Genomic DNA, 105,345 nt, shown 5'->3' with positions numbered 1-105,345 from the left:
ATTTAAGTGAGCTATAATGAAGTAGCAAAACAGTACATTTGGACAAAGACCAAACTAACCAAAAGCCATTTGAGTTTCTTTGAAATATTTGAGTGCCTGTTTACCATTTTTAACAGCCCCATCTGATGGGGACAGAAATCTGGGCAGTTGTTAAGTATGCACCTGCAGGTTTTCAACTGTTCAATTGTGCAACTTAATAAAAAAAGAAAAATAAAAAAGGCAAAATGTGCAAAACTGGTGAGAAAAACAAACAAAAATGTTTACTTCACTTAATCACAAGGTGATTACTTGATTTAAATAATTAAGGCATTAAGACTACAAAATTACATACAAACCACAATGAAACATGTTAAACAGAAATTATTTCATATTTTAAAGTCTTAAAGCTTAAAATAATCAATTTGATCAAATCTCTTGAACCTATTTAAGAGAAAGCAGAACAGACAAGATCTTTCATTTCAAAACAGTTTTATTATATAAAGTTTTTTTTTTGGAACAGACTGTTAAAGAGGTACATTCAGCTCAGAATGTAAGAGTCTGAGGGTCCTGACACAGAGGACATGGCTGTCATGAGCACCACACCCTGACAGTTTTCACCCTCAGGCAGTCTTACACCTTTTTTTTTTTTTTTTTGACACTTTACCCCATTTTCTTACAAAATAGCTTGGAAAAAGTTTCATTAAAAATACAGTCGACATTTCTTTTTGTTTTCAGGCAATTATGACAATCAATCTGTTATAAGCTGTGAAAATAGCATCTCTGATGTAATTTAAAGGTATCTGACACATTGCAAGCAGGTCCCATTCACCCATTCTAATTCCGAGCTCTATACACACAGACACACAAACAGCTGAACATGGTACAGTATATGCACCATGACTCAGAGTAATAAGACTTTATCTTAAAATGCACTGCTAAATGGCTGTGTAACCTGGACATTTGCACATAAATCTTTAAAATTAAATAAAATAAAAAAAGAAATAAAATGCAACATAGAGCTTTTATGTATATTCTTTTCTTAAAACAGCAATAAATGATAGAATAAGAAAGTGCTCGTAGGTGAACTGAAATCTGGGCTTAAGATGCTTGGCATCATAACACAGTCAGAGGTCTAACACACGCCACTGCTCTCACAGTAATGCACAGATAGCTGGTTTAAATCGGTTTAAGCCGTAACGGGGCACAACGCCTTCCAGATCTGAATGATTTCAAATTTCAAACAACAATGGAAAAAAAACAACAAAAAAAAAAAAAAAAACATGCCAAAAATCACTGCCCACTTTGGGCTACTAGCAAATACATACATATGCAAATAATCATTCAGCTTTCATTAAAGGGCGTATTGAGATGTGACCTCGTGCACGTTCAAATATTTAACCAACCGAGTTACGTGTGAAACGCTGGTCTAACAGCTATTCCTGCTCTCAAACCTCAGATTAACCCAGCATGTGGGATTACACAGGCTAAACTTACTGTTCCTGAAGATAAAAAGATACATGTCATAAAAAATAGAGCCTTTGTGACTAAAACTACTTAAATAAATATGTCAAATAAAATCACACCATCAAGGGAAAATCAGTACTAATCGACATGGTGATAGAAAATAAGGCAGGTAGAAATGGAATGTAGGAAGAAGCGTAAAGTAGGAAGGGTAAAAAGAAGACAATGCTATGCTTATGTTGAAGGCTAAAACAATAAAGAGTGAAAACTGATCCTGTGCCAATACGGAGAGAAAACACTGGCACTATGTTCTAAACTCTGTTTGAATATGTTTTAATTTAAAGGTTGTCACAGTCTATCTTTCATAAAATGCATTAAAACACTATCACACGTCCAGGACTGGGTATGGAGGAGAGCAGGCACTCCCAGGAGTCTTTTTTTTTGTTCCATGCAAACACTTGATGGACATACACAACCACTTATCAACAATTAAACCATAATCCAATGTCTTAGTGATCCCTGCATCATTAGAAACTATGATTTGCACCCGAATTTATAACTGAAATCTAACGAATAGATGGCACACATTAGAATATGTGATTTGACCACACACACACACACACACACACACACACACACGAAAAGATGTTCACACCTCTTGCTTAACAAAAGTAGACACACAGCATGGTGAAAGGCTTTGTAAACCAGTAGGGTCAGGTCCCATCAATACAGCATGTTCAAGAAAGCCCACAATCTTGGATATCTGACTTAGCTAAACTAAAACCCTGGAAGGATAACCAGCTGGGACGATGGGAAATGTGGCTCTGGTGACAGCTGTTCCCATGCAGGAGCAAGAAGTGGCGCATGGTTCATGGAAAGATTGTGGGTGACGAGTGGCACGTGCTATGAGGACCAGCGCCACAGTGTGCAAATGTGAAGTCATAACATAAAGAATGAAGGAAGAGCAAGAAAAAAATAATACTCGAGTGCTGCCAGACTGCTGGATCCAGGCCTGGTATGAAAAGGCTTTGTTGGTTTGATATACATGTTCATTTGGTTGCTCAGAATTTCTTGTCTGTTCTCTTTTTTTTTTGACCAGGCAGGAGGATACTCAGCCAGTAGTTCTTCAGTAGCGTTCTCTCAGAAGCTTGTAGGACAATGTGGTGATGGTGGCGATCTGTAATAAAAATAGAAATACACAAAATGACAAATCAATCATTCTTATGCGAAAGCATGGGTTTCCCGAGCTGAACCACCACCGATGATGTTCACAGCAAACATCGGAATAGGGGGACATATGTGACCTTGACTTTGACACATCAGGGGTGTCGCTACCACACACGCTGGTTTAAGACTTTCAGAAACTGCTGATGTCTTGAAATTTTCATACAAAAACAGGCAAAGATTCCTTTGTTGATATGAGAGGTTAAACAAGACTGGCTTAAATTGACAAGAATGCAAAAGTACACTTGAACAACCACTACAGCTGCCAATCATAGGTGGACTAAAAGTTCTATTTATTTATTTTTTAGTTGTTTTTTTGGGGCATTGCAATTTTTTATTCAGTTCAATAGCATAAAAATGTATTGCCTGCTTTGTCTTAAGCAGCTACAGTACATTTCCTGCGGGGTTTTAGAGTTATTAAAACCTAATTAAATTATTTATTAAACACTGAAATGCTGTGTAACTCAGGTTGTGGATCGTTTAACTATCAGGTCTTATACCAAACAATAATCAGTTTTTTTAATTGTGTGTGTGTGTAAGTAAATCATCTGCTCCATACTACCATCCAGTAGGTGGCAGCATTGGTAATGCAGAAACTGCCCATAAACTTTAATGTAAATGATTTGTAGTTTTTGTTTTTTGTTTTTAGACCATTAACAGTTGAGAATTTACCTAATTTTAAAGGTGTTAATTGATTTTATATCCAAAACTGACCGATTACAAATGACTATTATATCAGTTTAACTGGTACTATACTACTGTTTACAGTTAAAGGATAAAATAAGACCTACAGATTCTTAATTCTTGTTCAGCATTATTTCAGGTTTGGATTTGGTCTTCCACTGTTGTACCTCAACATCTACATCAAGGTTCAACATGCATTTTAAATGTTTTTCTATCCATCACAGTTGTAAAAAGTGGTTATTGAAGTGGCTGCGTTCTTCCTGTCAGCTTGACCAGTCTGGCTTATTTTACTCTGACCTCTCCAAACAACAAGGTACTGTAGTCCCACCCATGCAACTGCTGCTTACTAGATTTTTTTAGTGTTTGAGTGTTTGAGTGTTTTACTAAACCCCAAGATTTATTACCAGCATCCCAAAGAAAACCACCACATGAAGTTGATCATTGACTTAAACACATCAGCTTGTTTCTAATGAGATTGGAACTGATTAGACCATAGTGTGATTTTGAGTTTTGAATTGATTTGTTAGCCAGATTGTGCTGCTGAGGTCTGTGTACATTGTGTTTTTCCGTTTTGTATTGTAATTTAAAAATCCTTGGATTTAAAGTGAATATCAAAAGTCTGGTTTCACCTTCAATATGATACAGCAACCAATAAAATTGAAAACACAATACAATAACTCCCTCCTAATATAGCACTTAGTTGTTTCAAAAGTCCAGAGTCAACCAGTTTAGCACATCCTGATATTGTAATCTACTCCTCCACTATTCCACTCTTCCTAGATTAATCAGATTGTAAAAGGATCTCCTGTGCAGTTCTCAAGTCATTCCATTCCTTCTTCAACTGTCTAACACAGGCCTGTATGTTGTGAGCCAAATAGACACTGGTATTTGAAGCTATTCTTGAACAGAACCCAAACCCCCAGGGAGGAGAAACAGCTCTATAGCATGATGCTTCCTCCAGACATTGGCAAAATTTGGGCAATAAGCCATCACGAATTCATGGCAAACAAAACCTAATAGAAATATGCCAAAATATGGCAAAGGATTTTGACAAAATTTAACAATGTTCTACCAAGAAAGAGATTGTAGGTAAAGCCGAAATGTGAAGAATACAAAAGATTGCAGAGAGGAACCAAACCTTGCCAGAAGTTATCTTTTTGTTTTTACTGATTCCTACAGGTAATTTAATGTACTGTAGTTGTTTTTCTCGCAGCCTCTCTGATAAGCCCCCTCTTAGTCAATTTATCAATATTGGAGGGATGTTCTAATGTGGTTCCCCATTTTCTCCACTTGTTGACGGTGTCCTTTACTGTGCTCCATCGTACATCTATTGTTTAAGCAATTCTTTTGTATTCTTTCATCAGTAAGATCTGTGCATGCTTTGTACGCTCTTTGCCTCAAAAGTCAGATAAATTAATGTCAAGAAAACAGCTAATCTTAATTAGGGGTTAGCCTCAATCACTGAAAGTATGTTTATGATAATAACATATTTTTAAAGATGGGTTTAAATGTGATTGGTTAATTCTGATGACAGTCACATGCCCAATTACAAAGCAGGTTATTATTGTTAAGTGAATTCTTTTTCTATCTTAAAATGCTTATGTTTTTTTTTTACACTAATTCTGTTGCATTAAATACTGACACATTAACATGATTTATCCAGTTTTTTTCCATGAACAAATACATTTTCAAAAGAGGTTTTTAGACTTTTTATATTCACTATATAATATATATATATTTTTTTTTTCCCCCCATTTTTTTGTTATGAAATGAAAAACTATTAAGCACAACGTACACAGACCTGCTCAGAGCAGATCACTGGCATCAACAGCATCACTTTACCTGTCTGCATGAAGGAGGGCGTCCTCTGACAGCTGAGAAGAACAAAAAAGCGGATTTAATGCTGGTGAGTAAGCCATGCACACAGACTCGTCTACAGCTGACTCGGTCACCATGCACACTTTCAGAAGCAGGCACAAAGGAAAATTTTGTACAGCACTTCATTCAGAAAGTTCATGGTAATGTTTCTGTAACCTAGTACATGACATGCGGATGGCAGGTTAGGAATTGCATTGAGGACACATGCAACACACAAGACCACACAAATTAAACCGAGGGAGGAAAAAAAAAAGCCAAATTCAACCCCACATTTAAACAATAACAGAGACAAGATCATGCAGACAATTCTGCAAAGTATGTATGTTTATAAATGACATGAAACACCCAGACATCCAAGTACAACATACACATACACACACAAAGAACCCTGGCCACGGAAAGGCTTCCCAGACCAACACAGCTGCAGAGGTTTTAGTCAGTTAACAATCACATATTAGTTATGTACCCAATCACAGGGATTACTTTCTGTTTGAGCAGAACAAGCAAAAACTTTATGAAAGGAGGGATTCTCTAAAAGGTTGTAATCAACATTTTTCACCAAGATTTCATTTCATAACTTACTTTAAACGGAACAAAAAGCATTTCAGCCTTTTTAATTTTTCTTTATTTATTTTAGAATGAGCGGTTTATCTGAAGACATAACTGACTGGGTAGCACTGAGAGTAGAAAAGCCCAGTTAGCGTAGGGGCAGTAAAAAGGGCTGTAATTGGTAGGTCTGGTACCTGTTCATATCACAGTATTGGACTCGTCTGAAAAGGTTCTCATGAGCAGAGGCCTGGCTGAAGACTGGCTGCCCCTCACACCCGAGTGAGCCGGCATCTTCTGAAATGGTGGGGAGTGTGTGAGACACCATGGAATAAATGTGCATATGTGTTTGTAAAGTTTAACCAAGACAGACGGACAGACACATACACACACACACAGAACAGATGATAATGCCATAGTTCGTATTACGTCACCCTTTATACAGCCTTTTTACTGTTTACAACCACTGAAACCAACAGTCGGAATTAAAACACGATTAGCTGTGATGCATTTACATTGTGTTTGAGATGTTTTGTTATATTCTCTGGATGGATACAAGCAAGTAAGAGAAACTAATAATAAAATAGTCTCTTGTGATATAGGCAAACAATAGTTTAAAAAAATATATTTATTGTTATTATTTTAAATTAATTATTAAACACAGCAAATAATAATTTTAATTTAAACAAACAATAATAAGTTGCATGGAGGAAGGTTGATGTATGTTATGTATGTGCCAGGACTTTAATGTAATTACCAACTGTAAAATGCACTGTTAATTAATTTAAAATCCTCACAATATTAAAATGATTTAATGCAAATAAATTCTAATACATCAACTTCTTTCATGTGACACATGGTGCATCGAATTTGACAAATTCTAAAACTCAAAGTTGTAGATGCGCAAATAAATAATAAAAACTTCTAGAATCATTGATTGATTAACTATAGACTTTCGCTTTCTCCTGTATGTTCTACATTGTGGAGCAATACCGAAGACAATACAATTTTTTTTTCTTCAAACTCCTTCTACGGTAATTAGCCACTTTTGCTGTGAGGACAGGTCTGCACACTCTCAGCCAGCTTCATTAAAAGATTTTTACCAGTGATAAAGTAATTCCTGGACACACTGAGCGTTGCTGGCTGTGCAGAGTGTGCAAAGCATTCATAAATGTAAACAGTGGCCAGAATATAAAACAAATTTAGTTTATATTATATATATTGTATTATGTAATGTACAAAATAAATAAAAATCCTTAAATGAGTAGGTATGTCCAAACTTTGCACTGGTACTGTATGACTCTTTACACTATTTATAACTTACAGCGGGGCAAAAAAGTATTTAGTCAGCCACCAATTGCGCAAGTTCTCCCACTTAAAAAGATGAGAGAGGCCTGTAATCATAGGTATACCTCAACTATGAGAGACAAAATAAGAAAAAAAAATCCAGAAAATCACATTGTAGGATTTTTAAAGAATTAATTGGTAAATTCCTTTGTAAAATAAGTATTTGGTGACCTACAAACAAGCAAGATTTCTGGCTCTCCCAGACCTGTACCTTCTTCTTTAAGAGGTTCCTCTGTCCTCCACTCGTTACCTGTAGTAGTGGCATCTGTTTGAACTCGTTATCAGTATAAAAGACACCTGACCTCAGTCACACTCCAAACTCCACTATGGCCAAGACCAAAGAGATGTCAAAGATCACCAGAAACAAAATTGTAGACTTGCACTAGGCTGGGAAGAGTGAATCTGCAATAGGTGAGCAGCTTGGTGTGAAGAAGTCAACTGTGGGAGCAATTATTAAAAAATGGAAGACATACAAGACCACTGATAATCTCCCTTGATCTGGAGCTCCACGCAGTATCTCACCCCGTGGGGTCAAAAAAATCACAAGAACTGTGAGCAAAAATCCAAGAACCAAACGGGGGCCCTAGTGAATGACCTGCAGAGAGCTGGGACCAAAGTAACAAAGGCTACCATCAGTAACACACTGCGCCGCCAGGGACTCAAATCCTGCAGTGCCAGACATGTACCCCTGCTTAAGCCAGTACCGACTCTGAAATTTACTAGAGAGCATTTAGATGATCCAGAAGAGGATTGGGAGAATGTCATATGGCCAGATGAAATTAAAATAAAACTTTCTGGTAAAAACTCAACTTGTTTGGAGGAGAAAGAATGCTGAGTTGCACCCAAAGAACTCCATACCTACTGTGAAGCATGGGGTTGGAAACATCATGCTTTGGGGCTGTTTTTCTGCAAAGAGACCAGGATCTGATCCATGTAAATGAAAGAATGAATAGGGCCATGTACTGTGAGATTTTAAATGAAAACCTCCTTCCATCAGCAAGGGCATTGAAGATGAAACATGGCTGGGTCTTTCAGCAGGACAATAATCCCTAACACACCGCCCGGGCAACGAAGGAGTGGCTTTGTAAGAAGCATTTTAAAGTTCTGGAGTGGCCTAGCCAGTCTCCAGATCTCAACCACATACAGTAGAAAATCTTTGGAGGGAGTTGAAAGTCTGTGTTGTCCAGCGACAGCCCCAAAACATCACTGCTCTAGAGGAGATCTGCATGAGGAATGGGCCAAAATACCAGCAACAGTGTGTGAAATCCTTGTGAAGACTCAAAAAACATTTGACCTCTGTCATTGCCAACAAAGGGTATATACCAAAGTATTGAGATGAAATGTTGTTATTGACCAAATACTTATTTTCCACCATAATTTGCAAATAAATTCTTTAAAAATCCTACAATGTGATTTTCTGGATTTCTTTTCTAATTTTGTCATAGTTGAGGTATACCTATGATGAAAATTACAGACCTCTCTCATCTTTTTAAGTGGGAAAACTTGCACAATTGGTGGCTGACTAAATACTTTTTTGCCCCACTGCATTTCACAGTGCTGACATTTAAATAGTTTATTAAATACAGTTTTATCATAAATCTTGAACCACCCCATATTCCTTAATATTTTTAGACAGACATTGTTGTATTTTAATGTAGTCTTGAGGAAAAGTTCTCCGGGGCTAACTGACAGACTTTTTTCCATTTCATCTTCAGTCTGGTTGCTACACCTGACCATTATCAAAAGAATGTTTGTTGTTTGTTAGGCTACAGAGTGACCTATGAATTATTCAAGCATAAAGAAAATAAATTAGGGCATGAACCAGTGAGAAACAGGTACAGATGATGACAAATGATCAGTGATTAGTACACTGCTGAAGATTGAGTGGTTGGAAAACGAAGAGAGGGGAAATTGGGTTACTGCTGAGGTCGTTACATAAGCAACCAATTTTTAAATTGTAACTTTGGGCAACCTGTTACATTAAAACGTGTTCCCATTTCCTGAATTGAATCTAAATAATCAATTTAATATGGAAAAAAATGAGGAATCGATGAGTTATTCCAAAAAAGAACGTTGCATAGATGTAGAAACAAAACATATTAGATACTGTTTTCCAAAAGCAGTGAAAAGAAGCTCTTTGCAAGATAATACAAAGAATTAAGATTTCACAACAAATCAGAACACACACAGTCTGACTCACAGATGTAAATTCTACCACCTCAGTAGCACCAAAGTGGTTCCATATAAAGACCAGCGTATTTTTCTCATTTATAAACACACAGAAATATGCAGCATCACAGACACAAACTTAATACACACACTCTTGGTAGCTGAAAGTAGCGTTGTATATAAGAGTGTAGACTCTGCTAAGCACGCATGCAGGTGTATTCTGTGTATACGCGTGCTGCATTCACCTAGTTATGCATGCACGGACAAAGCAGGTGACTGGGGAACAGCCGGCTGAGAGCTCACACACTGTGGTGCGCGCACACTATTTAAAAGAACATCCATCCATCCATCCATCACAGAAGACTGGTGTATGAACTCATGAAATTCGTTTGCATTGCCTTTACACACCCACAAACCACCTGTGCATTTGAGCATTAAAGAAGGCCACCAGACACCAGGAACAAGTGCACCAAGCACCAACCCAAGAGACTTTCTGGACTGCAAACCCAAACAAATGGGTGGAAAAGACAAGGTATGGACAGCAGGCAGGCAGGACACAAGAGGAAAAAACAAACAACCACAAAGAAGAGAAGGCCAAGAGACCTCAGTCACTCCAGGTAAAGCTGTGAGTGCTGGTAGTCTGTGACAGCATGAAGATAGTGGATGTCCCAGAGGAAGGAAGCCGCTGCTTCTTCTACAGCACCAAAACACAAGAGAGGAACAGAAGAGGGGGCAGAGAGAGAGAGAGAGGGAGAGAGAGAGAGAGAGAGAGAGAGAGAGAGTAATATCAAATAGAGGAGAAATGAGACAGGGGAAAGAAACAGACAAAGTAAGAGAGAGAAAGAATTAGAAAGGGGTCAAAAGTAGACAATTTCAGGCAAGTTTGGGAAAGCGGAAATTAGAAAGAAAGAAAAATAAAAGAACAAGCTAAAAAGACAGCATGTCTCTTCTACAGTGTCCCGTATGTGCAAAAATATCCTTTATAAGAAACCTGTAAAATATTAGCAGTGAGATTTACACCTTCATTGCAATAAAGCACATGGAATCAGATCAAAAAATCCCAAGAGCTCTGTTAGAGTGTGACAGAACAATTTTAAAAATATATTATCAATGGCAATAAACCAAATAACATTATTTTTATTAAATGATTTATTGACTGAATAAATGTTTTTCCCCTGATTTTGTCGTATCTTATTTCCCCCTTCCGTCACTAGGGGTCTCTTGCATCAAGGATACTACTCAATCAGGGAGGTCCAAAGACTATCATGTGTTTCCTCCGAATCACATGACGCCAGCTGACTACATCTTTTCATTTCTTTTTCAAACTGATCGCTCATGCAGGCTTATAAAGAGAAAGAATGGAAAAAAAACTGAACAAAGATCATAGAATATTCCATTCGATGAAGAATGCTACAAGTTGTTTAGAAAAAAAAACGAAAAAAAAAAAGATATGCAGAGGTTGAATAAGAGAGAAGTCATAAAATGCAGATGATGGATTATCAAAGGAGGAAACTGAGAAAGAGGGAAGTACCTGTTGAATGCGAGGGGTTTTGGGCTTACGCAGGACCGCAAGTAAAATTTCAGGAAGGAGACTGAGGAGGATGAGGAGGATGATGACCAGCCAGGCAGACACCGAGCTAAGCAGGTTAGCAAAGACAAAGTACATCCTCTGCTGTTTTAGGAATGGCCTAGGAGAAAGGGGAAAAGTGAATGAGTGAATTGTGGTATTAAAGCATGCATGTACAGTTATTCTAAAATACATCACAATTCAGCATGCATAATAATGGACAAATATTATCAACTCTGCATTTACTATAACATATTGTGAATGTCAATCATGTTGGTGTTACTGAGGAATTTTTCATTCAAGCAATATTTTGAACAGTGTAATAATATTTAAAGACATGATAAAAGCTCAGGTAGTTAGCTTGTGTAGTTATCAGTCTACAAAATAAAAAAATTATTAAAAAGTATACAATTTACACATTCCCTTACCAGATTATGCCTCCCCAGAAGAAGCTGAAGAACACATAGAAGGCCAGTGAGCCCCAGATCACAAAGTGGTTGATCCACGTCCAGTGTCGTGTGTCCAAGGCCAGCTGAAAAAGAAAGAAGATCAAATTGTGTGCATTTTATCACGATACAAAGACAAATCTAAAATTATATAAATAATCCAACAGATATTTCCAGTGCTAACCTTTAGTGTGACAGTAAAAACAAGGACTGTAAAAATCGTTGTTCCATAGGACCAATTTCCAAAAACCTGACAAAAAATAAATAAATAAAAAATACAAAAAAGTGAGGATAAAATAGGCACGTCATAGCTAGACACAGCTTAAAGAACTGTTAAAGAACCCAGAAATGACACTGACCTGGCCATTGTCCTGCAGTGCTGGGTTGGTGTACAAAAATTTGACACCAAAGAAGAAGACAAGTCCCTGGAAAAGCCCCAATATGGTCCAGCAGACGAATGGGCGCCATTGTAACATAGCATTCTTTGCTATCTGCCTAGAGAAAGGATGAAGATATAAACTTGGAGAATAAAAAAATAAAACTGAACGCTATGCAAACCATAAATGTATACCATCATGTCGAGAAAAAAAGGCTCCTAACCTTCGGAAACACCTTATTACACTTTTGCATTAAAAGTGACAGTGATATTATTTAGACCAGCTCAGAACAAACTGAACTGTACCTTATTATTCAGAGTTACCTGATGAATTTATAACACTTATTATAATTATAATGAAATGATAAACCAGTTCTAGTTGAAAGTCCAGTTCAGTGAGCACTTTTCGGCTTAGCTATTAAATTGTGGGCTTTTACGGTTTTCATTCAGTGCAGAGATGAACTGTTAACAGTTGATTGCACATACACTACAATTTTACAATTGCCGTTTTGTTTCTTTCACTTTAAATTGCATTGCCAATTCATTGGAATGTTACACAATGTAACAAACAAAAATATAAAATATTTTTCTTCAATTTTGCCTTATAAAAATATAGCAGACCTAAAATGTGTTCAGTCTTGCCTTAGCCTTGCTATTCAGAGTACACAAGTTTAATAAGCTCATCATATTCATCATGCAAGAAATAAACTAAACAAAACTGATTGGGATAAGTTAAATTGAACATTATTTTATAAGCTGTCTGACAATAAATTGGGATCAATTCAATACGGTTCAACTGAGAATTTTGCAGGTAAACACCCTCAACTAAGATCTGCTCTACTTTCTGTTTCTGACCATTGACTACTTGAGCAGAAAATAAAGAGTAATAAAGGGCCATCAGAGTAAACATTCCTTACTGAAACTATGGTTACAGTGTTACATATACAGTGTTGGTCCCCTACTGTATTTGCCGCTGTAACAGCCTTGACTTACTCAGAGGAAAAAGATTTCCTCTAGATATTCACAACTAGAAACGTGACTGTGGGGATTTGTGCTCATTCAGGGACAAGTGCATCAGTGAGATGATACTGATGCAAGCTCAGTGTTTCCCCACATATAGAATATACTGACAACCGCCCAAGTATATTTGCTGATCTGATGCACCCGGGACAGTTCCCTCTCGCGCTAGAAGAATACACATGTACAGGAGTGGTAGCCCCAGAACGGTGTACTGAGTAAATGCAGCAGATGTTATTATTATTAAAAATATTGTTTTGTCAAAGAAACAACCAAAAATAACCATGAAAACACGTGATCTTATTAATCTGTGCTGTATTTTTTTTTTGTTTTTTTTGGCCTACGAGACCCTTTTTAAAAAAACAAAACATTTATTTAATTTATTCAACTTCTGGGCCACATCCAATCAAGGCCCAAAGTTTTCAATGTTTTTTCCCAAAACCACTTAGTCAAAACTTTTGCCTTATGGCAAGAAACTCCATCATGTTGGAAAAGGCATTGTTCGTCACCAAACTGTTCTTGGGCAGTTGGGAGAAGTTGCTCTAGAAGGATGTTTTTGTACCAGTCTTACTTCATGGCTGTGTTCTTACGTAAAATCGCTGAAAAGCGACCCCACACATAAATGGCTTTACTGCTGGCATACAGTAGCACAGGACTGATGGTAGCCTATAAATTTTAAGAAGGGCAGCAAAGAAGCCACTCCCTCCAAAAAAAAACATGTTTCACTCTTGCTTTGAATTATACTTTAGTATACCCTAGTAGCATCTGATAAAAAACATTGAAGCAGCAGACTTTATAAAAATTAATGTTTGTGTCATTCTCAACTTTTCTGTATGTGACAGCTTGTTTGAGCTTAAGTGGCAACAACACACTGCTACAAGCTGGTAAGTACTACTATGCTGTACTATTACACTACAACCATAAAACACTATATTAATATTGACAGTAGTACAGAAGAAGCAAACATTCTGTGCCTTACTTGTAAAGATTTGCACTCTGTAGCAGGACCTCAATTGCTATATGCTGCTCCAGCAAGCTGTATGCCAAGATAGGCATCGAGGTAAAGCAAATGTTGTACATCGTCAAATAGGCTGCGTCATACAGGGGCTAGAGAGGGCAGGGATGACAGGGACAGAACATTCAGGATTAATACACAAAGGAAAGTGTGCACATGCAAATAATACTATGAACGAACAAAGCCAAGACAACAGCAAGAGTGAAGACCCTGGCTGTGTGGCCACGTGTTTAAGTCAACCATTGCAGTGTTGTTCTTGTTTTTTGAGAAAACAGAATGCATTATAAAAACATTAAAGTATTCTAGTGCTCTTAAAGCAGTCCGAATGCATTACAAACCATCACACCATAACCTCAAGGGGCCAGGGGAGGAAATATAGACAGGAAGTGGCGTTTCTCAGCGTGCCTACCTGTTGAGAGCAGCCACAGAAAAACTGGTACAGGAACTGAGGTAAAATGAAACAGAGGTTCTGAGAAAAAAAAAAGAAACAATGCATATAAATTTACAATTTGCTCAGGCCAAAAATATAAACCATGATGTACATTTCTTTTTCTACCTTATAGAAGAAGTACTGCACGAGGTGGGCGATGCGGACGTAGTAGAGGTGGCCATGCACCAGCAATAGCTTTTTTAAGTGTTTCAGTTTAGGTATGGCATAGTCACTGTTTCTGACTGCCTGCCGCCCCTCTTTACCCTTTATACCTTCAAGAAAAGAAGAAAGCAAATCAAACTCGGAACTTTTTCAGAAGCCTGTGCACTATTGATGAAACCCTACATTAAGATTATATTACAAGAAGGAGTTCTGTAATATTGAATATCATTAATGCTGTGATCCAGCACTATCTTAAAGACAGCCCATAGGCAAAAAATTAATCGTACTTAGTTGTGTGCTTTATATGACTCCTACTAAGGCCATTCAAAATAACTTAATGTTTCATACATATCCAAATTAACATTTGACCCAAATATGGACTGTTTCAACAACAAAGTAATTGGGTCTAGCTTGTCCACCCTATTTTAAAAAGGTCTGCCTTCATACATACACAACTAGACTAGATAAATCTCAGGAGTCGTTAAATGATAAAATGCATTAGATAGCACGGCCAGCATATGCCCAGTCTTGGTTGCCAGTAAACACTTTAACAAAGCTGAAGTACAGTATGGGAGGTAGCATAAAGTAACAAAGTTGGGAGAGCTAAACTGTTAATTAAATGCATTAGTATAACCTTAAATAATCAAACAAGAGTGAGTCAAAATGAGCAGCTCATTTTGCTATAGAATTTGATTAAATTAAGTTTAAAAAAAAAAATTTGTAATGCAATATCACAACTCTGGTGCCAACTGAACTTTTAATACAATCGGCGTGTGGATGACCTCGTACAACGGAGCTTTTTATTGTAACATTTCCAATATGTTAAAGGTGCTGATATATCTTTCATTTCTGTTTTGCACAGTCAACTACTAATAAATCATCTACAGCCAAGGACAGAAAGTCTATTCTCCTTAGCTAGTGAACTTACCAATGCCCACATGAGCCTCCAGGATCATACTGACATCATTCGCACCATCTCCAATGGACAGGGTGATGGGAGATCCCTTAGAATTTTTCACCATTTTCACTATCTACAGCATTTAATATAAATATATTATAAACATAAAAGAAGAATTTTCAACATTCTCCAAATAAAGATCCATATAACAGACTCTGCATGCCGTCTGTGAAATGCATGTACGGTCCGCGCAACGTGTCTGACCTGCGCCTTCTGCAGTGGTGCCATGCGGCAGCAGAGCACAGCCGTGCAGTTCTGGCAGATCTGTAGGAAGAGGCTCTCGTAGCTACTGGAGTTTGCATCAGGAGAGTTGTTCATCACTAAAGACAGTGTGGCGCCATCTATGATGAAGCCATACTCCTGACTGGCCGTGGACCAGCTCCTGATAGACACACACACACACATATACCAGGTTAACAAAGTTCCAAAAATACCTTCCTTCTTGAATACAGCATCTGGACAAAGGGCATAATTAATCAAATAGTAATAAAAAAAGAAATAAATAGAAAATAAGATTATTTACAGGGAGAAATTGTTTTATCTCATCTTTCCATAAATTAAACTGCTATGGGCTATCTGTTTAAATTACGATTAACAGCCTAATTCTTTTGGTTGCAGCGCATACAGATCTACAATAAAAGTAAGTTTAAAGCGGGATGTAATTAACAAGACTGCAGACCTAGTGATTCCAGCTTTGACAGGCGCTGCGTCCTGCACGGCTGTCCTGTGGTAATCCAGAAGGAGCTCATGGAGTCTTTGCTCACGACTTTTTCCTTCTTCCTCCAGTGTGCGCACTGTCAGCTCCAGCAGCTGTGTGCCGCTCCGAAACAGCCTACAAGCGTAGCATGTGGACTTGGCCGTCTCCATCTTGTCACCAGTGAGAACCCACACTTTCATCCCAGCTTCATGTAGGGCTTCCATTGTCTCTGCAGCCTCTTCCTGCAATCTGAGAGATAACAAAAAAAAAATATTCTTTATATATTACATTATTATTATATTTACATATAATATATTTTTGGAGCCACAAAGCATATTTGAGGAATCAAATGCTGTATTTTGGCTGTATATACTGAAGTGTAAAAAGCATAACTTTCAAAGGCTCTACGCCTTTGTTCTCTCAAAGTGAAGAAAATGTATATTTGCATAATAAAAAACACTCGTACACCAAAGCTAATTTTCCCATAAGAAATAATAAAAATTCAAATTATTTGTTCCACAGCCAAAAAACTAAATACATAAAAATAATTAACACTAATATATATATATATATATATATATATATATATATATATTAAAAATTAACCTGCACCTTACCTTTAAAAAAAGGAAAAATAAATCCCAACTGATAAGTGTCTCCGTGTGTGTTTCTCTCTCTTGCGCGGCGGAGTGTGTGCAATATGTGTGTGCACGCGTGTAATTTGACACTCTGCCGGTTCACACACACGATTACCCTCAATTCCGCAGCACAAGAGAGATAAAAACTGTTGGCTCAGTTGTGATCAAGTGACGCTTGGCGCAAAACAAGAAGCGCATGCGTGATACATGATACTCGGCACTCGTAAACCAAGACTTGCTCATTTTTCAAGTCAAAATCAATTTAAAATCTTTGCTCATTTTGTGGAACACTCGCAAACCGCGTTACTCGGAATCCAAGGATTTTTGGGTGTTGAGTGCTGGCAAACAGGTAAGGAGGTGATAAAAACCAATACCGACTTCATAAACTTTCTTTAAATTTTATAATGACTCAATAACGATACTTATTAACAACCCATCATTAACAAGCGTTAATGTAGGACATGGGAGCCAAAACTTTTGAACATGCTCCAATTTTTCCTCCCCACATTATTGATGCTGAAGAACATGTCAGAACTCATACCAGGCCTGTAAGCAGCTATAAACAGCTGTAAGAGTTCTCCAGATGTCTCCAGAGAAATCGGAGTCGGTCTAGATTAGGTAGTAAATTCTGCTAAGTGGATAGGGGTATAAGTTCTAGTAAAAGATTACTGTTTTTCTGATGATTAAGGGGGCAGAGTCTGACTAGTGTACTATTAACTGCCTTCAAAACATAAGGACACTGACCTATCGTCAGCTGCAGTGCACAGTGGGATACTGACCTGTCCTCTACTGCTGTGGCTCCAATCAGGCTCATGTCTGTCTCCACCTGGTTGTACACAGCGGTAAGCTTCTCCTCACGATCCTGCAAAGCCAGTCTGGCTTCCTGTAGACTTGTGTCTGCTGCTGCAAACTCCTCTGGGCTAAGCTGCTTATAGGCCACACACAGGGTCCTGTAGCCTTCCTACTCCCATTCACACACACAAACACACGTCGTTTAAATGTTTGGTGTTTTACCTTTTTCCACTACCTGACATTTACTGTAGAACACGAGAAAAGAGAAAGTTTACCGTAGCGTTGCGCTCCACGTGCCTGCGGATTCTGTCCACTTCATCTTGTCTAACTCTGGGAAAGATAGAGGAATCTGCCCCTTTGCAAAAAAGCAGGGTCTCACCTAAATACACAAAAGACACAAAACAAAACCTTTTAGCCTTTAACTTGTTTAAAGTTCAAAAGGTAAGAAAATAATTAGCCACAAGTTTACTTACCCATCTTGGTCCTGACTATGACACTCATTCTCCGCCGCACAGGGTCAAAGTTGAGCACGTGAAGCAACTCGTATCTGTGCAAACCAGTAAAAGAAAACGACCTTGAACTACCTTTATCATTCACCGACCAATAAAAGCAACACAAAGTGCTCACCACTTAACACAACAAATTGCGAGCCTAATTTTACATCAGCCTGGTAAAGGCGTTTTTAAATATATTTGACAAAATGGCCTGCAAGTGCCATTATGTATAAATCCTTATGTATACATATTTTACCAGTTTTCTAAATCGCCTAAGGGAAACAGTTTTAAGCAATGTAGTTAAAGCAGTCAGTCTGCCAAATCCCTAATAAATAAGTGTGTTTTTCTCACATAATGAATTACCCCGGTAATGGCTACGGCGTAAACCAGTTCAGTTGGTTATCAGATAATGGTTACCATATTGTCACTTTTATCAGACCAAGGACACTTGTACTCTCTCTAAATATGGCAACGAGGTCATGCTTAAGCAGTTATCAATAAAAGCAAATTAAGTAAACAGAAGACATCAGTCGAGTGAAGAGGCGACAATGTTATGAGTGACTGTTACATCATTTGATGTGAGACGACTCTGGACAACAGATTTCAAACCAAATGTTTGTTGACGGATGACCATAACATCAAAATGTGCTTTTTAATACAGCCCATTCCCATGAGTTAGTTACCCATTTACTGTTGTAATAACCTTCAATCATCCAGAAAACCTTTAAACTAAATGTGTCTTTAAAGATTTGATCATTACGTTCGAGGTCATTACTGAGATCAGACATTGATTCTTGACAAGAATGCCTGGTGCTCAGTTGGTTCAAGTTCATCTCAAAGGTGTTCAGTGGGGCTGAAGTCAAGGCTTAATAAAGACCACTCAAATTTTGATGGCTCAACATGATGGTGTTAATCTGGTAATATAAGACGTCAAATTTGTATGGAATAATTATATGGAAATAAGCTGCCAAAAGCTTTAACACAACAAGCCACAACATAGTCTCCACTTAAGGAGAACGCACCATGAATAATTTGCGCATGAAAAGTTAGCCACTAAATCTTGTAATTCAACCCCCAATCACAGAGGCTCTCAAAAAGCTTGAGCCTTACTCTGCAGAGAGTAAAAAGGCTAAAACCATTATCACAAAAATAATAATGAAGAGAGAAATATAAAGCAGTTCTCAGCTTTGGCCGAGGCAGCCTGGCTGTTTCTTGCTGCTCCGTGCATGCGGGCCGACATTCTGGATGATAAGAATTTTTATTTTTTTTTTATTATTATACAATTTTTAAAGAAATACCTTCCCTCGCCGCTTACTAATCAGTAGCCATGATTAACTTGCCAAATACAAAGTGAGGAATGTCTGTGTTTATTTAAAAATGCTTGGTGCAGAGTTTCAGTTCGTTATTAACTGATGCAGGTTGGTTCCACTTGCTGCATTTTATAACGAGTAAGTATAGAATGACAATCGCATTTTAGATAAGCATTTAAGAGAACGACTTTTTGCTAGTTATAGAACCAACATTCCATTGGTTTAAATTTCTTTAGAATCTACATGAAGTAATAAGAGATTAATTTTTTTGCGTATGTTGCCTCCCAAATTTTTTTTTTTCAATTTACGACACTTTTTCAGATCTTAATTGTACTTGTGCACTTCTAATTAAAATAGATACTTTTTACAGGTATAAATAGTAAATAACTAAACAATATAGCACAATAAATACATAACTTTAATGGAAGATCCCAATAAGCTCCACAAGTGATCAGCAATTGTTGATCGGTATCAGTCGATTGTAATTTCTGATCGACATCCCATTCTATTTTATACCACAAGATTTCTATGGAAGAAAAGAACTTCACTTACACTTCTACGTCATTTTGCCTGTTTCTTATCTTCATTGTTTTACTGTCCAAACCCATGAAGGTGAACCCGTATCTGAGCAGGAGAGAAGTGTTATTATATTGGTACTGTAGGCTTAATGCCAGTGATCCATAAACAAGAGTGAAGAACACTGGCTTACTGCATGGCTCCTTTAACTAAAGCCACCTCATCAGGAGAAGAGGCAATATATCCTGTCTGCTCGGCCTGCTGAGAGTGCCCTCCATCCAGCCCATCTATTTGGTCAATGCTGTCAATCTCAATCTGGCCTGCCTCTTTTACCTGCACTGTGTGGCATAGACACAGAGCCCGCAGGAAAAGCTCTTCCTTTTCCTAGAAGAAAGAAAGAGGATAAAAAGGATGTACCAATGTACTGTACACAGCTTTAAAAATATTGTCCACATGGAGGACACAAATCACAAGGACAAAGCAGATTTACGATAAAAGCTTGCAAAGGATTTCAGAAGTTATGGTGCATGGTATAGAGAAAGAAAAAATTTCAATGGTAGATCTATTTTTCCTTTTTTTTTTTTTTTGATGAAATACCAGGTCAACCAGCTGAAAGGCCATCTATGAACACCTTAATGGTGCAGTTTGTAATTTGTTAAAACGATCCTGTATTTATTGCCATGCAAATAGGGCTAGTTTCTGGTTGTTCCCGGTCTATATTCTAGATTTTCTCCTCCTTGCAATTATCTTTGCCCATCGACCAAATCAGAGCTGTGCAGCATTCCTCCCTTTTTGTAAGAAGCAATTAAAAAGGCACATATTGTGGCCACAAAAAGGTCTGGGGTTGCTTGGGATCAAGACAAAATCTTGTTCCATGCTTTTATTGTGATTATAATTCATCTTGCAAGTTGCAGAGGCCTGCAGAGGCAAACTGTTCCTTATAACGTCAAAATAGGAAATGTACTGGATGAAGACTACAAAACAACTCACATGCCCAGCTTTCTGATGCAGTTTGTTTACTGCCCCATCTGTCACACAGAACCCATCCACCTCACTCATGCTCTCCGTGTTCTTATACTGAAAACCGTCTATACAACACTCAATGAACTCCATGTTGTTCTGGGTCAACGTCCCCGTCTTGTCAGTAAAAATGTACTCCACCTGCAAACAAGAAAGAGATCAACAGGCCAATGTCAAGGCCATAAGAGGTACAGTAGGCATAAGCACACATACACTTTCTCCCAAAAGATCTTTGACCAATCCCTCCTGTCTGTACTATCAGTTGAACTTGCCAAGAAGATTTTCTGAATTATTTTGAATTTCAAATTTTAAATGTCTTATTTATCTACATATAAACAAACCACCAATGTAAAAATGTCCCCAAACCCCAACCAAGATAAATCAATTATGAGTGAAACAGAACCTGTATCATGCAGTACATATTCATGTATATTCATTAACCTGACATTGTACATATCCTTACTTTGAGAGGGGGCATTAAATAAAAAACCCTTATCATGCTATCCTTATTTGCAGGAAATCGCAAGACCGAAAATAAATTACATAATAAATTGTACATTTGATGTTTGAAATTTTTATAAGAAATAATAATTTAAGCAAGAACCAACACAGAATGTAGTTCATAAAAGCATTAACCAGTTTCACTAAACAGTTTTAGCACTATGGAAATTCAGAGATCAGCATTTTAAATCATTTTCGTGTATTCTTTAATTTGTTAATTCATTCATTCAATAAGAAAAAAAGAAAAAAAAAACAGTTACAAGTTACAAGAAACTAACAGTCGTGTTTATAAAGTCATGATATCTGATACTACCAGGGTTGCTAAAATAAGGATATAAATGCATATTTTATCAGTACATCACAGTATCTTAGCATTTGGCCCTAAAGCCCTAGCCCATCTGAAGGCTGGCCAAAAAGACCACCCTATTCGTGCTGGAAATGTAACTGAGAAAAAGACCAATTACTGCTGGAGAATAACGGCCCTTTAGCAAAGACTTCTATTTATCTGAACATACTGGACTGGAGTCCGATAATGTTAAACATATTTATATGGGGGAATATATGTATTGTCATTCTTTCGTGTGCCAATTCATTTATTGCCCCACTGACTCCAAAATAGATGTTTTAAAATAAATTTTACATTTATACATGTTTGCATTTGCGGAGGAAATATGTTGCTGTTCCTCTATAATCCTGCAGGTGGTGCCCTCTAAGCTCTTTACACAGCACAGCAACCTGTGTGGTCGGAGCAAATCATTTACTGAATTTGTCTAGAAATTTTGTTTAGACATTCAGGTAGTCCCTGTTGATTCCCATCCCTATTATAAATCACATTATTCTCCACATTTACAAAATCTTATCAGATTAGCTTTTAAAACAGTGTGCTGACAGACACAGTATTAGATAACGGACACCATGCACTTCTCTACCATAGGCAGGTCATTGAAAGATAGGTCACATATTACTGAGTAAACATGTTGGTTGGTTTTGTTTGTTTGGCCCTTTGAATTCCTCACCTGACCGAGCTCCTCATTGAGGTCAGAGGTATTAACCAGGGCCCCCTCCTTAATCTCAGGGTCAAAGAAATCCTTATCCCAGGTGATAAAGAAGGAACCCAGAAACTTTTGCATCTCCACAGTGACGTACATGGATACAGGGATGATGAAATTGAAGAGCACCATGAAGGAGAGGTAGTCTGTAAACATCTTCAGATACTACAAAAAAAAAACAAAAAAACGGAAGCCTCATTTACTTGTAGTTCTAACAGGAAGGCGATGCAGTGAAAGTGCAGCAACAGCAACAGGAGTTTCAATAATATATATATATATATGGCAGGACAGATGGCACTTACCAAATTAGTATCCTTCTCCTTCTGGGTTTCCTGGTTGTACCAGGCCTTGTCAGGTCCCTCTCGGTTCTGCCAAATGTGCTTAAGTGTGGTGCACACCACTGCTTTACTGATCAGGATGGACAGATAAACCAGCAGGAAAGCATTTATAGACCTGTGAGAAGAAATGCATGCAAAAGTATGAGCGACATCACTGTCAGTACAGTCATGCTGATTTCTTCCATCATCTACTTACTTCTCGACAGCTGAGCGTTTCTGAGACTTGGACTGGTAGTTGAGAGCCACTTTAGTCTCCATGCCTGTGTACACTGCAACACCTGGAAACAGATACAGAATGCATCTTAATCTTCCCATCTGTTAATGTTAATATTCTGTTTCTTTTATTCTCAATTTTAGGCAATATAACTAATAATTGCAGAAATGCATGCCATTAAATTGACTTAAAAGTGTGTGGATGGGTTTGAGGGTCTTAAATTAAAAGATCTAAACATATACACTTACTTAATCTTATTAGAAAAACAAATTTTAGTCATTGTTATCTTGCAGTTCTTTGAGGTTTATACTGTATCTGTGTCTCTTTGCGGCGGGATGGATTTCCTCTGAGGGTAAACGAGTGTGTGCGTGGTGACCTTTGAGAGTGTCATCTCATTCAGGGTGTATTCCCACCTCAAGTTCTGTGATTGGTGTTACTGAAGGTGAATAAATGCATTTGATTTCTTTTTTTCCTTCCTGTTACCAGGAAGCCAAGCACATACTAGACTTCCATTTTGTAAATATCAGTTAATTTTCAATCGCAATAGAAGTTTAAAATGGATTTTTTTTCACCTGGATAGAACATGGGGTTAAAAGAAAACTACACCTACCATAAATCTTCTTAGTGTTTTTCAAGGTTGCACCTTTCAGAAGCAGATTCTCTGGACCCAAAGATCTAAGGACACAATAAAACCAGACCAAACCAACAGATCTAAAATCATGTCTGAGACTAATAATAACACGGCAGATATCTGGATACAGTTAAGCGAGGTTTTACTTGGCGCGGGCTGGTCATTTTAAGAACATGGAGTGTGGGGATTTGCAATTCACTATTCAGTGCTCCAGTGACAAATGACAAGTTTTGTAGCAAGTGCTTGAGCAGCCTTGCCTTGGTCTGACGTAAAGTTTGTTTGGGTCAATGGAATAATGATCAGAAGAGAAAAGTCTCGGAGGTGTTAAGGGACTGAGCGACAGAGGTGGATGATGTGGGATCAAGAGAGTTTAGCAAGGACAACCTCACCTTACTGGTGACTCCTGCTCGGGTTGGTAAATGTGCATCCGTCCCACAAACCTACACACACACACACAAAGTTAAGTAAATAAATAGAAAAATGCACACAGTGACCTTGCCAAGTGATAAATATAACTGATCCCTGCCTCCAGATGGTTTAAATGGACAGCAGAACAACAATATCCACATTAATACAGACAAGATTCTCATTAGTTTTTACCCAACAATAAGGTATATTGGAACTGAGAGCCATGTAACAAAAATATTAAACTAAATAAAATAAAAATAAAAATTGAATTATCATTAGATAAACTTTTAATATTAGTTCATACCAAAAATGAGCAAGGCAAGTGTTTCGAATGTGTAACACATGTTTACCAGAGCTAGTAAGTATGTGGGTTTAATTCGGCATATTTGTAACTTTCATTTGAAATTCCCCCTGATTTCTTGGGAAAAAAAACCCAAACATTTTTGGTGACTTTAATCTGACTTTTTCTGGCTGAACTGCTGCAGTGAGTAACATCTGACAATGGGAGGTGTGTAATCCTTTAAAAACACCTAATGCTTCGTATAGTCTTATTTGCGCTCACTGTGGCTCAACCTTGATGACTAACTTCTGTATATACACAAGAGATCTATAGTTTTAACAAAGAATCAGATCAGCCTTGGATATTACAATGAGATGCTGATTTTATCTAAAATTAACAACTTAAAAAAGGTACTTGATGCACTGGGCTTGTGCCAGCATGTGTTACAGCACACAAGAGTTCATACTTGTAGAGGTCGGGCTGCGGCTGCTCACATTCGATGGTAGCAATGAGAGACTGCAAATCCTTCTCTGTATCTGGCACAGTGTAATGCGTCTGAAAGATAGACAGTAAGAAAAAAGGTATTATAACCACCTCTGTAACTGTATAAAAAATAAACAGATGTGTTTGATGATGGGCTGAAACACAAGTAGGAATATGACAAGTTGGAAAAACGATGAGAGGATGTGGGTCAACTACTATTTCAAGAGCCAGAGCAACTGAGGGGGGGGAATAAGCTATCTGGGCCTCTGTGTTTCATCTGAACTGGAAAAACAGAGCTAATATAGGCACAGAGACGCAATGCCCATTAATAAAACTATGACCTACGTCATGGGATGTGTTAATAGGCTCACTTTATGATTGGACTCCCCGTCCAGACTGGCTGTGGTGACGAAACACGTATCGTCGTCTCGACTGGAATGCAGCAAAATGAGATCACAGGGAAAGGTCTCATCTTCCACAACCTCCACTATATCACCCACCTACAAAGTAAAAAATAAATAAATCAATCAACCAACACTTTATAAATGTAAAAAAGCAAATAGATTCCTGCATGAAAGCCTCTAAACATATAACCACGTAATGAAGACCAACATGAAGAATGAAAGACTGATTTCCTGGCAGAATCTAATACCATATACTTTCTGATCAGTTTATGCAGTAAAGCGTTGTGTGTGGTTCTTTTTAATCCTTTGACAGATGTTTCACATATTTCTGAGCTGCACTGCTTTAACAGCCTGTTCCAGGTCATGTCACAGAACTAAAGTGAGATTAAAAACATTTCCTCCATACGCACCCACTGACACCTTAGTTTTTGTTCATTTTCAAGCCATAAACTCAACTTCATGTTTTTATTTTGGACAACATACAGATTAGCAGGTGTGGTGGTTTAAAGTTTCTTACTACTACTTAAAATCACTGCTGAATTAAATCCTGCTAAGACATCAAGTCCTAGAGCAGTATAAAAAAGATTGCATTTACTTCATTTCTCCATTGAAAAGAGTTTCCTGTTTCATATGCAACGGTCTGTTTCATCCATTTGTTATGTCTTGGGGGAAAAAATACAGTAGTGATCTGGAACAACTACCAAACGCAACTGTACCATTAAAACAAAAAACAAGAGTATTCTTATGAGACAAATTCAGACTCAAATTATCCTCTTTTCATCATTAAGGTTTTTTAATGATCTTAATCTTTTTTTAATTTTTTTATTTGAACAAATAAATGACATGGGGCTGTGAAAATGATTAATCCTTCTGGAGGCTTGCCATTTTCATTAAATTGTAAACAGGTTACAGTTGTGTAAGAGTTGTTTGTTCCATTGAAGTTGGAAACAAAGCAATCCTGTTATGACTCATACTGTGGAAATCTTTTTTTAAAAATGTATGTTATTGACAATATGTTTCTTTAAAATTTACTAAATTGTCCAAAAGTTGTTCTATTATACTTGGATTATGTAAAACATCCAACATTCAAGTCTTGATAAATAAACTGACAAAAACACTAATGTTGTTAAATGGTTCACATTGTTGAGTTGTGATTTAAATAGTGAAATCTTATAATGTTGCTTATAACATAAAAGTCTGTATTTATAAATGTCATAATACATCACTGTAAAGCAGATTTAGACGTAGAGTGGAACCTTGGATTACGAGCATAATTAGTTCCAAAAGTAGGCTTGTATTCCAAAACACTCGTAAACCAAATAGAAATAATGGAAACTCAAATTAATCATCAGCCCAAAAAACTAAAAACATAAAAATAATTAACACAAAATATTAAGTAAAAATAAAACAAACTAACCTACACTTTACCCTTAAAAAAAGCAAAAATTTAATCCCGACAGAAGTATTTCCATTTGTGCGCGCAGGTTCTGTCTGTGTGTGTGTGTGTGTGGGTGTGTGTGTGAAGCTAAAGTAAGGAGCCCCTCCTCTCTCCCCCTTCTTGTCTTACACAGTTACCCTTCCTTCAGTCCACTCACACGCACAACGGAAACACTTTTATCGGAAAAATAAACAAGAAATCTCTCTAATGACACTCGATTGAGCGACACACTAATGGAATCACTGCTGTAAAGTAAAAATAAAACAAATTAACCATGCACTTTACCTTTGAAAATAATCATGACAGAAGGCGAAAGTAGATGGGGTCTGTGTGTATGTGTGTGTGGGGCACGGTGTCCAATGACGTGCGCGCACACAGAAACAAAGAGCAGGCTAAGCCTTAACCAGAATGAAAAAATGGATCTTTAACCTATCTAATGAGACTTGCTTTTGCTTTACATGCGCTGTACACACACGCATACAGACACACAAAATTAAATATGTTTAATGCGCACACACGTAACACGGTCACAATGTTATAGTAAACAGTACACGCGTGCACGGATGTTAATTATACCAGTAAGAGACGTGTACTAAGACCCGGCAGGGGAGATGATTACCCAACAATCCTGCGGCATAAGAAATCTTAAAAAAAAGAGAGAGAAAAACTGTTGGCTCAGCAGTGATCACGTGACGCTCGGATACATGATACTCGGTACTCGTAAACCAAGATTTGTTCGTTTTCCAAGTCAAAATTTATTAAAAATCTTTGCACGTCTTGCGAAACACTCGCAAACTGCTTTACTCGCAATCCGAGATTTCACTGTACAGGTTAAATAATTGGTTTATTCACTCTTGCCCTGATAAAGCAAATGTGTCAAAGTACTACTGATGTAAAAAAGACTGTAAAAATGCCGTAACCAACAACGGAAATGTTCAAGCAGACTATAGCTGCAAATCAAATGTAGATTGTTGACTTGATTGCATTGCCGATATTGATTCTATTCCATTCAACTGCACCAATTTGTCCAAATTAGATAGATTTCTTGCAGTATAAAAAAGTACCAAAAGTATCAAATAAGTAAATAGTGTTGAGGGTTTCAAATGACATTTCTCATACAAAGTGATAATCTTCTAGCTGGTGGTATTGCACCAACTACCCATACATTCAAAAGAAGCAAAAGCTATAACCTTACAAAATGCACTACTTTGCCTTATGCCTTACTAACTGCAGAAGATGAAGCAGTTTTTACTTTATGCAAATGCTGTTGCATATTTTTTAGGAATTTGTCAGTTTGTCAGTTAAAGTAAGAACAAAGTGAAAAATTTATTCTGAATTTAAAAACTGACTCATTGATTCAATTGCTTGAATCAATCAACAAGAGAACGATTCAATTGCATAACCAATTCAATTGCACAGCTCTGTAGTCAAAATTCTATAATGATGTTTTAGTTAAAAAGTAGTGGAAACTGCGTAGTCTGAGAGTGCACCAAAAAACTACAATTATACAGCTGCATAAGTCGCAGCTGCATGCATTTTAGAAATGTAGCACATTTCTGGTTAACACTTGATTTAGTAGGAAGTTGAACACACTCATATACACATGCTCATATCCTTGCAGTGCTGCATTATTTTGATCAATTTGCATTCTGGAATGTAAAGCGTTTTTCCCGGGTGGTGAAAATGCTGAAATCATTTGCTATAGTGACAGGTGAGCTAGAGAGTTCATTTTAGGCGTACAGCTTCATCAATAAAAAAATAAAATAAATAAATAAAATGTACTCCTAAATGTAGTCCTCTCCTTCCTCCTTCTCTCACGCACTATTAAAACAGACAGTGGACAGTTCTGGCATGGGGGCAGAAGATGAAAGTTACCTTAATCTTCTCGCTCTCCTTTCGTGCAGGCTGACCATTCTCCAGCACCCGCACTTGGTACTTATTCACTTCATTGTCTGCTTTGTGCCGCAGCCAGTCCTCATAACCCTACATAGAGAGACAGAGAAGCAGACAGATCATGATAATAAAACAGGGGAGTGTATTAGTGCATACACAAAGCAGTACGTGAAAAGACTGCAGTGAGCTGGACTTTGCCTATATTTGGGCTGCCTAATTAAATGAGTACAGAGAGTGTAAACAAACGCTGCATAATCATAATAATAATAATAATAATAATAATAATAATAATAATAGGGAAACCTTTACAAAAAAAAAATGTGTATTGGTATATAAGTGAGTAACACACATACAGCATTTTGTGTAGTGAATGTGATTTATACTCAGGGTCATAAAAGGTTTGTTGAAGTCATCATTCTGACTCTTAAAAAAATGTAAGCACCCCTGGACACCTAAATAGACACTTTTTAGTTTAGGTATTTTTAGTTGGTGACCAACTGCTAAAGAATTAGCAGAATTGACCGATTGGCATCATAAACTATTCCCATGTCTATCTGAAACCTACTGACCAGCTGACCACACCATGAGGGATACAGATTTGGGACTCTTGATACTACAACATGAAAAGAGATTCTTTACAGTTGTGTGCTTTTAACATTATGGTCCACAGACTGATGATGTGTTAGTTTTGTTTGCATGAATGTTAGAAACCTCTAAAGGATAATTTGTGTCCTAAATAATAATAAAAAAAAAATGACAGCTGGCATCCAACTAAAGTGCATGAGCTTGCCACATGTATTAATGTATTTACACACATTATGCAGTGATTTTTTTTTTTAACACATTCTCTGCTGCAAATACATTTCTCGCTACATCACTGGTATGAACAAACACCTTAGACATTTATTTTATCCGTTGATTTTAAAACAGTCAGACAATTTTTTTTTTAGACAATTTGTATCAGAAATAAAAATAAGCTGGGCAGTGAACCTACCACAACCCAGCAGTGACAGCAGGGCTTACAGCTTGAATGTCTAAAAGACAAACACAGGATATTCGACCCAGAGTACTCCAATGAAGACAACTTATCAGATTACACTTTTTAGCACTTATGCTGGAGGATAACTGGTTTGCTAAACAGTCAGTCATCTAATAAAATTTTGCTGCAGGAAGTGTTTTAGATCCTACAGAAGAGTATGTGCTTTCGTGAAAGACCAGGAAGTTTTAAGGCGTGGGTTGCAGTACTGAGTTTTAGTGACTGCTTGAACAGAAACAAAACCATGCCTCTTATATTGTTAAGGAACCTAGAGATTTAAAGGATGCACTTAATTCAATAAAACTTTAATAAAACGTTTGTAAAGGATGGTACAATCAAAGAAAGCCAGAAAAATTGGCTCATCAACCAATATAAAATATTGCATCAACCAAACATAAAAACAGTCAGTTCAGTCACCAATTTGTTGGTGAAAGTGAGTGCATGAGAAGGAGAGACTGTAGTTAGAGAGGATGTTGTGGTCACCTGTTTAATAGCTGTCACCGTTATCACAAAAAACAGCGGTAAGCCGCTGGTCACAGGGCTGGTCGGGGTGTCCACGATAACCTACATAAAGATACATAAGAGTTTTGTCAGCACCCGAACACACTTAAACATGATCATTTTGTTTCATGATGACACTCAAACAGAATTTAATAAATGTATCTTTAAAATTGTTTAGGAAATGTTAATTTTGTAAAAATATTGTACTTTTTTATGTGGAAGTTAGTATTCACTTCAGAGCCATAAAAGTGTGTGTCAAAAGTTCTACAAATGTGGGTCATTTATGAAAAAAGACATAACATCAACAGACATTTCCAGATGACTTTAAGCACATTACGGTAATTAGACTTTTACAGTAAGTGGCTGGGACGGCTAGCATTATACATGTACAGCCGGCGGGAGGTTGATCAGGACTCCGGTGTACTGAGAATTTATTTTTTTACCTTAATGGTTCCCACTTGCTAGTGAAATGCTGGGATTAGTGCCTTAGTGTAGTACGAGATTATATAGAGAAATAAAGGAAGTTTTTACCCTCAGAACCCGGTTCTGTTATTTGTACAATAAAAATCCCGGATTGACTCGAATGCCCTTGTATATACTGAAAAACAGGGGTGAATAACGCAATATAATAATGTACAAAAAGCTGCTACAGACTAACACAAACATGCTTATGTAAGCACTTCGCTTCTGCCACTGACAAAAAGTCAGCAAGTCAATGAGTAGTTGTTGGACTATGAGATGCGATGTACTTTCCTGTCCTCATATTGGACTTGTAAAGTACACGGTGTCCAAAAATCATCATATAAAGAGAAATGAACATGTTTTCATTTCATTTTTATAAATAAACCTTTAGATGATTGCTTTCTTGTAAACACACACAGAGCGGTCTAACTTGTGCTAACATGCCTCGTGCTGTGTGTGTAATTGTACTTCAGATGTGTTCCTTTAAGTGATCTTTGTACTCAGTGTTTTATTGGTACACCATGGCCTTCACATGCCAGATGCACGTCTCTAAAGTACGGTGGCCCTGAAGTGCAAAACAAATTAACAAAACTGATAACAAAATAACAAAACCCAAAACAAAATAACAAATTCAAAACCAAATTAACAAAACGGAAAACAAAATAACTAATATCTGACTGGCCGAGAAGTGCAATACAAATTAACAAAACGGACAACAAATTAAAAACCAAATAACAAAACCCAAACTACTTTTTTTGGAGGTGTGGAGTTGTTGTTGTTTTGTTTTTGTTGTTTTGTTTTCGGATTTGTTAATTTGGTTTTGAATTTGTTAATTTGTTTTCCGTTTTGTTAATTTGTATTGCACTTCTCCGGCAGTCCGATACAAACCGGAAAAGGTAGGTATAGATTGCGAATAAAATGCTTACCGCTAATTGGACGAGACATCTGTCACTCAAGATATACAGGAAGTACTGTAGTAGCGGTAGATTCGCGTGTGTATGAATGTGCAAACACTATTGTGGTTTTAAATATGGCGAACTTACGGTGGCCCTGAAGTCAGTTTTGTTAATTTTTTTGCACTTCACGGCCATCATAGTTTAAAGTGAAGCAGAACACACAAGAAACAAAGAGAAAGAAACAAGTTCCTACTTCCTGTATATCTTGGGTGACAGATGTCTCGTCAATCAGCGGTAAGCATTTCATTCGCTAACTATACCTACCTTTTCCGGTTTGTATCGGACTGGCCGAGAAGTGCAATACAAATTAACAAAACGGAAAACAAATTAACAAATTCAAAACCAAATTAACAAATCCGAAAACAAAATAACAAAACCAAAAAACAAAACAACAAAACTCCCCCCTCCAAAAAAAATAGTTTTGGGTTTTGTTATTTGGTTTTTAATTTGTTTTCCGTTTTGTTAATTTGTATTGCACCTCTAGGCCAGTCAGATATTAGTTATTTTGTTTTCCGTTTTGTTAATTTGGTTTTTAATTTGTTATTTTGTATTGGGTTTTGTTAATTTGTTTTGCACTTCAGGGCCACCGTACTAAAGTCTATCTACAAGTATTTTGTACAGTTCACTACATGATTCTGTGTGTGTGTTCTTTCAAAGTTTGGATGTCTTCAGTATTTATGTACAGTATTGAAAATAATAAAAATAAAGAAAAAACACTGAAGGAGAATGTGTGTACAAGTATGTACATATAGCTTTCAGATACAGTACTTACTTTTGGGACACTGTGTACAATATACAAGCCGTGCTATGTTTAACCACATGAGGGCAAAGGAATATGTATGTTAAATAATTTTCATAATACAATAACCAAGTCTAAAAATATCATGGTTTCCTGCAATCACGGAGCAAAATACTGGGCATTTAAAGGTAGGAAATTTAAAGGTTGGAAAAGTACATAAAAAAAGTTTAAGTTTCAAATATAACTTTGTGACTTTTGATTAAAAATTCTTACAAAATATTTCATTCTGTACTTAGTTTATAATATTCTGCCTCCAGATATCTTTTGGCGAATGCACAGGGGGCACGTAAAGGTCATGGTGTACCAAGAAAAGACATAGTACAACACATTTAAAGTGTAAGTATAGACTAAAAAAAAAGTAGTGACAGAAGTGTTAACACGTCATCATCGTTAAAGAGGACTGTAAATAATGTAACGAGTTTGCCTGCGTACAATGACTTTTGGGAGACCTGGAAATTCAGGTCAAAACATATACACTAAAACAAATCAACAGAAAAGACCAAAACACACATTTTTATCATCTTATTTCCAAGAACTTTTTCCAACTTTTTCAAAACTACTGACGGCCTCTTACACCGCCAATAAAGCAGCAGGCTGTGGGATTAGAAACGTTCTAGTTACAGCATGGAGGTGTGCTGAATTGTTTAAACAGATGACATGTCAAATAAAAATTGTTATTTTGCAGCAGGTAATAAAGAAGGAAATGTTTTTTTTTTTTTTTTTTTTTTAGGATTGATGTTGAACCACAGCTCAAGATCTAAGGATTAAACTCCAACAGTGTGGGCATGACATGCCTTGAGCAATTTTTCCTCCCTGATATCCCGTCTCCTACAAGCTTTATTTAACCTCCATCATCTTAAAACATCTCAGCATGCTGCCTGAAAAATGAAAAACTCAATCTGTATTCAGAGATGTTGTATTCATGTGTATTCCTGTAAGACGTGTGTAAGGTCAGCTACAGGCTGTGCGACACACAGGAGGTGCAACAGAAGTAGGTAAGCAAAAAGACCAACAAAAAAAAAAGAAAAGAAAAAAAAAAAGAAACTGACTGTAGACTCTCTTGGGTGACAAAAGTCGTCACAGTGGAGTGTGAACATGGACCAGTTACGGAAACTTTTCGATCTCTCTCTCTCACACACACACAGAAACACACTCCAGTTCAAATATCAACAATCCCAAACAAATCACAAAGAAAAAACACACACTCTTACACACACATCGATACAACCAAGTACACACACTCACACATCCAAGCACACGTAAATGCAAATGTCCACGCACGTGCCATTGAGTAAAAAGATTGGGGAAGAAGGAGTAGACATGGTCAAAGCAGCTTCCAGTTTCTGTAGGGAGACCAATTTCATATATCCAACAACTGGGAAAAAAAAGTAAGGAAGAACATGAATGAGGAAGAGTATGAAGGAGATGAAACGAAGAGAGAGAGAGAGAGAGAGAGAGAGAGAGAGAATTGTGGAATCACTGTATTCTAATATAGAAAGCCTCCGCTCTCGCTCGCTCCCTCTCTCCCTGTCTCTTCTTCGCTCTGACGTGGCGAGGCAGGTCCTGTTGCTTAGTGGGTCCCCATCTGCTCGAGGTGTGCTAACAGCTGCTCAGTGACACTGCTGTCAAAAGCATTTGCGCTGAGAGAGAGCTTAACAGGGCAGGAGAGGATGCCTCCAGAAGGTTTACTTTACACTTTTGAGTAAAGTCAGCAAAATAAAACCGAAAAGAAATGCTCCCTCTGTACTAATGTCTACTGCATTCGTCATAGCAAGTGATGTGCATCTCGTTTTCTATGAAAGTGGAGAATGCATAGCCTCTATCCTGGCGCCAGTGGCAAGCCAAATGGACGAGTTCGATTCAAATCGAAACTGATTTCTAACAAGGTCTTTTGTTAAATGTCTATATAAATTACACTGAATTGCACTGCACTGAACTGTACTTTCCTCAACGGTGCATGGAGCTTAGACAGCTAAAAATGGCAGAAATGCCACAGCTGCTTGTGCTCCTGAACCTAAGAAACTGTGAATGTTTAGTGAATAAACATTGTGTGTAGATTTTTGTCTCATTGCCTAAATTCATGAACTCATAATGTACGATTCCTGTATCATTTTTGCCTGAAGAATTTCAAATCCCATTTTCACTGAACTAATTCAAAAGTATTAAACCAAACACCAATTAATCAATCTGTCATTTTCTTCATCTTAAGTAAATGATTTATACTCATCATGTTGTCACTGGAGCTGGGAAAAAATTAACAAATGCCTTGAGAGCATGGCAGGACAAAAAAAAAAAACCCTGTTCACATTTAGTGCTTCATCTAGTGATTTCAGAACAGTCAACTCAACAAAGAGCACTGTTTTGGAAGCTCGAAAGATTATTGCTGAACTAATTTAAGACCAGACGTGCACTTATGCCATACCACATACACCCCTTATCTCCGGCTTTTTTTTGTTTGTTTTTTGTTTTTGGAAAAGAATAAATAAAAAGGTTTACTCTAAAAATCCCAATGTTTTTTTAAAGCCTTGGCAGTTGTTGGTTGTCACTGCAGCGTGCTTCACAAACACTTCGTCCTAGCAGCATGTGTAGTGAACTAGCAACAGTAATGATAACAGCAGGTGCTGACATGTTTAACATGTGAACATATGGGAAGCAGCATTGCTGAAGCGGTCGCCCTGTAACAAGGCTTCATTTTCCAAATACCAGGAAACACAATGAATTTTTTGCTCATGGATTCTGCCTATATACTCAACATGTGGATAAAACTGCACAAGCATACAGTATATTTAGGTTGTAATTCGAACCGGTCCTGGATACTGACCTGAGGACACACTGCTATATGAACCAGCACAACTTATGCTGCACCTTACAGCACCACCCTGTAATCATCCTCACTCCACCCTCTGTGGGTTACGAGTAAATGCAGTCTTAAAAATCAGCAGTGTCTACAAGGCCCCAGCTGGGAGCCAGGCCAACAACGCCGGTCATGTTATGTAAGTGGGAGAAGGATGGTGTTAGGCCGTTTCCCCATTTCAACCACAGTGACACCAGGCAATCATAAGCATCTTTGAGGCATGTATGCGGAAGGGGGTAGATGACACTCAGAACATGTTAAACTGCCCTGAGACGAAGTGTAAGCAGTTATGTCAGCAGTATATCAAAAGATTCATGTTCACAAGCGCATTTTTTGTACATAAGAACAGGATGCATGCATATATAGTACTAGGCAAAATCTTGAGCCATACCTCATATCTTCATATTTTGCTTCTAAAGAGCCAGAATTCCTTGCATTTTATGCAAGAAGTAATTGCAATAATTATTCGCAACACTTAAAATGCAATTATTCTCCATTAGGCCATGATTGGAGTGCCTGCTTTACGTCTAAAACAGGAACTCCTTTAATGGCCTAAACATGTAGAAATGGCTTGGGGTGAGGTCAGGACTGTAAGGGGAATGTGGCAATACCTCTCAACCAAACATGCAAATGGTGCAAGTGATGTATGCACAGTTACCACAGACTAATGTGCTCCTTTTGCAAGTTGGCAAAAAGTGATCCGTCCGTTTTCAAACATGAGGCGTTTCACTCGCAGAATGTTTACAGGAGCGACTGCATTGGGCTCTGAGAAAACTGGGCTGCGATCGTCATTAAAAAAATAATAAATAAATTGTTTATCTATGGCTTTTGACTGGCCTTTCTTCCATTTTTTAACAATCTGAAAATTAAATTCTTTCAATAAGTTTGGAAAGGCGACTTCTATAACGTGGTGTAATTATTAAATTAATAATAATAATAATAATAATAAAAACTGCCGTGGTTTAGGAAAAATTAAACACTTCAGATTGTGCTATTCCATTAACATTCTAACTTTGGAGTAAAATAACTCCGCTTCACATCCGTTCACATTTTATTCCTTACATAATAAATACAGCATAGTGTTTTCATGGTATATTTTAAGCAGAATGCTGTTACGAAAGAATGCAGCCTGGTAGCCATCAGACTAAAACAATAAGCACACAGCTGATGCAAAATCACATTTCTTGGAAGAGTGGACGCAACCTTTTCCTTTCACAAACATCCTGTTCTTTTCTGTGCTTTCTGTAGACTTGAGAGTTCCGTAACTTGTATCAAGAAAGAGTTTTTTTAGACGGGGAGGAAATCCTGGGTCACAAGTGTGATGCAAATGACACTTTGCTTTAGTCAGCACTGAAGAAAACCACAACATCAAAGACAACAATATAGCAAATAATCTAAACAAATTAACACTTGCTGTAGTGTTGCAGAGCATTTCAATACTGGTTTAGAGAATAAAATATTTAAGAGAAATAAGTGGTAGAAAATAATTAAGAAAATAATTATAGAAATAAAAGCATTTAAAATTATATTTGAGAAACAGGAAATAAAAGGATGACTTAATAAGCAGGGGTAACGCTAAGACTTTAATGGCATCTAACACCTTTTGATAGCCCACTAGTAGGCCAAGGTCCAACAGACGCATAACTTCACTTTGTGTCGTCAGTAATTTCTCTTTTTGTCTCTTGCACACACAGTGCATAGTATTTGCTTTCCCATATGCAGTGTTAAGTCAGTTTGAACCAAACTCTGTTGTGTTTATGTAGCACCTCATTCGGCCAAGTGTGTACAATCCACCCAATTGGATGCATACCAAAATCTGATCTGTACAAAAACAAATGTAAGACAAAAAGTAGAGAAAATGCCTCAACATAATAGATTAAATTATTATTTAATCACATTAAAGGTACAGGTTGTGTGTTCCATGGTTGGTTAAGTACTGTGATTTTAACAAGGGCCTGCCTTAAGGTTTATTCACCTTTTTCTGTCAGTGGTGAAAAAATGAGCAAACTAATAGGTGTGAAAATGCCCAAATAAACATTTCTTGGCTTTTAGTGCTACAGTAATAAAAAGTAACAGGCTGAAAAGCAAACATTTAATAACCTAGTACATGCATCACAAAATCAGTTGTTACGGACGAGCAGGGATGCCGCTATAGATTCTGGGCCCCTTGAAATCTAATATACTGGCATCCAACCTATTATGAAACAACAACAAAAAATACTTGAATGCAGCAGGCACAGAATTGATCCATCTCTGAAACTGGATGTACTAAGGGGAACAGACACCATTATTTCAAAATATGATAACACACTGCCTGGCCAAAAAAAGTTATTGCAGCGATTAACTGCCAACAAGTTATTTAAACCTAGCTGATGCAGTGAGTAGCTTCTCATTTCTTAAACAATCATTTCAGATGATGTATCCTGTGGTTGTGGCAAAGATGTTACTCTGGTTGAGGAGAGTCAAATTATTGTCCTGCTTCAAGCTAGGAAAACAACTAAGAAGATTACTAAAACTACTGAAACTGGGTTAAGAACTGAAGAACGCATTATTACACTCTGGAGGGATAGTGGTGAACCATCGTTTTTGGGGATAAAATGGGGTCGTACATTTTTTTTGAAGGACAGTGACTGGAGATCACTTAAACGTTTGGTTAAATCAGATCAGATTCGTAGAACCAACAGCTTCAGTATGTTTAATAACAAAAGTAAAAGCATTTTTACATGATGTGCAGATAACTTATGGGATTATGACTTAACTGCTGTAAAGCTTAAAGAAAACCACTTATCAGTAAGGCTAATAGAAAAAAAAGTTTCAATTTGCTAGCAAGCATAAAGATTGGACTGTGAAGCATTGGAAAAGGTCATGTTGGTCTGAGAAGTCCAGATTTACCCTGTTCCGGAGTGATGGGTGCATCAGGGTAAGAAAAGAGGCGAAATGATGGGTTCTTAATGCCTAGTGCCTACTGTATAAGCCTGTGGAGGCAATGTTATGATCTGCTTTTGTTGGTCAAGAAGTTCAGGACCATTATGTGCATTTTTAAAAGTTTATTTTTATACATAAATAATACCCTGATTTATGTTTTTTTTAATAGTTATAAGCAAAACATCAAATTAAAGAAGCATTTAGGTTTTATCCGATTAATCGAAAAAATAGTTGGCCAACTAATCGATTATCAAAATACTTCTTTAGTTGCAGCCCTAGACATATGCCAAGATGACAATGCCAGGATTCATCTGGGTCAATTTGCAAATAAGTGGTTTAGAAAGCATGAGACATCATTTTCACACATGGATTGGTCTCCACAAAGTCCAGACCATAACATCATTGAGAATCTTTGGAATGTGATGGAGAAGACTTTGAACAGTGGTCCGACTTTCCCTTCACTAGTAAAAAATCTCAAAGAGAAATTCATGTGATTCTAGATTGATATAAATGTTGTGATGTTGCATGAACTTATGAAAACGATGCCACAGCTAAAGCAAACTCTAGTTAAAGGCGGTCCAACAAACTATTAGAGTTCATAATATATGAACATGGTAATATGAAATTTAATTGTTGCATTAGTTTCACCAAAAAAAAAACTACAAAACAGAGGTGTAACAATGTTTCAACAGTTTTCGCTCAAGTTTGAGACATTGTTCATTTGGTAAATTTTTGGAAGAATTCATAAAAGTTCTCACATTTCTTGTAAAAGAAATATTAAGATGGGCCCTAAACGTCCCCCAAAGTTTGTCTATTAACGGTCCCACTAGAGAGCAGAAGACTAAACTAACATGTTTAAACCCTGGCTAACAAAAACACATAAAAAAAAATAAAATTAAAAAAAATGCAGGGAACATATTTTTTCATTCACACAGAAATATTTGAGACGTCGATGTCTAAGAACGCAAAGTGAATTTCGCACAATATGCCCCATTTAATATATTTATTTTTGACAAAACTATGACCCTGTCTTTGTAGAAATATTTTGATTGAACAACTGGCCAAAACTGCATGCTGTTTTGCAATGTTCATCTAAAAAACCTTTTCAGTTTTAATTTTATCTACTTAAATTATGGTAAAAATATTCTGAGCTTTAAACAAAATCAAATCATTCAGGCAGTATTATTACACTGCATAATGCAGAACTAAATGTTGTACATTTGAGCAGAATGCATTACACTAAGGCAAGCGAGCTCTCGCACATATTCCAGAGTCGTGAAGTGCGTATGACTAGGAATTATGCATGTCAAGTTCTGTATAGTAATTTCCATAAATCTGATCTCATTATTTTACTAAGATATTACCGATTTTTATATTTGATTTTACTGCTTCTGTATTAGATTAGTTTCACATTTACAGCAAAAATGGTGCTGACTTATCCTGTTTTTTAGGAACTAAATATACAGCCTAAATACCTTTACCGGAATATGGTGGGTAAATGACGACAATGTGAAATATATTTATATGCATATCTAAAGTAAAATGTGAAATAACTATTTTAATAAATTTAATTCACATTTAATGCTCTTTTAGCTATCTTACACAGTAAATAGCAGTTGAAAATAAAGGCAGATGTCCAGCTTTACTTTGAGGGTTTTTGCATCTAAGGCCTTTTTTAGACTGCAGGGAAATCCAATCTGATCTGACTGTCCACACTATTGTTTGAAATTGATCAGATTGGATATGGCTCTGTTTAGACCAGCAGCTCAAATCCGACACACTGTCACTCTATCTGCATTGGTTGCTGTGGTAACAACGCCAGAGGCTCGCATACAGCACAATATTTCCTCATACATCACCCTGTTTCTGCGCATTCCCTTTAGCTTTGTCTGTACTGATGCATCCCCCCAAAGTGCTCTCAGATATTTCACTTTGTCCCCTGTCCAGGGACTATTGTTCTCTGGTCTCATGCTGCAGATATACCAGCTGCTCTTCCTGAGTTATAGTAACTTTGGCACAATTCAAGAGTGCAGTTTTACATTCACTGCATAAAGAATAATAGCTTAACTTTCTACAAAATGATAATCTTTTATTTCCTTCTGCACTTCTTCCATCATCGTCCCACCTCTTTTTTTAGGTACGTCCCTTACCACCTGATCATGGAGACTCAAACTTCTGCGTCAGGTTTGCTGATTTCAACCCACCTCTGGATGTCGTTTAAATACATTTTTATTTATTTATTTATTTATTTATTTTAGGCTGGCAGACTGAACAAGGCCTTAAAAGCATAAATGTAATACAAAATACAGCACTTTTATTTGGTTGTAAATTTTCAGTCAATGCTTAAAGACTGCAAGTCATAGACATTACCAGATACTGGATTTCTTACCTGGTGATGCTCTGTTGGTGCATCACACCACTGGTGTCTTCAGCTCCTGCTTGTACTTCAGCAAGTGAACCTGATACTCAATTAGCTTCTGGTCAAGTCATTGCAGAACATTTTACTTCTTTGCTTTAAAAACATCTTGGGTTCCATCTGATGTATGCTTTGGGTCCTTCTGTACTTTAAAGTACAGTCCAATAAGATTTGAAGCTTTTGTCTGAATCTGACCAAATATTATAACTTAATATACTTTAGCTATAATCCTGCTGATTTTTCCAGTAGGCACATCACTAAATAAAAGAATCCTTTGCTTTGGCAGCCTTGCATTTCCACACCATAGTATAATACTTTATAAAATCTTTGTCTTATAACTCTTGTACAAATTGATCTTTTTCACAAAAGAATTGTGCAGGAATTAAAAAAAAAAAAAAGTTTCTGGCAAACTCTTATCTGGTCTTGTGTTTAAAGTCTCACCAAGGATTTACAATATTGTGCAGAAGTCTTGAGCCAATTCTCATTTCTTCATATTTTGCTTCTAAAGAGCATGTCCTCCTTGTATTTTTAATTAAGTTCATAAGGGATAGTTCTCCAGGCTTCCTGAAGGACGTTTTTGGCTCTCATTTCTCAGTTCAGTCCCATATCTGACCAGTCTTAGACAAGTCTCTTTTTTTGTAAGTTAAGCCACACTGTGCCTATGAATCATTCGAGCATGACAAGCATCTAACGTAAGGCAGGAACCAGTAAGAAACAGGTGCAGATGATCGGGCCTATAATACTGTAAGTATACTGGTGATGCTGAATGTTCAGCGGTTTTTGCAAACAAGAGGGAAAATAAGGATGCTGCTGAGGATTATACACGACCAATTTTTTTATTGGATCGTTAGGCCCTTTGCAAGCCTTTGAAGTAAAAACATGCCATTTTTATAATTCAATCTTCATTATTTAATTTAGTCGAATGTAATTTAATATAAAGAAATGAGGGTGTCATAAGACTTCACAGTATGATGCATCTTGTGAAAAACCCTCTGTATTTACACTAGTAAAGGCGTCTCTTGATTGTTGACGTTGAAACAAATATACCTACTTTATAGAGGAAACTCTACATCTGGCCAGTGGTTGTGTATGTGTTTTTTTTCCAATCACAGTTGTTTACCGTGATGCCCTGGGACTTATAGTGCTTCTGAGCTCAACACTACACATTTTTTTTTTTGTTTCGTTTTCCATGGATGATCCAAATAATGTATCATTTGATCACATCTAATCTCCCCGATAGCTTTGTTTTGAGTTTTCAGCACAAGAGTGCTTGCTTCACTGGCGCAGCCCCTTGAAGTTCTTTCATACTAAGACTTAAAAGCAATATTAAATGCAGCTCATATTCATTACACATTTTTCATGCTGGTTAGCTGCAGATATACAAAAGCAGCACAATGCTGTGTTACATAAACACTGCGCCAAAACCAGTCCATTAAACCTAATGTGGAAACCTGCAGCTACGCTTTCATTCTAGACATGCAGGAACTCTAACAGGTGCAAGCTGCGTTTAAAAAAAAAAAAAAAAAAAAAAACTCTGTACCCTTTGCAATTGTCCTTTGCTTTCTGGTTATCTCACACACGCACGCACACACACACATATATGCGGGATATTCCAGCTAGACGTGTTACTGCATTTTCAATAAAGACCAAGATCTCCCTCCTCCTCCTCTTTTCCTCCCTCCTATTCCCATCAGGACCGAGCAAACGCATGCATCTCTATTTATAGCCAAGCTCTGCTTTTTTTATCCGCCAGTGACTATTTGTGGCTCTAGAGAACTACGGAGGGCTTCCTGGCTGCTGACGTCAGCAGGGTTGTGCTGCAGTGGCGTAGATACAGAGAGATAGAAGGTAAAAGATGGAGAGCCGGAGAGTGTTGGGGAAAACGGAGGAGGGGACAGAGATATGGGGAGGAAGCGCGAGATGGGAGAATGATTTAGAGAAATATGGGGTTGGTGGTCCGTTACATTCTCATGGAGCCTCGGAACAGTAGCGCGTCCCTGTTTCTGTGATACGGGTGTGGTTTTTGAGTGACAGGGCTCTGCGTGTGTGATTCCATCTCAGCACTCGAGGGCTACGTGGGCAAGCTCGGCAAAGAGGAGCTCCTCCAGAGGGAACCTGGATTAGTGGACAAATGCCAGCCACATGCCAGTATTTGGAAAACACGGGTAGCCCATCGAGCACAAAAACACACATGCCTACACACAATTTTTTTCACAAATGCAAGAATATGAACAAAATAAAGGCACCCATGTGTGACAACAAACATTTGCATTTTTACACAATAGCATGAAGTTTATTGTGCGCGCGCACACGCGTGCGCACCACACAAAGTACTTGGTTAACCATATGGTTAATGATGAGCTGAGCACATGATCCTACAGGATACAACCATTACACACAGAAAGGCAAGTTTTATTCAGTCTGTATGTTAAAGACCCTACGCAGGGTGATTTGAATGAGGACACTCCCACAGCGGCCATTTGTACCTCTAACGTTCCGAACTGCAGTGCTGAAATGCATTAACCTCACTGAGTCCTTCAAAACTGCCATTTCTGGTGGATACTTTATTCCCGGGACTCTTTGTTGTTTTTTTTTATGCTAAAAATAAATTTATGGGCTTTTTATACTGTGAAGACTAAAGTGTATGTAGGCCAAATAAATGCATTTAAATTCATTGTTGTGTTATACAACAAGTCATATTAAATTCCAACTAAAACGTAAGTGACGAAAATGTTTGCAGCAGCAAATAATTACAAGCTCATAGCTTATGCATTGTACTGCAAATTCAATATGTCACACTAAATGATGCTGTTGCATCATGGGAATGTTTTTGTTGCTTATTGTTGGTACTATAATACACTGATGTGTGATGAAGTAATTTGGGGGTATGACACACTGCAGGGTGGAGAGTGTAGTGTGTGCATATTACTACTGTGTAAAAGCCATGTTTGTACATGTGCTTTTAGTACAAATTTTTTTTTAGCGCTTAACTGTGTACAAAAACAATTCTGATTTACAAGCATTACATGAAATTTAAAACATTTAACAGGAAAAGTATACCAGTGTATACCAGAAAAGAAAGCAGTATATTATATAACATTTCAGTGTCCGTATAAATGATCTACTGCTGAACTACACTCCTCCTGAGCACCAAGCAGGGGAGAGGGGTTTTCCTATATGAGGTCACAGTGGGATGGGGGAGGGGTCTAATTGGCTTGTTTAGGCCCTGACCATACATACAAATAAAATAAAATAACGTTCTGTTTTTCCTCACAATTTTGTGTTTTGTAAATAAACCTTACAGATGAATCTGAATTTCCTAAATGACAAAATAAATCTGTAAATAAATAGGTGCCCTTTAACAATAAAGTATGTTTACTACAGTGGTTTTCAAACACTGGGTCGTGACCCACAGGAGATTTTTTATTTGGGTCGCCATCGCCGCAATTAATGTCTGTAGTACACCTTTCAGTTCGTTTTCTACCACTGTCATGGTTTCTGTCATAACTCTACCTGCAGTTAGAGAGCGAGGGTAAAGAAAATAAAAACAGATAAGTCTGTGACCTCTGCCTGCAAATGCATTTACTTGATATCATTTTTAATGTAAAATTTTATTGTTGACTTTTATAAAATGAACATTTTAAATAACACAGGAATATGTAGTTGTAATTTCTCATATGTAGCCTATATCAGAGGTGGCTGGTTTACCGTTCAATGTATTAAAGTGATGTTTAAATGATGATAAAAATAATTGGTAACATTCATTGTCTATTGTGAAAATTGTAACATTCATTGTAAAGGCCATAGCTGATGATGAATACTATATGTATTACTATAAGTAAGTATTTAAATATGGGTTATGACAGGACGATTATGCAAAGACATGTACAAGTTGAGTTTTTTTCTCTTGCGTTCCTTCAGAAACGAAAGAACATTTCAACAGAAAATGAGAACATCATGTTTGGGACCTCCCATCTGTGCTGGTTTCAGTCAGAACGTTCAGATGCAAACACCCAAATTAAATGCATGGGGTGTGTCCCTAGTTTTAATATTAGCTTCCTTGGCAATACTGTGCATTGCAACATCACTGTATATGGTAGCAAATTATCTGTTCTATTATTTAATTATTTATGGACGTGTACTTTTAAGGGCGTGAACACCTGAAGTGGTTTGTCCCTCCATTCTCTCCCTCTCCATCTCTCCCTTTCTCCATCATCAGATAAGCAAGGAGACCAAAGTCACAGCAGGCACCAGGCAGGCAGGAAGCCACAGTATAAACACATCTCTCATACTGCAGGCTTTAACAGACACACATACACCCAAGCTTTCCACTAAACAAGCATACGCACTTACCTGTACCAAAAATATAATAAGGAAGTAAAAATTGGCGATTCTTCTGAACTGCTCAAACAGGTTCTTTGGCAGGAAGTTCCATATTGTGTACTGCAGAGACAAAAAAACAAACAAAAAAAACATGCAATCAATATGATATGGAGAAACAAAGCAAAGAATATGTACAGCCTATATTATATATATATATATATATATATATATATATATATATACACACACAGTATTTACAGTATATGTTCCCTCAAAATGCAACAGAAGCACTGAATTTAAAGTTGAATAAAATTAAAGTTAAATGTTTTATTACAAGTGAACTCAGGATTCTGTGGAAGTCATTGCACTGTTTCTGCAGGTGTTTCACTCATTGAAATTACAGAATTCCTCTTTCTCTGTGTATCTAAGGAGGGCATTATTACAAATTACAGTTAAAGATGATCTGTGAACTAAATGAGTAAACAATGATTTGCTCACCCAGCACATGACACATGGAGCCAATACTGCATCTGGCACCAGATGAAAGAAATGTTTACAAAAAGGTACTGTGGGTGGAGGGAAAGAAAAGCAAAATGTCCTCTGCCACTTCTAGAAAAGCCTGGGACTGTTTTTGAGAAAGTTTTATTCAGCAAGTTTGAGCATGAGGAGAACATTGAAAGGCGTGAGAACGAAAAAGCCATAGAAGGAAGGCCCTGAGTGAGGATGAAAGGAGTGAGGGATGGTGCAGAGGAAAGATGCTGAGAGAAAAGGAGAGGGATGATGAATGCCAGACACATAGCACAGGGTAAACACCGCAGCGTGAGTAATTAAAGTGTGTTTACAACCGTCACACCAGAGCAGGATTGATCACGCGATTCCACAGCAGGATCGTGGCTAACTCTATAAATTCCCCTTTCTCATCTTTTTCCTCTTTCACTCTCTCTCTGGCATATCAACATAGACTCCGCCACTGTCAACTGAGTGAAATTTAGGAAATCCCATCAGATTCAGGAGAGAGATTGAATCCCCAGCTCGACTTACCCATTAATTGTGAGTACGCCTGACACAAAAATAACTACGAGGAGACAGGGAGGGAGGAAGGGAGGGAGGGAGTAGGGGGGGGAGGGGATAGTGGAAGAAACGAGTGAAAAATAAAGATTTATTTGCGCCAAGGTATGACCACGGGGTGTGAACGTGAGGCAAAAGCAGTAATGGAGAGATTGGAAAAAATGTGAAGGAGAAGAGAGTGGGTGGTGGGTGTGGAGCACACTTCTGGAGACGCCTCTTCACGTAAATGAAACAGGTGGTTGAGAAGCAGGGGGGCCTAGTAAATGTATCCTGCTTTCCCTTTTCTCTCTCTCTCTCTCTGTGTCTGTCTGTCCCATGGGTAACCTCACAGTAAATACTTGATAATTACAAAAACAGAGCTTGTAAGAACATAAATTTGTTCTTGTTCTTTCCAAGCCTAAAGGTTAAAATTTAAACCTCATCACACCACACAGGAATATTTTCATTAAAATACCTAATAAATAAATAAGATAAGATAAATAAATAAATCACAAACCTTGGAAGACACTATCCTGTTGTCACAGAACTTAGGAGGGATGAAGCTCTCGGTGGCTGGACAAGTGCGATGTCCTACGTAAATGGTCCTGCTGTCCACTCTTTTCTCATCCCCACCACACTACAGAGAGAAACAGAGAAAGAAACAAGGAGAGGGGGTGAGGTGGAGAAAAAAAAGAAAGCAATTAAAATATACATGGTTGAACAATGCCATGGTGGCCTGTTGAGACAGAGCATTCATAGTTGTCAGGTCTGCTCCGTATCAAGCTCAGGCACTCGACCAAACGCAGGACACTTTTAGAAAAGCTGCACGTTAAACACCATGTAAGGGCTGATTACAGAGTCCCAAAACAAACTCAAGCAAGGAGTCGAGCCTTGTCATAACATGTCTAATATCACTCGCACGGCAAATCTTTACGAGGCTCTGCTTATTTAATTCCATCAGATAACTCATATAAAGGCATGCTGCAGCTTAAAGCGCTTCTAGTGATCTATACAGATTCTTACTGTATGTAGAAGCAGAAAATCCTTACATGTGCAATGTGCTTGGTCAAAAATACTGTAGAAAACTACAGTTCACTCTTTTTAAGACACGTGAAGGACAATATGGTCAAGTACAGAACCGTGTAAAAGTCTTAAAAACAAGCAAAGTAATGCTCTAAAGACCAGACACTTAAAAGTAATGACATCCTTGCATGAAATACTAAAATGGGCTGTGATGACCCTAATTTTCGTTATATCAGTAGTTAAGGTACAATTTGCAGAGTTTTATCAGGAAATTAGCTGATAAGCTTTACTGAGCTTGTTGGCCAAAAAACACAAAGTCTTTCCTTAACGCCATTTGTACAGAAACTATGCTAAAAAGGTGATAAGAAATCATTATTTTATAGCACTCAATATCATATCACCCCTTTGACCTGATTTCTGTAGCACTCAATATTGCGCTCTCCCTCGTGTTTTGTAGTTCACGCAGAACCAACAGATTTGGAGCTGTGCCACCTCGGTATACGCTTTCAAGCAGTGTGCAGCTTTCAACTATCAGAGCTTTTCTGCCATTTACTACAATAGTGTATGCGTCTAGGTTCACAAGTACAACATGCATCAGAGATACTGTGCATATGATTGCTTTCAAAACAATAAGGGGCTGAAGTGGTGGTTGAGGTGCTATCCATGCATATTTACATCATTTATGCCAGTTTCCTGCACGCATGCTTAACTAAACTGCCTTTAAGTGGCACTGCCTTTAAACATCATTACCAAAAAAAGTACTGAAAAACTGGCATGACTAAGAGTACATAGTAATGTATATATGAAGTCACGCAAGAGGGGGGAAAAACGTTTTTAAAAATATCATGTCATTGTATGGTCTACATTAAGAGACATAATAAATTAAGCCATAATATTCAAACATATATTTGCTGGATTAAAAAAATCTAAAAAGATTAGATGGATTAAAAACTGGCTTTAGACCCTGTGATTTCTTTTATGATTATAACTTGTCACCCTGAAAGACACAATCTTAATAAGCATTCTTTCATAACAATTAGCTAGCGACCACACTGGAAGCTGAAAGATGCTGGTACAAGCCATGAGACATTTCTGTACTGCTCTTCTGTTAAGCTTGATCTATTTTGTTGATGTGTAGTCATTGCCTCTAGCCTGTTTTTAGCTGTCCCCTGAGTTTTCTGTAATCAAATTACTTCCTCATATTAGTAGATTTTAGATAAGCGTTATTGCAGCGGTCACACTGAGTCTGCCAGAACTTTGTCTCTGGCTCTGTCTGGCCACAGCTGCTCTAAACTGTCTCCTGATGAGCACATCATATTATGTCTTCTTAGACCACCAATTTCAATTCACCACAGATTATTATCCTTTACAATGCGTGGTCGTGCCTGCATCAGCAAAAACAGTAAATCCAGCCTCGGTGAAGCCCATACTCCTTCCTCTGCAGAAATAACTTCCTCTTTAACTTGAATTAGGAGAAACTATCAGGTTAAAAAAAAAAAACACCTTTTGAGCATGCTGCTTTCTCACAAGCGCTAATAAAGCCATTAACACTCTCTCTCTCTCTCTCTCTCTCTCTCACTGCTTTAATACACTTAAGCCTCTTGGTCAGAGAGCTAATGTTTAATTACCCATGTTAATTTTTAAGACATTTTAAAGTCCCTTACTTTTAATTATTGTACTATTATTATGTACACTGTTTTAATTGACTGAGAAGTAAATGCAAAACACATTCAATGCAGTGATCCTTTCTGCGCTGTAGTAAATAACAACACCACATAGTTGAGAACACAACCATATCATATTGTATTCATACTGACTGAGGCTTTTTTTGAGAATCTGCCTTTTCAGATATTCCCAGTACTCACTCACCTGACTAATTCATAAATGAAAAAATATTGCTTTCCTTTCCACACTCTGCAGTAAAACATCATTTATAAAGCTTGCATATGGTCCTGTGCAATTCCTGCGCAATGTTGTGTTTGTTTTTTTCACTCAAGCATGTCGACGTTATGCATAATTGCAGACCTGGCATCAACAGCTGCAGTACCAGGCCTACGGTAGTAATAAATGCTCACTGCAGCACATGATTCCAACTATTCATTTTTTTCATAATTGCTACTATCAACCTACAACACAACAAGCACCTCAATACTGAGAATAACTTGAAATACAGAGCAAAGCCTCAGTGCTAAACAATGGCCCCATAAATTGCAAAGTGCAAAATCCTACCAGCTTTCATGAGAAAAACTATTACAAGTGTCAAACTGGTAGACAAGTACTTTCATGTTCAGTCACAAGCTCACAGAAAGCATTGAGTACTGTTGGTTGTTTTCAGTTATATAGCAGGAGTCATAATCTCTGTTGTGTCACAACTTGATTCGCTTCATCAACATGCCGCCACATCTGGCTATAAATCATTTGCATTAAGGGCACATTCTTACACGACAACAATCACAGATGCTACATCAGTCACACTCATTGGTCACTTGTGTTAGGTAAATCACGATTAATTCACCAATCAGGCCGGTAATTAGCGAATGATGCGGTCATACAACTCCGTCATGTCAGTCATTTTACTTCCTTGTTTACGGCGTTCTGCTATCTGCTATGCAGCCATAGATGCTATTTATTAATTATTTTTATTTATTACTGTTAATATTATGTTTATGTTCAACAGCATTATTCACTTCAAGGGCTCCAAAGTATCGTTTGCTTTTGGTAAACACCATACAAGTGAAAACAGTGCGAATAGTATACCAGCACTTGAAATAAATTTATACTTTACCTATGTAAATGCCTATTTGATCTATCCAATTAGAATCTGTCCTTGTAAGTATAGCGTTCACAGCAATAGTGTGTGTGAGACATAGCACCGTTTAATAACGTGATGGAGTTGGTTTTATATTGGCACATTCAAGATTATTTCTCTCTTTTATTTCTTATGACATAAACACAAAAAAAGGCATAAAATGTGTAAAAAGATATTGTGTATTCCCTTACTCTGGGGTGGACAGAGAACCAAAAAAATAAGGCAACAGGAGCATACTGTATATGAATATATGGGGGTGTTCAAGTCAAACCAGGACTTGTGAGGAAATATCTCGTTAATGCGCAGTCTGCCTGGGATGCGTGTGGTGACTGGGGATGGTTCCACTTTTCCACGAAGACGGTCCTGTCCTTGACAGTTGTTCTCTGAGGACCTCTCACTTCAGTCGCTCAATAGTTCGGGACTGGAATTTTCCTACAGTCTACCTGAGCCTCCATGAACAAACTGGACTCCATTAAATTTAACACATCTCCTGTTATACTTAACTTCCAGTCTCACACAGTATGATGAAGATTAATCCCTGCTATCTGTTTTCACCCAGATGAGGATGGGTTCCCTGTTGTGTCTGGTTTCTCTCAAAATTTCTTTCTATTACCATCTCAGGTTTTTTTTTTTCTTGCCACTGTCACCGTCATCCTCTGGTTGCTCATCAGGGACAATCATATCATTGTGATTCATACAAAGCTTCTTTGCGACAATGTCAATTGTTAAAAGCGCTACAAATAAAATTGAATTGAATTAAATGAGACTCTAGTATTTTATATTATATGTATGTGTATAGTTTAATAAGATTGTTAACAATGAACATTTTACAACGAATGATTATACATCTAAACTTATTGCGCCTCAAACACCCAGCAACCAGAGCAAAAAAGAGAAGTGTTATTTTTTTTATTGGCATGTTTTCGCTGCAACCAAATAAAAAACAAAACACAACTAACATATTATTTTATTAAGCGCTGTTAGCCCATAGTCTGTGATAAATCTGATCAGTCTCATTAAAATGTTTTCTAGGTACAGATTAATTAACTGAACTAATTAAATCATCTTTTAGAACAAATTCTTCACCTGTTTTTTTTTTTTCCCTCCAACAACAGACGCCTACTGTGACTGGCTCAGAAACTAATTAAGTATTGAAATTTTTAGCACTGTTAGTATTAAAAAAAACAGTCACAACTTACAAATGTAGATCATTTGGACGGGTAATATTCAACCAATCATGATGAGCCTATGCTAGAGAAGTATGGCTTGTGCAGTGAACGATGACGTGACCGGTTGCAGCTGAACAGCCGTGGTTTTACATTCTTCCTTCGTTATAATAGGACACATGCTATAAATTATACATGCTCAGGAGAAACATTTTCATTTTAAATCATTAGGCAACTTAGTGTTATACTGTGAAATAAATGACCACTAAGCTAACAGTATTGTACAATAACCAGAACGTGAAGCAACTTTCATGTAACACCTCTGTAAGCCGTCACTGTGTGTTAGCAGGCTTTTGTCAGTGTGTGTTAGCAGCTTTGCTCTCCCTTGAGCTTGACTTGCTCGGCCCCATTCTTCAGCCTGCTTGGTAAAAGCGCAAGTGCCGGCACTATTACTCGCAGCTTGAATTATTTAGCCGTCCGAAGGGATCCGAGTGTCTAATGCGCAGTATTGGCACCTTCTGTTGTGCGGCCATCGGGAAAGCTTTCTCCGTCACCATCCGTCTGGACACGTTTATCTCGAGAATGTTATTGACGGAGGTGCCCTAGGGGGCACTGAATACATACATCGTCACACAGCGTGAAATCTTCAGAGATCTTCAGCAGAACATATTAGAACGCATGGTCCTGTGGAAATCTTTCCACCAGGAAGATATTCGCCTGTTCATCCATGTTCATCAAATCCTGACTGATGGAAGCCACCGCACCAGTTGTTTTCATCACCAATACACTCAAACACATGTGTAAACTAAGGTACCATCTTCTCCTGGCCCATGGGAGCTGCTCCAGATTCAGTCTGTCCGGTAAATGTTCAACGTCAGGGTCATTTGGATGATCTGGCTCTCCTGTCGGGAAGAGCTTGAAATTACGTAAGGCTCGGCAGAGCGTGACTGTACTTGTGAGTTCTGTTCACTTATCGTTTGTTTGTGTGTGTGTGTGTGTGTGTGTGTGTGTGTGTGTGTGTGTTTTCTGGCCGGATGGAGCACACTATGTCAGGAAATGGTAGCAGGTGCCAGAGCTTAAGGGCAGAGTCCAGCTCCACCTCCAAATCCTCTAGTATGGGGGACAGAAAGCAGCAACACAACGAGGCTTCCATCAGCATTAACAACAATTCGTAAGAACAGGACAAAATGGACTTGAGGGCAAAATTTCATTAATCATACTGCTATTACAGTGCAGACTACAGAAATCCAAGCGAACTCATATTATCACCACATACACAATACTGTTCTGTATATCCTCCTTGTCTTAACTGCACTGACTTTAAAGTTTTAGTTTCTGAGTTATGCAAAGCATTCAGTGGAAAGTGAAAGCTGCATCATGTCTTTTTTTGTTTTTACCAACCATTTATAACTCTGTCTTGTTTTTTTGTTTTTGTGCTTCCATTATTTATTAAATATTACAACATTTCCGCAGCTCTCGCAGTTATGGCACATCTATTCTGATCAATTTCACAAACTTCTTTTCAGATAATAAGAAAATAATGGGATGGGAATTTTGTTAAAACAGAGCCAAGGCTTTCACAATGAAACACTAAAAGTGAAAGTGAAAGACTAAGGAAAAGGTCAGCAGCACGCCTTTCAAGTCAGATCAGATATGTTTGACATCTAATATCTAGTTCACGTTTAATCAAGGTTCAATAAACAAACAATAAATCAGAAAGGCTGGGGCTTTCTCATGTAATCCATCCAGCAAAGCACCTTTCTGTGTAGCTACTTCACCTCTCTAAATCTTCAGATTTCAGCACCCATACACACCAGCAACAGCAACTACGATAAGAGTCGCATCGTCATCAGCATCATCAGCAACTCAACTGCAACAGCGACAAAAACAGCAGCAGCAGCAACCTCGGTCTACTTAACTGTTAGATCCAAATACAACACAAATTAGTGGTAAAAGCTCTGAAGCTCTGTTCAGACTTGGCAATAAAGGTACTGCACCAGCCAACCTTGTGCTGTCTTGATAAATTATTTCTCACCTTGATAAAACTTTGACACTGTCCGAACAACCACTTCTTGAAAATGATCCATTATTACAGAGAGCTTTATAAGACCAACTGGCATTATTGTGTGCTAGGAGGGTAAATGTGTTTGTTTATTTATTTATTTATGGCCACACTTCCTCAGGAGCACACAGAAGGTCTCTGTCAAAACAGGCAGCATCCCGATACCTTAGTTCAGCTGAATGAGAATGCACGATGAGCACCACACCGCTTGTTCTGAGCTGTTAGGGCTGTGCTTTTAAATCATCCAAGAATAAACTTCTTGGGAAAGAGTGAAATTATGCTGATGGTATCTAAGCCCCAACATGATCCCCTATAAAGTACCCTTAACAAAGGGAAGCGGTCTTCACACTCCCACTGGTCTGATGTATTCGTTGAGGAATTAGCTTGCAATAATGTGTTCAAGGCCAAACAGCTGTGTTACAATGTAGCTCTGAAATGAGCTCAAACACTGACGAGAAATGTTGAGCTAGAAGCCAAGAAAATCATAAACTCTTCATTATTTTTGTTAGTTTATATTTATATATATATATATATATATATATATATATATTTTTTTTTTTTTTTTTTAATAGCCACTATCTCTTACCACCTCCTGATCTTTCATGCTGTTCTTCAAGAGTCCACAAGACTGTCTCAAGGTTACAGCTTTCCCTGGTTAACGGACAAACTGCACTCAGAAAAAGCCACTAAACCCGAGAGGTTTTATAGTGCGAAATCTAAGCCAATATTAACTGTAAAAAAAAGAAGGCAGAAAAAAACTGTAGACCTGCTTATTCCTCAGCACAAATGTAATCATCTGCACAAATGTAATCATCTGCACCAGGAGAAGTTTAACATAAACAAGGAAACTACAAAAATCCAGACTATTCAGGCCACCATGCACATTCAAATTTCATTAGGACAAGAGGAGTGGTTTGTTGTACTGACCAAGTCAGCTAGTGCAGAACATCCTGGAAATGATGTTACAAACACTATGAAGACTGCTAGTATAAAGTCTAATATCACGTCCCTTTATGTTTAAGTTACTGTAATATTATAATGATGAAGGAAAAACTATTTTTGTAAAGAATCTAACAAAACACAAATTATAGTCAATTATGGTGAAGAAAAAAGAAGCATTTGTTATCCAGTGTACCAGAAAAAATCCTGAGCAAACTGCACGCTTATCTCATCTGTTAACTAACATAGCTGCACATGTCTTATGTGAACACATTAGAACACATTCCCACCCTGCCCTTATGATTGACTAATATATTTGAGGTCCTGTTGCTTTAAGACCTGAAACACAATTTCACACTTGAATCTTTTTCTGCTGTCTGCCAAACACGGCATGCTGCAACAGGCATGTGTAAATTACACTCCCATGTGGGTTCGACTTGAGACAAATGTCATGCAAAAAGACAAAAAACAGACGTTTGTACAAAAGGTCTTTAAAAAAATTGTGCGCATCTGCGTTTCAACAGAGAGAATACGTTGGTATGACAAAAAAAAAACAAAAAAAAACACGGCCTTCTTATTGAGCCAGACTTGGCGTGTGGTCAAAGGCATGGAACGAAGCCGAGGCTCAGTGTTTGGAGCGCTATTTGGCAGGGGATTGAAGGACTGCCTGTCACTAGAGTCCTGCTGGATGGGAATACATTTAGCATCTATGGGAGAGCAGGATCAATTATGCAAACACAGCGTACTCAATCGGGACACGATCCAATGGCTCAGCATTAGGGAAAACTCAAGCATTAGTGTATTGAGTAAACAGCAGCATTACAATATTAGATTAGACTCTAAAGAATTTATGCCTAGCTAAAAAAAAAAAAGGCAGAAATGTGATTTAGTTTGCACAGTGCACAACCCTCAATGCCAAAGTCGTTACATCTTGGAATTTTGCTTTTACTCTTCCAGGGTGACTCCAGTCTTGATATGTTTTTACTAAAACTGTATTTTTAAATACTGCTTTTTTAAAAGTGGCTTACCAACACTGAACAGCACCTTACAATTTTATAAACACATGATACACCATAACTGATTATGCCAGCTAGTGTGAACAAGACTAAATGTACCCGTCACGACCTGTCAAATGAGCCTACAGTTGGGCCCAAGTGTAAGGAGGGGACGTGGTTAATGAATCCTTCGAGACTACCCTCTCTGCGAACTAGGAACCTCAGTGCTGCATCCTACAGAAGAACAGAAATTGCCATTTTATTTATTTTTAAAGGCAAAAATACTCCATAACATAAAACTGGCTGTGTTTTTAAAAGCTTGGCTTTTTAACTGCACAATGGCTTTATTGGGGGATTTTCATGATGCTTTTGGGTGGAAAAGCACAAGCAGACAAAAGAAAACTTTAACTTTTACTAGCTATCTATTACATGCTTGCTCACCCCTGTAACCCTGCCACACTGCCTACCTTCTGTGTCAACTTTCACCTAAAGGCGCTAAATATTTGTAGACAAAAGGGTAAGACATAAGCAACAGTCATGAGCGCTTGTGAGCTCAGCTGCTCGAGCATTAAATATAAATTGTACAGAAAAGAGCGAACACTCAGTTTTACATATGCATGTATTGTTCGCACACCTTTCTTAGAGACTCGATGATGAGAAGGAATAGAGGAGAGGAAACTGGTTAGTGATTGGAAGGAGACTCCCCAGGACTTTTCTCTTTTTTTTTGGCCTCTGGTTTAGAATAAGACACCACATTACACGGCGTAGCACTAAAACACAGTATTGTTCAGATGATATGCAACTGGATAGTGGCAGCTTGGGATGGTGGTTTCCAAAGAAGAGTTCTTGAAAAGAAAATGTTTTCCCCCCAATTTTGTCCCTAATTTAGTCGTATCCAGTTCCTCCCAGTCACTAGGGGGCTCCCACATTAAGGCTACTACTGCAACTCCTTCGAGACGGCCAAAGCCTTTCTTCAAACCACGTGACGCCAGCCGACCACAACTTTTTGAACTGGTCGTTCATGCACCAGTGTGTAACACACTCAGAGGACAACGCTATCCGCTCCTTCCGCTTGTGTGAGCTCACAGATGCCCCTGATTGGCTGTAAAGCCTTGATTAATGTGAGAGCACTAAGTACCTCTCATCCCTCCCCTCTGAGAGAGCTCGGCCAATCAGCTCTCTCTAGACCTCCGGCTGCGAGAGGTTACAGCATCACCCAAGAATCGAACTCTCGATCTCCGGATTATAGGGCGAGCACTTTACCACTAGAGCTGCACCGAAATTTCGGCCGCCGAAACGTAAGAAAGCCCCGAAAATAAAAGCCGAAATTGTCGCCACGCCTCTCCCATCCTCCCATCTCGTTCGCGCTGTCAGTATGTCGGCGGTTTGGAAGCACTTGGAGGGAAGTTTTGTTATTGTTAAACAGCCTTATTACTGTTATTTATTATCAATAAAAGTTTGATTGCTTAATTAATTTGTAGTTTTTTTAATACAAACAAAAAGAAAATATTTTAAACATGTTTTTTAATGAAGCCATTTTCGGTTTCGGTATCGGTTTTCAGCCAAGTGCATCCAAAAATTTCGGTTTCGTTTTCGGCCCAGAATTTTTATTTCGGTGCATCCCTATTTACCACTACTCCACTACTGTACATAATACATCCATATTATGGATAACATTTAGTTAGATAAAGATTAAAAAAAAACTTCACTTAATGATTACTTCATTAAAAATTACTTTAAGAAATAAAGATCACCCAATACAAAAAACAAATAATAATCTCAAGACCACTGAATCTATGCAGTGTAGTCACCAAAACCATCAACCGCTATGATGAAACTGGCTCTCATAAAGACCGTCCCAGGAAAGAAAGTCCAAGAGCTTTCTCTGCAGCAGAGGACAGGTTTATCAGAATGGGAGACAGCAAAAACTGCTGGTTTACATTACCACAGATTAGAGACCACATAAATGTTTGAGTTCAAGCTGCAGATATATTTTAAAATCCACTGTTCAGAGAAGATTGCGTGAGTCAGGCCTTCATGGTCAAATTGCAGCAAAGAAACCATTACTTTAAAAGAACAAGCAGAAGAGACTTGCTTGGGCCAAAAAACACAGGAAATTGATGTTAGATCAATGGAAAACTGTCCTTTGTTCAGATGAGCCAAAAGGTGAGATTTTTAGCTCTAACTGCCATGTCTTAATTAGACGTAAAGAGGGTGAACAGGGTAAAGAGGGTTAACCAGCATGGCTACCAAAGCATTTTTGCGGTGACATGCCATCCTGCCTGGTTTGTACTTAGTGGGACCATCATTTGCTTTCCATCAAGACAATGACCCTAAACACACCTGTAGGTTACATAAGAGCTGTTAGGGGAGTGATAAAGCGCTGTATCAGATGACCTGCCCTCCACAATCACCCAAATTAATCCAACTGAGATGGTTTGAGATGAGTATTTCATGAGATGAGTTGGACCAGAGCAGTCGACAAGTAAGGTAATAAAATAATCCTGTAGTGAAACCATTTAAAACAAACGAGCCAGATCATTTAAACATACAAAAGTACCAAGGTCATTTATGAACAATAAACTAGTAATCAATGTACCAATCACATGTAAACTGTACTATTCTTTATATGCTATTTAAAAACAGACCAAGTATATTAAAGGACCAGGTGCAGGAATTTTCATTCTACTGACATTCTCTTTCCAACCTCACTTTTTGATTTGCATGCCAAATGAGCAGACGTGGACAAGGAGGTCAAGGCTCACAAATCCACCTCTACATTTTTGCATCACAGCCACAGACATGCAAAAAAAAGAAAAGAAAATTCTAACCCTCACAAATCTGAAACACTGGATCGGTTGATATTACTTACGCACCTACTGATAACCAGCAAATCCAGCTTATTTCTTTTTGTTCAAAAACCATTTCTACTGACTGAGAATGGCGAGCAGCAAAATGGCGTGTGATGATGTGTGAAAGCACGATTTAATTTTGCATTTTCAAATAAAGTGGTGGGACTTTGAGAGGAGGATGCGGCTGATTTTACTACGCCCGCATTGAAGAATGTTCATTTGAAATTATGGAAGGAAAAAAATGCAGCCAAATCCTTTTTTTAATGCACCCACTGGTACAAACAGTGCTCATAAAATAGAAAATTCTGTTGTTAATCTAATGATTCCACATGTTAGGTTTACCTTGACTGACAAAATTATGCGGCTTCAACCAACAAGCTTTCAAACAGCAGAGATAAACACTGCATCATTGTACACTCATCCATAAGTTTCAAATTAGTTTTAACAAATTAATTGTAACAATGTGTCATTTTTTCTCTTTTGTTCAATTGATGAAATAGTTCCCACGAGAAATGCAGTTAAACACATTCACTTCAACACGTAGCGCATGTAGCTAAATCCCCGTATGCTTGTCACCCAGCGTTTTTAGATAACTTTTAATCTCCATACAACAGGTCTAGGTTTAATGCTACACTCACATTTCGCTTATGTTGGTGTCCAGTCATCTTTACACAAGTGGACATCTTCCGCCGCTTGACGTAGATATGTGTACTGCATACGGATTAACTGAGCAGGAAAACAAGCCAAGTTAGACTCTGCGTGTAGACCATGAGCTCCTGAGCATCTTCAAGTGATGATATCCTCCCATCGTGCCACTCAGGCCACATAATGAAGTATGCCCAACTGGCTGAACTCCAGATTCATCCTTTGCAACGTGAAGCACTGTTGCAAATTGCAATCCCCCAAAAATGGCACTCTGCAGGCTTTGCATGTTCATTTGCTTACTCAGGATAGTAGCCTGAGGCATCGACTGCCAGGGTTCATAGGACTCTCTCTGAACTAAAAAGGCACCTTGTAATTAAGAGCAGTAGAAAGAAAAAGAGAGATCAATGCAGGTTTAAAAATAGCGAGCGAGGGCCTTTATTTAGCTTCTGACTTGAAGTGTAGAGCAGACTGACCCTGCACAAACAGAAATAGCAAAGGATAATGAGCTCAAAGTGCAGGTTGAATGGGGTAAGGAAGGTGATCGCTGGGTTCAGCACAGGCTAAATACCACAATTAAATTTACATTTAGATCCACAGAGCAAACGTAAGCACTAGTAGTTGTGCCCTGAATAATTTATACTGACATTTATTGGTGTTCGCCTCAACCTGCCAAAATAAAACTCTCCTAAACCAGAGATGCACAGGTCTGTTCACTTATTAAAGAGCATCTATGGGTTAATTCATGTCTCTTCTCCTTGTCCATGCAAGAGGTTGAACTGGACAGACAGGACTCAGCCAGAGATTCCAACTCAACCTAGATCTTTCCAAGCCATTGGTGAGATATATTCTGTCTGGTGGGTCCTCACATGGTGCCTGTATCACCTTTCAATAAAGTTAAAAGAATAATAAGTTGCTTCATGTTTCTACATAATCCCCTGCTACACAATTACACTTATCCCAGCATTTTACTAGTTTTTGGAAACCATCCCAAACTTTTCCCAATATTCTCAGGACTGTACGGGGGACGTGCAATAGAACCCAGCTAAGTTCCTGTGATGTTATGTGATGTTCAAGGTGAGTTTGTAAACGATTGTTTGTACAGTTAAAACAGACAGATGAGTTTCTTACGTAAGCTGGCAACAAGTTATCCATCAATTTTTAAGGGTCAGGCATTTCAATGGCTGAAAGTTCACAGGAAATACTGCAGTGGGCTCCGAGCCACCTTGGCTGGGATCGTTGTTCACAGAAATACAGCCTTCTCTAAAACATTTTCGCCATTTAAATGCTTTACTGCAGCAAAAGAGTCTCATCACCGAACTGTGCTTAAAGTCTACTGTGAATGTCCGTCGGTTTTACACCTTCGTTCACAAGAGAAATCACTAATCCCGGTTTGACTTGAACACCCTTCGAATATACTGTATATTATTTAAAATCACATAATTTATACTTTTTAGAAAGACAAAATGACTTATCAGCAGAAATTTGCAGTGCCAGGGGCAAAGAAAGAGACGTATATTAAAAGCACTCTCACTGTCTGTGCTGTAACCCGTCACAACGTGAACGTCCTTATCTGCAGCAGTAAATGTGCCACAGGGATGCTGGCTGTGGAGCAGCTTGCTGGGGAGATTCGGAAGAGCCGCATGTAGCCACAGGGGGTTTGATTTCTCCCCTCAATCTATTATTTATCTCCGCTCTGAGCTGTAAAGGCATGACATTTAGCACTATAAAGATTACCAGCGATAAACACCAGCTTTCAGCTGTCACTGTGTCGAGCAGTTCCTCTGCCGTGTTACAAGCCAGTATGAAGTGCTTTCTTTTGCATCCATTGAAGGCAGCTTCACAGTAGAGTGTTTAAATAGCACCAGCGTGTCGTGTATTGAGAAGCAGCTGAGGGTGTTTGAGCAACAGGGGCAACAACAGCAGGCATGTTGCTCCGTGGCCTGGTCTTGATTAATGCAGTGTCCTCTCTGCAGAAACGAAGTGAGAAATGGCCAGAGTGTTGCACAGCCTTTCCTGTGCTGTAATGCTCTGTGTAATCCTTTTCGACAGAGTGACACAAGCAGCATCAGTTCAGAACAGAGTTATAATGTAAGAGAGAATTTGTCACATCGTAAAAAAGCTTTTAATACCATCCTTTATTAAACTGAGCTGCAGGGCTGAAACATGCTGTTTTTGGTCACTGAGAAGATCTCAGTCAGACTGCGCTGGAATGCGAGAATGCTGAAGGCATAAGGAAAATCATGAAGTAGGCAAGAAAAACCACAGGAAGCCTTAGTGCTGGGATGGCACACTCCTTGCAGCTGAACACAAACCACCTGACCATGGTTGAAGTAAGAGTCTGCAAGCAGCAGCCAAAAGAGACAAGAATTTAGTGTCCTTAGTTTATCATCTAATCCTGTCTTAACTGTGCTTGCCAGAAATTATTTTTTGGGGAAATATTTTACGTTCCGTTTGCTTAGCAAATCTGTGTTCAGTTTCAACCGCAGCGATCCTCCTATCACTGCGACACTTATCTCCAGCACAAACATTTTGCAGCAGACATCATGCTTTTCGGCTGTTGAATCACAGCATAAATGAATCACGCTTGTCAAAGCACTTCTTGCCTCAGACCGGTTGGAGTAAATATTCAAAGAACATGAGGCATTTTCGGGAAGAAAAATTATGTCTCATTTTCTCATACAAATGGGGGTGTGGGGTCCCGCAGAGATGCTTATACATGTAATGGGTGAATGATTTCTTGACTGTCAAAATAATTATGTTCATTCTTAGCATATATGCGTGATGTTTGTAATATTAACTGACGAGTTCCCTGGAAAGAAATATTGTGTCGATTCCCAATCATTAAATTCCATCAGAACAACTCTCTCCCACCTTTGCCTGTACTTTCCTCCACTGGCTGCACAAGCTGAGAAATGAGCACTGATTGGCTCTCCATTCCATACGTAGAAAAGCATCTACCCACCAAATCATGAAGGTCTTGTAACTAATCATAACACAGAAGAAGGGATTTGCTGATAAAGATGGGAAGCTTAACCTAACCTTAAAGTTTGGGTAAGACAAATACTTTCGCTCTCTATATTATATTTCTAGCACATTAAACCTTTCACAGCAGGGAGAACCACTTGGCACATGACAAAAAAAAGCTATATTATGATTAAAGTGCGTGGAGCATGTAAACACACATCATCTTAGATCAGCGTCCATGTAAACAGTCATGCTTGAATCTTTAATCTGTATGATTTCAGTTGAAATAAAACATTGTCCATGATACTGTAGCTCATGCGTGTCAGATGAGCATCGCAGCTGGATCATGATATCAGATCGCACATGTCCTGTACACATCATTCTTTATTTTAATCAGGAAAACAGGAGTAATTTACTGGTGCCTCGATGGTAGCTGTGTGATGATCTGTGGGGTTTATGTGTGGATTGTAATCTTATTTGGCAGATAAAAAATTTTAAAAAACTGACACTTGTTGACACTCTGTCCCTTGCTGACCACATTGTTAACTTATCAGGAACAAAATGTTCTTCCACACCCGACCTTAAGGAATTGGGGAAATATTCCACTTCCTGCTTGCTGCTGACCATAACTGTTGTTCTGCACAGCCTATCCTCATTCATGATTAACTTACTCAGAGGAATGAGGATGTGTTTTTTTTTTGTGTTTGTTTGTTTTTACCTCCCATTAAGTCGAGAACATTGGGGGATGGGCACCATCATTTCAATAGTTCATTTATTAGTATTTTTTTAACGAAGTCAGGTTGCTAACCTGACACCCAACCCTTCTCCTTTCTCATCCATGCTTTGGGACCAGGTACGGTCATAAACTATTGCTTATGTTATGGAAGGCGAAATAAATGGCTCAGGCAGTTGAGACTATGTGAACTCAGATCTTGTTGGATACAGACATTTGGAATTGTAGAGATTGTAAGGATTTGATTGGTCTGTCGTAACCAATCAAATCTTAAACATCTTTACCAAACCATTAATAAAATGTTCATGACTAGATGTACAACACAGTGATTATAGTAGAAGTCAGCACAATTAATTCCATGTTACAATGCAAGAAAGTTTTTTAATATTAAGATAAATATCTTACAATTAAAGCTTTAAAATCATAGGAAACTCTCAGTCTGATTCAATTTGATTTAAATCAATTTTCAAACATTTTTTTTTTTTATTTTATTCAAGAGCACTAAAATTTACTGTCTGATTTGACTCCAGCCGGTAAATTTTATACCTTAGATTTTGGAGCATTAAAATGACTGAAAGTATCTAGTGTAACTTGTGTTGTTCATAGTTTAAATGTCATGTCGCAATGTTTTTCTGCCAAGCATCTCCACACTCCAGTCCAGTAGGTGGCAGTATTGCGCCAACCAGCCATAACAACAAGAAAAAAAAAAAAAAGACATGGCACGCTTACTAGTTGAGGAAAATGGAAGCAGTTTGTATTTTCTGCTGAGGTGTATTTCTAAGGAATTTGACCATTTAACTTTTAAAGGTTAACCTGAATAACTTAAAACTGTGAATTGATACTGATCCAATGAACTGAAATCAGACAGGAAATTTTTATTAGATCACACGTTTTTTTTTTTTATTCTCAGGAAGTTAGTCTTATTGCATTAAACGTAAAAGCGTTCATAATGCTGGATATCAATTATGACTCAAATATACTAAAAGTAAAATAAAAGAAATCATGATGAGCCGTAAGGCGGCAAGGTGGTTAGCATTGTGACCTCACACCTTCAGGGTCGAGGGTTCAATTCCCGTATCAGGTCTGTGTATATGCAGTTTGCATGTTTTCCCTGTGCCTGGTGGGCTTCCTCAGGGTTCTCCATTTTCTCCCGCAGTCCAAAGACAAGCAGATTAGGTTATTTGGCATTCCCAAATCGCTCAGTTTGTGTGTGTGTGTCTCTCCTAGAATAGACTTTAAGTCAATAGACATAAAACTTGTGTTTTGAAGTGGCAAACTCATCTTTTATTTTAAGAGAATAGAAAATCAAGTGTGCAAGTTGAACAAAGCAAGTTGCACTGTAGTTAGACCTGATTCACTTTAACTGAAAATTAATTAACATTATGACGATACTTTAGATTGTGGTATAATAAATAATATTTTGTTTTTATTTAACAGTAACAGCATATTTTGTTTATATTCCCCATCCTGGTAGAACCAAAGAGCAAGTCCTCATGCTACACTCTCTCCTTACTACACTGTGTCGATGACTAACAATCTTTTTGACTCCATTGTGGCTTTTATCCCATGTAACGGGAAAGGAAGAAACAACTTTGGCTCTTTTGGCTGGAGTTGCACTCGCTTCCTGATGTGCTGTTTAAAAAGAAAATGCTGACAGGCCTAAAAAAAAAAAAAAAAAAAAAGCTGCATTTCAGCACGCAGACTTCTGATGTCATTATCTTTTATTATTCAACTGGCAATCCTGGTTGTAATTACTGTTCAGTTAATTATCCCATGTTGCATAGGGAGAGTCATAAAAATATACAGCATTTGAAATCTACAGCCGTCCATACAGCATCGTCTGCAATTAACCCACCAGCCTCTCTATGTGCGTGTTGTCCTGATGCCGTGAGCAGCAGTTTTTAGATGAAGCTCTAAAAGTAATATTGGCTTTCACCATTACAAAATACCTCACTCGGTCTCCTTACTATTTGTCTTTCTCTCCCTCACACACACACACAAACCTTTCATCATCCTCTTCACATGTCTACGCGAGCACTCTCAGAGTACTGCTGAGAGCTGAAGCATGGCAAAGGGAATCTTCGGATGAGGCTTTATGTAAACAGAGCAGAAATGCATCTTGGGCAGAGCGAGTTTGGAAAGGAGAAGCACTGAGAGGAGTATTTTAAAATAAATGAGCCCACTGAATTATTTAACACTACAAACTGAGAATTCAGCTTTCAATTTTAGCTGGAGATTGACAAAAGGCCAGGTAATATTATGATCCACCAAACACTCCACCAGCCCCTGTCCTATTTCACTGTCGCAGTGTCTGGAAGAATCTGAAGGATACAGCAGTTGACGCGGTACGTGTTGCTGGTTTTACGTGTATGCTTTCGGTTCGGTCTTTTCCCTTATTCCGACCCCTCTGCGGCGCGAAGGAAAGAGGCGGACTACTCTTTCAATCCGTAAAGGAAGACAGAGGGAGCGAAAGTGAGTGTAAGCATTTCTGTCTTTCTGCCAGTTAAGGTAAGATTGTTGGGGATGGAGGGGAGACTGAGCACAAGACAAATGGCGGGAAAGCAGAGTGCGTCTCTAATCGATATGCAGCTCTCTGGATGAAACAGGACTGATAAATCACAGCGCCCGGGGAGGCCTTTGCTTATCCCCTTTTATCCCAACTCACCTCCGAGCCCTGCTGCTCTTTCACTCTCTCTCTCTCTCTCAACACTGTCATCGGTTTAACTTTTGGCCCCAACAGGTGGACTGGGGCTATTATGGGACCAAGAATATTCCCAAAGTCCTAATACAAGGGAGCAATCTGATACAGAACAGTGCTGCTGATTTCCACTTGCTTAACAGCCTGCGAAACAAGCAAACACAGGAGTGCTCAGTAGAACCCAATTTAAGTGGACAGACTAGTGGGACACTAGAGGCCATAAACGGCGCTGACGCCGTCAGTTTTCCTCGGTCACTTCTCACTGGGCGACTCGTATACAGAAATGGGCAGTGATGATGCAAAATCATAACTGCAGGCCAGATGGCAACGGTGGTGGTATTACTGCAGCATTGCAGGGAAGATATGGAGCGCTCCATGATGTACACGCAACTCAAAGTCACTCCGAGTAGAGGACACAGGGAAGGCTGTAGTGGTGGTGTTAGTGTATTTGTGTGTATGTTTATGATGTTCTATGTGGGTTTACTCAAATAACCCGAACAACAGGTTTTGTGACCAGCAGAACATGTAGTAATGCACTGAAAAACTCTAAACAAGCCATCAAAAAGAAAAGAAGAAAGAGCAAGGCGGCAGGGAAAACAAAAACATTGTGGAAATAATACAAAGGGAGGAATCTCCAAAAAAAGAGCAAAGAACTTGCTTGTGTAAACATCAAAAGTATGCAATCTTTGGGGGGGTTTAGGCTACTGTTAACACAATCACCTCCGTCTTCAGATCTCTTCAGGGGTTCGCTTCAAAAACATGTGTTCAATGCGGCTATCAGAACTTTGGCTTTGCAGACTCCACCCTAACCTGAGGCAGAAGGATGTGTACCAAGTGTCAAGGATGTGGGAAAGGAACGAGTCGACAGTCTAAACAACTTGGCTGACCGTCTCTAACAAGTGAAATGCTTTGGTCTGTTTGGAAGACTTTCTCTTGTGCTTCTCTTGTCAAAAAAACTAAACAGTGAATGCCATCATACTACTATCAGGCCTCCACCCTGTTCACAAGATAGCACTGGCTATACCAGATAACACACATGTAAGCAGTTATGTGATCTGTCCTACTCTAATAGGTTTATCAAAACTTTTTAAGATCGCTGTAATGGCATCATGTTACTGAGAATTAATGCAAACTGCATTTCTGCTTTTCTGTTCAGCTTTGTTTGGTGGTATTAAGGGTGGAAATGAAATACATACGTTCGTGCGACTGTTTAAATAAAAATTTTAACGCTTCGTGCGATTCCTCTGTAACCTCTCTGATTACAATTCAAGATACTTCATGCTTCTTCGAACATACAGTATATACTGTCTTGTTACTTTCCTTAGCAGTCAGTTGGTAAGGAATTAAACACAATAGTGCAGAAGGGGATGATTATTTTCCAATAACAGCACATACAGTTTTATTGTGCTTTATTATTATTATTAGTGTATTATTCAATTTATATCAATTCCAGCTTGTGTGCAGACACTTTTTTTTTATCTAAAGATACAGAAGACTTTGTCACTCACTGACACACATGATAGTAACGCAAAATTTCCACACAACACACACACACACACACACACACACATTATTCCTTGAGAGCTGGGCTCAGAGCACATGGTCAACCATGACACAGCAACCCTGCAGAAGGTAGGGTAAAAGGCTTTACTCAAGAGTCCCACAATGTCAACATAAAACGAGGTCATCAGGTCCAACTCTAACTTGAGAGATGAGAGAAAAGATTCAGCTCTACTGCACTGTATGTGCTTCAAATAAAAAGTTTATTTTAGTAGTCTTCCTTTTTATCAAGCATAGTTATAAACAGTGGTTCTGGTCATGTTACTGAGAAGCACAAAGTTCTCTGTTGTGGAAACCCTGGCATGCTGGAAATGTTAAAGTTATAGCATGACCTTTGACTGATACAAAAACATCGACACTAGAGAACCCTTCCAAAAATGTTTTTAACTAAACATTGTCCTACAGAAATCCTTGCTGTATTAGCAAAAAATAAATTTATAAAATGTTGTTTATATGGCATGTTTGCAATACAAGCCTAAACTAGTGATAGAATTATCTGAGGCGGGCATTACTGTTATTGCTGCAAACAAGAAGAGGAAAATATCTAAAAAAAAATTCAATTTTGCTCACATCTAACGCAGATTCAATGTGATGTGCAAATCAACACAGTCACCTAAAACCATGGCAACAAACCAGCATTTAATTCAAGAAGCTTAATTTCTGATCACACCTAAAATTCAAATCCCCATTAGGTTTGTTTATTACCTCCTTGAAAGAACATTTGAGAAGGTATTACTGCCACTTCAGGTACAGACTTTAAGTACAAATGTAAGTAAGCTGTTTCCATAATAGCTAATACTTTATTCTCTGTATACAATGGTCATTATTAATCCCTAATTCCTGATTAATTACAGTTAAGAATTTAACCAATTAAAAATCTTAAACTGAATGTTAAACTAAGTGTATTTTGCATGTAGTGGTAACCACAGTACCCGAACTCTAATCCAGGGGTGTTTTCACATTAGGGCCCTGGGATCGTTTCCAAGAACATTTAACCCCAAAGTCTGGTTTTAATCACTGAGAACAATTGTTCTAGGCTCAGGAACAGCACCCGATTCCGCTGACGAGAGAGATATAGCGTACTCGGGCATTGTTGGAATAAGACATTAAAGCAATGGTACACAAGAACAGAAGTAGATCGCGGATTAGATGTGACATCATCAGTGACATCAGTCTCCTCCGAAACCTATGTGTACACGTAGCACACGCCAATCTTTTCCTCTGACCTACAGGTATGTAGAAAATCGTTCTTGCAAAAACATCGTTCGACATTATTTTCAAAATATCAATAATATTAGGCATAGCACGAAAGTTAACTTCCTCATTCTTTTCTTTTCTTATATTTAATAGTGGCTCAAAAACCTGCTGTTTCGAAAAGTATACACACACGCGGAAAGCAAAAACAATGTGAACACTGGGTATCGATTGTGTAAAAATGGCTTAACACTACCCCACTAGCCAGGCTCCTTACCTTATGGTTGCTAATAACTTAGGGTCGCTGCAATTTCTTTCGCGAACACCAGATTGACTTGGTCTGCTTAACGATCGACTTCTTTTTTCACCATCTCCATCACAAGATGATCACTGACCATTCATCGTTATTTAACTTGTTTATCCCTTCACAAGTGATTTACATGAACAAACAATCTATGCACACTGAATCTAAGTAAATCAATGTTCTGTGCACATTTAAATACCTTTTAAATAACACAGAAAGGAAAATTAATATATGTGGTCGGTCAATGTCGATGCTGTGGAGGGCTGCCACAACGTGTGGGAAACTTAGAGAGACATGTGCTTCTGATTATCATAAATTATTAATAACAAGTGGGTACCTACGGCTCGCCCGCATGCTGATCCTGACACCCGTGTGCTACCGTTAACCTGTGAACTGAGAGTGCGGTCAATTCGCTGCTGCTTCTCACGCTGCTCTAATGTTTCAACAGATATATCATTACCTCTTAGGACTACATAAAAGTTGATGATGACACTGTCTGCTGTTACATTTAATGACACCCCATAGAGTAACATGGTAAGGGACGCCCGCTACACCGTCCACTGGCAGCAGGCCAAACAGAATTTCTGTTTTATACGTATACAGATGAGATTATTTTTTCTTCTTCTTTTTTTTTTTTTACCAATTGTTAAGGTGTTCATTTATCAGGTAAGAAAAATGTGCAACCCTAGCTGTTATGTCTGAGCATGTTATAATAAAATAATAGAACAGGTATATTGTACATTTATGGTAATTTTTGTAAATGGGGATGAATTATTTTGCAGCACTAAAAGCAAGTTATAATTACATAATTTTCAATTCTCAACCTCCAAACAAAACCCTCACTCAACCAGGAACTCCTATTTGTCAAACAGAAAAAGTCTAAATCAACACACCTGCGCCAAGCAGCAACAGCACACAGAGTGGCACCTTTTACCTTTTCAACTGGTTATGCTGTATATACACAAGTATTTGCTTTAGACAAATCAACACACATTACACACATAAGCTTGTTAATACTGTATCTATGTCACAGACTATACAGTCTGTGGCTTTGTGGAGGACAATACGCATCACTTATTACAATTAGCTTGATCCAGAAATCCATCATGCATAACAATAACATCAGAAAGCCTGTCTGGATGTCTACACTACAAAATAGCAGCGAATGTAGAGCAAATATGCTGAGCCATGCAAAGAAATGCTGAAGAAAGGGTCAGAGCGAATAGCCTCATCATTATACAGCACTTAGTCTATTATAGGTAGTATCTATATGGCTCACGTCGCCTGACTCATACTGTAAGTCAAAGTCTCAACAGGTGATTACACAGGCAGTACACTTGCTCAGTGCAGAAATGAAGCCTTTGTAAAAGAGCCATGAGCAATGCAACGGGTCAAACCTGAGTGTATCGAAAATGCAATAAAATGCACAAAGGTCAAGATGTAACCTCCTTAATGTCTGGCAGTGCAAGTAAAAGAGCAGAAGAACAATACAGAGAAGTGAATGTGAATATATACGACACTTGTGGTTTTCACTTGTCCCCACTTGGCAGGAAAAACAAGCAAGTCAGCAAGACACGGTTTGCTGAGGGCCATCGCTATAGTTTTGTAATTTGCAGCTACCTGCAAAATAGCTGGCCGGTTTACTAAAAACAAAATGATAAAGTATTTTAGTCACTTAAAACAATGGAGTCATGCGTCCGAGTCAGGTGTAATTTATTGCTTTTGTCATCATATGCTCAGGTTTGGCTGACTGCCTTACCTGAGGCCATGTTTCACTACTGCACCAAGACTAGGAGTGACTACAAACACTGAAGTGGAAAACTTTATCTCATCTAGGATACCCCAGATTTACCCACATACCCAGTACCCTCAATTAAATTGGCACATTAAAAAGCAGACAAATTGCAAATTCAAATTCCAATGGTGCCAGGAGCCAAGGGAGTGAAACTCTCTCTCACTCCTCTGTCATGTCACAGCACCACTAAGCGATCAAGGGCATCTGTATGTTTGTGCATGTGAAAGAGGCCATATAGTGATTTCTTCCCCCTATGATGCAGCAGGAGCATTATGTGCTTGGCCGGTTTCATATGTACCTGAGGATGCATGGGCTATCAGGTAGTAGTTGTCGTATGATGGGGAGAGCTGGCTGGTGCGTGGGTGGAAACTAGCAGGTGAATAAACTGAGAAGGAAACAGGATAAACATGCGTTTCACAAAATGGCCAGGTATCCCACTGTGGGTGTATTTCCACCTTGCGCCCAGTGTTTCTAAGATGAAAGAAGTTTTTCACATTGTATGACCTTCTTTATGTCGTCCTGCAGAAAAAAACGATTTCTGACTTCACAAATTCATCAGCAAAACAACAAAACAGTTATTGCTGTTTAAACATATTATTAGCTGGAAGCAAATTTGCCAAGTCGTACAACAACTCGGGCACAAATGACTTGTGCTTCATATGCACGAAGATGATTTCGGGCATGTCAGCAGCACAAGAAAACAGTCGAGTCGAGCTTCCAGCAGTGCCATGTGCTGACAACCAGCTAAACAGAATCATTAGATATAATGCATGCTGTCTGAGCTGCATGATTTAGCCAAGCACTTCCCATCTAATGAGAGTCATTAGGGAATTAATTCTCGGATTCAAAGGAGAATGACTGCAACACTGGAGTAGTATTAGATTAAAGTTGCAGCTCTTCGAAAACTAATCTGATTTGGCTGAATGGATTTCAGTCTTGCTGGATCTCCTGCTCTCGGTAAGAGCTGTGCAGGAACAGAGCTCTCATAAAAATTGTCAGTGTGTGTTCATTCATTCAGCCCCTGGGGATGTGGCACAGTGTTGTGGAGAAGTCATGGAGAAGTCATGGAGTTTTTCTCCCCGAGCAGGAGGAAGTGGATGTTGTTATCAGGAGCAGTGATCTCTCACAGCAGTCGCCTCTTCCTGACTTTGTGTTTAGCCACGCGCTACGTTTAAAAACACATACTATTGTACCAGGAAACAAATTGTCCAACAAGTCGACACTGAACACGCTGTTAGCAGCGTTAGCGGGAAGGGGGGGAAAACAGCGTTACTTCGAGCTCGCGCGAGGAAGTGGAATAAGGCGCTAACAGAGGAGAAGCCGCTGCCTCCCCCTGTCACGCTTTTACTAACCGCCACTCCAGTAGCGGCGAGGAACGCAGCTGTGTGTGTGTGTGTGTGTGTGTGTTTGAAGCAGTAACGTGACTTACCAGCAAATTCAGCCCTCTCCGTAACATTCTCAACTCTTCGGTCTTCTTTGGCGCGCGCTCTAAGACTCTGCAGTTCCTTTTGTCTCGCGCTACTTTTGCTCTGAGCACGAGTAACTTCGCATGTATGACGCCAATTAAAGCCGGTTAGCCTAGCTAGCTCTGTCTTTTCTGCTCGGCTTCACTGAAGCTCCATGGTCTGTATTCTCTTCCACTTGTTCCTCCTCCTTCACCTCCTCGCATGTCGCTTTATTCCGCAGTAGCGGCGAGGCGCCGGTGCTAGTGGCGCGAGCTCCCCGTGTTGCTCAGCGGCATCGCGTGCACCGTGCACTGCGCCCTGTTGCTGTACTTCACCTCAAAGATCCCTCTCCCTCTCACGGAAGTGCACACGGTTACAGATAAGGAGATTTTTTTATTATTATTATTAAAGAAGAAGAATAAAAAAAACAAAGTGACAGCGGTTCACTCGGCGAGGATGCACGTCTCTCTAGCTCGCACGCCGCCCACCGCCTGCCTGCCTCCTGACGCCCTGTCAAACAATTTTTTACTCCAGACAACGCAAGAGCTGTTACGCCACGCTAAGCCCCGCCCACCAAAACGCGGCCGCGCGCAATGCTTCATGGGAAATGTGGTTTTCAAGAGTTCACTCAAGTTTTATGTAGTACACATAGCCAAACCTGTTAATTATTGAATTCACGTGTTTCATTATCTTAATACTTAAGCATACATCTTGGACAATGCTATGCTTTCAACTTTGTAGAAACAGTTTGGGAAAGGCCCACTTCTGTTCCAACATGACTGTGCCCCAGTGCACAAAGCAATGACTACAAAGACGTGGTTTGATGAGTTTGGTGTGGAAGAATTGACTGGCCTGCACAAAGCCCAGTGACCTCAACCCACTGAGCACCTTTGGGGTGAACTGGAACGGAGATTGCAAGCCAGGCCTTCTCGTCCAACATTAGTGCCTGACTTCATAAATGCTCTACAGAATGAATAAGCATGAATTCTCACTGAAACACAAAAGTTTTATGGACTGCCTCCCAAGAAGAGTGAAAGCTGGTATAAAGGCAAAACGTGGACCAACTCTATATTGAAGTACATGGACAGTATTTCAATGCAATGTCATTGCAGGTTTGGACAAATACTTTGTTCATATAGTGTATATTATGACAAATAAGATATGTCCTAATAGGTTTCAACAGTTTAATTATAATTCTTGTAAAATTTATCCATTTGTTTTATACATCCTTGTTTTATTTTATGGTCTTCAAGGTTTGTGTATTCAAAGTCCAATAGATAAGAAGCAATGGTAGAACTGGTTTGTTTAAAAGACAATGACAGCACTGTTTAGCTTAACAAAGACATGTTTTTTTAACAGAATGTAATTGGTTAGAATAAAATAACTTTATTTTTATGGTATAATGAAGCTGCTCCATAAATAGAGAGTGTGTAATGTGTAAATAGAGAGCCTGACAAAGAAAAAGACAAACACTCTAGGATTTTGTTAGACCGCCCTAAGCTTTGAATACGATGTACAATTTGGTAAGAAATTGACCAACCTGGTCATTTTCTCATCCCTGATTGCATAGACATATTCCAAGACTTAAAATGTGAAACTTAAACACGGAGCATGAGGACTCATTAACATGCATGAATTTCTTACCAAATTGTACATCGTATTCAAAGCTTAGGGCGGTCTAACAAAATCCTAGAGTGTTTGCCTTTTTCTTTGTCAGGCTCTCTATTTATTTAATTAACCAGCTGACTTAATTTTATTGCCATACTGGAGTTGCCAAACTGGACACTATGAGGCAAGCCTAACCTAACCCATTAAGTTTGTCTGCTGGTGTTTCTCTTGCAATAACGGGTAAAGTATGACGAAATTCAGAACAGCATTATTCTGTCTTGACTTCCATTGTTTATTGGCATTCACGCATCAGGGTCAGAATTGGATTTTATTTGTGAAGTATATTGGCACACACCACTAAAGTACAGACTAATATAAAACAGTGTATACAATTGTTACAGACAACAGACTAAAATAAGTACAATAAGTACACAACATTTAACCACTGTACAGATTAAATAAGGACTTGGGATTGTTGTGTGCATCACATATAATAAGTAGTGCAAAAATAGGAAATGTGCAGTAGCATCTAAGAAGTTTGTAAGAAACATGTTGGTGCTTTTGCACAATATACAGTACAAGATGTACAAGATGTTTGGAACCTCTGAGCCTGTCTTCACCTGAATAGTCCTTTCGCCTAAAAAGTATTTAACCCAATTAAACAGATTTCCTCCATCTGTGCATTTAAATTAGCAATCCGTCTTTCCACCCAATGTTCTGGAATGAAGATATACTTGTATTATTACATTATAGTATGACGTTAATGATGACACTGCCTACTGTTGCATTTAGTGAGACACCTGTGACGCACCTCTTATGGAACTATCTGTGCAAACACCCAAACACCGGCTAGACAGACTTTCTGTTTAGATATAAATCCTGGTGCATTAGTCATTTTAGTATAGGGTCAATCTGGACTCCAATCTCTAACTACATTATTAAACACTGCTGTAATTTTTACTGTTGTTAGTATTAAATGCTTTTCAGCAATATTCTCTTAGGTTACAACAAAGTCCTAAAACGTCTTTACTTTCCAAACCTCCCTTGTCATTTTTTTTTTTTTTTCCGCTTTGCAGCCCAATAGTTTGACCTTCTGAAACAGTGACATGTTTTTGGCCATGATGGTGTGATATAATACTGCATTTAATAGAAATAATGTGCAATATACTGTATAACTAAGTTATAAAGGCAGCACAGACAAATAGGGCAAATAAAACTAGTGTTAATTTAGTCTGTTTGGGACTCTTTATGTGTGTTTGTGTGCGTGAGACTAGGGTGGAGAGTAGTAAAACCACAATGTAATATTCTCATATCTAGCATGCTGACCAGAAATTACATTATGTTTAAATAAACCTTTTATTTTTAAATAGATGTGGGTTGGGAATTCAATAAGAGAGACTCTAGGCTCGATCATAAAACTGATCTCATCAATACTTGGCATGGAGATATTAGAAGTAGTTCAAGTACTTGAGTCAACAATAATCTTTTTTAATCTGGTGATAATAGTAAATGGAAAAAGATATTTTATTTACCTGGTTTAGGGTCTAAAAATTTAGGAATCAAGGAGAGTAAAATATTTTATATTCACTTTTATCCCTTAAACATATATTTAACATTTCATGCTCATTGCGGATTTGGATGAACACACCCCTGCAGAAGTAGTGTTTAACCCAGTTTAAGGCTGTCGGTACAGATCTGTTTTCTTGTTGAGATAACAATCAGGCCAAAGACAAACACCGCTTCAGGAGAAAGACAAAACCTTTTGTAAGTAATCTTTCTATTGCTGATAAAGCAAAGAGAAGCATAGTTCAGAAATAGAAGCTCTGAGAAAATTCACATGGTTAAGCTTAAGTTAGTATATGTGTTTGGGTCTACCGCCCTCTAGTGGTTACTCTACTTGTTGCATTCCTTATTTCAGACTACGTTTTAAAAGAAATCTTGGTAATTTGAAACAAATCTAAATATTTGGGCGACAAATTTTTAGACAGAAAAAAAATCTTGCCCACAAATCAGTCTGTTAAAGCTATGCTACAGTTAACACATGAACCTTAAACTACTATTAGGGGTGTAACAGTTTCGATGAGTTCGATGATCCATCCATTTAAATGGAAATAATTACAGCTCAATTAGTATCCAAAATATGAAAAATAATATTGTGCATGTATTTATATTTGTAACTAATATATAAATTTAACAAAGTCAACAAAGTGATTTTTCCATATATATAAATTAAATAGACATCATCTGTAACTTTTATATACATTCCAACATTCATAGTGCCTTCCAAAACATGCAAGCTGCACCAACCCTATGAACTTACACACCCCCATACCATCAGAGCTGCTGGATTTTGAACTGAACACTGATAACACGCTGGAAGCTCTACCTCTTCTTTAGCCTGTATGACATGGAATCCGTCATTTCCAGCAAGAATGTCAAATTTGGACTCGCCTGACTACAAATCATTATAGGACACTTATTTTGCTTTTAAAGTGTTTTCTTTTGCTTTAAAACAGTCCATTTTAAATGAGCCTTGGCCCACAGGATACAATGGTGCTTCTGGACCAGGATCACATATGGCTTCCTTTTCTCATGATAGAGCTTTAGTTGGCACCTGCAGATGGCATGGCAGATTGTGTTTACAGACAGTGGCTTCTTGAAGTATTCCTGGGCTTATTTAGTAATGCCAATGACAGAATCATGCTGATGGGTGATGCAGTGTTGTTTGAGGGCCCGAAGGATGCCACAAGCACCCAAAAAGGGCTTCAGCCTTGTCCCTTATGCACAGAGATTTCTCCAGTTTTTCTAAATCCTTTGACGATATTATGGACCGAAGATGATGAGATTTGCAAAGCCTTTGCAATTTGACACTGAGAAATGCTGTTGTTAAAGAATTCAACAACCTTTTACACACTCTTTCACAGATTGGAGAGTCTCTGCCTATCTTTACTTCTGAGAGACTCTTTCTAAAACATCCCTTTTATAGCTAATCATGTTACAGACCTGGTGCTAGATGTTCTCCCAGATGAATCTTTCAAAATTTCTTGCTTTTCCAGCACTTTGCTGGTTGAAAAGTCTTTTAGTTTTCATTTTATTCAAATTTAAAATGCGTCCCAACTTTTCCAGAATTTGGATTGTGTCAACCCAAATTCCTTACCTCTGCTCCAATACAAGACAATATACAATACAATACAATACAAAACAAAACATCACAGTATATTATAGTATAATATAGCATAGCATAGCGCATATGTATATTTCTTATCCATTCTGTCCTGCCTTGTCCTGTTTAGATTTGTTCTGTTCTGTTTTATTCTCTTCTATTCACTGAGGTTTTGCAGTGTAATTAGTGCACGGTGGCACGGTGGTGTAGTGGTTAGCACTGTTGCCTTGCACCTCCAGGGTCCGGGTTCCGGCCAGGCTCGATTCCAAACATTTCTGTGTGCATGGAGTTTGCATGTTCTCCCCGTGCTTGGTGGGTTTCCTCCGGGTACTCCGGTTTCCTCCCACAATCCAAAGACATGTTGGTTAGGTTAATTGACATTCCCAAATTGCCCATAGTGTATGAATGGGTGTGTGAGTGTGTGTATGTGTGTGTGCCCTGCGATGGATTGGCACCCTGTTCAGGGTGTACCCTGCCTCGTGCTCTAAGCCTCCTGGGATAGGCTTCAGGTCCCTGCGACCCTGAATACAGAATAAAGCGTTATAGAAGATAAGTGAGATGAAGATGAGATACTAAAGATACTAAAGATAAAGATGAGATTCCACCCGAGCAACAAGGAAAATACCTGTATTTCTGATTGTACGTTTGAAAATAAGAAAACAAACTGTTTTTGTTTGAATTTCTTAGTTTTATAATGAAAACTAGTTGTTTAAATACATTAATCATGGAGCTTATAGGGCACTGGTGGCTCAGTGGTAGGTGTTTCGCCTGCCATGCAGAAGGCCTGGGTTCGATTCCCAGCCAGTGCCCAAACCCCAGCCACTGGATGCAGTGCCGGTCCTAAGCCCAGATAAAATGGGAGGGTTGCGCCAGGGAGGGCATTTGGCGTAAAACCTGTGTCAAGTTGTAGTGCGGACTGGATATTCCGCTGTGGCGACCCCTTGCCAGGAGCAGCCAAAAGACCAACATTAATCATGTGAACTTGCAAACAAATGTAAATATTTTAAGAATAAGGAATAGACCAGATTGTGTACAAAACGTTCACAGGACAGATTACATTTAAGTGCATACCTGTATGTGGTGAAAGGTGTATTAGATGCTTTTGCATCTCAAAATGCTTTCGTGAATTTGTCACGGGTATCAAATTGCAGTTCATTTTAAGTGGCTATTTCAAATTGGTGAACAGTTATTTGCACCAACAGTGAGGTCCAGCTGTGCTTCGCTAAACCTTTTCTGGATCTTATTTACCACTTCTGGGTTCAGACTTTGTAATCTCTCATGTGTCTTGACAGTAAGGCATTCTAATTATTTCATTTATTCTTATTCATTATACATTCACAGTTGATTGATTGCCCTCAGTTGTCTGTAAAAATGGACATTTTTAAAAAGCTTCCATTCAAGGTGAAGCAAGTCTGCTAAATTTGTGTTGCAACTAGGTGATGTTTTACAATCTCAGGGTGGTCACCTCCATGTCCGGCTGTGGCGGTGTACATGTAACTCAGCATGTAAGAAGTCATTCAAGGTGACTATCTGTCTTCACTGTGGTAAGTCTCCCCAAAGAGCTCTCTTTGTTAAATCTACAGATGTCTATTAATTTGGTGGTTTTAATCTTAATGAGCTCTTTTCCGAGTTCACAGAAAGAACTAACATCAAGGTGTGTGCAAGGTAGTTGGACATTTTCTGACTGGCCTACTTCTGGATGAGGGTACACAGAAGCCAGTTTCTAACTATAGAAAGGTGACCCCCTTATCATCAGAAGCCACATTTATCAGAAATTCAGTGAAACATCTGAATTAAGCCAGATTTTGCATAAAAGCATATTCCACTTAAGTACAGATAAAAAATATTATTTTTTAACAAAATCATGTCCCCAAGGTGTTTGTTCTTCGAGTCAACATTATAATATTAACAGTCATGGCAAAATATTTCTTTAGGCAAACTTACAAGTCTGTAGTTGTCCACATGCAATAGACACATGTCTAATGAAAATGCAATGGTCAATAAAAACAGATAAAAAATAGACTGTACAGTAGGTTGTATGATGAGTTATTCTATACACAGCACTCAATTTGCTTACACAGATAGGAAAATATTGCCATAAATTGCCTTTTCTTCTGTACAGCATTTGTGTAGCTAAACACAATATCTTGAAATCAGCCACAATGTGTTTACTCATGTTAGATATAATATATAATTGGTAGAAATGAAAGGAGAAAAAGAGCAAGACTCAGTGATCCAAAGTCATCTTTTTAGATACAAGTTCGAAGTTTTTATTCAAAATCAAATCTAAATCTAATTTTATTTATCACATACACAGTCATACAGTCATTCAGTATGATGTGAAGTGAAATGCTTATACGACTGCTGATTACCTTCAAATTTCATTATAAAATCAAGGTCCCAGAGTCTGTAGGAGCATAGAATCCAAGTTGATTGAAGTCCAGTGTGAAGTTTCCACAGTCAGTGATGATTTGAAGTGCCATGTCGTCTGCTGGTGTTGGTCCACTGTGTTTTATCAAGACCAAAGCGCAGCCATCTACCAGTAGATTTTAGAACACTTCATGCTTATATATAAAGACATGAAGGTTTTAAAACATCTAAGACATCACCTGTTCTGGAATAGTTTTTGCAAGAACAATATTGTCAACTGTATTTGGAGAACTCACAATGAAACTGGCTCTCATGAAGTCCATCCTAGGAAGGCAAGACCAAAACTTACAGTACATCTGCTGATGAGGAATTTATTTAGAGTTACCAACCTCAAAAATCACCAATTCACAGCACCTCAGATTAGAGCTGTTATAAAGGCTTTTCATATATATAAGATATTAAATCAAAAATATTAAATCAAATAATCTGATAATTTTCGAAAAAATATATGTTTTTTTTTTGAGAAAGTGATCATGGCTATGATAAGTATATATTGTAATATAACTTTATAAAATATTATAATGATTAATCAGATATATAAAGTGCAGCTACTAAACTGGTGATTTTTATGTCAAGGTAATCCAAATGAAAAGATGCACATTTACACCTTGATACACTAAAAAAAAAAAAAGCACAAACTAATATTTCAGTATTCTGAAGCAGCCAGAGCCCAAATCTCATGTGCAATGTTTAGGTTTTAATTTACTTTGAAAGAGAGGGAAGAAAAAAAAACTACTGGAATATAGGCTATTTAAAATAATTCAACAACTAACAAATTTTAATCATCATGTTCACGTTGTATGATGGCACCTCATGTATCTCCAATTGTAATTAAACTGCAAAGCTCCATAAGGGGAACATTTGGTCAAACAGACCAGAGCTAAGAAAATGGTACAGAAAAATAATGTATGAAAAGAGACATGTGAAGATTTTTAACAGATTTTTACAGGCTCTGATAGTTAGAGTTCAGATAAAAGTCTGAACAAAGATATTCCCTCAGTTCGAGTTTTGATGATGGTGGCAAAGAGCACTGTTTAACACAACAGTCCAAAATCTCCCATAGGAGATTAGATGTGGTGACTGCCAATGCTGGAGCATATAATTAACGTTATTTTCATCCTCATCAGACACTCAGTGTGCCCTTGTATCCTGTGGAAGGGGCTGTTGTTATTCTGGAGGGTAAATAATGTGAATAATGTCCTCTTGTGTGGAGTTGTTAAAAAGTGAATTTGTGTACAGCACTTCATGGTGAAACATGACTGATTTGAGCATCACAGTGCAAAACATTTGAAATGATTTGTGTGAATGTGCATGTCATCACAGAAATGACTTGTCATAGCACAGTTATATGTATGTCAGCTGCTACTTACTGTGTGTATAAAAGCTGGAGGTAATCACTTACTCACTATACAGTGTGAATATGCCTTGGATGTTTTTTTAAATCTTCTTCTATTTAAATTTGGAATTTAAATACTTTTCCTCTAAATCAAAATAAACCTTTCCTTATTATGTACTGCATGTGCGTCTTTATGTGTGCTCCATTTAGGCAATCTGCATATGAAATTACCAAATGCTGGCAAAAAAACACTTCAAGTTTTTATAGTATTTTTTTCGTTTTTTTGAAAAAATAAAAATTAAAAAAGCACAAAATTAAACCCGGTTATGTTCAATTTAGTTCAATTTGCACCTTTTCAGCTGAAATTGATAACTGATTGGATTTACCATACTGCAATAAATATGTGGTACATGTATGGTCGTTTTTAATACTGTTTTGCAAATTATTACTCTTTAAATAATAGAATATTTCATGTACTTTGGTTTGTCAATAACATAAAGGATGATAAAGCTAATTGTCATTTCCAAATAGCTCATAGTGTGTGAATGAATGTGTGAGTGTGTGTACTGTATGTGTGTATGTGCCCTGCGATGGATTGGCATCGTTTCTATGGTGTACCCCGACTTGTGCCCTAAGGTGAGACGACGACGATAAGAATAATAAAGGGGAAATTAGCATCATACATATGTATATACATACTGTATATATGGTGCATATATACTGTATATATAATTTTCCCTCTATTATCCATTATGTTATTAACAAAGAAAATTAGCATCACATATATGTAAATGTATATACAATATATGCTTTTCCTTTCCTGAAGTATGTATAGATTATATAATTCTAGTTGTATGTATACACTTTATACACACTTCACACACACTTCACACACACACACACACACACACACACACACACACACACACACACACACATCTATACTGTACAGTACTGTATAAAATGTAGGAGTGTTTGTGTCATTTTGACATAAGGTCGCATGGGGGCGCTATAAGGCAGGAAAGTACTAGCAAGAGTCCTCAAACATTTATATGAAACACATTATCCTCAATCAGTTACAAGGAGTTCATTCACAGTCAATGTACTAGAGTATAAATATTGAACTTATTTCAGTTTTCAATGACTCGAGGTATGTGAGTTCCTTCAATATTAAAAAGGTCAGACTTGTTCACTGTCTCAGTTAGAGGCACTTTTAGGGGACAAGTGTTTCTGATAAGCGTACTAACACTTTCAGGCAAATTACATGATGTAAAATAGTTATTTCACATTATTCAGTCATCAGTCCCAGCTACACTTTGCCTCCTTTCCTTGTAGCCTGGCCTAATGCTGCCATTTCGTCTTTTAAATCCATGAATCGTTTCATGCACATTTTTTTAGTTCCATTCGTAAATTTGTCAACTTTTTTACTCAAGAGCAGGATTCTACACTTCACATTATGTCTTTTTGATGTAAGAACTGCATTCATGCCTTGGTCTAAGAGTGTAAATATGTGCACTGCAAAAAATTACATCTTAGCAAGTGAAAATATCTTACATCTAGTAAAATTTAACTACTTTTTCTAATTATAAGATCAAATTTAAGATAACGTTTATTTTTCTATTTTATTATTTGAAGGATTTTAATTTTCTTATTCTATTGGCATATAATTTTGCTTCTTTTTAGAAATTGACACTTGCAATGAGCCAGGAAAAAAAAAACATTGAACATCTTTAAAGCTTAAAAATAGTAAAATATGTCTATGCTATTTTTCCGGATTGTGTTAGAAGAGGTGGTAACAGTAATGAAGTTTGGTGTATGTGGGAAAAAAGCATATTTGATGTAAAAGTAAATTGTTCAAACATAAAGGTAGACAGTTTACTTATAGAGACATTTAATTCTAGTGAACCTGAATGCTGTCAGCTAACATAAAATGAGGCAGCCTTCTCGTTTACTTCCTTACTTGGTTAATCAAGACCTTATCGGTCAGGACCAAAGCATCTCTAACAATCTCTGCTAAGATTTCACACTCCAGCTACTTTATCTTAGCTTTTAGATGACGGCCTTACCAAAGTAGCAATCAGCAATCAGATAATTTTTCTGACGCTAAGGTCGAAGATGAGTTTGAAATTACGATAGGGTGAATTGAAATGCCAGCAGTCATTGATCTCTGAGCATTATGCCTACTTTGAGCACCTGCTAATGCTGAACTTTCACGGACATTTAAAATGTAATTAGTTTATTTTGAAAGAAGTTAGCCCGCTCAATTAACATTAGCATCACATAGACCTGTAATAGAATAAATCAGCTGTGCACACTAGGGAAAATCCATTTGAGAAGTAAGACTTAAGTTGTCAGATTCCTTTTATTATTTTATTCATTTAATGTTCTTTTTTTTTTTAAAGAAAATGAATGAAACAAACAAATAATTTGCCTTTTTTTTAAAAAAATAAATACTGTTTTGTATAGACATTTGTATAGACAATCTCTAAAACATTCCCCAAAATGAGCTTTATATGTGACATATTCAAACAATACAAAAAAGGAAGAGTTTTAGGCATCTTGTCTAATTTGTATACAAAATATTTACTTTAGTTCTTCTGCAATAGTAATTGTAATTGTAATTAGAAAAAAAATAGATTCCCAAACATTTATTTAAACAGGTAAAATTTACATTGTGAAATTCATATATATGTTATATAAGTACATAACGTCTTAACAAACAGATGACTTTATAAGGGGAAAAAAACACAATGGATGTTGTCTTGTATTAGCTGCACAAACACATTCAAGGCTTTACATGAACTGTAGCATCATCTGTAGGTTTTTTTTTCTAAAATAATGCCTGACAGTAAACTGGTGTAATAGTCATTGCAAACTGAGGTTTAATATAATGCTCTTTCTTCCTCTTTATGTTGCATGTTATTATTTTAAAGACATTTTTGTTTTAGATTATAACTGTAGTTATAACAAATAAGGCTGTGTAAGGAAATTATACTGTACAGCTTATTTCTATCAGAATCATTACTAAAAACAATGGCATTATACACAAATTGTCATATAAAGAAAGATAAATAATAAATGAAAACAGGACTGTGCTCTAGCCCATTAGTGATAGGGTTAAACCAGTGACCCCTTGCATCTAACTAAGCATTCCATCAGTGGCTCTTCCTGTGGTGACTCTCTTCTACAGCACCCAGTCCTGCAGAACCGTCTCCATGGAGGAGGCCTAGCCTGCAAAAAGTTGGGAAACTTCCCCAACCATCTGTCCTAAAAGCACCCCCCTTTTCTCATCCCCCCCACCATCACCCACCGCCTCCTTCGACGCATCCCTCATTCCCACATGGAGTCTTTGTCAGCAGTTCCTGTGCTGGGACGAGGCGTGGCGTGCTCAGGGCAGCCGTGGTGCTTTCATAGGCACCTGCAGATGAGACAAAAGGTTGAGGGTGCCAGCTCTGAAGACAGATTGATGCTTTGTGCACCGAGGGAGAGAGAAGGAGCAACAGAGTTAGAGAGAGAAACTTAAATCATCAACATGCTCTTTGGATCATAAGAGCTCACACAATCGAAACTATACTAAGTAATAGTTAGGGCGAAGAGCACAAGTTCACAACTCCATCTGTATGAAATCCAACTTTAAAAAATATATATATTTAAAATTCCAGTAAACTTAGTATTAGTTTGGTTTAAGTGTTTGAGTATATATTAAGTACACATGTATACATGTAGAAGTTTTTAGAGTAAGATGGTCGGGGGTAGAATTTGCGAAAGAGCGAATGAAGAGTGAAGGGGGTGGAGGAGTGGTGGCAGTAGCTGTCACTCTAGTCTGTGTGAGTCCAAGCTTTAGAGGCCTCGCAGAGATGGACAGCTTTTGTGGGGTTTGCGTCAGCGCACAATAGCGGGGCTTTAATGGGCGGTAAAGTTAGCGCAAGCTTTGGCCAAAGATTCAGAGGAGTTTGGTGGTTAGTGGGGGAGATCCAGAGCTGGGTGGGGGTGTGTGGGCTGTTTTACTGCTTCTCTTAGAAGGCACCAATTCATGGGCATTCAGTCCATCGCTCGTTATTCGCTGAATGCGCCCAGTGCAGGAATGCAAGCGGCATCAATTAGAATGGGTTAGCAGATAGCAAGGCTCAGAAGAAAAAAGCTTTCTCTCCCTTTTGCTCCCAGGACAACACAGGCCCACTATAGAAGGTGTCAGAACCACAAAGCCTTTTTTGTGATTCTCTCTCCATTACATTACCGGCGCAATATGTAAGGTGGGGATTCTTTTGATTCAAATTAAGTGGAAAAAACACTAAATCCTATTTTTATTCAGCAAGCATAATGGCGTTATACTCTATAAAGGTCTTTAACTACTTATCTGTGGCTTAAAATCTCCCCAGCACCCTTTTCTCTCAGCTCCAGTTTCTCGCTCTTGCTCGCCACATTATATTTATTCAAAGGCAGAGGGTCAAAGACAGAGTGTTAAACAGAGCAGCTTGTAGCATTAACTGCCGCATCACTCTTAATTGTGTATCAGCAAGTCAACGGTTTGTTGTGCTGTCGCCCTTTTTATAAAGAAGAGGGTATGAATTAAAACAGTCTCTTGTAAGCTATTGTCAGTGGTGTGCTTGTCCTGCCACTTTGGGGTACTCTGAGCCTTTCGGACAATGAATCGCTCTCTAACTTCTACTATTTCCAACAAAAGAGCGGAAAGACTGGAGTACGCTTTAATGATCGAATGTCCGGTGGCATCTGATTTCATCATTTCTCTATAATTTCTCTATGACAGAAAGAAGCACAGAGGGCCTAGATGTAAACCAAATTTTTGGTGATTATTTCTCGTGCCACTTTACACTAAGTGCAATTTCATACATACATATTTTTAAGTAATCAGAACTTTATAGATACCAATATACATCGAATCTAGGTTTCATTGATGCATCGTTACAAGATGATGAATAACTCATTTTTGTAGCAGGTTTCCAGCATATGTTTTAGCCTTTTAGACATTTAAGTGATGTTTTGAGATGCCGGTAACAGGAAGAAGTGCTAGCAGGATGTTAAATGTGCTCAATTGCATCATCCATTTCCTCATCCCTCTCCCAACAGAATGACCCAGCTGGCACATGTGCACAAATGGATTTGGGGATTTTTGTTCTGCTCAGATTTAATGCGAACTAACTAGGAGGAACCTCTTATAGCAAGGTGTTTGCTTGAATATGAGCAATTATGCTTCATTTGGAGCTAAATGAGGGGAATTTGCATCCACTGAAAAGGAAGCGGGTTCTAAACTGTGCAGAAAGTGCAGTAAATTGGTGCAAACGGAGCAACATGCAGACATGCATCTCCAGTATAATTGTATAATTGTGGAATGACTTGAAATGCAGCCTTCCAATTAAACTTGCTTCTTCGGCAAGGCAAAGAATCCGTGTTAAGCCGTGATGGAAATGGTAGAATTGCCATATTGTAAAAATTGCCTCCTTCAAGGGGATCATTTGCACCAAAATGGGATATCTGGAATATGGACAGATGTCTTTACATGGCAAAGTCAAACGAACTGGGGAAGCATGGTCGACTTTGCCCTCTGAGGAAGAAGAAGAAAGAATCCATGCCCTGCAATGGAAAAACCATGGCCTCTGATTCAAAATATATATTTATATAAACTTGTAACTTCTGATCAAAATGAAAACTTTCTCTTTAAAAAGGAATCAAGATATAAAACAAATAGATTTTTCCGACATAAAATTTTAGGCTTGATTTTGAGTGTCTGCTTCTTTATTGGATGAAAGCATTGCAGGACAGAAGGGTATGGGAATGACAGCGTTTCATGCATCAGCAGTTGTGAGTGTACAATGGGCTGAGCACTGCTGTCTGCAAGGACCTAAACAGCCAAGTCTCTGTCTGGATTAAACTCTGCTGCAAACAAAAGGGGGCTCAAGTAAACGGTTCATGAATGCTGATTAATTGATGCCATTTTTCTGCAGTGTGCCATGGAGATTTAGCCGGATTGGGCACTTGGAGTGGGGTTGCTGGCAACGAACTGGGTCAGCTTTTTACCTTCTCAAATCCCCCATTTTCAATTGTGCACCTGCACTACAGCCAAAATATCCTCTACGTAGGCTTCGTCAGCTGCGAGTGAATTCTTTGGACTAATATATTGTAAAGATATTACCATTTGAAATCAAATCAGAAGAGTGGCATTTTGCTGCCTGTTTTAACCAAACTCCATATCAGATAGACAGCTGGGCAAAACCCATGCTACTGAGCAACGCTGTCTGCTCGAGCAGCGCTAATATGTAAGACTTCCGTAGAGAGAGGATTGCATAGCATTATACCCAAGCTGCTCTAGTTAACAGGGTTGGGTTAGAAGGGTTCCCACGCTGTGGGTAGGTGGACACAGGTGTCCAGGGACAGTGCGAGGGTGGCCCAGGCCCTAAGGGGTGAAGCGCTGGCCCGTAGCCTGCCTCAATGCAGGCCTCCGAGGGTTGCAGCTCAAAAGGCTGGGTTCCACTTGATGGTGAGAGAAAGGCTCATTTCAGCCACAGCCCAGCAGGAAGGATCTGCTTGTGGAAGACCTCTTTTAGGAGCCTCTGTTTGTCTGAAGCCTGTCACAGCAGATGAGTACTCAGCAAACAGCATGAACAAGGATTTGAACCAGAAAACCAACCGAGCCTTGACAATATTGTGATTGGGCCTTGTCTGCCTAGAGGGGTCTGAATGGCCAATCGAGAACAGGAGCAAGTGTGCACAGAGTGCTGGACATGATGAGGGACGTCACAACATGTCTGAGACTAAACAAATGTTTTCATGTGTTTTATAGAACTCATTGACAGGAAAGGGATAGCCACGTATTTACAAAGGCCAACTGCTCAGAATATGAATGGGGGCAAGTATTTATTTATTTATTTATTTATTTATTTTATTTATTGGTTGTTTATTTAGTTATTAAAGCTATTAAAATCTAGCTGTCCATCTATCCATCTATTCGCCATCCATGCATCCATCTATCCAGCTATCTATCTCAAATTTAAGTGTTTTGAGAGCAAGTAGATAAAACATTTCTATATAACCCAAATACAAAAGAGTAGAACAACCTGTCCAGTCTAGTGACCTTTAAAACAAGATATCCAACCTGCTTCATAAGAACATAAAAAGAAAAGGGGGGGAAATCTGACAGTTTGAATAAAAGGTGTGGAGCATTTTTTTAATGAAATATATGGTATATCAGCTACTGTTCCAAACATTTATATGCATTAAATTATGTTACTCAAAATAACCCTGTTTAGTCTTTACTGACCATTTGAAAAATTCTCCTGCATTAGAACCATTTCAAACACCTACCTGAGCCCAAACAATTTACAAGCAGTATATGTAATCTACTTTTATTTTTTTTTTCTGTTTAAATTCCATCTCACCTAAGCCTAGTAATCAGTGGGCGTGCATTCAATCACCTGGCTCAGGTGTTAGGATCTGTCTAAGGTTTCTCAAGGCCTGTGTTTAAGCCATATGTGATATTCTCTAATATTCTTCCTGCTGTGTTCTCGTTTTGTGCTCACATACATTTTATTCCTTTAACTACATCAAAGCCACCAAACCTGAAAGCCCCCTCCTGCACCATACTGTACTCTATGACAAATATAAATATTTATTATGCCAGCATAAAAATCCACCTGAGTGCATGAGGTGCTTTATTAGCCAGTAAAGGTGGCTTTGCACTGTGTTTTGTGTGCAGTCGTTCATGGTTCATGCTGATGGGAGGCTTAGTCTCAGTCCCTGCACTTTCCATAATGTGGCCAGTATGCTGGAAACACCCCAAGTGCAATAGACATGACCTCTGTGCCACCAGGGCTGAGCTGATACCTTAATCCCCTGTGAACGGGCCCAAGACTAGGCATCCAGGCCTGGTTAGCTCTCACACCTGCACCCTTCTCATCTGGCCCCAATCCAGCATTACGGAGGCAAGGTTCCTTGTTATTACAAGCAGTTTAAGAATCCTGTTGTGCAAAGATGTTAGATTGAGGGTTAGGGTTTCTCCAATAATGCCCCTGTATAAGCTCGTCAAAGCAATATCAAATTTCACTCAGTACATTTCCTGTGCTTAGGGAATGCCAAATAGGTACAAGAACATTGGAACATTGTGGATGGTAAAATTCACAAGCCAAACATGACCCGAAAACTCCTGGAGAGGATTTCATGGTTATTCTCTGCCTATTAAATCAGCTGATTGTTTTGAACACAGCCATTTCTGCGGCCTTTATTAAACGTGCATGCATTTATGAATCTATTTATCTGGTTGATGGTCAGGGAGAGATGGTGACAAAGAATAGTGTTTGGTGCTGGAGGAGTTCTGCTAACTTTGAAGGCTACTGAAGAGAGAGGATTGTGATGGAATGAGCAGGGAAGGACTGTGACTCCTCCATTCAAAGTGGAGGGGCACGCTGAATTAGGTTGATTTGCCTGTGAATAGGGCTTTTCCATTATTCTTGTTAGGAAGCTGTCACATCGAATAGAGAAAGTGAAAACCTCCTTTTATCAACCTTTTCCAAGTGAAACAGAACAGGCAATCAATAACTGAATTCACACCCAGGGGAAAGTCAAGCAGAATGATATGGGGGCTTTAGAAAAGGGGCATTTGTCAAATCGCTAATGGAGAATAAAAGCTAATAACTGATGTAATGTTGGCCCGGATCAGATGGGTAGAATAACAGCACATGAAAAATAAACCATTACACCCAAAGTTAGAAAATGTTCTTCAGATAAAACTATGTCTACAACTAGATTCCTTTTTTTTTTTTTTACATTTATATTAAAATTATATAATTCTAAATAGAATTATTATATAAACAACACAGCGGGGCCCTGCAATGCAGAGTGTTCTCAGGACAGGCTACAGATCCACCACAACCCTGACTAGGATAAAGGATAAATTAACCAATAAGGGAAAATGGAAGAAGCTTTTTGTTTAGTTAAACATATATTTCCACAGAAATGAAAATCATTAGCTGTAAAAATCATTTTCAAATCTGTAACTTTATTAAAGCATTTTAAACATTAACTTAACCATTACAGGTATGTTAACTAGATTACTAAATTAAAACCATTTGGATTACACATGAGCCTTTTGTTCCATGTTCCATGTACAGAAATGATAAGCAGTGTTCATTGATTCAGAAACCTTAAATTAAAGAATTTAAATGATTCGCTGAGAACAAAAAAGCCAAATAGTGAACATCTCATTTGAGCTTAACCCTAATCCATAATGTTAATAATAAAATAATTAAGGTACATAAAATTGTGTGCAATATGATTCTGTACAATAAAACCTCAGATAAGAAATGCAGACATTTTAATAAGCTGTATTAAAATCCCTTTTATACATTTTGTCTCAGAATAAATCATTAGCCTAGAGCAGGTCAATTATGCAACTGAAACAAAACTAATATTAAATTATGTTTATTTTGGTTTTCAGTTTATTTTCAGTAAATATAATACATGTATTATTCTTTTAATACATGTCTAGTGTCTCTCCTAGCTAAGATGTCTCACTATAACTAAAACATTAATCAAAAAATTTTTGCATACTGCGGCTTCTAATGTGTTTCCGCTAGATGGAGAAAATGAATCGCATCATTTAACCTCATCAATCAATTTATTAATTGATGCCTTAATTGACGGCAGGGTTATACAGTTAATTGAGCACCTTTATTGTGGACTGTCATTGTTCTGGCTACTTGAATGCACTGCCCAGCAACTGGCTGGAGGTCTTGCACAAAAGGAACTTAAACCAATATATCAGTTGTTTGTTTTAACATTTGGATTAATTTCATGTAAAAGGCCAAAGGGTAGACAGGAATCATATATGATATGACCTAAGTGAGAAACACGGGTAATTATCATAACCCTTGTCTTGCCTTTTGACTGCTTGTCACCGTGGTGACAGGGTGATAGACAGCTCTGACTGCAGTAACTGTCACATATTCATCTTCTATGGAAATTTACAGAGGTAATAAATAGGCCAGGAAGGGAAGAGGGACTCCTTACATACGCACTTTAGACATTTACTACTGTTTACCTGCTGACGTACACATAGCTTACATATTATCACATCCCTTTGTAGACATGGCTGTCAGGTGTGTTCTTTGACAAACTGGCTCACCACCGTTTTCTCACTAGTCTTTAAAACCTGTTGGTTTGGAAGAAGAGCTACAGCTAGACATGGCGACTGGTGCTCAGACAGCTTGATCACTGGGTTCTGTGCTGCTGCTGTTGCTGCTGCTGTTGCTGCTGCAGGGCAGTATGCTTAATTGGGTTACAGAACACTTTAATTACCACGTGTTCCCACATTCCTCGCTCTGAGCCCAGACACAAAGACGGCGCAGTGCGAAACTGCAGCCCAAGGCCTGGAGTGCAGCTGCAGGGTAATTAACATCGCTGCTCGCCGCATCTGTATACAAACAAGCCCACAGCTGCCACTGATGGGGAGGATTCAGAGGATAGCATGTCCTGAAAACACGACAAGAGTTTATATGTGTGTTAAAGGTGGGTGTACTCACCTGTATGAGAAACGCTAAGAGACCCAGCACCTTAACTCATATATTAGAGATAAGATGGTTAGACATTTCATTGAGATGCAAAGCTAAACTGAACATTTTATAGCAATAGTGGCTTCCAGAAAGTGAATATTGGTCATATGGATGAATCAACAAGTCTCTATGCTTAACCCAGGACATGCATTTGAAGTTCTTATTCACTGTGTAGTTTTTCACGTAATACACATTAACCATATTTAATGTTAATTTAAATATTGAAATCTATGTGAAGATCCTTTTGCAACCGTACTGATTTTTTTAGGTTTTGGTATTTAAATGCCATCACTTAATTACATAATTATGTAAACTGTAAGTCAATATAAAATGATATTGACTCTTTTATTCCTATACATTCTTGTTAAAGTATAAAGTAAAAGTAAAAAATAAGATAGATAGATAGATAGATAGATAGATAGATGAATCATCAAAGTGAATCATTAGTAGTAGTCATGCCCAGGCATCAGTCCATTAAAGCGGTGTGGGAAAGGGCAGTATGGCTGAGGAACAGAGTGGGAGATGGGGTGGGTGTTAGAGGGCAAGGGGGGTGTAAAGAATGGTGTTTGTGATCAGTGGTGTGTGTTTGTGTGTGGGATATAGTGCTGTGTATGTGTGTGTTGGGGGGTGGCTCAGCAGTCAGTGCTCAGGCCCACAGTGGCGCAGCGGGACACCCGGCTGTGCTCCCAGGATGCCCGGTTGCCGTGGCTGAGCCCTGGAATGCAGCGGCACACAATGGCAGAGCAGCTCTGAGAAGACCCTCCGTCCTGATAACCACATTAAGGGCCCACCAACATCTGTTGAGGCACAGGAGAAAGCCCCTATCTCTAGGCTTTAACCCCCAACAGCACTAATCATTAACCCCCACACCCTCTGTGAGAGCCAAACAACAGCATCTTATTTGTCAGCTTTCCCGCAGAGGGATTGTGGGAGCTAATATTTTACAGCAAACAGCGTGAGAAGGGTGCTGGCGTTGGCACTGGTGAGAGTGCTTAGAGGGAAATGCAGGACTATACACGCATCATTGCAGTATTGAATGTCAGTTTAGTCACAAATGATTCCAGGCTCCGACAAATGCCTTCCGCTTCGTTTCTGAACTACACCCAAATGTTTTTCAATAATGGGACTTAAGTGCTGGAGTCTTGTTAGGTTCACAGTTGGTAATTAATGCTGCAAAAATATAAATGTGTTGTAAATATGAATTATATCATGATGGTAATGACATGTCAATAATGACATCTAACACACACACACACACACACACACAAATCTTGTTTGCATTCACTTCTGACACCAATTCGGATGCATCATCCAATTACTGGATGTTTTTTAATTAATGGCAAGTAGACAGTGCATACTGAAGTGTGTAAGGTCACTGTGCAGGTGGTTCCTCTTCAGGGGACTGACAAGACATCGGTTAAGGAGCTTGACAGAAGTGAAGACAGAACAGGTGTCCTGCCACATGAAGACTTCTCACACTCCAATGTGCTCATCTGCCTCTTGGGGCCTGGAAGCCTGTCTGGCTAGCATAGGTTTTAAAGCCCTGCCAATTCCACCCACAAACCAGAAGACAAAGATAGAAGGGGGCTTTCGGTGGGGGCAAAATACAAACAGGAAAAAAATGCTAAGAGAGGTGAGCGCCTTTCTCTTTGCCTCTCTCTCCCTCTCTCCCTCTGCCTCATACACAACTCGCTCTCTATCTATGGGCTCTGAGATTAGGAGCTGCAGGAGGTGCCCCTAATGCACAGGCTCCTCAAGTGCCTCCACACAAGCAAACCCATTCACTGGCAGCTCATTACATGGGCAATTAAGTGTCGGGTGGGGTGGGGTGAGGGGTAGGAAGGGAAGGGCTGTAATAGAAGGCTGCCCCTCTAGTTCTCCCTCCTCCTTTTCTCCATACTCTTGCACTCCTCCCTGTGTCTTCACCTGGGCCAGGCTGGGGACACCTGCCTTCCCTGATGAAGATCCATGGCCTCATTTTCATTTTTGGAGTCGTATCAGAGACAGTGGCGCACAAAACCGTGCCTGTTTCACTGCTACCCCCCTATCCTAAGCCTGGAGAGGCAGATAGAATGACATAGCTAAGTGCACTTGCAGAACAGGGGCAGCTGCAAGGCCTGAAAATAGGATTTTTTGGGGGGAAGTGGAGGCTGAAGTGGAGGCTATGCTGCTTGAGATGCGCTCTGCTTGCTTATTGGAAAGTACTTCAGGTTAGGATTGGCCACAATGGGGGTTGTGTGCTATATCTGAGGAGGTCCACAGGGCAGGAGGTGGGGACAGAGTGGGGGACACCTATGCTTCTCACCTGGAAATCACTGCTAAACTTTTTTTGTTAAGTCTCATCACTATAAAAGAACATTTTATTTTTAATTACCAAAGCAAGTTCATGAGTTGTCTTGTCTCAATAGCGAGAATTATAATATTTTGAGAATCATTATTGGCACTTTAGGCAATAAACATGATCAAGAACTTTCATCACATGACTGACATGGCAGATGAGTAATCACAGATCCTTTCCTGTAGTTTAGTATAACTAAATCATTCAGTATTGTTAGTATTTTATATAAATATTTTATATGATAAATTTTTCCTTATTTTTTTGTAGGGAATCATTCAGATTGAAGCATTCCAGATTCAAAAGCTTGAGACCACAAAAGTATGAAAGAAATGTATCAGACAGCCCATGAATGGAGAGTCTTAGGATGACAACAGGGGTTACGTCTCTGGCCATGCTCTGCTTTAACAAGGGATTTATTTTAGTATTAAAGTATTTATAGTATAGACATTATAGTAGCATTTATACTACAGTTAGGTCCGACTGAGCAATCCGATTGGATAAGACTATATGTATCACTCCTCATCACAAACTAACTGTCGATTGGAGCATAGGTGAAAGCCGGTCTGTACGGTCCGCCATATTGATCCTACGGATCCTTTATATAAAAGCAATATCACACTCAAAATCATGCTGTATTGCTGAATATAGCATGGCTGTAATGTGGTCATTGGCACAAGGGTGCAGCACTCCCTTTCTTGTGAAAGCACATGCAATCAAAACAAATAACAACCGAGCTTTGATTCTGTTACTGTTCCAGTCTTTGGCACCAATATATAAAACATAAAGAAACCAGAACTTATCCGTAGTGTCAGACTCCATGCTGCTAGCATGTCTGTCTTTCAGTGGACAAGAGGGATCCTCTCTTGTTAACATGTTCAGGCTGACCGGCTCCTCTCAGCACCTGAGGGCCAGAGGAGAGCTCAAGCCCAGGTAATGGAGGAAGAGGAAGGGCAGAGTAAAAACAAACAAACTCAGGCTCCATCCATCAGTTGAGTCTGCTCTGTCCTGGGACTGTTGACTTAAAGAACATCCACTATTTGCAGCACTGTGGCAGTGCCTTTTGGGTACAAATATTTAAGCTCGACTCATATTGCATGTCTCTATTACCAGTTGCTCTGAGTTTTGTGGCACCGGAGTTTAGTGCTGTTTGGTTGCATTTTTTTGTGACTGATTGCTAGTGTAAGTTTGCTGACCTTCAGGTGTACAACGTGTTGTAAATAAGTTTTGCATATTTCTGTGCACCAACACAAAAGATGCATTTACCCCTGATATATATATATATATATATATATATATATATATATCATGCTCTGTCTGTCTGTCTGTCTGTCTGTCTGCATTAAAACAGATCCTACACTTGTTTGCTTGGTTTAGTTTAGATGTTTGTAAGAGCAGTTATCATAGGTTGCTTCCTTATGCAAACCCTCCCCGGTCTCTCTCTCCACTCACCTGTGACCGAGCACTTCCCCTGGCCTGCTCTTATCAGCACAAAGAGGAAATGCCTGCCCCAGGTAAACAAGACCCCCTGACCCTCAGGCTTTGCCTCATGCCACAGCAGACAAGGTGTTTTTTTCTGCTTCTTGGAAACAGCAGTGACTTAATCCTCTCTGCCATTCCCAGATTTAATCTAATCTATAAATCAGCAGGTGTCAAACAGGAAGAGTTTATCAGCATAATGCATGTACTGTTTGGCACTCATGCCAGTCTGCTGAATAATGTGCAGCAAAGGCTATAAAAGTTAATGAAATTTATGGCATTAACAATTATCTAACACATATTTTAAATAAAGAATAATCCAGCATTTTAACTTTAACCCACATTCAGATAAAAAAATAAAAATAAAAATAAAAAAATGTTTCTGCATGGACAAGCATATAAATAGACACTTTGTGGCCCAAAACTACTGTGTTCTAGAAGGGTCAAATTATTGGCCTGCAACAAGTAAAGAAAACAATTAAGGCGATTGCTGAAACTACTTGAGATCTTTCCGAACATGGCAGGATATTTTCTCATTAATAACTTTGCAGAATAAAGGTGGTGGAAAAAAATCATGGAATATTATGGTCAGTGATAATTTAAACGATGGACATGTGCATCATAAAAAAATCACGATATAAGTCACAGATTTGTTTAATAGTGAAAGTACAAGCATTTACACAAACACACACAGGGTGATGAGAACTTGCAGGATTGCAATTAAACACTTTAGTGAGACTAATCGGGGGGGGGGGGGGGGGTTTGGTAGGGAGCATAAAGATTGCACAACCATTGCCACTTTCAAATTTTATGTATATATTTTTTTGTAAATCATTTTTCTTTTCAAACTGAAGGAAAAAAAAGATAAAATGTGTTATTAAAACATGCACATGTCCCCCCATGAATAATAGTGCCACAAGTTTTCTGTTTAATCTGGCACCATTCTGTAGAAACTGTTCTGGTATTATATTCTGACTAATCCTACTTTATTTTCATCATCAGTGTAATCATCATTTTGAGTATAATAGATATGTACAGGACTATGCATAAGGCATCACATAATGCACAGAATTTTGTAGTATAAACAATGCAAAAATGTTTTATATTTTAGAGTCTACCCACCTTTTGCATTAAGGGCAGCTTTGCAAACTCTTACCGTTCTCTTCATGAGGTAGTCACCAGGCATTAAGCTAAATGGGGGTTGCTTTAAAGGATCTAAAATATGAAACATATTGTGTTGTGTTTTTATATATTTTTTCCCTGTTTAAAACATAATTCTATATGTGTTATTTCATTCTAAGAAATATTGGAACATTTTTTGAGATGTGGGCCCAAACTTCTAGAGTTCCATTTTATCTAACTTACTGTATTTACTGGATAAAGTAATCCACTCTAACACCCCCCACTCTATTAATTTTTAAAAATAATTTTTATCTTTGGGGTCTGATAATTCAATGTCCGGTTAGTACTTTTTTTTCGATAAACTATGCTCTTGTCAAAGAACGTGTTAAAGCCATTATAATAAATGTACATGTACAAGCTGAGTGTGCTAAAAGCTTAAAAACACAAACACATAGGAACGCACACACAAAAGACTTTTCAGTGACCTGAATGTCTTGCAGTACTGAGCTTCGAGTGACACCATGTCCATCCCTCATCTCTGTAGGGGGAAGAGTGTATATTGTCCCTGGAGTTCTGGGGCTACTGACTGTTGAGCCACTGTTGACCTGTTATTTTGTGTGTGTGTGTGTGTGTGTGTGTATGTATGTATGTATATGTGGAAATGGTCACATCAAAGTAGCGATGAAAGAGAGTCTTGATACGGATAAAAACCTTTACCTCTTGTTTCTGTGCATGTGTATGTGTATGTGTGCATGTGTGTGTGTGTGTGTGTGTGTGTGTGTGTGTCTTCCGGAAAAGAGGTGGTCCCTTGGGAGCAGTAGTCCTGTTTGGGACGCATATTCCCACAGTTCTATTTCCCAAGGGATGACCCGTCCCACCCACACACATACACACGCACACACACACATGCACACACATAATAACACAAACATGAATGCAATGTGCATATGGGTAAACATGTAGACTTCCATAAACACGTGGAGACATTGGAGGCTCATGTTCACACAATCCTGAGGTAACTTCCCAGATAGACTGGAGGTTACACTCTATATAAATCTCTCTCTCTCTCTTTATTTATCTATCTGTGTATATATCTATATCGCTCTCCTTTTTTTTCTGTCCCTTCATTCGGCCATTTATGCTCCTCCCCCAGCATGTTACCTGAGCCAAAAATGCACAATTCTTCCGGATGCGCTGCTTCCCACGGTGAGCAGGACGGGTGGGTGCAGGGCTGCCTTGTGACAGACACCGAGGACTGATGGACAATGAGGGCACTCTGATGATGCTGGGGAACTGACCAGGTTCAGCGGTGTGGATAAGAAAGAAAGGCCCATGTCCCTTTGATATAATTTTTTTGAATGTCATTTTCTGCACCTACTAATATTATAATTCAAAACGTAAACAAAAAAAAGGAAACTCAAGGAAAAAAATATACACTTATGTAATAATGTAATACAGTCTGATGATGTCACCACCTAATTAAAATATGCACCTGCAATTATTGTTCAACTTCGATCTGTAGTCCTATAAACTACAAGCATGAAAGTGATATCAGTGTTTCTCATTCGTTCCCCATAAAATAAAACAAAGCATTTTTTGCTTCACTTCATCCTCTTCACTGAATTCACTCCACACAACAGAACTCAAACTGAGACACTTTTGTATTAACACCAATATGCTGACAAAGTAATTAGGCACAGCACTTCCCCAAATTTCCTAAATGAAGCTAAAGGCATTGAATTTGGTCTTAAAACCCCCTCCCTCCCAGGCAGCAGGTCAGGGGATAGTCCAGGCTAAAGATAAGCAGAACAACAGGTCAGGCAGGGGAGCAGGTATGGTGTAATCCACTATCTCTGACTCATCTTCCTCCTGCCTGGGGGTCTGACAGAGGAGGTTGTTAAACCAACGTCAAATACTAAAACATCCTGCGTCAATGACTGATCTCTTTCTCGCTACTCCTGACCCAGTAGCTGAACACTTTTACACCCTTCACACCTCGGTGGGAGGAAAGGGAGGGTGTGTGGATTCTTCACCTATCCAAGTGGGGTGAGGGGTAACTGTCTGGGAGTTTTTGTAATAACTTTGTGTATATTAATTACTTGAGTCTTACAGTCTCTTCCAATCATTTGGGACAAATAGAGACTAAACCATGCATTTGATTGCCAAAAAAACCCCCCCCCCCCCCCCCCCCCCCCCCCCCCCACTGATTTAGAATTAACATCCAGCAACACAGCAGTGAGGAGTATTAAGGTACTCCAGCTAATGAAGTCGGATGTTTAATAGAGTATATGAATTTGTGCAAAATTCCTAAACCGCCATTTTATTCTTTATTTTTTGCTTCTGAAGAGCCAGACTTTCTTATCATTTTAAATGTAGCCTGTATAAAAAAAAAAAAATCTATCAGTCATGGACAGTCACCCCAAAACCTGGATCTCAACATTATTGAAGCAGTGTGAGATCTTCTTGTCAGAGAACAGAACAAAGGGCAGCCAGTGTCCAAAAAAGAGCTTTGCGATGTCCTTCGAACAGCATGGAGAACTATTCCTGAAGACTACTTAAATTAACCATATAGCCTTACGGTATACTGTATTTACATATATGTTTGCACATGTTGGAATAAATCACTGTACCTATTGTCTTATATTGCCAGCGACATAAAAAGAAATTAGGTACTCTATATATAAAATATATAGGTTTAATATAAGGGCATGTGTCTCTCAGTGGTAAGTTTGTCACCTGCCATGCGGAAGGCCTGGGTTTGTTTCCCAGCCACTGGATGCACTGCTAATCCCAAGCCCAGGTAAAATAGGAGGGTGCGTCAGGAAAGGCATCTGGTATAAAACCTATGCAAAGTTGTGTGGATCGGATGGTCTGCTGTGGTGACCCCATGATGGGAGCAGTCAAAAGACTAACAACAATCTAGATTTATAAATAAATAAATAAATTTTGAACACTATACCCTGTATTTATTTCTCTTCTGTAACTGCTTTTTCATTATTCTTATAAGGATTGTGTCAGATCTCAAGAAGAACCTCACAACACTAGGTGTGAGGTGATAGACTCTAGATTAAATGCCAACTCATCACAATATAACACAGCCAGTCCACCTTCTGGCAAGATTTTTTGAAGCAAGTGTAAACCAGAGACGCCTACAGGAAACCCATACAGACATGGAGAATATCTCAGTTACCCAAGGTCACAACACTGCTTCTAGGGGCTTGGACAGCGGGCACCAGCATGATGGTTGCATCACTTCATGCACTTCTCTTAATACAATGATACACTCGGAATACACTGGAATAAGGTCAAACTGGACTTATGAGCCCACATGATCTATTTCTATTCAAAAGTAAATTATTGATGCATTTTTTTTATTATTCTTACTAACAGGTTTTCTTATGTCCATACAGGTGCTTAGGTTCAATCATGTGAGTTCTCATCACAGTGTGTGTCTGCAAATACTCTGAGTTCCATTATGAAACATAACTGATTTTTCCTGTACATTTTTTATAATGCAATTTCACCAATCATTTAAGTGATCTCCAATCATTAAAGATTTTCTTCTAGCCACATTTCTTCCATAAAGCTGATGGTTCTGCAGTATCCTTGTAGGTTCTAATAATGCGCTGAGGGTTCTTAATCCAATTTAAATCTCTTTAGTTGTTTTCATTGCTTGATAATTTAACCCTTTGAAAACAGTAATATTTACTGTTAAAATAATAAGATTTTTGGACAGACAGCTGATTTATTTGACATAAATACATTTCTGCTATGTACACTTACTTAAAAAAAACTGTGTTTTTTTTTTTATTGTGGTTTGGCTCAAGTGTTTTCCAACCATATCGCACCATGGTGTTTTACTCTTGTTTATGCTGCTTGGGTTGGACAAATTGTGCAGGTAAAGTTGTTCTTGTGAATTTGTCTCTTCTTTATTTGGATGTGGAACCAGTACTTTAAAGTGAAACAGAAACCAGTTTTCTTTGTAGTTTTAAGAGAAACTAAAATTCATCTTCGTGCACTTTACATTACAGTAAAATAATTGAGGTGAAAAAAAAAGTGCTGTTAGAACATTCAGGACATTGCTTCTCTGTCTGATAGTTAGCAATAACCACACACACATACACACGCAGCTCCCGAGGATAGGAAGCCCTGGCTGAGGCAGGTTAATATCAGGTACACTTGACAACAATGGTTGCCCTATGAAAAGACCCAGCTGTAATAAGTTCTTTGTTGGTTCCTTCCAGCTCCACCACATCCCATCATTACTCATCCTGCTAACCAATTTGCTGGTTGGCATGGCAACAACTGCGGGCCGAAGCCAAGAAGCAGGACTGGAATCTCAATAGCTAAAGGAGAGCATGAAAGAGAAGGAGAGAAGTTTTAAAATGTCCTCTGTGACCCTTCAGTGTCCCACAATCTACAAATAGTGTGAATGTCAGGATTGCCCTGTGCCACAGTTATTAATAATATTAATAATATCAATAATAATAAACAATACCTTTCATGTATAGATTTCCACACTTGCATGTAGAAATTCTATCTACAGTATTCTCATTTTTCTGTCTAAAATGGCTTATTCTGGTGTTTTGGTTAGAACAAGTCAGTATTCTGTGTCCTTAAAGCATGTGTATAGGCATGTGGAATTATATAAGCAGCTAATTTCAAATAATAGGAATTTTTGGAAAGGGGGGGTGTAGTTAGCCATATCAGACAAATATGGTCAGCCCGTGGACACACGTGTTTGTCAAGGTGGGGTGTGTGGAGGCATGCAGGACGCAGCTCAGTGTGTGTAAGCAGCCGGCTGGATTGGGCCCGAGTGTGCAGGTCAGTGTGAGGCGGTCAGCAGCTGCCTCCTGGCCGCAGTCCCACGCTTCCCAGGCTGGGGGAGGATTGACAGCTCGCTAATAAAATCAGAGCGGGCCCATTGTTCCGGGGCCAGAGCCACCGCTGCTGTTTACTCTCTCCCATATGCATTATTCAACGGCCCAGGAGCTCCCAGGGAAAAGGGGGGTCATTCAGGGAGCCTCTTGCCCTTGTTTTGTTTTGCTAATTTTCAATTAAAATAAACCACGGGTGCTGGAGCAGGAGAGAAAGAGAGCACTATGGAGAGATAGCTTTCCCCCTACTATTTACTGTGTGACGTCTAAGGGGATTAGGGCTGATCACATAAATGACAATAAAACGCTACTTACGGAGTATTATGCCAGTGACATAGCTGTTATTTCACATACGGGGTTAGAGAAAGGACAATCAGACATGATGCTGCTTCAGTATACTTAAGCTTTTACACTCTGCGTGATGGTTAAATACCTGTCACACACTAATGAGGCTGTGACATTAAGCCATGCAACAGTTTGCATTCTTAGGGTTACGTTATTAATACAGACACACATCATAATTCTGGGCATTGAAAGTGTTTTCGGCATTGCGTTCAGAGTACCAGCTATCTAGTCTATTTATCGAATCATCAGGAGGCATGATCAATTAAATAAACAGAGATCAATAAGTTTACAACAACCCAATTACAACATTCCATTAGATTTCGGACAACCTAGATAAAGGCCATTCAATAGATGGTGGAAATTAACGATCCTACTGGCTGTTAAATATCAGTAATCAGGGCAGGGTGGTGTTGATCAATAAGTGTACCAGTAGGCTCTTATTGTTCGTTTTTTTCACACAGGATGGGGCTCCACTGACCAGGCGGGGCAACGCACAGATGCAGTGACAGTGGGGAGTGAGGGAAGTTAAAGATTCACCACACATCTGTTCCTCTGCCACCGGAGCGGACACTCAGGCTCCTACCCCTGCTGCTGCGTGTCCACAGGCCTGTCTCTCTCCGTGGCTGTCTGTCTGCCTTCCTGTCGTCTATGCCATACAGTAACTGCCCCTGTGTGCTGTCCACCTGTCTTGCTCTCTGTGTCCACAACACAGCTGACTCACCGCTTCCTGCTAGTTTATTCTGGCCAACTAATTAACTCATGGAGCATCTAGTGCATCGCACATGCATAAACCTTTGAACCGAGCTGTAATTTATATTATGGAAAAAAACAAGGTTCCTGATATTTAAATACTTGTAAGATATAAACTACAATATATATGCAAGTATACTGTAATGCATATGTAGGGGGTCCTTGATGTCTAAGACTATTAGTGAAAATGCGTTTCTGAATTAAAGCATTTTATTACAAATGATATTATCCATAACGTGATGAGTAACATTGTAATCTCTGGAACAGTCTTAAAAGCAGTATGATTTAGAAATTTGGTATGTAACCTTTTACTCTAATTACAACATAAACCTGAGCAGACATGACTTCAAAAGCCTGTTTCAAAAGTTTGTGTCAAATCCGTCAGATACAATCATTGTGATCATCACAGTGTCATCTGAACATGTGCTTCAACGGAAGACATAAAACTCACAAATGTCACATTTTGTCAGAAGTGGTAACAAGGAAAATGTCTTAAATTTGTCTAAATGTAAATAGTGAATACTTGGTAGTGAATATCAAAAATATTGGACATTTATTTTCTTTGTGGTGAAGTTGTAAAAACTTTTATATTATTTCCTGCTGTCTCAGTCCTTTGAACTTTCTTGTAAGTGCCTTCAGTGTTTTACAAAACACTCTCTATCCCTCTCTCTCTCTCTTTCTTATATAGCAGGACTTTACTACCCATGTGCATCGATTAACCGTGGCCACCCTTAACCTTGGATCACCTTTTGATATGTCCTGACCACTGCAGACCGAGAACATCCCACAAGAGCTGCAGTTTTGAAGTTGCTCTGACCCAGTTTTCTAGCCATCACAATTCGTCTAGTATACAGTATACTAACACAATAGTTGTCAGTGTATATATGTGCCACCACACGAAAAAACAGTATGTACTTGATGTACAAAATGTCCAATCAGTGAATACATTTTATTATATTCATTTATTTGTGTGTATACAAAATAGATTGAGTTTATGATTGACACGACAAAATGTTGGTTTACTTCATATAGACAGATTGTCTAAATAAATAATTACATTTGGGTGCTAATAAAAGTAAAACAAACAAAAAAATTCCAGGTTAATCATTCATTGCTTTCTCACTTGAATTCTTGATTCTTGGTTTAAACTTTTAAACAAAAGTCAGCAGAGATTGTGGAAGACTTAAGACAGTAAAACATTATTCAATCACACAGTCTGCTACACTTGTCTAAATCAGCCTGAAATACAGAAGTTCTACACAACTAAAATATCTCCATTAGGACTGCAATGTCTTCTCCCTACACACCATACTTATCTTCTGATATAAAGAGCTGTTAGAGAGAGAGATACTGAAAGAAACTGTGGAGTGATCTGTGAAGTAAGCGAGAGTGGAGTTAGAGAGAAAGGCCCTTTGGCCATGCTGAATAGGGATCAGGGTGCAGGTGAGCACTTGAGGAAGGCCTCGCACCTGCCCCCATTGTTCCTGACTAATGGCTTTACGGCGAGGAGGATCTGTCTGCCTCGTAAAGCCAGCAGGCCACTAGCTCTAAAGTCTCACTGCTGTCGAGGCATTGTGCGAGGGTACGAGAGCGTGTGCGCGTACAGCCAATGGCCTGCTTAATGAAGCATCCAAGCACATGGACACTGTAAGAAAGAGATGTAACCTCATGTATCCATACTCAGAAAGATTCACATAAAACAAAACAAATTAATTAATGGAATAAAAGAGAAGAGCACAAACCTGTCCCACACAAAATGTATCAAGTGGGAACAAGTTTATTAGACGTCATAATGTGAAAGGTGTCACTCCTAACGTTGCTTTTTATCCTAACTCCAAGGGTTCATGTGTGTTTGCTCATGCACAGACTTTCACTCTGTCCTAATCCTAGGAATCTGCAGCTCAGCAACAGGTATAAATAGTAATAAAAATAATAACAGACTCATTCATACACAATTTACCCTTTTGAGCAAACATATACAGAGAAAGAGAGGGGGGGGGGGGATTCTTCTCACCACTGTCAGTGTCTGGTTTCACACTGTTAATGACTGTGTACTGTTTACAGTCCTGCTTCCTTACTTCCCAGTGTCACATTACTACAGCTTCACCGAGGTAACATTCACACAGACCCAAAGCACAAGTGAAGTAATGATTCAAATCTACAAATTTACTATGTAAAAAAAAAAAAAAAACATTTATACACATATACATGCAGCAGATGGCTGTCTCTGCAGTGGTTAGTATCAGGCATGAAACCCTTTAGCCCATCAGGTCAATGACAGTAAACACCCATATTAACATTTAATTTATTCAATTTTTTCTCATACATACAGTATTACAGATAAGAACCAAATTATATGACAAAAAAAGCGAAAGCTATGAGTAGCTTTTCTTACCAAAGTCATCTTAGAAACCAATTACAGCGCAAGTAATAGATCATTATTTCCCCGAATCAGCCCAGCTTATGGGGGTGGGGGGTCAAAGATGGCCACCAAATGGAAAGGAGAGTTTTTTTCCCCTTAAATAGAGAGGGGCACAATAAAGACATAATCATCTCGCCCTCAACTTTTTTCCTCTCCAACTTTCCGTTTTTAATTTGCTGCCTGTGAAGTGCTACCTAATTTACTTTTTTGCCACGTCCCTCTGAGGTGCCATTGTTGTGGCCGCCGAGCCGCCGCGCTTCCTCTCTTAGCTCAGCTCGGCGTGAAATTGGTTTAATGAAGCCGAAAGGTATGAAGCACTGTAGATTCCAGCGACGCTGCTTCACCCCCCCCCCCTTCAACTCCCCCCTTAAGCTCACTCATATTACATCCTCGTTTAATAAATCAGCAAATAAAAGATTGCTATCTCTCACATTACATCAGTAGGTATTACGGCCTGGGGAATGAAAATGGCCCTCGACACTGTTTTTCCGGGTGCATGTCTGAAGAGTCACGCTAGCGGCTAATATGAGGGAACTCGCGGGTGCAGTTTGCTGGGGCACTAGGTAAGACACAGGAAAGTTATCTGTTGGCCTACAATACAAACTGACCCTGTGAAATGGGCTCTCGGGTTACTCTTCCTGGGTGGGGTTCTTACGGGATATCAGTACATCTCCTGAGAGATTTTCATGTGTTACTGACGTGAGAAAGCAAGAGAGAGAGAGAGAGAAAACATGTAAGTGAGAATAAGACAGAGAACTGTGTGGATGTCCGCTACATTATATGCACGTATATTGTTTACGGCTCTTTGTGCTGGTTTTGGACAATTACGTGAAAACGCATACATGTAACGCAATATTTCGATTTCTGATGGTGCCTGAGAGCCTTAACCCTGATTTAGGCTTTTCAAGCAATCATTGGGTGGGCGGGGGGGCGGGGGGGGGGGGGGGGGGGTCAAAAGTAGGCTAGCTAAATGTTGGAATAGAATTCTCACTGCTTTAGCTGTGTGTATATGTGTGTGTGTCGGTTAGGGATTACAGTGAGAAGGCAGCGTGAGATGAGAGGGTGTTGGACAAGTGACCGAGGACAAGCAACTGGAGTGACATGACATTACAGTCAATTACTGTCAATAATGCATGTGTCTGTCAGGCTTTAGAAGCATTATACATTTCATTTGCAATACCCAACTGTAGCTTGAAGCATAAACATGCTTATGGCATGCCAAACATTCCTCACTAGCAGGTTTTCCCTGCAAAAGAGACAAAACACCCTAGCATCAAAACTGCAGGAGATTATTCTGTCATCAACTGAGAGCTTGTTATTTAACAGTAGGTCATCATTTTAAAAGCTGGAAATAGCAATGCATGGATTTATGTGTTGTGCATACAAGTAGAAATTGCAGGACATCACACACACACACACACACACACTGATACAAGTTAAAGTGATGCTTATGGCACTGTTAAACTAGCATGTCTTGCCTATGAATGATCTACACAGGAGAGCAGCCAGTGTGATTAGGAGTACAGCGCTGTGAGAGTGCTATCTCTTACACTCAATTATGAGGAAACACTGGCACTGGCCTGACAAAGCAAAAGAAAGCTGAGAGACGGCAACTGAAAAGAAAAAAAATTGCCTACCATTTCTGCTTTCCCAAACAACGACTAGGTACATGTGATGAGGGACAATCTGTCCTTGTTATTCTTCTTCCTTATTTCATGTCTACAATGTGCCTTATTTTTTTTACTTACTTATAAAATAAAGAGACTCATGATTAATTACATCTGTATAAAATCATTATAGACTATGTGAAATTATATAGCAACCATATATTATTGCACAGAAATTATTAAATAACACTCCTCATTTTTGTGTTATTATAAAAAAAAAAAACATCCATGCTTCATCATGTGAAATAACACAGCTGAACAGCTGCAGTATTAGATCATTCCACTGGTAGGAGCTACTGAACGCTGTTGAGAAAGCTAATTATTTAATGTCTTTTTAAAAAAATAAGTCACAACACAACAATGTGCACTTCAGGCTCAATA

The 105,345-nt window shown here is 38.5% G+C and overlaps 1 protein-coding gene across 5 annotated transcripts; it reads right to left on the bottom strand.

Annotated features, from left to right (window-relative positions):
- Nucleotides 1-457: 457 nt before the first annotated feature.
- On the bottom strand, nt 458-71,369 carry atp11c (ATPase phospholipid transporting 11C). Of its 5 annotated transcripts, XM_053505765.1 has the most exons (31): nt 70,853-71,369; nt 46,202-46,321; nt 44,668-44,757; nt 29,885-29,965; nt 28,348-28,455; nt 25,002-25,130; nt 24,614-24,702; nt 23,849-23,899; nt 23,439-23,503; nt 22,811-22,892; nt 22,579-22,729; nt 22,244-22,441; nt 20,697-20,867; nt 19,900-20,090; nt 19,743-19,814; nt 17,860-17,933; nt 17,662-17,765; nt 17,374-17,555; nt 15,939-16,205; nt 15,464-15,641; nt 15,230-15,332; nt 14,266-14,411; nt 14,119-14,178; nt 13,674-13,801; nt 11,661-11,796; nt 11,486-11,551; nt 11,284-11,387; nt 10,820-10,976; nt 5,970-6,069; nt 5,191-5,222; nt 458-2,617 (listed from the first exon to the last, which is right to left on the bottom strand). In XM_053505765.1, exons 1-29 carry the CDS (start codon nt 70,877-70,879, stop codon nt 5,974-5,976), a joined length of 3,426 nt encoding a protein of 1,141 aa, XP_053361740.1. In that variant the 5' UTR covers nt 70,880-71,369; the 3' UTR covers nt 458-2,617; nt 5,191-5,222; nt 5,970-5,973. The 5 variants fall into 5 exon arrangements, with proteins under 5 accessions (XP_053361740.1, XP_053361741.1, XP_053361743.1 ...); XM_053505766.1 differs by lacking the exon at nt 5,191-5,222; XM_053505768.1 differs by lacking the exon at nt 5,970-6,069.
- Between the last annotated feature and the right edge of the window lie 33,976 nt (nt 71,370-105,345).

This window comes from Clarias gariepinus, chromosome 10, assembly GCF_024256425.1.
Source record: "Clarias gariepinus isolate MV-2021 ecotype Netherlands chromosome 10, CGAR_prim_01v2, whole genome shotgun sequence".
In the NCBI taxonomy this organism is placed as follows: Eukaryota; Metazoa; Chordata; class Actinopteri; order Siluriformes; family Clariidae; genus Clarias; species Clarias gariepinus.
The sequence above is the reverse complement of the archived record's forward strand: the minus strand, read 5'-3'. Positions and strand labels throughout refer to the sequence as shown.

What these genes read in the sequence shown, in the direction of transcription:
- atp11c (XM_053505765.1), bottom strand. Translation starts at nt 70,879, where the DNA reads ATGTTACGGAGAGGGCTGAATTTGCTG. An exon ending in AGGCAAAATGACGTAGAAGT is followed by an intron (nt 17,934 to 19,742) that starts GTAAGTGAAGTT and finishes TGGTTTGCACAG; the next exon opens with ATACGAGTTGCTTCACGTGC. An exon ending in CACTGCAGGACAATGGCCAG is followed by an intron (nt 11,552 to 11,660) that starts GTCAGTGTCATT and finishes ATTTTTTGTCAG; the next exon opens with GTTTTTGGAAATTGGTCCTA.